The sequence below is a fragment of the Vombatus ursinus genome, unplaced genomic scaffold, assembly GCF_900497805.2.
Source record: "Vombatus ursinus unplaced genomic scaffold, bare-nosed wombat genome assembly UNPS02014825.1, whole genome shotgun sequence".
In the NCBI taxonomy this organism is placed as follows: Eukaryota; Metazoa; Chordata; class Mammalia; order Diprotodontia; family Vombatidae; genus Vombatus; species Vombatus ursinus.
The window spans coordinates 6,235,020-6,378,747 of NW_020954603.1; the positions used below are offsets into that span (position 1 = coordinate 6,235,020).

At 44.9% G+C, this 143,728-nt stretch overlaps 3 protein-coding genes across 5 annotated transcripts in view; 2 read left to right on the forward strand and 1 right to left on the reverse strand.

The window, feature by feature from the left end:
* LOC114024853 (cytochrome c oxidase assembly factor 7) overlaps positions 1 to 1,703 on the reverse strand; it is an 8,582-nt gene extending 6,879 nt beyond the window's left edge. For all 3 annotated transcript variants that reach the window (XR_003566958.1, XM_027838060.1, XM_027838061.1), the window contains exon 1: positions 1,573 to 1,703. Coding sequence is in view for 2 of the 3 variants with exons in the window: in XM_027838060.1 (XP_027693861.1) it covers positions 1,573 to 1,678 (106 nt within the window). In the remaining variant the exon portion in view is untranslated. The remainder of the gene's footprint in view (positions 1 to 1,572) is intronic.
* A 43,456-nt stretch (positions 1,704 to 45,159) lies between these two features.
* ZYG11B (zyg-11 family member B, cell cycle regulator) lies at positions 45,160 to 105,637 on the forward strand. Its single transcript, XM_027837953.1, has 14 exons — positions 45,160 to 45,237; positions 64,071 to 64,236; positions 68,628 to 69,382; positions 80,725 to 80,865; positions 81,313 to 81,489; positions 84,828 to 84,892; positions 86,589 to 86,688; positions 86,932 to 86,982; positions 88,712 to 88,873; positions 88,964 to 89,011; positions 94,572 to 94,769; positions 94,909 to 94,961; positions 98,831 to 98,928; positions 100,616 to 105,637. The coding sequence occupies exons 1-14, from the start codon at positions 45,235 to 45,237 to the stop codon at positions 100,804 to 100,806; spliced, it is 2,208 nt and encodes a 735-aa protein (XP_027693754.1). The 5' UTR covers positions 45,160 to 45,234; the 3' UTR covers positions 100,807 to 105,637.
* A 17,554-nt stretch (positions 105,638 to 123,191) lies between these two features.
* LOC114024841 (protein zyg-11 homolog A-like) overlaps positions 123,192 to 143,728 on the forward strand; it is a 30,734-nt gene continuing 10,197 nt past the window's right edge. Inside the window, exons 1-6 of the mRNA XM_027838033.1 lie at positions 123,192 to 123,310; positions 126,193 to 126,358; positions 133,006 to 133,760; positions 135,391 to 135,531; positions 141,993 to 142,169; positions 143,418 to 143,482. Of these exons, the coding sequence (XP_027693834.1) occupies positions 123,221 to 123,310; positions 126,193 to 126,358; positions 133,006 to 133,760; positions 135,391 to 135,531; positions 141,993 to 142,169; positions 143,418 to 143,482 (1,394 nt within the window). The 5' untranslated portion in view covers positions 123,192 to 123,220. The remainder of the gene's footprint in view (positions 123,311 to 126,192; positions 126,359 to 133,005; positions 133,761 to 135,390; positions 135,532 to 141,992; positions 142,170 to 143,417; positions 143,483 to 143,728) is intronic.

The window sequence follows — 143,728 nt, forward strand, 5'->3', positions numbered from 1 at the left end:
TCAGTATCTTCTTCATTTATTCAACAAGTACTTTTAAAGTGTCTACTACATATTCAGTACTAGGGATACAAAGACAAAATCACAAACTGAGTCCTAAAGAGCATACATTTGGGGAGGGAAGGGGGGAGAGTATACAAAGATGCAAATTCAAAACATAAACAAGGGAGAGGCAGCTCAGCTTGGGATAGTGGATAAGGAGCTGTCCTAGAGTCAGGGAAACCTGGGTTCAGTTCCATGTCTGACATATACTGGCTGTGATCTTATTAAAGTGCATGTCAGCCCATACCATTCTCCTATTCAACAAATTCCAGTGGCTCCTTATCACCTCCAAGATCAAATATAAAACCCTCTATCATTCAAAGTCTTTCACAATCTGCCACACACACACACCCCTCCTCCACCTTTACAGTCTTCTTATATCCTGCTCCTCTCCACCAACTCTATGATTCAGTGACACCACCCTCCTTGCTGCCCTTCTGACAAGGTTCTCCATCTCCAGACTCTGGACGTTTTCTCTGGCTGTGCCCCCTGCCTGGAAAGCCCTCCCTCCTCATCTCTGCTTCCTGGTTTCTCTCAAGTCCCAGCTAAAGCCCTACCTTCTAAGGGAAGTCTTCACCGTAGGGCTTTCCCCTCTCTTAATTATTTCCTAATTATCCCGTACAGGGGTGGGGAACTCGGGGCCTCAAGGCCACAGGTGACCTTCTAGGTCCTCAAGGAATCCAAACTTCACAGAACAAATCCCCTTAATTAAAGGATTTGTTCTGTAAAACTTGGACTCAGTCTATGGCCCCAGGTTCCCCACCCCAGATCCCGGACACAGCTCGACGATACAAGGTTATTCAAACGTCGTCTCCGCTAGATTGTGAGCTCCCTGAGGGCAACCACCCTCTTTCGATTCGTAGCCCCAGTGTCTGGCACATAAGCAGGTGCTTAATAAACGCACCGACTACGAGTGACCCTAAAGCACTGTGCAAATGCTAACTGCTGTTACGATTAATATTTAATCCTGGAGACAACAAGCAGCCACTGGAATGACAGACTGAGCAGGGAGGTGACAGGACTGGGCCTGCGCTTTAGGTCAGTTTGACAGCTGAGGGGGGAAGGGGCTGGAGCGAGAAGAGACCCAGGACCACCCGCCAAGGGGTGGTGGTCCCCCACGATCCAGGTGGGGAGCTGAGGAAGGCCGGGAGGGGGCGGTGATGGAGGGTGCAGACAGGGAGGGGCGGGGGAGGGGGGTGGGAGAAAGGACTGGGGCTGATGGAGGAGGGGCGGGGGAAGGGGCCAGAGGAAGGAGGGGGGCGGGGAGGAGGAGGCTGGGGGAGGGGACCGGAGGAGGAGGCTAAGGCTGACGGAGGGAGGCAGGAGGAGGGCGCTGAGGCTGACGAAGGGAGGCAGGAAGAGGGCGCTGAGGCTGACCGAGGGGGCCGGGGCAAGGGGCCCGAGGAAGGCGGGAGGAGGAGGAGGAGGCTGGGGGAAGAAGTCGCCTCGGGCCTGGCCTCTCCTCCCGCTCCACAGCCCCCCGCTGAGGTCCCTGGGCCGAGCCCCGTCCCGCCTTCCCCGCGCCCGACTCACCGTCCGGGTCCTTCTCCTTGTAGCACTGGTAGTGACACTCCACCTTCATGTTCTCAAGAAAAGAGGCCACCTGCTCCTCATCCTCAAAATCCACCAGACCCGCCATGACCACCACCGCCGCTTCAACGCGCATGCGCCGCCCCGCTAGCCAATCAGAGCGCGCGCCGCTGAGGCCACATGACCCGGACTGAGGACGTGCACCTACTGAGGCTGCGCGCGCGGAGAGGTGGGGCGGGGGGAGGAAGAGAGGGGAAGGGGAGAAGAGGGAGGGGACGGAAAAGGAGGGGTGGGGAAAGGGAGGAAGGGAGGGGAGGAGAAAGGAGACATTGAGCATTACTGAGCACCTGCTTGGCCCCATATCAGTGCTGAGCGAATTTGCTCGGGGCCTCTGCGGCTCGAAGTAACCAACCTTTATATCGCTCTCAGAGCGCTTTACTTGTAGGTTTCCTCACACGAACACCAAGGAAACTGAGGCACAGACAGGTTAAGTGACTTGCCAGGGTCCTGTCTTCCCGACTCCAGGTCCAGCCGCTCTGCCCACTACTATTTAAAAGTAGGAGGGGCAGCGCGTGTGGACCAGTTCAACTTCTTTTGTGGTGTAGGAAACTTGGCTCAGAATGGGGGAAAGGACTTGGCCAAGGTAAATAGGTAATTGAGCTGGGATCTAAACCCAGATACTGTGACTGGAGATCTAATGGCCCGAAGGTTTTTTTTTGTTGTTTTTTGTTTTGGGGGGGGGGTTTGAGAGTAGGGGAGACATGGGCATTGTTGTAGACAATGGAGATCTAATGAGGTGAAGGGAGGGAAGAGGGAAGGAAGAAGAGAGGAAGAACTTGGATCTAGAGCTGGAAGGAAGCTCACGGATGTCCCAAACATTAATCAGTAAAGGCCTACTATATACTAGGCACTGTACTAAGCCCTGGGGATACAACGAAAAGCAGAAACATGGTCCTGCTATCAAGGAGCTCACAGTCTAATGGGGGAGACTGTGCATGCACGTGAAGGGTACACAGTATTAATTGGGGATAATCAGTAGAGAGAAGACTAGCGATAAGGGGGATCAGGAAAGGCTTAGCTGGGACATGAAGGAAGCCAGGAGGCTGCTGCCATAGTCCAGTTGATGAGGCTCCAGCCTAGAGTGGGAACAGGGCCAGAGAAGAGGAGGAGCATACATAGACAAGAGGTGTTACCAAGGTAAAATTGGCCGAGCTTGGCAACAAATTGGATATGGGGGTGAGAGAGTCAGGAGTCAAGGATGACACCTAGTTTGCCAGCCTGGGTGACTGGAAGGATGGTAATGGGAAAGTTTGGAAGGGGGGAGGATTTGTTTTTTGTTGTGTTTTTTTTTAATTTTTTTTTTTTGGTGGGGGGAGATAATGAGTTCCATTTTGGACAAGATATGTATAAGATGTCTATGGAACATCCAGTTGGAATTGTCAGTCTAGAAGTTAAGAGTGTCAGGACCCCCATGCCAAGACCACTCCTCTCTTTTTACTCCTCTCTTTTCTTACTATTAGGAGACACCTTGTCTCCCAGAGCTAAAGCCTAGCAAGAAAGGTGTGCCCTGAGCTTGGCATAAGAAGTCCTTTGTCTAAATCATAGAATTGGCTCAAACCAGCCCCAGGAGATCCCTGAGCTAGAACAAGTACCTACAGGAACCACATTCTGGTTATGAAACCCTACTGTGAATAGACTTTTTGTCTCTAGGCAAATTTGTTTTGTTGCTGTTATATCTCACTGGTTGGTTCTTTGTCTAGCCACAACTGTACGAATCAAGGCTTAGCCTTGAAGCCAGGAGTCTCCTTGGCCCTACAGGAGACCCTGGCACATGTTTCTAGTTTCCCTTCTCCAACGAAATAAAGGCTTTTTGCCTATAACCTCTGTGGCTGTTTGATCAGGGCTCACAGTTGGTGTATAACCTCTGTGAGCTCTTTGGTATTTTCAGGATTAACAGGGAAATTTAGGGCTGGATGAGTAGATCCAAGAATCTTCAGCATGGCACTGATAATTGAAACCATGGAAGCTAATGAGATCATGAGTGAAATAGTATAAACAGAAAAGAGGGCCCAGGACAAAGCCTTAACGGATACTCACTGTTAGCAGGGATGACTAGATCCTGATAAGGAGCATCAGATAGGTAGGAGGAGAAGCAGGATAGGGTAGGGACCCAGAAACTTAGAAATAAGAGAGTGATCAACAAAATCAAAAGCTTCAGAAAAGTGCAGAAGGATGAAGATTGGGTAAAGGACATTAGATAAGGCATTTAAGAGATTACTGGCAATTTGGAAAGAGTAGTTGAGGTTGAATGATGAGATCAGAAGCCAGACTGCAGAGAGGTGAGGGGAGAGAGAGAAAGAGAGGAAGAAGAAGAAGAAGAAGGAGGAGGAGGAGGAGGAGGAAGCTATTATAGACAGCTTTCTCAAGAAGCTTAGGGAAAAGTGATACAGGATAATGATGTAGAGGGATGGATGGATTAAGTGGGGTTTTTTTTTTTGAGGGTGGGGAGACATGGATGTTTTTGTAGGCAATAGAGAAGCAACCCAAAGACAAAGAGAGGTTGAAGGTAAACAAGGAAGTGGCATCTGAGTCACTCTTTCCACCAAGCTACCCTTTGGGGCCTGGGAAGGGAAGGGAAGGTGGACAGGTCATCCCTGTGATATATTTTGCCCTACTTGTATACGTACATGTCTCCCACAATAGGCTATGAATTCCTCGAGGGCTGGAGCTGTCTCATTTTTGTCTGTGTCCTCAGTGTATGTTTAGACTATTAGTTGTTGTTAAATTGTTTTTCAGTCATGGCTGAAAACCCCGCTTGGGGTTTTCTTGGCAAAGACACTGGAGTGGTTTGCCGTTTCCTTCTCCAACTCATTTGGCAGATGAGGAAACTGGGGCAAACAGGTTAAGGTGAATTGCCCAGGGTCACATAGCTAGTGAGTATCTGAGGCTGGATTTGAATTCTGGAAGATGAATCTTCCTGACTCCAGGCCTGGCACTCTATCCACTGTGCCACCTAGCTGCCCCAGCTAAGCTATAATATGTCTTTAATAAACAAGTTATCCACAACACCGTTTAGACCTCCTGAGGAGGTGGTGAGCTCCCGCTAGAGATGTTCAAGCAGAAGCCGTATGACCACTTGTCTGGAATGTCATAGGGGAAGATGCCTCTGGGGTATGAGTTTGACTAGATAGATGCTTGCTGAAGTCCTTCCAACTGTCAAACTGGGATTCTGGGATTCGTCACATGTTGCACAAACTTCCCTATTCTGCCGTTTTCCCATCTGCCTCCTCGGTGTCATTTCTGATAAAGCTCCTGCCTTTGAAGGTCCTTGAAGGCCATTCTCATAGCATCTGTGTGGTGTGGTGGAAGGGGCACCAGCCTGAGTCTTCAGGAAACCTGGGGTTGGATCTTGGCTCCATCCCGTACTCAGCTTGTGGCTGTGGGTAAGTCACCTGTCTTCTTTAGCCTGTATTTCTCTGTATAATATGGAAAGAGCATTGGATTTGGAGTGAGAGGATCTGGGTTCAAATTCCCACTTGACCACTTACTTCCTGTGTGATACTGGTCAAGTCACTTAACCTCTGGGGTGGAGTTTGGACAGGATGACTGCTAAAGTTCTTCTGTGTTTAAATCTCTGATCCCCCTAATCCAGGGTTGTTATGAGGAAAGTACTTTGTAAACTGCAGAGTGGGCATTGTTTCCATTTTTGTTTAATCCCCTCTCCCGATAACACCTAGTAAAGCTGTCTTGCATGTAGTGGACGGTCAATAAATGCTGAGCACAGGGCTTGAGTTAGCTGCTGTAGAGCTATCAGTGATCTCTCTCTTACCCGTTAGATCCAATGGCCTCATTCTTCATCCTCATTATCATCCAGTCACATCCAGCTCTCCGTGACTCTGGGATTTTCTTAGCAAAGATACCGGAGTAGTTTGTCATTTCCTTCTCCGACTCATCTTACAGATGAGGAAACTGAGACAAACAGGATTAAGTGACTTGCCCAGGGTCACACAGCCAGTCTGAGGCTGGATTTGAACTCAGGAAGATGAGTCTTCCTAACTCCAGGCCAGTTGTCCCTCATCTTCATTACCTTCTGACAATGTGAATAATCCCCTTCTAGTAATTTGTCTCTGGGCTTTTGTACGCTGCTCTGCCTGCTTTTCCTCCTTCTCAGTCTCCATTTCTGATTCATCATCTGCCTCCTTTCCTTAAGGCTCTGACTTGAGTTCCTCTGTCTCTCATTTCTGTCTACATTCACCTTGGAAATCTCATCAGCTTCTCTAGCTTAACTAGTAGACAACTCCCAAATCTCAGGCTTTGAGAAACTGGGGAGCACCCAGAGCAGGGCAGCCAGAATCAGGGGCCTCAGACCTGTGCCCTGTGAGGATAGGTTGAAGGAACTAGAGATGATGAGCCTGGAGAGGAGATGAATTGTGGGAATAAGATAGCCACGTTCAAGTGTCTGCTGGCCTGGAAGAGGGATCAGCCCTCATCTGCTTAGCTCCAGAGGGCAGAGCCAGGAGCAGGGCAGGAAGACCAGAAAGAAATTGATTTAGACTCAGTGTCCAGAAGTCCTTCCTCACAATGAGAGCCATCCCAAAGTGGAATGGGCGGCCTTAGAAGGTGGGGGGCTACCCCTCCTTTGGAGTGTCCAGAGACTGGACAGCTACATGTCAACTATGTCATCGGGGGATCCCTTTGGTTAGTGGCCTGAGCTGAGGCCCCGTGCGGCTCAGAGACTCTGGGATTCTGAGTTTTCCTCCTGGCTTCACCACGACTTCCATCTCTGGCTGTTTCTTCACCTCTCAGACTGAGGCAATAATTCCTGCCACAGGATCATCGAGAGGACCGAGACCCGAGTGGCCTCTCAGCTTGGTGCTATCAGAGTGACGGTGACTGGGTTTTGATAGAGTTCTCAGAAATCATTTGAACAAACCAATGAGCTACAGGCTAATCAATCGATGCATTAATCACCATGAGTCCATGAGGCAGCTCTGGTGCCAAGCTCTAGGAATGAAAACCAAGAAAAGGCCAAACGCGGGAGCTTACATTTGACTGGAAGAAACACCATGCCCATAACTAGGTACGTACGAGATACCTACAGAGTAAATAGAAGGTTACCTCCGAGGGGACCACTTCCTGAAGAAGGTGGCTTTTGGTCGAATCTCAAAGGAAGCCAGAAATTCTAAGTGGCAGAGAGGAAGAGAAAGAGCATTCTGGGCACTGGGGACAGCCAATGCAAAGGCACACAGGCAGGAGATGAAGTACCATGTGGAGGCCAGTATGGCTAGACAGTAGAGTCTATGGAAGGCCAGAAGACTGGAAAGATGGGAAGGGCTTTAAAAGCTAAACAGAAGAGTTTATATGATAGAGGAAGACCCTAAAGTTTATCGTGTAGAGTGTTCTTATTGTCTCCTTTACAGGAGAGGAAACTGAGGCTTAGAAAAATTAAGTGACTTGTCTAGTCACTGTGTCTGAGGAGGGATTCAAACCCAGGCTCTGGTAACTGCAAGGCCAGCGCTCTGGCCACTGAATGTGATTGATGAGAAGTCTACTGGATTAGGAGACAAACAGGTCTTGGTTACTCTCCTAGTTTTGCCACTAACAAGCTGTATGACTCTGGGCAAATCACTCGACTTCTGTCGGCTTCTATTTCCTCACCTACAAAATTCCAGGTTTGGACTAGTCCAATGGTTCTCAAACTTTTCCACAGTGGTGGAAGTCTTCACTTTCAACAAAACTCTGGCAGAACCCTGATAGGAAAATGCCCTAAAAATATTTCAAGTGCCTATTGACTAACAATATAATGTTCATTTAAAATAAACACACACACACACACACACACACACACACACACACACACACACACGACTTAGGGGGTTCCTGACGGCACAATTTGAGAATACGGGCCTAGACCATGGGTCGTTGCAGCTTTAGCAATGAAGTGGATCCTGTGCATGAGAGAGGTAGTATGAACACAAGATGGCGACAGGGAGTTAGGAAAGCGATGTTCCCAAGGGAGGCTTGTCTTTTCTTGTAGCACTGAACATTTTTTTGAAATAATTTTAAGATCATAAAGTCTTTATCAGAAACAATAAAATCAAGGTGAAAGAATCAGAAATACTTAACCTGAAAAAAAGAGAAAAATAAAAGTTTCTTAAATTGCATAAATCAAATTAAATTGACATAAAAATGAAGGGGGCATGACCCCAGCTCTGGCAATTCACTTACCTTCTCTGGGCCTCAGTTTCCTCTATTGTAAAATAAGGAAGTTGGATTAGATGCCCTCTGAGGTCCTTTCTAGCTCTGAATCTATGATGCTATTGTGGATGTCTTCAAATACTCAAAGGCCTGTCGTAAAGAGGCCTATCATCTTCTGCTTGGCCCCAGAGGACAAACTAGGAACAATTTGTGAATGTCATGGGAAGACAGATTTTAGCTCAATACCACAAAGCTGTGCCACAAGGGAGAGGTTTCCTTTGGGAGGGAGTGAGCTCCCTGACATTAGAAGTATTCAAACAGAACCTACATTAAACTCAGACAAGTGCAGCATAGAAGGGATTTCTGCACCAGCTGAGAGATTGAACCAAATGCCTTCTGAGGTCCTTTCCTCTCTTCTTCCTCTCTCAGCTATGCTCCTGCCTCTGCAGAGTTTGCTGCCACAACTGGGCTATTTCTCATTCAGGAATTTCTCTCAGTGCCCAGAGCCTTCTCACCCCAGAACAACATCTCTCCACCATGCTCGCTCCCTTCTCCCATTGCTGAGTTCCTCGAGAAGGGAAGGAGGAGGAGTCCGTTTTGTGGGTGGGCCTAGGCCCCTCCCAGCTGTACTTCTGACTCTCCTCCCCTTCACCCCCAAGTAGGACCTTCTCGCCCTTCCCCTTTTCAACTCCATTTTACATATTGTCTGCACTCTATAGACTCTATGATCTAGTCATACTGACCTTCTTGTTCCTGACACGTGATTCTCCCTCTCCTGTTTCCGTATCTTTGCATTATCTGTTACTCATGCCTGGGATACTCTCCCTCCTCCACCGGCATCTCAATTTCCTTGGCTTTCTTCTAACCTTAGCTCAAACACAACCTTCAGAAGCAAGTGGTGTTTCCTGGTCCGTGCCATCAGGCTGCTAGTGCCTTCCCCTCAATGATTATCTTATATCTACTATTTCGTGATATCATTCAGTTGTTTTTCAGTTGTGTCCAACTTTTCATGACCCCATTTAGGGTTTTCTTGGCAAAGATACTGGAGTGATTTGCCCTTTCCATCTCCATTTTACGGATGAGGAAACCGAGGTAAAAAGGGTCAAGTGACTTGTTCAGGGTCACACAGCTAGTAAGTGTCAAAAGCCATATTTGAACTCAGGTCCTCCTGACTCCAGGGCAGGCACTCCATCCACTCAACCATCTAGCTGCTATTTATGTGTATGTTATCTCCCATTTTAGAATATGGGCTGTTGAAAGGCAGAAATTGTATTTTTTTTCTTTATATAGTAGCCCCTCTGGACTCATTCTCCTAACCCAGAGGGCAATGGGCTACTTCTTCCTTCGGATTTCTAGGGACACCCCTGAGGATTTGGAGTAGTTTGCTAGAACTATTGATCTTCAGCTCACATGTGGTCTGTTCTCCACTTCCATCGATTATCAGATAGTCAGCTGGAGTTAATTCGTTTAGAAATGGGTATTTACTGAAGTGGTGCAGTAAAAAGAGTTGGTTAAAAAAAAATCTGGGCCATCCTATCTCACCAGTATAGACAGAGGCTAGGGAGAAGTGGGCTGACTCAACTGAGGTGTCTGGGGGCGTTCACACCTAGTCTGCACCTCTGGTGCTTCTGCCTCTCCACCAGAGAGTGTTCACACACGAAGGTATCAGCTTGGAGCATCCTGTTTTATTCACTGAAGCTGAGGACTCTGGGATGCCACTCCTTCGTTTGTGTCCCCAAGCTTAGCACATTGCCTAGTACATAAAAAGGGCTTGTGGATGACTCCAAATCCTACATTCTTCCCAGGACCGCAAACCACTGCTTTTGCCTCTGCCTCATCTTCGAGGCAGGAAAAGGGAAAGATGGCATAGGGTTAAGGTTCAGGGGAGGTAAGACAGAGGTCCTGACCTATGTGCAAGAAGGGAAGCCAAGGAGCCTTGACCAGCCCGGCTTCTGCCCAGGGCCAAAGGGCCACATCCTTGCTGGGAAGAGAGCCAGTATAAACTGCAAAGCCAGGCTGGGTTTGCACTAGGGTATCACAAATCAAAGGGTTGACAATGCCAAGGAAAACCAGTCCTGGCACATGTTTGGGACAGAGGGTCAGTGCTAAATCAGGAGAGCAGAGGGCAATGCCAAGGAACTGACAGTTGGTCTGGCCCAACCTGTCTCTTCTCTGGCTTCTTATGGCAGCTTCTGGTATTTACTGCCACCTCCCCCCACCCCAGCTCCTTTGGTACCGATGAGCTGGTGCAAGTAGCCCTGTCGTGCCCTTGATTTCTGGAAAAAGACTTGGACCAGAGGAAAGGACCTGGCTGGAGGTGGAGGCAGACCAGGGCTGGGATCCAGAGGACTTCTGAGTCCCATTCCCCCAAAAGATGAAGTTTCCTTCCTCCTCCTCAGGCTTCCCAGGGGATGCCCCCACCCCAGAGAGAGAACATTCAAGGTTTCTTTTTCTTGTTCAGACCATGCCACCTCCACCCTGCCTTCAGTCCCACTGGAAGCTTGGAATGTACCCTTGGAATCACCTTGGGTTCTGATAAGTGGGCTTTCTCCTTATCTCAACTCCCTAGTTGCTATCAGCCAACTAGAGGTATAACTGACAGGCCTCTTATTGGCCCCTGACTCAGTGGATCCTTAAAAAGGGGGTGACTCCATCCCTGGATCTCTCTCCTCTTCTCTTTCTGGCTGCAGATCATTTCAGGACTGTTTCCAGCTACTTCCTGTGAGAGGTGGAAGAGGAGAGCTCCCCTTGTCCCCCATCCCAGCCAACACGTGACTAGAGGCAGGCGCACACACACACATACATATGTGTGTGTGTGTATTTATTGATTTTATATTTACCATTCAATTGTTTTAAATTTTCAGTTGCAGATTCTCTCTCTACCCCCAGCCATTGAGAAGGCAAGAAATACAAAACCCATTACAAATATGTACAGGCAATTCTTTTTACATAAATTCCCATTGCAAATTCAACTTTAAGTAAAGAATTCTGAAAGAAATCTACGTTTCCCGAAAACACCTATGTTAACTTTACTATACAGTGCTATGTTCTCTTTCTTCTGGTCCCTCAATTTAGCCCTGGGGCCTTCCATCCCCCCACAAAAAAACCCCATAAAAAACCCCTCCAAGTGAAGCAGAAAAACAGATGCTAGGAGAGACCCTGGAGAGAGGAGACCCTTGTCTGGTCTGCCCACCCACCCACATGTCTGGCCCTGCCTATCTGTCTTCTCTCTGTCCCTGCTCAGCTCCCTTGTGTCTGTCCCTGGCCCTTTGTGTCATCCATCCTCTCCTGTCTGTGTCCAGTCTGACCCAACTTGTCTACCCAGGTATGCCCACCCCCTCCCTCTGCTGGCATGTAGCCCCCTTCCTGCCTGCCTCCCTCCCTCCCCCACCTTAGTGGGCAAATTTGCATTATGGAAAAAAAACCCATTGTAGACAGAGGTCTGCAGGATAATCCATTTACATAAAGTGGGAATTGTCTGTATAGTCATGCAAAATAAATTTCCTAATCGGTTATGTTCTGAAGAGGAGAAAAAAAGAAAAGAAAAAAAAGATATGCACTCTGAGCTCTTTATCTGGAGGTGTTTCATCATGAGTTCTTTGGAACTGTGGTGGGTCATGTTGATCAGAGATACTAAGTCATTCACAGTATCATTTTACAATATTACTGTTACTATGTAAATTGTCCTGGTTCTGCTCACTTCGCTCTGCATCAGTTCATACAAGTCTTCCCAAGTTTTTCTGAAACCATCCCCTTCATCATTTCTTACAGCACAATAGTATCCATCACATGGGAGCCAACTCCAGTCGTCCTGATCTATATCTAGGCGCTGGACCCAGATGACTCTGGAGAAGAAAGTGAGGCTGGTGACTGCACAGCCCTGCCTCAGTTAAATCCGATTCGCTTGCTTGTCGTGGCATCATCTTCCCAATGTCATACTCCTCTTTGAGAACAAAGAATAACAACATTCCATCACATGCGTATACCTTAACTTGTTCAGCCATTTCCTAATGGAAATCTCTTCAGTGTCCAGTTCTTTGTGACCACAGAAAGAGCTACTATAAATTTTTGCACGTATTCTTTTGATCTCTTTGGGATATAGACCCAGGAGCAGTATTGCTGGGTCAAAGAACATGCACAGTTTAATAGCTCTTTGGGCATAGTTCCAAACTGCTCTCCAGAATGGCTGGACCAGTTCACAGCTCCACCAATAGTACAATTTGCTGCTTTTGTTTTTTAGTCATTTTCTTCAGTCTTGTCCAATGCTTTATGACCTCTTTGTGGGATTTTCTTAGCAAAGATACTGGAATGATTTGTCATTTCCTTCTCCAGCTCATTTTACAGATGAAAAAACTAAGGCAGACAGAGTTGTGACTTGCCCAAGGTCACACAACTAGTAAGTGTCTGAGGCCAGATTTGAACTCAGGTCTTCCAGACTCCAGGCCGGGTGCCCTATTCACTGCACCATCTAGCTGCCCCATAAAGATATAACTTGTGTGTTGTTCAGTCATTTCAGTCATGTCCAACACTTCATGACCCCATTTACTTATCTAAGGAGCATGGGTCAGAGGCCCTATTTAAATCAAAGTCATAGGGTCATAGATTGAGAGCTGGAAGAATCCCCAGAGGTCATCTAGTACAACCTTATCATTTTACAAGAGAGGAAACTGAGGCCCACAGAGGTTAAGTGACTGAGCCAACATCATGCAGGTAGGATGCAGGTTGTTTTTCTTGTTGTTATTGTTGTTTGCCCTTAGTTTTCGAAGAGGACCAATGACATCATGGGGTGAGGCAGTTTCACAAAGTCATCAGCCTTCCCCTCTCTCCCAGAGCCTTCCAAGTCCAGTGGCAGGACAAAAGTCAAGACAACTGGCAATGGCCCGGGATGCTGTGGATGGCCTTGTCTGACTAAGCTCTGAGTGCTCCCCAGCACCTGCTTCGGCCACCTTCAAGGCCTTTGGAACTTATCTGTCCATTCTGCCAGAAGAAGTCTTCACATGCTTGGGGTAGACACCCCGCTAACTCACCAACATCTTTGAGACTTGTCAGTTACGCTCAACCTGGTTTGGCCCGTCTGCTGAGCTTTCCCAGGGTGCTGCCATTGCTCATGCTGCAGCTTCTTGGAGCCACAGGTGAGACTTGAGTAGATCAGGTGGACACCAGAGATGGATAAGCAGCCCTCACACCAGAGGTGCTCGTCCTCCCTGAGCACCCCGTATACCCCAGGATGCATCTACTTACCTAGTGGAGCCTGGATTCAAACCCAGGTGCTCTGGTACAACTATTTCCCCCATTTTACAGATGAGGAAACTGTGGTTGATAAAGATTAAGTGACTTGCTCAGGTTCAGTCAGTCACCCTGACCGAAAGCAGAGTCACATAGCTAGTATGTCAGGCAGTATCTGAGGTCAGGTTTTCCTCTCCCCAAGTCCAGGGCTTTATCCACTATGCCACCAGGCCTGTGAGTCAGCAAGGTTTAGTTTCAAAGCCTGCCTCTGCCACCTTACTGGCCCTGTGACCATGGACAATCCACTTAACTTCTCTGGTCCTTGATTTACTCATCTGTAAAACGGAGGAGCCCTATTCCACTCTCTAAGACTCATCTGCTTAGTCATCAATAGGATAAAATCAGTCTAGCTTGACATCACAGATGTTTGACGTATTGACTCCCTTCCCAGTCAGTAAAAGGAATGCAGGGAACCATTTTGGTTTCTTCTGTGGACAGTTTGGAGGCAGGAGATGAATTAGTGCTGCAAACTGCCCATAAGAGATTTGCCTTGTATAGAAACAGTAACAGTAGCAGCAGCAGCAGGAATAGCTGAGGGCTGACCAGAGCAATCCAAGATGACAGCACCTGAAATGATTGCCGTGGATGATTCACAGAAGTTCAGAGGTAGAAAGATCCTTGAGAGTCACCTGGTCCAGCCCACACCTGCATCCCTGACAGATGCTCCTCCAGGCTCTGATTAAAGCCCGTCAGGGAGGGAGAAGCTACAGCTACTGAAGACAGCCCATTCCAAGGCTCTCCCTTGGCAGAAGGCATAGGGAGTTCCCTCCCCCAGGCTGTCTGCTGTCAGTTTTCAGTGGAACTAGTAAAAGCAAGCCTGCTCATACCACCTAAGCAAGAAAACCCCCATTAATTTAGACTATAAATGGCAGGTTAGAGTTGGAATGGCTCTTAGAACAGGGAATATCAGGACTGGTAAGGGCCTTAGAATAGGGGATGTCAGGGCTGAGAGGGGCCTTAGAACAGAGAATATCAGGACTGGGAGGGGCCTTAGAACAGGGAATGTCAGGGCTGAGAGGGGCCTTAGAACAGGGAATATCAGGACTGGGAGGGGCCTTAGAACAGGGAATATCAGGACTGGGAGGGGCCTTAGAACAGGGGATGTCAGGGCTGGGAGGGGCCTGAGAACAGAGAATGTCAGGACTAGGAGAGGCCTTAGAATAGGGGATGTCAGGGCTGAGAGGAGCCTGAGAACAGGGAATATCAGGACTAGGAGGGGCCTGAGAACAGGGGATGTCAGGGCTGGGAGGGGCCTTAGAACAGAGAATATCAGGACTGGGAGGGACATGAGAACAGGGGATGTCAGGGCTGGGAGGGGCCTGAGAACAGAGAATATCAGGACTGGGAGGGGCCTTAGAACAGGGAATATCAGGACTGGGAGGGGCATGAGAACAGGGGATGTCAGGGCTGGGAGGGGCCTGAGAAGCCATCCAACACCTTCATCTCGCAGAGGACGACCTGCAGAAGTGAACAAACGTTTTGCATGAGAACCTCACAAGCAAATATTGAGGCCGTCAGAGGAGCTCAGGCCCTGCCCAGATCACTCCAGCGTTACCAGCAGGGATTCCAGACTCACATAGCTGCTGTGGCACCTGCTGACTGGGCCTTTGTGCCAGAGGAATGTGATGAGGTTGGAAGAGCTCTGCACTAGGCATCAGGAGATCTGGGTTTGAGTTCTGACTCTGACAGCAACATGCTGTGTGACCTTGTTGCAATACTTCACTTCTCTGGTCTTATTTTCCCCTTATGAAAAATGAGGGGGTTCAACTTGATGATATCTAAGGCCCTTCTAGCTCTAACATTCTGCCATTCTAGAGGCAGCTAGGTGGTACAGTAAATAGAGCTCTGGGCCTGGAATCAGGAAGGCTTGAGTTCAAATCCAGCCTCAGATACTTACTAGCTGTCTGACCCTGGGAAAGTCACTTTACCTCTGACTCAGTTTCCTCAGCTGTAAAGTGAGAATAATAATAGCACCTATCTCTCAGGGTTGTTGTGAGAATCAAATGAGGTGATATGTGTAAAGTGCTTCGCCAGCTTTAAAGCACCCCCACTGCTGCCTGTTGGCTAGCCTGTTTAGAACGTATAGGCTCCCTAAAGTCAGAAGCTAGGCCTTTATCTTTTTTATGGCCTTCTTCCCGCCCTTCCCTGAGGATCCTTCATATTCTGCAGACGTGAGGCCCTGGATCAGGGTATTGTGACATCTTTGTGGAGAAGTGAAAACATCCACTCCATCATCCCCATTCACCCTGACCAGGGGTCATCTCAGCACAAACAGGGAAGCCCCAGGACCCAACCAAGCTCCAAGGTCAAGGACAGACACAGGGCTCATGTTTCTTGCTAAGTGGTCTCGGGTCTGAGCAAAGACTTTGTGGCGGCTGAAGCAGCTAATGGGATCTGAGGCAGCATCCAGTGTGGAGAGCAAAGGAGGGGCCAATCCTGCTGCCCGCCCCCTGGTCAGCCTCAAGGTTCAGTTCTGGGCACTACGGTTGAGCATAAGGAGGCTCAAAGAAGGGCTTTGCTGACTGGCAATGCCTGAAAAGGGCAGGAATGTGTTTGGGGGGTGGGGAGGGGTGCAGGTGGGGCAGGAAGATACACCATTGACTCTGCTCCCTGACTTAGCTTTATCTCTATAGCCTACTTAGCCCATCTCACTTCATCTACATGGGAAAGCAAAAGGGGTTTGGAATTGAGAAACTGGGGGTCCCTAGAACCCAGGAGTTCTGGCACTTTGTTGGTATATTGGGAATACAGCCTCTGGCATAAAGGCTTTGTCAAATTCAAATAGAAACAGGGCCACGAAACTTCCCTAAGGATACCCACAAGCCTCATAGTGACTTAGAAAATTACACATTAACATTATCTATGTTTTATTATATTTTTATTTATTTTGTTAACTATTTCCCAACTTTTTATTTTATGTTTTAAGTACTTTATATTTAATAATATTATTATTTTATATTTTAATCTGATTCGGCTGCAGTTGGAAATGTTGTGAGCTGCATGCTACCCTGCTGCTGTGTTTTTGAAACCTCTGGTCTAAGGGAATGCCTACCCTAAGCTAGAGAGAAGTACTTATTCAAAGAGACTTGATCATTGGTGACCAGGAAATGGAGTTCAAAGAGAGACTTAAGCCCAAAAGCACTAACTGGGGTTACTATTTAGCTTAACGCTTGCTTCTACAGTGAAAAGAACCAAGTGGTTGGGTTTTTTCCCTAGATATGTAGTGGGTCACGTGGTAACGTGTTAAGGGCTGTTGCTCTGGAATAAACATGGAAAGCCTCTAGACTTTAAAAGAGCATGACAGAGCCTACTCTTCCCCCGAGGAACAGCTAGTACTCCAGTTAAAAGCTCTAGCTAAAGCCAGAAGCTGCAAATAGAAAGACTCCACAACCACATGTCCGTTGGAACAGTACCTGCCAGTGGTTGGCAGATGTAATACACTCAGTGGAATCATGTCTGGCAGAAACCAAGCACTCAGTGGGACCACGTCCAACAGAAACTACACATTCAGTGAAATGCCAGTACAGACAATATTAACTGCACTAAAAGAAACAATGAAAATGACTAGATCAGAGAATCATGAGACAACTTACATGAACTGATGCAGAATGAAGGAGGCAGAACCAAGAAAACAATATAAGCATGGTAGAGGCTGCATTGGAAGTCTTATACCAGGGATTGTGGGCTAGAGCTCCCTTGGAAACTTCCAGGGCCTCCAGGGACATGTGTGACTCAGCAATGAAGGGCTTGAACTTTGAGATAAAAAAAAAAAAGAAAGCAACCTTCTTTTTATCCACTGAGCCAGAAGAGCTAATTCTGTGTATCTTTAGTAGGAAGTGACTTGTCTCAGCTGTCCTCTTCTCTTCCAGTTTTGGATCATATCAAGGTTCTCTCTCCTCTCCAGTCATGGGGAAGGGGTGGAGGGAAGGACAGCACAGCAGACGCTGGCCATGGGGCAGCCGGGGCTCAGCAGGGTGAGTTTGAGCCTGGGCCTCTGGCTGCTTCTCCTTTGTATTTCTTTGCCTGATCCTATATCAGTCAGTCGGTCAACAAAAATTCAGGACATAATAACAATCTTGAGATGGACTTGGAAGCAATTATTTGTGAGTCTGAGAGGTGCCGAGGTTCTGGGTCCTCAGTCAATAAAGGCTTCAATTTAGAAGGAATCTCCAAGAACATTCTAGTGGAGGAAGTGACTCAGCATTGAGGGGCTCATGTTTGGTTGTTGTTTGTCCTTTATTTTCAAAGATAACCCAGGACGTCACCAATGTCTTGACTTGCAAGTGAATTGAATTTTATCAGGGCAGAGCTGCACAAAGTCATCAGCCTCACTCTCTCTTCCGGAGTCACCAAAGTCCAGTGGCAAAACACGAACCAAACCAATTGGCCCAGGACGCACTGGATGACCTTGGTGTCTTCAACGTCTGACCGAGCTCTAAGTGCTCCAGAGCACCTGCTTCAGCCACCTTCACGGCCATTGGAACAAATTGGTCAAATAATTCTCATTCGCCCATCCCACCAGGGGAAGTCTTCACGTGCTTAGGGTAGACATCCCCCTAACTCACATTGGCACGTCGGTCTGACCTCAGGAGTCACAAGCTGGAAGCCTCATAGAGGCACTTTGTTGGTATATTGGGAATACAGCCTCTGGCATAAAGGCTTTGTCAAATTCAAATAGAAACAGGGCCACGAAAGTATACCTAAGGATACCCACCAGCCTCATAGTGACTTCGAAAATTACATATTAACGTTATCTATGTTTTATTATATTTTTATTTATTTTGTTAACTATTTCCCAACTTTTTATTTTATGTTTTAAGTATTTTATATTTAATAATATTATTATTTTCTATTTTAATCTGATGTGGCTGCACTTGGAAATGTTGTGAGCTGCATGCTACCCTGCTGCTGTGTTTTTGAAACCTCTGGTCTAAGGGAATGCCTCCCCTCAGCTAGAGAGAAGTACTTATTCAAACAATTGTTACTCCTAAAGAGCTTACATTCTAGTGGGAGAGAGAAGGACCTATACAAATATATGCAGCATAAACATCAAGTGAATAAATACCAATAAATACAAAGTGGTTAATCCAAGGGACTTCATGGTGCTAGTAGCAGATGCAGAGATCAGGAATGGCTTCATGCAGACGTCGTGCTGAAGCTGTTATCTTATCAGAAGACAGGGACTCTGAGGCCTGACTACCCTCAACCCGATTTAGCCGAGACAGTTTTACCGAGGTGTGTTCACTGCACTTGCTATACTCCAGTATCATGCTTCATGATGGTGATATCACCCCCTGAATGGCCACTGAGCAAGAAGAGACGGTAAGTCTTTAAAGGGAAATTGCTTCCCCATGTCAAAGCACCTACCCTTCATTGTCCCTGGAGGTCCCTGGGCATTCCTAGGGGAGAGCTGGTGCACGCTCCATGGGGCAAGCTCCAATTCAATCCCTGCTAAAAACACAGTGCTTACAATAATGTGCATAGAAAGACCAGACATAACACAAATGAAACTGAATGCTGTGTAATTAATAATAGTCACAGTTTACATTCTGTTTCTTGTTGTTCAGTTGTTTCAGACTCCTCATGACCCCATTTGGGGTTTTCTTGGCAAAGATACTACAGCGGTTTGCCATTTCCTTCTCTGTCACATTACACAGCACCCACTAAATGTCAGGCACTGTATTAATTGCTTTAATTTTATCCCATTTGATCCTTACAACAGCTGGGAGGTAGATACTGTTATTATTCCCATTTTATAGTTGGGAAACTGAGGCAGGCAGAGGTCAAGTGATCTACCTAGGGTCACGAGCTAGTAAATGTCTGAGGCTGGATGAACTCGGTCTTCTTGACACCAGGACCAGCATGCCATACTCTGTGCCACCTAGCTGCTTGGCTCTCAGACACGAAATGAGACAATGTGCCTCCTTTCCTCTTTGAGGGGGGCTATAGGTGTTAAAAATTGTCTGTGCTCTCAGATTAGATTCATGTAGTGATTAATTTTACTGAACTGCATTTTTTTCTTTTTCCTTTCTATTCTTTTTTACAAAGGATGGGTAGGGAAAGGAGGAAGTAAATACTTCTATGTGTGTGTATCTGTATACACACACATATATTCAGAATTGAAGGGGGTTTAAAACAGAAAGATAGCAATACATTTTTAAAAGACCACAGTTTCATAAACGATGCTCCTTCATTCTTTGTATATTAAAATGCTTGCTTTTGTTGATGATTATTAAGTTTATCATTTTAAAAGTATTAAAAACGCAGGGTTGGGAGGGAAAGAGGGAGACAATTCAGAAATCAAAATGTAACAAAAATAAAGATTTTTTAAAAAAGTAATAAAAAATGAAAGCACATACCTCATTCAAAGTGACAGTGTGAATCAAGGGAGGAGGCAACATCACCATATACAGGGTGTCCCCAAAATCTTAGTGCATGCCCACCCCCACCCACCGCCTATCCTTCCAGGCTCCTTGGACGTTACTCCATCTCCAGCGCCTGTGATCCAGTCCAGCTGACCTTCGTTCTGTTTCTTACACACAGTCCATCTCCTCTCTATATGCCTTTGCACTAACTGTGCCCTCCTCCCATCTGCCTCCCCGAGCCCCCCTTTTTCTTCCTGAGCACGTTGGTCTGACCTCGGGAATCACAAGCTGGAAGCCTCGTAGCGTCCCTGTCTTCCGGTAAGATACAGCTTCAGCACGACGTCTGCATGAAGCCATTCCTGATCTCTAACCTACTACTAGCACCATTAATTCCCTTGGATTAACCACTTTGTATTTATTGGTATTTATTCACTTGATGTTTATGCTGCATATATCTGTATAGGTCCTTCTCTCTCCCACTAGAATGTAAGCTCTTTAAGAGTAACAATTGTTTCATTTACTCTTTGTACTTGTATCCCAAACACATTGTAAATGTGCTGGGCCTGGAGTCAAAAAGACTTGAGTTACAACCCAGCCTCAGACACTTATGAACTGTCATAAGCTGGGCAAGTCACTTGATCTGTTTGCCTCAGTTTCCTCATTTGTAAAAGGGCAATAATAGCACCTTCCTCTTAGGGTTGTTGTGAGGATCAAATGAGATAATATTGACAAAGTACTTAGCACAGTACCTGGCACGTAGTAGGTGTTTAATAAATTTCTGTTTCCTCCCTTCACTAATATATCCCTGTTGATTGATTCATTAATTAATGCTCAGTTATTCTGCACCAACAGAAATCTAGATAAACAAAGTAGTGTTAGCAAAAACATTTAACCGAAACTGAATAGCAGATGAAAAGGCAAACATTAGAAACATTCTCAAGCAGTGCCTCCCTAAATCATGACACTTCTCTCTCCTCTTCTCCAGAAGTTAATCTTGACCTTCGGTCTCTATCCCCTACTATTCTCTATCTCCTACGAACTTGTCTGGGACCCAGTGTCCTCCCCAGACTCTTTCTTCTCCCTTTGTCTTCTCATAGTGACGAAATCCCCTCGTGGGGGGCCCAGGATCAGGAGGGAGCTGCCATCAGGCCCACCTTGTGTAGGTCAAACGGGGCAGGTACGTGTTGGTTCAATTGCACATTGAGAAGGGAAGTCTTTTCCCATAGACCCAGCAGCAGCACTCGCGGTAGCAAAGAACAGGTAATCAAGTAAATGGCATCGATTGGGGGAATGGCTGGACAAATTGAGATCCATGAGTGGAATGCAATATGGTTAAGACATAACAAATGTGACGAATGCAGAGAAACACGCAAAGAGCTACATGAACTAACAAAAGGAATCCAACAGAGCCAAGAAAACAAGATATGCAATGAGCACAACAATGAAAATGGAAAAAGCAATCACCAGAACACCCCTGAATATTGCGGCATTACAGAGAACAAGTATGACTCCCCAAAAGAGACAGGAAAAGACGGCCCACCTCCCCCAGGAGCAGAGGCAGGAGGACCACACGTGTGAGAGATGCGTGCATTTTCAGACTTTTTACACATATTAATCAGTCTTGTGGATTTTCTTCTCTTCTTTTCCTTTCTTTTCTTTCTTTTTTTTTTTGTTATTTGTCATATGGGATGACTGTCTGAGGTGGGAAGGGGAGGGATACTGGGGGATATTTAGTGATAAAACAAACAATGTTGACAAAGACATTTTTAAAAGAGTGAATAGTGCAGCATTACAAAGAACAAACATGGCCCCAAAGAAGAAGTACAAGGAGGTATATTCCTCCATTCCTTTGAAGAGGTGAGGGATGAGAGTCCACGAGTATGGAACATTGTATACGGTTTTTTCATACTTTTTCCATGTATTGATCAGTTTTGCTGATTTTTTTCCTCTTTCTCTTTTTCTTTCTTTCTTTTTTTTCTTAATGTTCTTTGCTATATAGGATGGCTCTCTGGAGAAGAAGCAGGGGGAAAGATACTGGGAGAAATTTAGATAAAAAAACAAAAAATATCAATAAATTGCTTTTTAATTTTCTTTAGAAAGAAGTACATTTTTTTAGACCCTAATATGCTTATGTCAAGCCTAAATTTGCCTCTTTGCATCTTTCTCCTATTCATTGTTCTGCACTCTGCCACATGACAATCTTTTTTTGGAACATTTTATTTTTTTCCCAATTATATGTAAAAACAATTTTTGATATTTGTTTTTTAAAATTTTGAGTTCTAAATTCTTTCTCTCCCTTCCCTCCTCCCTTCCCGAAACAGTAAGCAATTTGATATAGGTTATATATGTGCAATCCCCATGACAGTCTTCAAGCAGCAGTAGTGATGATGATGATGAGGAGGAGGATAATGATAATTATATTTCTATAGCATTTAGAGCAAAGCACTTTACAAATATTTCATTTGATCACAACAGGGAGGTAGGCGCTATAATTTCCCCATTTTTTTTTTTAACAGTTGAAAACAACTGAGGCAGGCAGCGGTGGTGATTTGCCCAGGGTCACACAGCAAGTAAGTGTCTGAGGCTGGATTTGAACTCAGGTCTTGGTGACTCTAGGTCGGAGTACTCTATCCACTACTGTCCAGTTATCTCAGGTTCTAGAGGGCAGCTCTCCTGTGATCCCCAAGTCTCATAGTCTCTTCTACAGGCAAAATATACCCAGTTCCATCTTGAGATCCTTTCTTATGGTAGCCATCCCTCTCTGGGCATGCCCCAACTTACCAATACCCTAAGGGGTGACGCCCAGAACTGAACACAGGACTCCTGACCAGGACAGAGGATGGCAGAACTAATCCTATACTTTCTTTCTTTGTTTGTAAATAGTATTTTATTTTTTTTCCAATTACATGTAAAAATAGTTTTCAACATTAATTTTTTATAAGATTTTGAGTTCCAAATTTTTCTCCTTCCCCTCAGCCTTCTCCAAGACAACAAGCAATCTGATATAGTTTATACCTGTGCAATCATGTAAACATATTTCCACATTAGTCATGTTGTGAAAGAAGAAACAGAACAAAAGGGGAAAACCACAAAAAACAAAAACAAAGTGAAAATAGTCTGCTTCGATCTGCATTCAGACTCCATAGCTCTTTCTCTGGAGGTGGATAGCATTTTCCATTCTGAGTCTTTTGGAATTGTCTTGGATCCCTGTATTGCTGAGAAGAGCTAAGTCTATCAAAGTTGATTATCAAACAATGTTGCTGTTACTATGTACAATGTTCTCTTGGTTCTGCTCACTTCACTCCGCCTCAGTTCATCTAAGTCTTTCCAGGTTTTTCTGAAGTCTGCCTGCTCATTTCTTTTTTTTTTCCCCATCATTTCTTATAGCACAATAATACTCCATTACATTCATATACCACAACTTGATGAGCCATTCCCCAATTGATGGGCATCCCTTCAATTTCCAATTCTTTGCCACTAGAAAAGAGCTGCTATAAATATTTTTGTACAAGTGGGTCCTTTTCCCATTTTTATAATGTCTTTGGGATATAGCCTTAGGAGTGGTATTGCTGGGCCACTAATCCTATACTTTCAAGATAGGCTCCATCATCCTCCTTTTGCTCTCGTTGTGGGGACTTCTATAAATATGCTAAACATCCCTTGCATCAACAGCCTCCCTAGTAACCCACACCCTGAGATCTCTGGTCCAGTAAAGCAGACTCTCCTCTATCCAGGGAGCAGCCAGCTGTTCTTTGGGCTCACTCAGCAAATTGCTTTTCCTTATTAAATTGTTAAAGAGGAGGAAGAGGTAGAATTTCTTTTTTAAGGAAGTTATGTTCATTAACTCATACAGTTAATAATAGACAGCCTAACTTCCCTCCCCACATTTCCCCAGAACCGAATAATAATCTTTTAAAAGATGCAAGAGCCCTTTTTGTGGAAAACATTATCCAAGACTTCTGCTGAAATACCCAGCTCTGCTCTCCCTTTACTACTCCCTTCCCCACCCCCTTCTCCTTTCTGCCTTATAGAAATAGACTTTCTGAATGCCAGAGACCCTAGAGCAGTGGTGTCAAATTCTGATAGACACTAGAGATCTTGCAGCAGCATATTGACCTAGAAAACCACATATTAATATTATCCAGGTTATGTTGTGGTTTTTGGAGGGCAGCTAATGGCACAGTAGATAGAGAGCCAGGCCTGGAGTCTATAGGACCTGAGTTCAAATCCAGCCTTAGACATTTACTAGCTATATGACCCTGGGCAACTCATTTAACCCTTTTGCCTCACTTTCCTCATCTGTAAAATAAGCTGGAAAAGGAAATGGCAAACCACTCTAGTATGTTTGCCAAGAAAACCCCAAATGGCATCATAAAGAGTCAGACGTGACTGAACAACAAAAATTGTGTTTTTATTTATTTTATTAAGTATTTCTGAATTATATTTTAATCTGGGAGTTTTATGGGCCACTTATTTGACCCCTCTGCTCTAGAGGTCCTCTCTGCCAGGGGGTCATGAAGCCTCTTCCTAAATTTCTCCCCTGACAGAGAACCCCCAAACCTCTCAGATCATACTCTCCATTGTCAGCTCCCGTTGTTAAGAAGTTTCTTTTTCAGTGCCCTGCACATAGTAGGTACTTAATAGATGCTTGTTGAATGATTGATTGATCAATTGACTGAGCATATAGCTATATATGATTTTGATTTGCATTTTGATGAGCATATTGTACATGTTGTCTCCTCCAATAAAATGGAAGCTCCTGGTTGGCAGATTGTCTCACATTTGCCTTTGTATCCCCAGTAGCAGCAGCAGCAGCACAGTGCCTGGCACATAGTAGGTGCTTAATAAATAAACGCTTGTTGATTGATTGCCTGATAGTGAGCTGAAATCTGCTCCTCATTAGCCCTTTTTCTGACCTCTGGCGCCAAACAGGACAGGTCTGATCCCTCTTATACATGTGCAGCTTTCAGACATTCAAAGACAATTATCCTATATCCCCTGACTCTTTTTTTTTTTTTTAGGTAATTGGGGTTAAGTGACTTGCCCAGGGTCACACAGCTAGTAAGTGTCAAATGTTTGGTCTGAGGCTGGATTTGAACTCAGGTCCTCCTGACTTAAAGGCCAGTGCTCTATCCACTGTGCCACTCCTGACTCTTCTTGACAGTTATCTATCCTTGATCGTCCCAGACAACTGAGCCTTCCCCTCCCAAGTGATCTTTCTTCTACTGATGTGTGTATTGTATAGACCTTAGTGCTTCATCTTTCACAAGACCTTATTGGGTGAGCAGCAGCAGGACCCAATTAGCTTTTAGAAAACAGTGTTTTCTAAGGTGGTAATCCCCTAGCACATACAGGATCCCTTGAGAAGAGTTGAGGGCTCGTTAGGGTGACTCAGACCCTTCTGGTTATTCACCTTCATGGAGTCCTCATGAAGCTACACCCCCAAGGAGTAGCTTTCTGCTGGGCTCTGAGTGCCGGGGCTTTTGCAGTCCTGAAGCTGCCTTCTTTCAGCCTGTATAGCTGTGGTGAGACCCACAGTTGCAACTGAGGATTCCCCATCGACGACACAGATTGTTTCGGTTGTTCCCGATTTTGTCTGCATTCTCAGTGCCTGACACAGTCTCCGGCACACAGTGGGGACTTAATAAATGCTTAACTGCCCTCTCTGGCTATCCGAGCCTCCCATCTCAGGCCCTGGTGAGAGCTCCCCACTTCTGGCTGGCCCCAGCCATGCCAACCACATCATCTTTCAGCTCTGCCACCTAGTTCCAATCCTACCTACCTTTTCCACCTCTTGCTTTGGGAAAAGTAATCAAATCAGCCCTACTACAACAACAAACATTTATTAAGTGCCAGGCACTGCTCCAAGAGCTAGGGATACAAAGAAAGGCAAAAATAGTGAGGCAATTGATTGCTCTATGACTCCACTTCCTGGGACTTTCCGCTTCCCTGGTCACTACTCCCCATAGGTTTGTCTTTCCTTAGTAGAACTTAGGTCCCCTGAGGACAGGGCCTGGCTTGCTTTTGCATTTATATATAGCACAGTGACTGGTACAAGGAAGGATTTAATAAGTGGGGTTTTATTCATTCATGTATCGATGTTCTATTACATTTATACTTTCTTATTCATGCTGCTGCTGCTGCTGATGGTGTTGAGGTCTGATGCGAGAGCTCAGGGTCAGTCCCAGTGAGGCTTCTCCTGTTGGTACTCATACCAGCCCTGAGGACTTCCTGCATCCATTCAGCATTTGAGTCTTTACCCTTCTAATGCTGGAGATTCAAGACCCCAGAAGACTCATTCATTCATCCAGTGACAAAAGCCACAGCCAGCCGGGACATCAAGATACAGGACTTTTCATGGCTAGCTATGGAAAATCCTATCCCCCTACCCCTGTCCACCTGGATTGGGAGAAGCTCCAGTCTAGCCCCCTAGCTGGGCCCTTGCAGCCCATTATCTCAGAGCTGTGGAGCAGTAAGAAAATCAGCTTCATTACAGCTTAGAATTCAAGTCAGGAAAAGGCTTCATTCTGTACATTGACAAGTCAGAGAAAAGCGTCAGCTGCAGCTTAGGGGAATGTGGCTCTCCAGGGCAAGCAGACTTCTGCGAGCCATTTCCCATTGGTATTTATAGAATATGGAAAACACATAGTCATGTTGGGTTGACAACTGGTCAGCTGCCGGCCTTGGGGCAGTTTGTTGCGTTCCACGGGAGGGAAAAGAGACTGCTCGTCTGTTGTTGGCCTCAGAGGTCCAAGACAGGTGAACTCCGTTTGTCTTTGGATTGTCCTCACCCAAGAACTGGGGTAAGAGAAGGCAAAAACATAACCATTAGACGTGACTGACTGCACACAAAATAAAGGATTATTCTAAAATGGCATTCCTCATGTCAAGAGAGGAGAAACCTAATTCTACCCAGTCTTCCACCACAGTTGGGAAGAGGATTGTGGGAGGAGGCAGCTAAAGGCAAGGGTTCCATTTGCTTTGTCTCACGTGTCATTTGTTGATTAATCCTTTTTTTTTTTTTGGCAAGGCAACTGGGGTTAAGTGACTTGCCCAGGGTCACACAGCTAGTAACTGTCTGAGGCCAGATTTGAACTCAGGTCCTCTTGACTCCAGGGTGACTGTTCTAACTACTGCTCCAACTAGCTGCCATGATTAATGCTTTCTTGTCAGCCCCATGCTAAGTAAACCATTAGCAAATCATAAAGTAAGTCATTCTTAGTCTCACTTCAATATAAGGTCACATGTTAGATTCTGACTGATCCAAAGAGGAGATTTAGTGAGTGGGGGCTCAGAGCAACCTCAAACCAGGGAATTTCCCAGGGGAGCAGTCAGGAGACCTCTTATATCCATTTTACAGAGGAGGAAAATAAATTTTGAAAAGGTTGAGTGACTTCTTCAGAGTCACCCAGTAAACAAGCATAAAAGTCCAGATTCAAGCTCAGGTTGTCCAGCGCCCTTTTTGACTCCGCCATGCTGACCCTCATGTGACAGGGCTGCTGGTTCCTGCCTCTTCTCCGCTGGCTGTACCCCAGTTTGTGCTCAGGAACATGTGGCTTCCAGGACTGAACTCAATGGTCCGGACGGAGTCCCACCTCAGCAGAGGGGGGTGGGACTATCAGTTACCTCACTAAGGACCTGAGATTTGTGCTCATGGAGTCTGAGATCCCATTAGGTGCTTCAGCAGTCACAAAGTCTTTGCCCAGAACTGAGATCATTTAGCAAGAAACCTGAGCCCTGTGTCTGTCCCTGACCTTGGAGCTTGGCTGGCTCCTCCAGCTTCTTTTTTTGTGCTGAGATGACCCCTGGTCAGGGCATATGGAGATGATGATAATGGACAGAATGCAGTCAGTTCAGGACCTCCTGTGTGCAGCTAGCCATAACGAGGCACTCTAGGGGATAGGGGAATAGGCAAAGGCCACCGTTCTTACCCTTGGGGAGGTTTCAGAATAGTTGGAGAATTTACTATAAAGACATGCAATAATAACATGAGAATAATTGCAAAGGGATGCGCTTCTTTCCGTGTTGGATTTTCAAAATCTTACCTGTCCTTCCAGGTCCTTACTCCTCCAGGCAGCCTCCCTGATCACCTTGGGCCTGGAGCTACTTGCCCCTTCATATGTACCCCTCACAGAGCACTTGATTTGGCCCTCTCCAATAGACATATTATATAATACTGTGTACTATAATTATCTGTGTTTGTGTCTCATCCTCCTCTTAAAATGGGAGCTCCATGAGGGGGAGGGAGTGGATAATATCTCAACTTTGAGTAAGGGTATGCCCCTTTCAGACTCCAGAAAATTTGCAGAATATAAAGGGGAAATAAAAAAGAGGAGATATATAAGGGTTAGTCCCTTTTCAGATGTGAATGGATCATTCTACTAGCCATTTTGTATTTGTACTTAGGTGGTACAGTAGACAGACTCATCTTCCTGAGTTCAAATCTGGCCTCAGACACTTACTAGCTGTATGATCACTTCACCCTGTTTGCCTCAGTTTCCTCATCTGTAAAATGAGCTGGAGAAGAAAATGGCAAACCACTCCAGTATCTCTGCCAAGAAAACCCCAAATAGGGTCACGAAGAGTCAGACACGACTAAAATAGCTGAACAGCAACTGGGTTGAGGCCATCTCGGGTATGGATAGGAGTGGTATTGGTGAATGTGTAGCAACTAGCTCTCCAAGGAAAAAAATACATGTGACACTTTTAGATTTAATCTGTGCTATTAACATTTTCTCTCCTTATTTCTAGACAATCAGCGAAACGACACGCCATGCCCAGATTTGTAGCATTTGCTGTTTTCCCAAGGTATAAATGCTCATAATGAAAATTTAACAACCTGTTTTCTGAGTCTGAATTCACTCTAGCGTACTCCTGGGTGTGATTTAATCATTCCGCCCCCAGTAAAGCATTAGAGGCTTTCAGTAATTCTGTGGTGGGTGAAAGATGAAATAACTGAGGAAATAAACGCTCAAGCTTGCAAGCATATGGATTTATTAAGCAATGCATGCCAATTGCCTAAAAATCAGGACCAGGCCTGCTCAACTTGGCACCGGACCCTGAATATAGGAAGAGACAGATTTTCATGCTTTAAAAACAATTAAATAAATCCAATTAATTAAAAGGAAACAATTGATCAGGATACAAAATTAGGTGATCTGATTTCTAATTGGAGGAAAGATTAGGGACTTTCCAAGATGGGAGGGGGAGAGTGAACAGTTGCAGTTTCCTGAAATCAGAAAAAGAGGTATCCTCTCCGCCCCCCCCCCCAAAGTGTCTATACAATCAGAGGAATGTGGAAATAACTAAATGATCAGCATGGGGCCAGTTTTCAGGTAAGACTTATGTGTTACTTGAGATGGATAAGTGTGAGAAAACTCCTTGCATCAATCTTCGGATCTGACCTGGTTTCTATTCAGCCTAACCAAGGTCCTTAGTTTAAGGATCTCTAAGCAGCAGGTAGAGGTGATCCAGCTTCGCAGACACACAGGGATAGGTTCAAACAAGGCAATCAAGTTTTCTTGAAATTCTCATAACTGAATAAAGTTTTCTCCCAATGCAGAAATTGAATAGATCCCTTACTGAAAAGGAGACTGAACTAGCTCCAGGGTCGAGTCACAAGGTGGAGTCAGTGTGGTTCACTCAATTCCCATAATTAACCACTTGCTGGCCTAATTTCCTCAGTTTATTTGCATACACAAAGATCACGTGAGACAATGAACTTGACCCTGGGACACAGATTGTCTCACCACCTTTTTGCAGCCGTTTATCTGCATGGACCAAAAGGAAAAACTCAGAGATAAAAAACAAAAACAAAAACAAAAACAAAAACAAAAAACTGGTAAACCTTGAACCCCAGAGATTTTTGATGATTAATGGGCAAATGGCCATGGCCTGGGTATGCCTTAACCTGCAGAAAAGATGATTTAGGATTTTGTACCAAATGGTCATGACAAGTTAGGGTTACGTCTCTCACCAAAGGGACTCAGCCAGGTAGATAATTGGTTGATGAAATGGATGAAGTGCTAGAACCACAGTCAAGAAGGCCTGAGTTCAAATCTAGCCTCAGTCCTCGGGCAGCTAGGTGGTGCAGAAGATAGAATGCCAGGTCTGAGGTCAGAAAAACTCATCTTCCTGAGTTCAAATCCAGCCTCAGACACTTACTAGCTGTGTGACCCTGGGCAAGTCATTTAACCCTGTTTACCTCAATTTCCTCATTGGCAAAACAAGTTGGAGAAGGAAATGGCAAACCACTCCAATCTCTTTGCCAAGAAAACTCCAAATGGGGTTTTATGTCCCAAAGAATGGGACATAACTGAAAAATGACTGAACACAACAACTCAGATCTTGACTAGCTATGTGACCCTGGGCAAGTCACTCAACTTCTGTCTGACTCAATTTCCTTATCTGTAAAATGGGGATAATAATAGTACCTACTTCCCAGAGTTGTTGTGAGGATCAAATGAAATAATGTTTGGCAAAGCTTTTTGTAAACCTTAACATGTTAAATAAATGCTGGTTATTATTGTTGTTATATAGCCCTTGAATCAATCAGGAAGGGCTATTAAAAGGGAAGCCTTCTTCTTCTCCCTCCTGACTAGAAGGTAAAAAAATCTCAAAGTTGAGGCAAGCTTTCTACCAATTCTAGAAGGAGTCCATTCTCCTTCTGAAAGAGCATGGCCGTAACCCAGGTGAGGATTGCAGCTGTTCCTGAAGTGGAAGGTGGAGGTAGTGGTGATGATTGCAATGCCTTGGAATCTATGGGGGGGATTCTCAGAAGGTAGAAAGGACTCTGAGGTCGTGCAGTACCCAGAGGTGGGAGTACTTATTGAAAATGTGCATCATTACCATTGTGGCTTTCATTTGTACTCTCCCCATGGACGTGAAGTGGATTTATGGGAGAGTGCACCCCAGATTAGGGGTGGGATGTTTTTATAAACATTGTTCCTGCTATGCCATTGGAGTAAATACCTTTACTAAGAGCTAATTAGCAGAAATCAAGGGGGTTCCCATCAATCGGGCAATTCCTGAACACGTGGTAGATAATTGTGATGGAATACTGTTGTGTTACCAGAAATGCTGAGTGGGATGGTTTCAGAATAACTTGGAGAGACACAAAATGATACAAAGTAAAATGAGCAGAATCAGGAGAACATTGTCCACAGTAACAGCAATATCGTACAAGGATCAGCTATGAACGACTTAGTTATTCTCAGCAATACTGATCCAAGTCAATTCCAAAGGACTCAGATGAAAAATGCTGTCCACCTCCAGAGAAAGAAGTAATGGCGTCTGAATGCAGATTGAAGCAGACTCTTTTTCACTTTCTTTCTTTTTTTGTGGGTTTTTCCTTGGCCTGTGTCTTCTTTCACTTCATGACTAATACGGAACTATGTTTTGCATCATTGCACATGTATAACCTATATATATATCAAACTGCCTACTGTCTCAGAGAGGGGGAAGTGGAGGGAGGGAAAGAATTCGGAACTCAACATTTTTAAAAATGAATGTAATTGGGGAAAAATGAAAATTTTTTAAAAGAGCTAATTAGGGCTACTCATAAATAAACATTTATTTGTCATTGTTGTTGTTTAGTCCCGTCTGACTCTCTGTTACCCATTTGGGATTTTCATGGCAAAGATATGGAGTGGTTTGCCATTTCCTTCTCCAGCTCATTTTACAGATGAGGAAAATGAGGCGAATGGGGTTAAGTGACTTGCCCAGGGTCAAACAACTAGTAAGTGTCTGAGGTCAAATTTGAATTCAGGAAAATGAATCTTCCTTACCCCAGGCCTGCCACACTGTCCACTGTACCACCTAGCTGCCCTAAATATTTATTAAGTACCTACTACTTTCCAGGCTCTGTGCTAAGCACTGAGAATACAAATGGGAAAAACACAGTACTTTCCTTCAAGAAGCTTTGCAATCTGACAGACAAAAAGAAGCTGGAAAGCTTTCCTAGTTTTCCTCCTTATCTGACTTCTCCTCGGGCTCCTTTGCTGTTTGCTTTTCCAGATCACACCCTCCAACCACAGCTGTTCCATAGGGTTCTGTCCTGGGCCCTCTTCTCTTCTCCTTCTATACTCCTTCACTTGGTGATCTCAGCAGCTCCCAGGTATTTCACTATCATCTCTACACTGATGATTCTCACATTGACCCCTCCTGCCCCAGTCTCTCTTGCTGACTTCAAATCTCCAACCTCCAACTACCTTCCAGATATCTCTAGATATACCAGATGTCCAGTAGAAATCTTAAACTCAGTATATTCAAAGCAGAACTCATTATGTTTCTCCCTAAACCATGACCCACTCCTACCTTCCTTGGTCCTTTTTTTTTTTTTTTTTTTTGCAATTGGGGTTAAGTGACTTACCCAGACAGCTAGTGTCAAGTGTTTGGTCTGAGGTCACATTTGAACTCAGGTCCTCCTGACTTCAGTGCTCTATCCACTGCACCACCTAGCTGCCCCCTTCCTTTTTCCTATAGAGGCAACACCATCCTCCCGATCCCTAAGGCTCACAACCTAAGAGTCATCCTGGACTCCTTCCTCACTCTCACTCCCACATTCAAGCTGTTGCCAAGGCCTGTCTATTTCAGTTTTGAAACATGTCCAGGATACACCCCTTCTCTCCTCTAATAGTATCACCCATCTAGTGTGGGTCCTCATCACCTCTCAGCTAGGCCGTCGCAAGAGTCTGCTGGTGGGTATGCCTGCCTCAAGTCTTTCCTTGCCCCAGCACATCCTCAACTTAGGCATCAATCATTTCCCCAAAGCTCAGTTCTGACCATGTCACCTCTCTCTATCCAATAAACTTCAGTGGCTCCTTTTGCCTCCAGGAATAAATATAAAATACTTTGTTTGGCATTGAAAGCCCTTCATATCCTAGCCCTCTTCTGCCTTTACAACCTTCTTACATCTTACCCTTCAAAATGTTCTCTTCATTCCAGTGACAGCCACCTGGCTGTTCCACAAATAAGATACTCCTTCTCTCTGCTCTGGGCATTTTCTCTGGGTCCCCAATTCATGGAATGTTCTCTTCCCTCTAACTAAGGACTTCCCTGGCTTCATCTTCTTCAAGAAGCCTTCCCTCTTAATTCCAGTGCCTTCTCTGTATTAATTATTTACTATTTATCCTGTATATAGCTTTGCTTTGTACATATTTATTTGCGTATCATCTCCTCCATTAGATTGTAAGCTCCTTGAGGGTAGGAACTATCCATTGCCCCTTTTTGTATCCCTAGCACTTAGTACAGTACCTGGCACGTAGTAGGTACTTAATAAACGTTGATTGATTGAATAATGAGAGTGAAGAGTTGGCGATGACTCCCAAATCGAAAACCTGGTTGACTGGAAGAATGGCGGAATACCTTTGGCAAAAATGGGGAAGTTAGGTTTTGGAGGAAAAGGTATTGGTTTTAGAACCTGAGAATCATCTGCATAGAGAGGATAATTGAACTCTTGGGAAATAATGAGATCCTCAAGAGAAACAGCATGAAACAGAAGCGGAATCATGGCATGCAGCCACACACGGGGAATGGGAAGTGGTTGGTGAGATGGGCTGAGGAGGAGCAGCCGGGTGGAAGAAGCCAGGACCAGCTCGGTCACCAAATCCAAGTGGACCCAGAAGGAGGGAATATCCTGCCTTTCTGTGTCCACACAACATATTTCCTCCTCTCCTCATCATGGTCAATCTATAAACTTCTCAAGGACAAAGATTGTCTCACTTAATTTAACTCTGCATTTATTAAGTGCCAACTGCGGTCCACGCACTGTGCTCAGTGATGGGGAGAGGACAAACAAAGCATTCCCTTCTCCCCAGAAGCTTACATTCACCTGGGGGGGTGGGGTGGTGAATACAAGGTGGGATCAGATAGATAATGATGTGGAGAGGGGGCCCACTCCCTTCATCCCTAACAGCCGCCGCTGCCTAACTGCCAATGGGCTGTTGTTCTTCTTGTGATTCGTCCTTTGTTTTCAAAGAGGACCAATGACATTGTGTCTTGATTTGGTCATGAATTGGATTTAAGTGAGGTAGAGTTGCACAAAGTCATCAGCCTCACTCTCTCTTCCCCAGTCACTGAAGTTAAGATAAAAGTCAAGATGACTGGCAGTGGCCTGGGATGCAGTGGATGACCCTGGCATCTTTCATGTCTGACCAAGCTCGAAGCGCTCCACACCACCAGCTTCAGATGCCTTTATGGCCCACTGGAACAAATTGTTCTCATCTACCCATCCCACCAGGAGAAGTCTTCATATGCTTGGGTTAGACATCCCCCTAACTCACCAATAGGTTTGAGGTTGCCTTTAACCCATTTAACCCATCTGCCAAGATGGTTTTACTGGAGTGTTGCCGACGCACATGCTACAGCGTCTTGGAACCACAGCGTCTTGGGTGAATCAGGTGGACCCCAAAGGTGGAATGCAGCCCTAGAAAAGGGCTCAGCAAGCCCTCACAGCAGAGATGCTAGTTCTCCTTGGACACCCCATATACCTTCACCAACAGGCAGATAGGTACAGGGGCCCTGGGAGTGTGGCGCTCCCCAGACCACTGGTCCTGCTTTCAGTACAGCCATCATCCATGGAGGCTGCTTCTATAGAGAAGGAACCAGCCATCTCTACCAACTACCACACGTGGGGCTTACTTGAAGTAGCCCAGCACCCTGAAGGAGAGATAAGAGGCAGCACGTACAGGCAATTCAAACCACCCCTTGATCATGATCTCCCCCAAGATCCTGACAGAGAAGACCAAGGACTCTGAACCCAAGGGGCTTGGGAAGAGCACTGCTTCCCACCCAGTGCCCTCTGCCATCCTCCTGGGAAGGAGGGGCCGCTCCTGCAGGGGCTACAACCACAGCTACTATAGACCGGGGGAGGAGAGCTCTGGCCACCAAATCCTTGGCAAAGTCAATTGGTTCAACATCAGAAACCGCTATCATTTTATGGGTGGAAACGACATCCAAGAAGGAGCATTAACAACTAGGTGACCCTTTCCCCCTAGGGACCGGGGGACCTTCCCATCTGTCTTGCACCTGAAATCTTCTCTGTGTGTTGTCTCCCCCATCAGAATGTGAGCTCTTGGACACAGGGACTGTCTGACTTTTCTATTTGTCTCCCCAGCCCTTAGCCCAGTGCTCTGAACACAGTAAATGTTTAATAAATGTTTCATTCGTTCAAGTAAGTACCAAAGTCCAGCACAGTATCGAAGCTTAATAAATGTGAGCTGAATTTAGAGCCAGAGGCAGGCCCCAAGAGCACTGGGGAGGACCTCGAAGAAGGCTTTTCTGAGGGACAGACGTCAGCAAGAACTCCACAGGAGTCAGAGGGTGGGGGCGGGGGTGGGAGATCAATGGCTTTTAATACGTGAGCAGGCTTTTACCCTACCTGCATGACCTTGGGGAGAATGAAAAAGGGAGGAGCCAGGCTAAGGAGGTGCCATGATGGAGAATCCCACTTCCTGAAGTCCTTATACTGACAAGCTTCCAGATGGTGCTGGGTAGGAGTGACTAATGCTTTCCCTTTCCTTGGAGCGATGGGGGAGAGGGAGATTTATCTTGTCTCAGCTCCTGGCTGAACATCCACCACCACCCCTAGTGTGGGTTGGGTCACGGCCATCTTGCCTCTCTTGTTTCTCGGGTCCTGGTTACTAATTATAGAGTCACAGAATTCGTGCGTAGGGAGACTTCGGCATCTATTGAGTCTAACCTAGAAGTAGTAGATATAGTATAATGATCATAATAATATCGAGTGTGTGTATAGAGATGTATATGTTGTTTTTAGATTTGCAAAGTGCTTCACAAATGTGATTTCATCTGATCCTTCTCCCCTGACTGTCTTGGGGATCAATTCCCTCCTGATCATTCCTGTTCTGTCACCTCCAGGATAAAGATCCTTCTTCCTTACAGAGAAACAAACAATCAGCGGCTCTCCCCTCTCTCTCTCTATTCTGTTATTATTTCCCAAGGACAAGGACCCCATCCCTTCTTTGACCCTCTTTTTGTTCCACAATAATACACACACACACACACACACACACTCGCATACATATACACACTCACACTCACACTCACACACACACTCATTTTTATTGTTCTTAGCTTCCTTGCCAGCCTCAGCTCAAACTGAACTTTGGATTCTCTCTTGCCATTTTTACAGGACTGGACCGCACTCTTCCACTCCTCTCCTACTGGGCCTTGCTCCCAGTTCTGCACATTTCCTTTTCAAGTTCAAGTTGCTTGGGCATTACTCCTTTCTTTCTATCTCTGCTTTGGGCTGCCTGAGATGGAGAGAAGGGGGATGGGCCTCCCTTGCCTTCTGGCACCTGATATCTGTCCATATAAGGAGTGGATTTGTATACACACAAATCAATCCAGCAATTCTCCCTCCACTCCCTTGGCCACTCCCACTCATTAAATCCCTGGATCCCAGCTTCATTGATTTATGTCTGCCCAGGTAATTAATATATAAAGATCTTAATCAGATTAAAGATAATAAAAGTGGAAACAGTACATGTAATATAGATCTAGGCTGTAGGTTCAGTGCACATCTGGGCCCAACCCCTCCCAAAGGCGAGATCTCTTCCTGGAGCTGAGCAAAGACACATCTCAGGTGTCTGCCATAGCGAAGAAAGAGAAAGTATTCTCACTCACACAAAGCACTGATTGGATGTTAGACCTCTTGGTCGTCTCTCTAAGGACAACAGAGACCTCAGTTCTGCCTTCCAGGCTTCTCAGTGGCTTTTCCCCCACCCCCTTTCACTCTTGTTCTTGTAGAACTATGCCCCAATCCCCAACAGTGCCTGGAACAAAGTAGGGCTTAATAAGTGTATCTGACCTATCATCACTAGATCCTGGACCCACCAGAACTGAAATAGGGTACTGATCAATATCCCCTATACTACAACTCTCCACACAAAATTTGATTGTCATAAATTTAACCCCGGTAGTCAGTCAACAAGCATTGATTAAGCACTTATGGTATACCAGGCATTGTGTTATGTGCTGGGAAGACCAAGAAAGGCACAAACATAGTGCCTTACCCTCACAGGGTGGGTTGGCACCATTCTCTTCCCTTCCTAAATTTATCGTCACCACAATCCACAACCTCTGGGCAAATGCACCCTGTGCATGCCTGTCATATTTGTGGTGATGATGAGTTTAGAAAGGGGAGAGAGGAGATATATATCTACATATCTATCTACATATATGTCTCCTCTCTTCCCTTTCTAAACTATCTATATCTAATCTACAGAGAGAGAGAGTGTGAGAGAGGTGATTGTACTAGTGAAAGGAGGGCCAGCTTTGATGGACTCATCAAAGTCTAACTGCCTGTTATCTTTGTCCTTCTGGAAGGCCCCTGTGAGCCAAGATTTATTGCTGATTCACCTTTGCAGGGGTGTGCTGGTAAACCAACAACCAGCTCTGGGGTGGAGGGACATCATACATAACACAATTTTAAGTTTAATTAATTGGTATTATTAACATTTTCTCTATCACTTTTTAAAATCTAGACTCTAGGCAATCAACAAAATGATAAATCAAGCCCTGATTTGTACCATTTGCCAGTTTCTGAGTTAGGTAGCTCAGTGGCTAAAGCCCTGGGCCCGGAGTCAGGAAGACCTGGGTTCAAATTTGGCGTCAGATACGTACTAGCTGTGTGACCCTGGGCAAGTCACTTAACCTCTGTTTGCCTTGATCCACTGGAGAAGGAAATGGCAAACCACTCCAGTATCTTTGCCATGAAAACCTCACGGACAACATTGCTGTGCGATGGCACACAGGGTCATGTAGAGTTGAACACAACTAACCAACAACAAGAGATGTAAATGCCCACTCTGAAAATTTAGCAATCATCCATGCTTGTGTTCCCAGCAGCCCCTGGCACAGGACTTTCCACATAGTCTCCCAACAGCTAAGTTTCATCGACTTTTTCTTGGTTCTCAGGTCCTCACCCTGCTTGGACTTGGGCAGCTTTTGGACCTTCTCCCCAGCTCCCACCAGCTTTAAGAGTCTCCTCCCTTTGGCCCTTAGGGATTGCTATCCTGATTTTCCTGCATACCTTTTCAGGTTCTTTTCCTAGATCTAATAATAATAATAATAATAATAGTGATCATTATTGCATTTATGTAGCTTTTAATATTTGTAAAACACTTTACCTATGTTTTCTCATTTGAGGTAGGTGCTGTTATCACCCCCATTTTCCAGATGAGGAAACTGAGGCTGAAGAAGGTTATGTGCTTTGCCCAAGGTCAAACAACTAGTGAGTATCTGAGGCAGGATTTGAAGTCAGGCCTTCCTGACTCCAAGTCCAGTCTTCTACCCACTGTACCCTTGCACCTCTGTCTTGAGTATTCCTCCCTTGCATCCCTTTCTGGACTGTCTTCCTTGTCTATCTCATTGCTCTGAAGGGTTCAAGGAGCATCTTTATACAAACGACTCCCAAATTTACAAATCCAACTCAAATCTCTCTTCTGAATTCGAATCGCTTCTCTGCGCGTTTCCATCTGGACGTACCATGAGCAGCTCAAACTCAATGTATCCGAATCGAAACTTATAATTTCTCCTCTAAAACCATCACTCTTCCCACTTCCTCTTTTTTTTCTGTCAAGGGAGCCGCCACCCAAATTTATTACCCAACCCCGAGGTTATTCCTGATTCTTTCTCTCCCTTACTGCCACATCCATTCAATTGCCAAGGATTGGTGGTTCTACTTCCATGACGCTCCTCCTATCTGCTCCCTTTACTCCCGTTCTAATCCGCGCACTCTTCTCCTGTTGTCTGGACCATTTCCATAAATTCCTAATTGGTCTTCCTGCTTCCAATTTCTCTCCTCTCCAACTGATCTTCCACATGGCTGCCAAAATCATTTTCCTAAGGCACAGGTCTAGCCATGTCACTCCTCTGCTCAAAAGCTTTGGTGATTCTCAATTACCTCCAGGTTCAAATACAAATTCATTAGCCTAGCATTCATGGCCCTCCACAATCTGACTCCTGCCTGCATCCTCATCTTATTTTATATTCTTCTTCTTCATGCCAAACTAGACTATTTGTCATTCCTTGGACTCAAAATGCCATCTCCTGCCTTCATACATTTATTGTTGTTGGTTTTTTGGCTAGGCAATGGGGTTGAGTGATTTGCCCAGGGTCACATAGCTAGTAAGTGGCAGGTATCTGAGGTCAGATTTGAACTCAGGTCCTCCTGACTCTAGGGCCGGTGCTCTAACCACTGCACCACCTAACTACCCCTCCTCCATACATTTGTATGAGCTATCTTCCATGTCTGGAATACATTCTCTCCTCATCTCCACCTTTCAGAATCTTTATCTTCTTTTGAGGCTCAGCTCCTCTCTGATCTTTTCCCAGATGCTCCAAATTGTTAGTGCTCTTTCTCCCTCCTCAAATTACCTTGTTTTATTCATGTTTTATGCCCCCACCCATTCATTTACTCATTCATTCAACAAGCTTTTATTAAACTCTGACTTTTTGACAGGCACTGGTCAAAGCATTGGGGGATATAAAGACAAACCTGAAATAATCTTTGCTTTCAAGGAAGTTACACTCTATTAAGGGAGAAAAATGGATATAATTACATACAAAATGTAGATAAAATAAATCAATACTCTGTAACTTTTACCTTTTATTCTAGTTCTGAGAAAAACCAACTTTTTGCCCCAAACAGAACAAATTTTATTTCATCCACCAAAAGTCCTTTCAAAGATTTCAACAGTGTAATCAGGTCTTCCCAAAGTCCCATCTTTTCCGGGGAAAACAAAATGGGAGTATAGTGGCCCTCCTGTTTATTCAGGTGATCCTCATATGTGTTACGGCACCTGAAAGAAAAACTCAGAAATGGTTGCTAGTCAACAGATTTTTTTTTTTTACATGAAATGTAAAGGAGATGGAGAGACAGAGAGATAGATAGATAGATAGATAGAGAGAGAGAGAGAGAGAGAGAGAGAGAGAGAGAGAGATCTAGGTACAAACTCAGATTTTACTATTGTTATTTACTCACTTCAGTCACGTCCAATTCTTTGTGACCCTATTTGGGGTTTTCTTGGCAAAGACACTGGAGTGGTTTGCCGTTTCCTTCTCCAGCTCATTTTACAAATGAGGAAACTGAAACAAACAGCATAAAGTAACTTGCCCAGGGTCACACAGCTAGTAAGCGTCTGAGGCTGAATTTGAACTCAGGTCTTCCTGACTCCAGGCTCAGCACTCTATCAGCTGTGCAACTTTGCTGTCTATAAGGGTCCTTTTATGCAGAAAAACAACAAAATCAAAGGAAATGCTTTTTATATGCTAACTAGCTACATTCACAAGGTATAAGAATTCATGGCAGTGTAGAAAAGCAAACCCACAATTAATAAGCATCTGCTTTGACAAGGTATAGGTGATATATGGTACAGGCAGTTAACTATAGAAAGAAACATTTGTTCCAACAGGATACAGGACCTAAAGAGCTTTTCACAGATGTTAGGGTTGGAGGCAGCTAGGTGGTGAAGAGAATAGAGCAGAAGGTTTGGAATCAGGAAGTCCTGAGTACAAATCCAGCCTCAGAAACTTCCTAGCTGTGTGATCTTTTTTTTTTTTTAATTAATTTATTTTTAGTTTTTAACATTCACTTCCATACACTTTTGAGTTTTATTTTTCTCCCCCTCTTTCCCCAATATGGCTTGCAATCTGATAGAGGCTCTACATATACATTCCTATTAAATATATTTTCACATTAGTCATACTGTAAGGAAGAATTAGAACCAATAGGAAGAACCACAAGAAAGAGGAAACAAAACAAAACAGAAGGAAAAAAAAGAGCAAATAGTATGCTTTGATCTGCATTCAAACTCCATAGTTCTTTCTCTGGATGTGGATAGCATTTTCCATCATGAGACTTTTGGAGATGTCTTAGATCCTTGCATTGCTGAGAAGGACTAAGTCTATCAAAGTTATTCATCACACAACGTGACTGTTACTGTGTACAACGTTCTCCTGGTTCTGCTCACTTCACTCAGCATCAGTCCATACAAGTCTTTTCAGGTTTTTCTGAAGTCTGCCTGCTCATCATTTCTTATAGCACAATAGTATTCCATTAAATTAATATGCCACAATTTGTTCAGCCATTCCCCAATGGATGGGCATCCCCTCAATTTCCAATTCTTTGCCACCATGGAAAGAGCTGCTATAAATATTTTTGTACATGTGGGTCCTTTTCCTATTTGTATGATCTCTTTGGGATACAGCCCTAGAAGTGCTATTCCTGGGTCAAAGGGTATGCACATTTTTATAGCCCTTTGGGCATAGTTCCAAATTGCTCTCCATAATGGTTGGATCATTTCACAATTCCACCAACAATGCATTAGTGTTCCAATTTTCCCACATCTTCTCCAACATTTATCATTTACCTGTTTTGTCACGTTGGCCGTTCTGATAGGCGTGGTACCTCAGAGTTGTTTTGATTTGCATTTCTCTAATCGATAGTGATTTAGAGCATTTTTTCTTATGACTATAGATGGCTTTAATTTCTTCATCTGAAAACTGCCTGTTCATATCCTTTGACCACTTATCAATTGGGGAATGACTTGTATTCTTATAAATTTGACTTAGTTCTCTATATATTTTAGAAATGAGGCCCTCTCTAGCTGTGTGATCTCGGGCAAGTCACTTAACCTCCATTTGCCACTGGAGAAGGGAATGGCAAACCACTCCAGTATTTTTGCCAAGAAAACCCCATGCACAGAGGTCCACGAGGTCACGGAGAGTCTGACAAGACTGAGCAACAACATGAACGTGTTAGGGTTTGTTAATTTGTTTTTCTTTTCCAGCCCACTTCAGCAGTCCTGTAATTGCTTAAAACCAAGATGGGAGTTACTGAGGTTCAGTTCAATCTCCATCAGTTAAATCCGTTAAACTCCATTTCATATGAAACCTTTCAGAGTCCCTCTCCATCTTCTTCTAGGTGTGCTCCAATTTTGTTAATAGTTTCCCCAGAATTGATTATCCAGAACTGAACACGATGTCCCAGCTGAGGTCTAACCAGGGTAGGGTACAGCAGGCCTCCCTAGAATCTCCTTCTTTACCTCCTAACTTCTCATAATTAGGCCTGAGATCATATATGATTTTTTTTTGCCTGCCACATCACACTGCTTAATCAAATGGAACTTGAGGCCCACTCACCAATGCTGGGCCGCCTCCAGTTGTCCTGATCCATTTCTGGCCGCTGGACCCAGATGGCTCCGGAGGAGAGAGGGAGGCTGGTGACTGAAACCCTCCCTCCCTCCCTTGAATCCAACTCACTTTCATGTCGTGGCATCACCTCCCTGTTGTCATTGTCCTCTTTGAGAACGAAGGATAAAACAGCAACGGCAAAGACTTCCAAAGTGTGTGCCTGGGGAGAGCCCACCATCTCTGGAGGTAGCACAGGCCATTCTGGGACAGTTCTAACCGTTAGGAAGTTTCTTCTGACACTAAGTCTCAAATTGGCCTCTTTCTAGCTTCCCGCTATCATGCCTGGTTCTGTTCTCTGGGGCTGAGCAGAACTGAGGTGAATCCTTCTTTCCTAGTCCTCAGACACTTAAAAACAGCTAGCATGTCCCCGAGTCTTTTCCAGGCTAAACTCCTGGTTCCTTCACCCAGTTCTTATATGAGAATAACCGTCCCAGCTACCCTCTTCTGGACTCCCTCCAACTTATAGTAACAGCTAACATTCAGATAGCAATTTAAGTATTGCAAAGTACTTTTAATTCTATTATCTCTTTTGATCCTCACAACAACTCTGGGAGGTAAGTGCTATTATCATCCCCATTTTACAGATGAGGAAATTGGGGCAGACAGAGGTTAAGTGACCCGCCCAGGGCCACACAGCTTAGTAAATGTCTGAGGTAGGATTTGAACTCAGGGGTTCCTGACTACAAGGCCATTACTCTAGATACCAAACCACCTAGCTGTCCCTAAGCTGTCAGTGTTCTTCCCAAAATGTAGCAAAGCAGAGACAGCCAGGTGGTGAAGTGCATAGAGCACCAGCCCTGAAATCAGGAGGATCTGAGTTCAAATTCGGTCTCAGACCAAACACTTGACACTTACTAGTTACGTGACCCTGGGCAAGTCACTTAACCCCAATTGCCTAAAAAAATTTTTTAAAAAAATGTAGCAAAGCTGAGCATAATGTTCTAGGTGCAACCTAACAAGGGCAGGCCTGGTACCACAGAACTATCCCTGCTTTGGTTCTGGGTACTCTGTGTCCATGCTCAAATGAGATAATGTTTGTAAAATGCTTAGCACAGTACTTGGCACATACCAGGTAAATGCCTGTTCCCTTCCTCCACCCTCCCTTTCCCTACGATTGAGTTGGCTCACTTGGTTGCCAGAACCTAATGTTGATTTATGTCAAGCTCAAAGTCCACTCATACCCTCAGCTCTATTTCTGACAAACAGCTGTCCAACAGAAGGGAGCAAGCTTTCATTTCTTTCTTTAAAAGAAATCACTTTTCAATTCAAGGATAAAATACACACTCCTCTGTGGCATTTATATCCCTTCCCTTTCTGGATCCAGTCTTCTTTTCCAGGCTTGTTTCAAATTACAGTACTGCCCTCCGTGCATTTTATATTCCAGTGAGACTGACCTACCCCTTGATTTTTCTCCCTCTGTGACTTTGTAAAGGCAGTCCCCCATGCCTGCAACGTCCCCTCTCCTCATCTCTATCTCTTAGAATCCTTAGCTTTTTTCAAAGGTCACCTCAGGTACCACTTTCTACTATGAGTCTTTTCAGCTTTGTCCCAGAGGGCCAGGAGCTCTGGATGGAAGCTGCAAAAAAGGTCAAATTTAGGGTTGAGGTTGGGGAAAAAATTCCTAACAATTAGAATTGTCCCAAAGTAGAACAGGCTCTGCCTCGACAGGTGGTAGGTTCCTGCTTCCTAGAGATCTTCAAACAGGGACTGGGGTGATGTTCCACAGTGGATAGAGTACTAGATCTGGAGTCAGGAAGACCTGAGTTCAAATTCAGCTTCAGATACTCACTCAGCTGTGTGACTTTGGGCAAATCACTTAACCTCTGTTTGCCTCAGTTTTCTCATCTGTAAAATGGGGATTTTTGGAGAATCAAATGAGATAGTAATTGAAAAGTACTTAGCACAGCAGTAGCACATAGGACACAGTAGGTGCTATATCGATGTCAGCTGCTATTATTGTTGTTGTTCTCATCATCTGCTGGGTGTGTTCTCGTGAAAATTCCCGTGGACTAGGTAGTCAGCGGGGACTAGATAGTCCCTTTTCAAATCTAAAATTCTGTTCTTCTGGCTTTCTGGTTCAGTGGCATGGACTTGGAGAAGTGTAATACAGGCGTTTCCCGTGTCCTTAATTAGGCTAAAGGTTACATTAAAGAGCAAATTGGGAAGGCTGATATTTTCCATTTGGGGGCCACCCAATGTTATGAGACAAGAAGGGAATTGAGCGTAAAGAGAAGGAATAGGAGCCTGGCTGAAGCTCTCCCTTTCCTTCTAGTGAATGGAATCCCAGAATTGAACGTAATATTCCAGAATTGGTATAACCAGGGCAGAGTATCAGGGAACTACGCCCATCTTACTTCTGGGTATCATGGGGCCACCATGGGCGTTCCCCACTGAAGGTCTTCAAGACGGAGATCAATGACCACTTATCAATTTTGTCGTGCTAAGGTCAGAAAGCATGTGTTAAGTGCTTATTATGTGGGATTTCTTTTGAGCTTCAGTTCAACAGAGCTGGAAAGTTCTGAGCCTTCTTCCCCCTAGCTGCAAGTGTTTTGTCCCTCCTGTGGGTAGATGGTGTAATGGTTAGAGTCAAAGGCTGGAATGTAGCTAGGCAAGGGGAAGAACTTGGCCTCTGGGCCTCTTAGCTTTTGGCTCGCTCGGATTTATTTGCATGACAGACCCAAAGCATTTTGGAGGCTCTTAAGGGAAAAAAGCCCCACAAACAAACAACTTGGTGAGATTTCTTTGGCCAATCTTCTCTGAAATAGGTTTTGGGACCCAGGATCCCCTTAAAGAAACCAAGCAGGGAATGACAAGGAATCTCTAACTCTAAGTCAGAAAGAGGTTTCTGACTGACTCAGCCCTTCCTGAACAGGAAGTCAAGGCACACATTTATAAATGGGCATGACATTATAGGGCAAAACTGTAGGCCATTGCAGATATGAGGCGGAAAAGCAGGGTGAGGAGGTCAGATTGGTTAGAGAGATAGGAACAGTGGGAGATCCGCTAAGGGCAAAACAGCAGGTCTTGACGGTTAAACAGCTGGAATTTAGGCTGGATGTGGACAGATTTGGGGTTCCTGCAGGCTTGGGGGTCCTGGCACCAGAATGGTAGTGGGGGGTTGTGGTTGACGGGACTAGGAGGACTTTGTGAATGCTCTGGATGGGGGGGTGGGGGATCCTCGAGGGTATGCAGCAGGCGCAGACCCCGGCAGATTGTAAGCGCCTAGAAGGTTGTTGTTCCTTTCTAGTCTGACTTCCCGCGGGCCTGTGACCCGGGCAGTGAGTGCAGACCCCAGCCCAGGGCGGCCGGCTGATTGACAGCTCGGGCTGGGGGCGCGGCTCCTTTAAGGGCGGTACTGGGGGCGGGGCGTCCTGCCGGAGTCTGCGCAGTGGCGGCGGCGGCGGCGGCGGCGGCGGCGGCGGGTTCACTTCCAGGTTCCGCCGAGGCTGAAGAAGCTGAGGGGGCTGAGGAGGCCGGGCCGGGGCCGGGGTCGCCTCCCCGCGGAGCCGCCGCCGCCCGGAGCCTCCCGCGGGACCGCGACCAGCGTGGGCCCTGAGGGCGAGGACGTGGACGAGGCGAACGAGGCGAGGCCGGCGCAGCCATGGTGAGGAGCCCGGCCGAGGCGGGGGGCGGCGGGGGCGGAGCGGCGGGGACTCGGCGGGCGGGCCGGCCCGACCTAGCCCAAGGCCCCCGCGGGGCCGACCGTGACCCCTGCCCCCCCATCGCCCTTTCTGCCCCCTCCCCCTTAGATGTCCCTCCTCCAGCCCCCTCTCTTTGCTTTGCCCCTCTCTTCTCCATGCTCCCTCCGTCTCCCTCCCTCCTGCTGCCTCCTCCCCCCTCGGTGCTCCCCTCCCCCCTCGGTGCTCCCCTCCCCCCGTGGCGCCCCTCCCTCCAGACTGTCCAGCATTTCTGGAGCATCTTCTAGGGGACGGGCAGGAGCTGGACACCCGGGGGGGGGGTGGCAGGTGTATGGGGGAGACCCGGGCGGAGGCAGGAAAGGGGGCTGCCTCTGGAGCGGGAGGACCTGGGTTCCAGTCCCGACTCTGGCCCTTCCAGCACTCCTCGGTGACCTTGGGCTCTTAAGAGCAGGCGCCCGCCTGGGCCTCAGTTCCCTCGTCTGTAAGATGCAGGGGCTGCGATCTGTAAGTGTGTGCCGAAGGCATGGCAGTTTTGGTGGAGGGGAAGACACGACGTAATCCTGGGGACAATCCGGAAGAGGGGGGATCCTAAGAAGTGAAGGTGAGGAGGGGCTGCCGACAGAAGGCCACTCGAACGCCCCCTCCCCCACTTCTCCGTTTCCTTCTTTTCTTCTGGGCTCTACCCTAACCCCCTCCTCCACCTCAATTTCCCTGGATCTCAGAGGCCATCTTAGACCAAACTCCCTGGTCCCGCTTTATAAACAAGGAAACTAAGAGGGGTCACAGAGATAGTGGTCACCCAGGTAATAAGGGACATAGCTTTACACTGGCGGGAGTTGTCTGAGGTAGACCCACCAAGGGGGGCTCCAAGCTTTAGAGTAGTTGCAATCTTGGCAGTAGAAAATACCTTTCCTTTTGACATGATGGAATGCCCAGGGGCAGAGGGCAGCCTTTGCCTGTATCATTGCAAGGAATGGTATAGCCCGTGAGGGAGACTGCACTGAGCATGGAGCTGGACTTGAGCCAGAAAGACCTGGGTTCATGTCCCACCGTTTAAGCCCTGTTCACATAAATTTATCTTGGCTGCCCTCAGTCACCTTCAAGAAGCTGTTCTCAAGACAAGAAAATGGTTTCCTTGGAAGCATTGTTTGGTGTGGAGATGGTCCACTTTGGAACCTTAAAAAGTCTGTTTACAGGAGGAGGTCAATTTCAACTTTATCTTTATTCCATTAGAACCAACTGTTTGCTTTTAGGGCATAGTTTTTGCTTGTTTAGTTCAGGAATCACTTGGGCATCTCTAGTGTCCAGAGCATTGGGCTGGACAACTTGGAACTGTGTGGGAGCTCTGGGGAGGGCGAAGGCAGCACAAAAATTGGAAAGATCTGGTCTGGAAGTCTAGATTTGGAGTGTGGGAGGCAGTGGGGGGAACAAGTCCACTGGTGACTCTTGTTCAAAATAATACTGGTCAAGTTCATTAAGAGAGAACAAAGATGGTTAGACTAGAGTCCAGACTGGGAATCTTGAGGAAATTTGGGAGGAAAGAATCTGTTTCTCTTGCAGGTCTATTTGTGAAGTTCTCCAAAACCTGCTTATCCTAGAAACCTGTTCATAGGTTAATTATTTTACTTATTCAGTTTAGCTTAAGTTAGAGGTTACTTGACATTTGGATTGTGCCCAGTCCTGTTTCAGAATGCATTGACACTTTAGCTTGGGAATAGCCCTAAATGGTTCTTTGCATAGTTGGACTATCACCCATAGGCTCTTTGAAACCCCTAAATCATAGTCTAGAGTGGGCCAAAATCCCTACGCCATTTGGACAGAAAAATCTTAAGCTAAACTGACTTGTTAATCATGTTCTCCTGGGAGGTTCATCTTGAATTCCAGTCTGGTCCCCAGTCTGATGGTGTAGAAAGAGCAAGATGGCTCTGAGCTTACCACTAACTTAACTGTGTGACTGAGGTTGGGCTCCTTCAATGTAAGAGGGAGTGGAAAGGTTGGACTTGAGGCTCCCTAAGGCCCCTTCCCTCTCAGTGCTCCGACTTGGGGGGGGTCATAGTTAACAGCTGTTTTTGGATTTATGTGATTTATGGAATCTTTCCTTTATAAGCCCTTAAGTTGAAAGGCCTTTGTAATCAATCAGTTGATCAGCAAGTATTTATTAAGTACCTACTATGTGCTAAGCCTATGAAGAGGAAAAATGGACCATACCCAGCTCTCAAGGAGTTGGCATTTCTGTAAAAAGTCTTCATATGTGAGGCAGGTATAAAATGTGTACATTAGAGAAGTTTCTTAATACGTCCTTAAATAGAATGGAAATTGGAGATGATGGCACGTCAGCTTCTTGTCAAAGAAATAACGAACCGTTTTAAGAGAATTACATTGTTAAGTGTTTGCTGAATTTTTTACTAAAGACATTCTTTGATGCTTCTATTGTATCCCTTGAAATAGAATAAAGCACCAGTGCTTAGTGTTTATGTTAACAGAAACAGAAGGTATGAAATATTCAAAAGAAGTGAACAGAGGCAGGTTTTTCTGAGTCTTGGATCTTGCCTAACACCTTGGAGGTGCTTAGTGAGCAACCGCTGACCTAGGTGAGATAGCACCTCCCCATAGAGGCATCGAAGTCTAGTGGAAGGAACATGGAATCTTGCATTCAGGAGACAGAACTGCTCCTGGCTCAGGCCTTGCCTGTATGTGTGGCCCTGGTCAAGTCACCTAATTTCTGTGGACTGCCCCCAGCTGTAAAAATGAGGGCATGTCACATGACTTAAGTTCTCTTCCACCCTAAAGAGCCGATATTCTTATGGTTAGCTTCCCACTGGCCCCATTCATTACCTTAAAATGGATTATTTGGGTCCATGAAACCTACCTTTTTATTAGCTATTTTACTTCAGGCCAGAATTGGCAGGTTGTAGGATTGCCAAATAGCAGATTCATGACCCGGAGATAGCAGAGCTGTCACTGCCAGGCCCAGCAGGAGCAGCTTTTGATTAATTGCTACCTAATTTGTGAGAGAGCCTCTGACAATCTCACCCAAATTCTAACCTATTTGCTTCTTAACTTTTAAAATCTAGTCTTCAGGGAATTGAAGTCGTGTAATTGAAAAGAACCCCACTTTCATCTTTTCAGCTCCATAGCTGATTTTGTTGTTGTTGTTCAGTTGTTTCAGCCTTGTCTGACTCTTTGTAACTCCATTTGGGGTTTTCTTGGCAAAGATGTTGGAGTGATTTGCCATTTCCTTCTCCAGCCCATTTTACAGATGAGGAAACTGAGGCAAACAGTGTTAAATGCCTTGCCCCGGGTGACCCAGCTAGTAAGTGTCTGAGGCCAAATTTAAACTTGGCGTCTCCCTGACGCCAGACCCAGCTCTGTAGCCACTGTACCACCTAGCTGCCCTCCGTAGCTGATAGACTGCTGTCAGTGGTGGTGGAGGGCTGTATTCTGAGAAGTCTTATGAAGGTCTTACAGCAGAGCTGCTACTTTAAAGCCCATTGCAAATCATTCAGTGCTGACCCGGAGATATAGCAGACATTATCAGTTTCTGATCTTTCAGGGGACTGATTGTGGTGTCTAGATTGTGGAAAAGCCAGGACTAAAAGCCGCTCCTTCTGTGTTTGGCCATTGAGCTGCTATTTAGTGTGGAGTGGGCAGGGAAGATGAAATGCAATTGATTTATTGATTGGGTTTTTCTTAAAATTGAATAATAATGTTGTATTTTACTTTGTAAACCTTAAAGTGCTATCTAGAAATGTCAGCTATTATTAATTTCCTTTTGAAGATTCAACATTTAGCTTGATGGAGCAGATTTCATGTTGGACTTAAGCCAGAAAGACCCAGATCCAAGTCCCATTTGTGATGTTTGGATCTTTGAACCTCGGGTAATGTGCTCTCTAAGCCTTAGTGTTAAAGATGGGTTGCACTCAAACTGCAGTGAAGGAAGGAGCTTCCACACAGACAGAATACTAGGTCCTTCATCTGTTGATTTAGTTAAGGTCCAGTCAGGGACAAAGTTGAAGCTATTAGCTTGAAATGAATAGTTTTATTACTTTATTTGTAGATTTTACATCTCATATTATCTCAGAACCTCATACATAGAAGGTACTTGAAAGCACTGGACAGAGAGCCAGAAGGCCTGAGAGTGAATCTTTGCCACCGATCAGCCGTTTGTCCTTGGCCAGGTCACTTTGCCCCCGGGGGCCTCAGTTTTCTCATCACTAAAATAAGTTTAGATGAGATAAGCACCAAGGTCCCTTCCTGCTCTAAAATCTTGGAGTCTATCTATTGCCCAGGATTCCTGTAGGGCTCAAGGAGAGAATGCATGTGAAAGAGCTTTAGAACTGGGTGCCACCAAAATGTCAGGTAGTATTAACATTCCTTCTATGTGCTTATGGAATTAATAAATAATTTATTGTCCTTTAACATTTGGCAGCACTTTTCAAAACTGTCATTTATTGTGTTAGCTCATGGATTACTGAAATTTGGCAGTAGCAAGACACCACCTTTATCCCAATGCCTTAGCTTCTGTGGCAGGGCCCAGAGTTTCTCAATAAATGGTTGTTGTTGCTGAAACAAGAGACTCCAAAGTCTAGACCAGTTCAACTCTTAGCCTCACAAAAAATCCCAGCTAATTGTGCTTCTTTCCACCAAGTGATGATGACAGCTTGATTTTTGTGCCCTCCCCCCCAGCAGACAGACATTTGTGTGGCCACCATTCCTTCTCAGGTCTTTGAAGTGTGAGTGACATTTACCAGTTCAGTTGATCAATTGATTGTATCACTCGAATAACTTGGATTTGATCTGACCTGACACTTATAAGTAACTATATCCTTCATTGATATGTTTATGTTTAAATAGCAAAATCTCCCATCCCCATCTCCCTCATGGGGACCAACTTGTCTTGATTTTCTAATAATTCAACAGCACGTTTAAAAATTATTTGTTAATGGTTTGCTTGGGGTAGGTACTTATGCTAGTTAGTTACTGTGACCTGCCCTCAAAAAGTCTTACAATCTGCTAAGATCCATACCCAGATGCTAGACATAATGAAATATGACCAGTTGTAGAATCGTAGGCTTTTTTAGAGCAGGAAGAGACTTTGGAGATCATCTAATTGAACCCTTTGGGATCTGGGAGAGGTGCAGTGACTTGAAGCTGAAGGAAGCTGAGCTTGGGTGAAGATGGTTTAGGGCAAATATTTGTCCCTTTTGAAAAGGCTTCGTACTCTAGAGTTAACTTCGGCTGCTGAGTGGAAGTTGAGTAATAATATCAATTTACATTTCACTAGTGTTTTACATAATCTCATTTGGCCCTCTGGCATCACTTTAAGGTGGGGAGGACAGGTAGTCCCTCCTTTTTATAAATGATGCAGTTGACCTACCCGGGGAGGTGGAGGTGATGTGGCTGGCCCTTTGTTGCAGAATCTAGTTAGCTTCCAAGCAAAGACTTGGTTGGACCCAAGAGCTGTGAGCTCTAAATCTGATCTCTTCCTCCTCCTCTTTCCCACTCCTCCCCCAAGCTGATTTGTGGATGGTGCTTTGGCCATTTGAACAAGAAAAGCACACTAAGCAAAAGCCAAGGGCTGAAAGTGGAAACATTCTGTGTGAGGCTCCGTTGTTTCCTCCAGATGGGTCTGGGAACACTCTGCCCAGATTGCCCCGTCCTGCTTCTTGTTTAGCCTTTCAGTGTTAGATTGGGGCTTGCTGCTCAGCATTTTGTGTGCTAGTCACTCCGGGGAGCATGCACAACCCGCAAACTTTATCGGTCACAGTGGGGGAGGTGGCAGTCTTTTAGAAACAAACAGCAAAACGCCCATGCGTTATCTGTGTCCCTGACCTAGTATATTTAAATTCCCAATAAAGGCATCAGCAAAATTAGAAGTGCTCATTTCTTCCATCTCTAATGTGAATGTTAGTTTGACCAGCAATCAAAAGATGCTTTATCATTACTTCTGACTTGACTGCATTTAAAACAAAACAAAACAAAACAAAAAAACACCTTGACTAATTGGCATAATCTTAAAATGTCCTAATGACTCTGAAAGCTGGGATCACCTCCAGGAGAGACCTGGAAGCAAGTTTTAATATGCAGTAAAGTATCTCAAGTATTTTAACTAATTTTGTTATATATCAGATATGTGCTCGTGACAGATGTGTCTAGTTAAAAGCATAAATTGAAAAAGCATAGATTGTCCATGTGACACACTAATTGTGTGACCTCAGGTAAATCAGTTTCCCTCCCTGGACTTAAGTGTTTTCACCTGTAAAGGGGTCAGTAACAAAAAAGGCCTCAATGATTTCTAAGGTCTTTTTAGGCCTAACATTCTGTTATTCTGCAGCCTCAATACTGTAATTCCTGTTCTGGGGTTGGCTTCTCTCTGGGGTCACTAAGTCATGATCCCTTTAAAAGCTAGTGGGGCATAAGCTGGGTGATCTCAAAGATCCAGCACCCCTGGCCAGGGTCCCTTTGACAGGGAGATTCAAGCCGCCCATTGCTAGCTAGATTACTGAACTCTAGTCACCAATAATTTTTGGTAGCTACCTGTAAAGCAGGAGTTCTTAACTGGGACCATGAACTTGTTTTTAAAAATTCTTTGATAACTATCTTTCAGTATTACTGGTTTTCTTAGTAATTTTATTTTATGCATTTAAAAACGGGATTCTGAGAAGTGATTCCCCCTGGACTTCATCAGGGTGTCCGTGACACAGAACAGGTTTTAAGAACTCTTGGTATAGAGACTTTTTAACTGTAGCGAGTCAGATGTCTAACAAAGATCCCACTCGTTGGAATTGATAAAAGACATTCACCAATTGCTTAATACCTAGTTACACTATTGGTTGATTGATAGGGAGAGGTAGCCAGGTAGCTTAGGGGATAGGGAGCTGGACCTGGAATCAGAAAGAACAGAGTTCAAATTCTGCCTCCGACATTTGCTCTGAGACCCTGGGCAAGTCACTTAACTCCGTCAGCCACAGTTTCCTGTCTGTGAACTGGCTATAGTAATACCTCCAACAAGGAGTTGTTGTCAGGGTCCGAAGAAATAATGAAAAGTGCTTTTACAAACCTTAAGTGGCTAAATAAATGCTAGCAGTTATTTCAGTTGATCCAATTTGAGGAGTTTAGGTCTTCTGTGATTAATTGGGGTTTGGATAGGACCCACCCTTACATCTTTAAAGAAATATTTATCCCTATTGGAGATCCAGGAAGATTTCTCAACCAAGGAACTTAAAAACTGATCTCTTGCCCTTATTCTTGTTTGCAGATGTGACTTATTTGAGCCAGTGAACTTTTTCAGTACATACATGGATTTCCAGAAAGGAGAGCAGAGGTTCTTGGGGCTCTTCTGAGTCACCGAGTTTGGCCAGTGTTCCTGCCAGTGCTCTTTGTAATGCTGGTAATAGATGAGACTGGCCGATCCCGGAGGGCTTCTCCTGAGGGCACTACTAGAGGCCCTCATTTTTCAGAGGGGGGAACCAGAGCTCTGAGAGTGACTTGCTCGAGGTCACTCAGTAAGGGAGGAGAAGGTAACACCCAGTCCTTCTTTTCACTCCACCAAACTGCCTCACAATGGTCAGATTAAGAGAGAAGGTGGCTTTTTCCTACTTGACCTTTGAAATATTAAATGAAGAGTTCAAAGGTCTAGGCTTCAGAGCTTGTAAATAGAGCAAGCACTTGACAAACATTAAGCTACCTTCTCCCTTTGTAGGGAGAGAGAAATTAGGGCAGCAGAAGAGGTGAACTCGGTTAATCTTTGGGCCTGATGTGTCAGAATATTGTTCATAAGCACCTTATTTTTTATAGATAATAAAAATATTGGCTTATTCACAAACCAGCTTTTTTCTGATTAATTAATTAAAACAAGTAGCCCAGATTTTCTGACCCTGGTAGATTCCAGCATCTGAGAGCCTACTTGTCTTTGAGAGTTCAGGCACTATAAATATACAAAGGTCAGAAAGCAGCTTCCAGAGAGAGAATAAACTTGCTCTTTGGCAGGTTTTAAAAGGTATAATGTCCATTAGGATCTATGGCTTTAGAACTGCGGGGTCAATGTCTTAGAACTCTTCACAGTGCTCTTACTTTCTACCAGGGGAAACCAAAGCCCTTTTTTCATGTGTATGGAAGCTCCTTGTCCCTAAGAAAGCTTTTTTTCCTAGCTGAAGTGTCACTTTCCCCAGTGGCATCTCCTTGAACACTGTCAGCCTCTATCTCAATTACTCATGGTGAAATTGGGGATTGTTATCCCATCTGGCCCAGTCTTAAAAAAAAACAAACCATATCTGTGCTTCTGTTGGGGTGGGGAGCTCTGGAGGAGAAAACCCTTCCATCAAATCATAGTAAAACACCATTTGGGCAACTTCAGAAAGTTACCTGGGTCACCAAGGGGTTAAAAGATTTACCCAAAATCACATGGCCAAAATGTGTCAGGTGAGACTTGAATCCCAAGTATTCCTGACTCCAAGCTGCCTGTCTTAATACCGTAGTGGTCTGGTGTTAGCTTTCTGTTCAGTAGCATCTGAAGGTTTCCAGATCATTTTCTTCACAACAACCCTGTGAGTTAGTGTGACTCATTGTCCATATTTTGCAGATGAAGATTCCGAGGCCCTGAGACATACAGCTGTGAAGTATCCTAGCAAGGATGGGCATGGAGATTCCTCACTCCAGCACTCATGTGCTCCCCCACACAGGGCAGGTCACCTTCCCCTCAGATGTGGGGGCACATCTGCCTTCTGGAGCTTTTCACAGGGAGACTTCCTGCAGCATAGTTTGAGAGTTCAGGTGTCAGAGTTGTCTCTGAGCTGCCCCTGGAAACGGCCTTTTCCCCTGGATCGTGCTGGAGACAAGAGGGCACCTGGATATTGGCAGTGATCTGGCTTGTACTGTACAGAAAACTGGAATCACATAGTGTCCCCAGTGCTCTGTGGCAAGGTGTCTTCCCCTCAGAGCCAGAAATAGCAATATTTTTGGCGTGAAGCATTGAAATGACCTCTGAGGCTTGGTGCTCATATGAAAAAAGTAATTGTCAACAAGCATTTTTTTAAAGTGCCTACTATGTGCCAGACACTGGGGAATCAAAGAAAGATAAAAGACAGCTCCTGCTTTCAAGGAGCTCCCAGTCTAATGGGTCTAAACATACATTGGTGTGCACGTAGCAGTTGCTTACCTAAGATACACTCTAACATCTTATGAGTCATGGTAGGGGAGAGAGGTGCAATAGTTCAAGTGAAGCTGTGTAACATTGTTCAAGTCTATTCTCCTCAGTTCTCTCATCTGTAAAATGAAGGGGCTGAACTTGATGAACTCTTAAGTAAGTGACTGCTGCTGCACCTCTCCCCCCAACTTTCTGTGAACCCCTGTCTTCTCTAGGTCTCAGTTTCCTTATAAAATATGAGAAGTTTGAAATAGTTAATCACTCCCAGTGAAAACTGTTAAGTAGACTTTTAGTAGGGAAAGGTCATCATGACTCAGAAACATCTCCAGTTGGCATCTTCATCTCCCAGGTTCCCTTTTGCAATAATAGCTCGCATATAGTAATCCTTAACATTTTACAAAATGCTTATGTAATTAAGCTCATTTGGTCCATCCCTTACCTGAAGTGTAAATTGCCTCTGCCACATCCCTGTCAGGTTCTGTGCCCAGCCTGTTTCCCTGGAGAGGTGACCCAGACTCAGGACAGTGAGTCAGCCCTTAAGAGACAGTTAAAGAGAGAGGAAGAAAACCTAGGGGAGGGCCAGAAGTAAATAACAGAAAATTAAACACAAGTTGGTTCAGGGGAGAGAGTTTAAGATTGATTCTGGAAGAAAGGAAAAGCCATTGGAAGAACCCCAGGTGGCCTGAAAGATTCCCCTCTGTGGCCTTTGTCTTTAATTCAGAGGGACACCCAACATCACTTAGACATCTTTGGAATACCTCCCCTATAAAAGGACCTGTGCTGGGCAAAGATGAGTGACATGATGGCAGCCACTTTCAAGGTGCACTTAGAAATACTTTCTGTCCCTTGCCCCTTTTTATGGGACCCTTTAAAGGGCAAGATTTACAGATTGTCAGAGCCAGAAGACCCCTTAGAGACAGAGAACTCTACTGAGGCCCCTCAGGAGGTCTCAGGTTGTGCCCAACTGGGCAGGCAGGCAGGCTGTGAGTGCTGCTGGGGCCTAGGGGCTCCTCACTGCTAGGCCAGGGCTCTAACCACTCTCCTACAGCTTACTCTTCTCCACTTTCCTTTCCTTTCCTTTTTTTAAATGATAGACTGATTAATTGAAAGGATTATGTTCTACTTCAGAAAGAAACTTGGTGGTCAAAAAAGTCAGCTAACCATAAGATGGTGTTTATTTAAAGCAGGGATTATTTGTAGAAATTACCCAGGAGTCTGTCTGCCACGTGGTATCTTTTGTGATAGTGGTGACTTGAATTGTTCTTTCTACTGACTGGATAGATGATCCTATGTATTCATTTTTCCATATCCTTTATTAGTCTCTAGTTGATTCCCCTTCTTTCTCCTTGAGTGTTGTTTCAAAGCTTCTCATCTCCAGGCTCAGGACTTACCCTCTGGGTCTCTGTCAGCAGTTGATATCACCTCCCACTTTACTCTGCTGTTTGATCTTCTTCCTCAAACCCTTTTCCATCCTTTCTTTTCTTTTCTTTTCTTTTTTTTTTGTTTGTTTTTTTTTGTGAGGCAATTGGGGTTAAGTGACTTGCCCAAGGTCACACAGCTAGTAATGTCAAGTGTTTGGTCTGAGGCCGGATTTGAACTCAGGTCCTCCTGACTTCAGGGCCACTGCACTACCTAGCTGCCCCTTTAATTTGAGACAAGATTTATTTTTTTTGACTTGGGTGATTGGGGTTAAGTGACTTGCCTAAGGTCACACAGCTTGTATGTGTTAAGTGTCTGAGGCTGGATTTGAACTCAGGTCCTCCTGACTCCAGGGCCAGTGCTCTATCCACTTCACCACCTAGCTGCCCCATCCTTTCTTTTCTATCTCAAAGGATTACTGTGAGGGTCAAATGCTAGCACATGTGGAACATCCTTTGTAAACCTGTCTTTTACCTTGCTTCAGTGCTTAGCACGTAGTAGATATTGACTGTATCAGTTCTGCCTGTGGTGATGATGGTGATGATGGATGGTGATAGTGATGCAGTCTCAGAAGATAAAGGAGTGTGGGGGAAAGGGTTGTCCTCTTCCTTGCCAAGACTAGATTATCTACTTCTGACATTCCCATAGGCCTTTCCTATTCCTTTGAAAGTTTGTTCCATCAGTATTCTTTCCCCACCCTCTCTTCAGTTTTTCGGGTTTTTTTTACTATGTATTGTCTCTTTCTCCTCTGTCTATAAATATGCTTAGGTTCCTCCATCCTGTTCTTATCACTATCCTTCTTCCACCTTCTTAATAATTGTTTCACCATTCTGCCAAGCTGTTGACCTATATCTCTCCTTATTCAGGTGAAATTAGAAAAGAAGGGAGAGCACACTCATTCAGTATTTTACACGTTCTCTCATTCTATCCTCACGTCCTCCCTGAGAGGTAGGTGTTGCCATTCTACCTATTTTGTATCAATAGGAATTTGGGGCTCCTAGAGTTTAAGGGACTTGCCCCAGGGTCCCAAAGCTAGCTTATGTTTTTGGCCAGGTTGTTACCCAGCTCTCTCCATGTCAGATTCTATCCATTAAGGCACATAGCCTCTCAAAAATTAGTCTACACTGTCTGCCATTCATTTTATTCCTTTACTTTCAGCTCACTTTACTGAGACCAACTAAAGTTGTTTCTAGTGTCGTTAAGAGCATCGTGATTTTTATACAGTGAGATCTTTTTTTTTTTCCCTTTCGGTAACACCCTTATATTAGGATCACTAGGTCAAAGGATATGAGCAACTTTATAATTCAGTGTATATCAAATGAAATAATATTTGTAAATTGCTTAACACAGCGTCTGGCACAGAGTAGGTGCTATGTAAATGCTTATTTCCTTCCTCTTATATTGCCATATTAGTCTTCAAAAAGTTTACACCAATTCATAGCATCACCAGTAGTGTGCCTGTTTCTCCACAACCTTTCGAACATTCAATTTTATTTTTTAAACTTTATTTTTATTCCTTTCACTTTTGGGATGCCAATTTCTCTAGTTTTCCTCCTGTTTGGTTCTTTGTTTCTTCATTTAATCATTAGGGGCAAGATAGCCCCTGCTACTAGGGAGATGCAGCTTGTTAATATAATGGATATGAGGTGGTATCTGCCACTTTAATTTGCATTTCTTTGTTAGAGAATTTGAACAGTTCCCAGGTGGTTTTTAATAATTTATATAATTCAGTTTCAAAAAGTCACCAATGACATCTTAACTGCCGAATCCAGTGGCTTTTTTTCAGGCCTCAAACTATGCCAGGCCCCAGAGCTACAGAGACAAATAGGAAAGAGTCCTTGAGGGCAGTGAACTTAACATTTTGTCCTCAGTTGGAAAATGAAAGAGTTGGGCCAGAGACCCCTTCTGGTTCTGATTCTTTAATCTTATGATCCTATGTACATACATAAGTATATACACAGTAAGTTCACCTGAGAGAAGGCACTACAGGTAGGGAGTTCAGTAAGGACCTTATATAGGAGATGTATGAGCTGAGCTTTGAAGGAAGCTGGAGAGTATGAGAGAAGAAAATAAAGAGAGAGGAGTACTTGGCCATGATTATTCTTGAGCATTGGTAGTTCTCACGTGAGTAGAGAAAGGGATGGCTTTGGGATGGCTTTGAGATGGCTATGAGAAAATTTGTAGAGACAGACTTGATGATTTGGCAACTGGTCACAGACTTGGGTTGCAAATAAGGAAGATCACAGGAGGAAGATGGATTTGAGGGGCAGAAGAATGAGTTTGAGTTTGAAATGCCTCCAGAACATCTTTGTCCAATAGGCAGTTTGTGATTGAGGCTGAAGCTCATGGCAGAGGCTAAGGCTGGATGGACACATGCATGTGTGTTTTATGCGTGTGTGGTCATCACCTGCATAGAGATAGTATTTGAACATACTCTCGTAAAGAGAAGAGGGCTTGGAGTAAAGCCTTGTGGGATGGATTTCTGCCATTAATGGGAATGACAGGGTGGAAGATCTAGCAAAGACAGCTGAGGAAGAGCTGTCAGGTACAGGACTGCCTGTGAAAGGACGGTGGCTTGAAGGTACAGGTAGAGTGAGGAGAGTTAGAGCCTTCCAGACATGGTGTGAAAGAAAGCCTGTGCAAAAGCTCAGATGTACGAAGTAGAAGGTTTATGTAGAACAGTAAATAGGCGAGTTTGGACTAAAAATACAAGAAGGAAAGGGTGTAGAGGAAATAGCATTTATATAGCACCTACTAGGTACTAGGCATTGTACTAAGTGCTTTACAAATAATTATCACATTTGATTCTCACAACCCTGGAGGTGTTCTATTGTTATGCCCATTTTACAGTTGAAGAAACTGAGGCAAATATTGTTACATGATCTGCCCATGGTCACACAGCTAGTAAATGTCTGAGGTCAGATTTGAAGTCAAGTCTTCCTGATTCTAGGATCCATCTGAACTCAGTCTGCAGAGGTAGGCTGGAGCCTGATTGAGAAGTTAGATGCCAAATATAGAGTTGCTATTTTACCCTAAGGGCCATGGGGAGCCACTGAAGCTTCTTAACTAAGGGAGTGATATTATCAGACCTACAGGAAAGGAAAATAATTTTGTTCATTTTCATTTTCTTTTCTTTTTTTTTTTTTTAAATTTTTGCTAGGCAGTGGGGTTAAGTGACTTGCCCAGGGTCACACAGCTAGTAAGTGTCAAATGTCTGAAGCCGGATTTGAACTCAGGGCCAGTGCTGTATCCACTGCACCACCTAGTAGCCCCCGAAAGAAAAATAATTTTGACATCAGTGTAGAAGATGCACTGGATTGAGAGGAGATTTGAGGCAAAGACACCCATTAGGAGGTTCTTGGAATAGTCTGGAAAGAGGTGATGAGGGCCTTCACTAGGGTGTTTGTGGAGAGCTGGGATTGACAAATCTTGGCGGCTGGCTGGTTGTGGGCTCTTCTCTGCTGGTTCTCATCATTTTGTTCTTTTCTGCTGAGCTTTGGTTCCCCAAGGCTCTGTTCTTGGCCCTTTCTCTGGTTGTTTTATGTGTTTCCATGGGGTCAGTGATTATCTCTATGCTTCTGACTCCCAGATCTATGTCTAGCCTCCAGCTCCCCCAGAGCCTCAGTCCTACATCTTAACCATCTGCTGAACGTCTCCTTAGCGTCCCCCTAATCCCTCTAACTCAGTATGTCCAAAATGGAATTTGACCTGCTAGTCTCAACTTCCCCCTTCCCCCAGCTTCCTTATTCCTGTTGATGGTGCTAGCATTCTCCCAGTTAGGCAGGATTCAGGTCTCAGAGTCACCGTGGATTGGTCCTACTTTCTCACTCGTAGTCCCTCTCTCCGTTTCAGGCAGTTGCCAGGTCTTGTTGATTGACCCACCCCAGTTCTTGCCACTTGCACAACTACTTTTCTATTTTAGGTGCTGGCCAGTTGTGCTCATCTGCTGGTTTTACAGGATCTCTGACTGGAAGTTTCAAATCGTAAGATCATCTAGTCTATTCCACTCTCCCTGAGATCTCAAGAGGCTTAGGGACTTATTCCCATGGGTAGTGAGTGGCAGGGATTCTGACTTCATGTCCAGTGGTCTGAGGTGGCTCTAACTGGTCTCCCTGCTTCTGTGTAGTCTATCTTCTGCTGCAGAAATAATCTTCCTAATGTACATGTTACTCCCCTGTTCAGAAAACTACAGAGTTCTTTATTTCTTATACTAAAACACTGTTAGGGGGTCACTGGACTTGTCATTATGATTTCTGGTTAACAGCACAAACACCTTCGCCTGACATTCACGGCCATCTGTAATTGGATTCCAGCCTCTCTTTCCTTCTTTATCTCCCATTTCTCACCTTCTCTCACTCCTAACTAAGGTTAGCCAAATTGAACTGTTACTTCTCCTTGAAGCCTTCCTTGATTTTCTTTTCCTCCTTGTGCTAGCATTCCAAGGATACTGTTTACATCCCTTCTTTGTCTACCTGTTCTATTGTTTCTTTCTCTCTACCCCCTCCCCCTTAGAATTGTAGCCCATAAAGACAGACCTTCATTTTTGTCTTGGCACACATCTTGCCTTGAGCAAAAAAGTAGGCACTCATACTATAATACATGTTTATGGAATTGAATCTTATCCTGCTGTCTTCTGCCTTGGCTGTTGGTGTAGGCCATCCACCTGTGAAGATGGTCAGTGATGAAAAAGAAAGCCCCATAAATGGCAAAAGATTCATAGCAACCTTTTTTTGTAGTCACCTGGAACTGAAAACAGTGTAGATGCCCATCCATTGGGAAATGTCTAAACAAGTATAGTATGTGAATGGAATGGTAAGATGGTACCACAAAGAAATAATGAATGTAAACAATTCAGGGGAGCATAGCAAGACTTCTATGAACTCACAGAAAAGGAAGGTACCTTTTTATAGTAAATATTTTTGAAACATGGTACTTGGGTATAATGACTTTCTAGTGTATGTGTAGATAAATTAATGGTCATGATGGGACAGCAGTGTAAGTTGGGAATAGCCTCTGTTCAGGCCTCTTCCATATTCATGGTCAGTTTCCAGCAATCCTGAGTTAATGTGTAAAACAAATGGCATTTCAAGAAGCAGCCCTCCAGAAAAAGGTATTTAATGACTTTCAGTCTGAGAGAAAAAAATCACATCCACATTTTAGGCTGGTTGAAGTGTAGTAATTAAAGAAAACTCTTCCCTGTTTGCTTATCCTAGAAGTGGTTTAGCCTTTGAACTTTGTAGTAATCCTACAGTGAAAGGACAAGACAAGAGAAGCCTTCTCAGTTTTATTCTTGAATAAGTGCTTTGTTTTTGTCTGGCAATAAGCATTCAATTCACAATGAGTAGCGCTATACAAATTTTAAATCTTCCCCTCTGCCTTTCTTTATAAATATATTAAGGTACCCTTTCAGGGAGATCCTTAGCCAGGGGAGATATTTCCTATGAATGTGACCCTCTTCCTGGGATACCCTCAGCAAGTATTTGTTGAATGAAATGAGGGAAGAAACAAAGAACTAGGGAGTGTACAAAGTACAAGGATAGAGAACAGCCAGGTCCAAAGCAGGGTGTAATGTAATCAAAAATAATTGAAATATGGGAGTGAAGAAAATATATCATCCAGCCTTTGTTTGAAGAAGGGACATGCGCACACACACGCACACACGCACACACATACACACTTACTCACTCACTCACTCTCTCTCTCTCTTTTGGACAGTTTTGAATGTTAGGAACCAGCCCTTCTCCCACCCACATTGCTCCTTGTTCTGTCCTGGGGCCAAACAGAACCATTTGAATACCTCTCCTTGGAGGTCAGATCTTATACCCTAAACAGAAAAGGCCAGATTCTGTTCTATAGGGGCTTCTTTATTTATTGAAGGCTCTTGAAAACATGAGGGACAATATGACTTATTTAGCTTTTAAAAGTTTTATTGATACAGGGTTGTTGTTTTTTTTTTAACACCAAAGTCATTTCCCCATATACCAGCCCTTCCCCCGCCAGAACTGTCATTTGTGAGAAAGGAAAACGATTCCGCAGAACCCAAACATCTTTTGGCAGTGTGTAAGGCATTCTGTACCCAGAATCCTCCATCTCTTTACCCAGATGAACAAGTGTGTTTTGGCATCTGGCTTCTAGGACCAAGACTGGCCAGGCAATGCCAGGTAGGGAAAATTCAGTTCCACAAACATTTATTAAGTGCTAACTGTGTGCCAGGGGCTGGAAATAAAAAGACAGAGCCTTCTCTTCTCTCAGAGATTTGTTGTTCTACTTGGGGAATACACCATGGATGAACACAGAGAAATAAATGCAAAGTGTGTGCAGAGTTCCACAATGTGATTTTAAGAGGGAAAAGCCCTGACTGGGAATCAGATAATCTGCATTTTAGGAGATTTTTGAAGTTTTAAAGTCAAATATAATCAATACTTATTGAATGCCTACACCTGCAAGGTGCTATTTTAGACACTGTGGGAGAATACAAAGACAGTTGCAAGCCTAAAGTTTATATTTATAAATATAAAACCTGGACTTACTGCCTAGTTAGGGAGAAAGAAAAGAGACAACTAATAAATGTCTGCCCACTAATCAGGTGGGTGGGAGGCAATGCATGGCTTAGGAAGGTATTTGTTATAATAGGCCGTGTTTATTGAATGCTTTTAAGTTTTCAGAGCATTTCTCTGTGCATTTTATTAGGAGCTGGACATGGACATGGGTAAGTCTATAAATGATCATTTGAGGAGGGAGAAAGAGCAGTGACAATTGTTTGAAGCTTGTCAGGGAATGAGATCTCCTGGGTTCAAAGTCCTGGGGAGAATTCTGTTTTCATATGTAGGATCATTTAAATCAGAGTCAGCAGCTAATGAATGATACCAAGGTTGGCAGTATGCTAGTTATTTTCCATGATTTTAGTATGTGCCCCTAGCCCCTAGGCTTACCATCTGACAAGCGCATGTCCTTGTGATCTAGCAGAAAGAACATTGGATTGGGGGGTCAGGAGTCCTGGTTTCCAGTTCCAAATCTGCCACTTCCTTGATGTCACTTCCTTTTCCTGAGTCTCAGTTTCCTCAGCAAAAGAATATTTTGCTTTCCAGTACCTCAAGGGTCAGTGACTTCAGATTGCTACTGTGCTATACCTTAACAGATAGCCTTCTGGAGTTGAGGTGGCTGAGAAATTCCCTTGCATTCTATGGCTCACTTGGTGAGGAGTGTTGGCAGCTCAGTCCTTGGGGACCCCAGGTTGAAGCATCCCATTACTAAGCCTTTCCTGCTTGAGTGGGAACGGCCAGAGCTGGTGTGCTTCTGGCTTGGCCTAGAAGAGTCCAGGGTCCCTTCCATTCCAGGAAGAGGCATCATAGCATGTCTCTAATGACCTTTCCTTCACTACAGAAAGCGAGTAACAATGCTGGCACTACCTCTCTTCACAGGAAAACATTCTGTGTAGCCTGAAGGTGCTATGGCAATGGAAGCCATTAGCATCTCAAGTGAAACTGAACTGTGGGGCAAGGAGTCAGAAGGCAGTGCATGCCTGAAGTTGGGTCAGCAGCCATTGATGACAGCTGGGATAGATACCATTGGAAGAGCAGAAGACCAAGATGCTCCTCCTAGCCCTGCCCTGATGGGCTCTTTGGCCGTAGGCAGAGGGTTGGACCTCCCAGTGTAGTCCTCGGGGACTAAGGGGGGCTTGGACTAGCCCACCATCCTTTAGTTGAATTTGGATGTGAAACATTTAGGGCTGGAACCCATAAAACTTGGTGCAGAAGGTTGGGAAGCATAGAATACCCACCAAACATAAGATGGGTCAGGGAAATTGTAGGGCAGGAGAGAAAAAATGTAAACCTATTTTCCTATCAAGGAATGTTTGATATTACCATCATTTCATGCTGAATATTTTCGGAGGAAAATTTTGCTGTCAGTGAGCATCAGGGTTTGCTGAAAACAGTTTTTGATCAGAGGCTAGGTCATCTACAAGGTTCCTTCTCACTTTGCATTCTAGCTGTGATTTGTAAGGCACCCTTCCAACTCTTCTGAGTTAAGATTCTCTTGAACTAAAATTTCAAACTACTCCCTCTTGTGTTATGAATGGGCTACTGTCAGTTGGTGTTCAGTCTTGATTATTTTACTTGGATTCCTTTATCCTTTAGCTGCCCAGTATGTGTGTAGGTGGGGATGTACATGCATGCAGACACTGATTTGTGGGATTTTGTTTGTATTCTTTTTTGTTTCCCATGGAATATACAGGAGGAAGCATCCCCCTTTTCCTTATTGGATATTTGCTTGAATTTCCTGACCACTCACCTGGAGAAATTCTGTTCAGAAAGACAAGATGGAACTCTGTGCCTGCAGGAACCAGGCATGTTCCCCCAGGAAGTGGCCGATAGGCTCCTCCAGACGATGGCCTTTCACGGTAAGACCAAACAGTGAAATGCACCTAGTTACTTTCTAGTTAGTGTTGCTACACATGCAGCTCCTTGGTTTAGCATCAGTGGAAGCTAATGTGGTGGGTTTCATTGAAATAGCAAACATGATGCGGTAGAAGGAGCTCAAGATTTTGGGTCAGGAGACTCCACTTGACTCCTTTTTCTGACCATTACTAACTGTGGCTCTGGGCAAGACAGCCTTGGTAAATCTGGTTGGACCAGATGATTTCTGAGGTCCCTTCTATCTTTAAACCTGTGATCCTGTGATTCCAGAGGGAAAAAAGGATTCACCAGCTTCTAGCCTGTTCTGGCCCTTTCTGGGTAGTTTGAGATGTTATCTGGCCTCAGCTGGGCCTGCATGACCCGTAATACTGTGTTCAGTTCAGCTGTCGGAAGGGTGCTGACAGATTGGAGCATGCATTGGGGAAGGAGAGAAGGCTGGTTGGAGGCATGGAGATGTTCAGTCTAGGGGAGAGAAAACAGGGTGGACGTGTGATCTGAAGGGCTGGCTCATGGAGGAAGGATTTGACTTAGTCTTTATGACTTTAGCGGCGAGAATTGGGATTAATTAGCAAGCCAATTTCTGCTTGATGTCTGAGGAAAAACTTGTTTACAATGAGAGCTGCCACCAAGTGGAATGGGCTGCCTTAGAGGTGATAGGCATCTTTTTTAGAGGTCTTCAAGAGGGAGTCTGAGTGCTCACTTATCAGAAATGTTCTAGAAGAATTCCTATTCAGGTCTGAGATGTACTAGATAACCTTTAAGGACCCAAGTCCCCTTTCCAGCTCAGATTTGGTGATTTGAGGGCCTCATAAATTGGCCAGGGCTCTTGGCTATTTTAGTTTGAGTTACCCACCTCTTGACAAGAATAACTTCCCTTCATTGCACGTGGTTTGAAATATACATTTAGAAGTCTGGTGCAAAATACCATGTTTTCAGTGGAGAGGAGGAAGAGAATGAACCCTATTCTGAGAAGACAGCTGCTTTTGATCTTTAAAACTATGAAGGCAAATCTTTTAAATTTATTCCCCCAAATCACTTCTAAGTGGGAAGGGGAAATCCTAAATGCTCAGTCTAGGGAGATAGAAACAAACCCCTGGGAGTCAGTAGACCCAGCTATGATACCAGCTGTGACTCCATTGTACAGTGTGTCCATATGCAGGCCACTTCTCTCTGACCTTCATTTCCTCTTCTCTAAACTGAGAGGGTTACAGTAGATGGTGTCTGAGGTCCTTTCCAGTTTTTGCAAGAAAACGATTCTGTGATTCAGTGGATTTGTCCTAGTGTATATGTTGACTCTGCTGGCTCATGGTATTTCATGAACTTTGAATGCTCTTTGTGCCAGGAGTGAGAGAACAGAAATGGTCATCGGGGAATAGCAATACTCCAGGGTAAGTGAGGGTAGTAATCTGGTGTCTAACTGCTCCCAGTGAGCTGGTCCCCAGGCTGAGACACCACATGTGCTGACAGTTTGAAAGAACTGGTGGGTGGCATTGCTGAGCCGCAGTCAGCGATCTTGGAGAAATTTTGGCAACTGGGAGTGTAGTTGCTGCCCCAGCAAAAGCCAAATGCTCTGATTTGCAATGAAAGGGAAAGGAAAAATCTTCAACTCCAGACCAGAGAGAGCCTGGATTGGTGAGCCCAGTGATGGGGAGGGCCTCAGCTGGGCCTCCTGGCCTTGGGCAGCTCTTGGCCTTTTGTTCTCCTGTAACTCCCGTTCCAGGTATCTTCCCTGTAGACTGAGACCTTCCTCTGGGCACTCAAAGCTTCATAAGCCTGATGGATCCTGCCGGAGGCGACACTTTGCTGGACCTGCCCTTGACATTCCATTCCACAGTTACCTCCACACCAGACTTGAGGCACTAAGGAGAGTTTGTGCAGATGGGTAAAATTCCCGAATGCAGTATTAAAGGGATTGTTTGTGAGCCCTAAGACAAGGCTGCAGTGATTAGTAAAGGCCATTATGGCTTCATCAAGAATGGGTCATGTCGGGGCAGCTAGGTGGTGCAGTGGATAGCGCACAGTTCAAATCCGGCCTCAGACCAAACACTTGACACATACTAGCTGTGTGACCTTGGGCAAGTCTCTTAACCCCGATTGCCTCACTAAAAAAAAAAAAAAAAAGAATGGGTCGTGTCGGACAAATCTCATTCCTTCTTTGGACAGTGTAACTAGATTGGTAGATCATGGAAACGTAGTAGACGTTATCTTAGATTTTAGCCAAGTGTCTGACAAAGTCTTCTGGCAAAGTTAGAAGAATGAGAAGTGAATTCAGAGCTCATTGAATGATTGTACCCTTAGAGTAATTATTCATGGATTGATGTCATCTTGGAAGGGGGATCTTTATTTAAATACTGTAAGCCTCATTGAGCCTCAATCTTCTGTTCAATATTGTTAAGGTAGTGGTAGTGTGATTTTGGTTTCTATTGATGACATAAAGCTAGGAGGGACAGCGAACATGTTAAACAAGATTCAGAAATTTCATTCGGCAATCTCTTATTGAGCATTTGGCATCTACTATGAGCACAGGGCTGTCTTGGGGAAGGAAAGACAAACACAAAAAACAGGCCCTTCTTTCGAGGAGCTTACATTCTGTTGGAGATAAGAAAGGACAAGCTAATTTGAGAGGGAGGGAGAAAGGAAAGGAAGGCAGCTTTGGCCTCAAAGAAGTCGAGGGGGGAGGAGGAGGAGGTGGAAGTGGTAGTGGTGGTGGTGTATGCCAGGTGTGTGGGCCAGGTTGCGGAAGGTGAACCGACATGCTGCAGCAGTGGGCTCCATGGAGGGTCAACTTCAGTGTGTGACTGCAGAAGGATCCTGGCCTTATACAGGGCATGTTCTCACTGTAAAGAGAGTGACTAGAGTCAGGAAAACTTGGGTTCAGATCCTGGTTCAGCTCCCAACTAAGCATCTGACCACGGACAGGTGAAATGACCAAGGAACTTGCACTCGGTGACCTCCGAGAGAGCCCTTCCAGCTCTAAACAGAGTATCCTGTGACCTTGACAAGCAGTCATCCTTGTTGGGGCACCAGGAGCCTCCATGTGTGCCAACTTGGTTTTCTAAGGTGCATAAATCTCTTTTTGTTGAATATACCCATGAATGTGGGTTGTTTCCATGTCTGACACAGAGGGCTTACGTGAGCTCAGAGCATTAACTAATAGCTTTAGAGTCTCCATGTATGAATATGTATGTGTACAATATATACACACATATGCAGGCTTAAGGAAGCTAGGTGGAGCTACAGGGAATAGAGCGCTGGGCCTGGAATCAAAAGACCTGAGTTCAGATGTGGCCTCAGATACTTACTAGTTGTGTGAACCTGCACAAGTCACTTAACTGCTCAGTTATAAATTGGGGATGATGATAATAACGCCTACCTCTTAGAGTTGTTGTAAGCATAAAAATAAGATAATGTTTTTAAAGAGCTTAGCACAGTGCCTGGCGCATAGTAGGTGCTATATAAATGTTAGCTTTTACTATTATTTATATGTGCTATGGTAGGTCACATTTTTATGGTGCATTACAGTTTGCAAGGGGCAGCTAGTTGGCACAGTGGATAGAGTGCCAGACCTGGAGTCAAGAAGACTCATCTTCCTGAGTTCAAATCTGGCCTCAGATATTTACTAGCTATGTGACTTTGGGCAAGTCACTTCATCCTGTTTGCCTCAGTTTTCTCATCTGTAAAATGAGTTGGAGAAGGAAATGGCAAACCACTCCAGTATCTCTGCCAAGAAAACCCCAAATGGGGTCACAAAGAGTCAGACATGACTGAAAAATGACTGAACAACAACAGAAATCGTTTACAAAGCATTGAACTTGCAGTAACCCAGTGAGATAGGTAATGCAAATATTATTGTGCCCATTTTATAGATGAGGAAATTGAGTTTCAGCAAGAGAAACTTATTGCCCAAGGTCATGCTGCTAATAAATGAAAGAAGTGGAATTCAAGCTTCTTTGAGCTGGGCCTTGAAGCATAAGTACAATTTCAACAGGTGAAGTTTGGAAGGCAAGAGAGGGAATAGTGGATATTTACATGGAATACCCTTGGTGTCTCCTAGTACTAATAATGTCTGATGATTTTCCCTTTTCCTGGTATTTCCTCTTATACATAAATATATCAGATTGTTGTACATTTGGCCTCATACAATTTAATTCTGAAAATATTAATCTGTCAGTTTCTAAGCAACTTCAAGAGTAATCTTTTGCGTGATTCCTGAGTAATTTCCATCTCTACACATCTGCCTCCCTGTCCCTATGTTTAACCTGTGGTTCATTTAAACGTGTTATTAGTTCTTCTGGTCAGTGACTTAATAATGTACCAGGAGGGTTTTCCTCCTAAGGTAGGAAAAAATGTTCTGAATGCTGTTCTTTTCTCCTAGGCCTACTAAATGACGGAACTGTGGGAATTTTCCGAGGCAACCAAATGCGCTTGAAGCGAGCTTGTATCCGCAAAGCAAAGATCTCTGCTGTAGCTTTTCGGAAAGCCTTTTGCCATCATAAGCTGGTAGAACTTGATGCCACCGGTGTGAATGCCGACATTACCATCACGGACATCATCAGTGGGCTTGGCAGTAACAAATGGATTCAGCAGAATTTGCAGTGCCTGGTGTTGAACTCGCTCACCCTTTCCCTGGAAGATCCTTACGAAAGGTGCTTCAGCCAGCTGTCTGGTCTGCGGGCTTTGAGCATTACCAACGTCCTCTTCTACAATGAGGATTTGGCTGATGTGGCCTCGCTGCCCAGGCTGGAGAGCCTGGACGTCTCCAACACGTCAGTGACAGACATCACGGCACTGCTCGCCTGTAAAGACCGGCTCAAGTCCCTGACCATGCACCACCTGAAGTGCTTGAAGATGACTACCACCCAGATCTTGGACGTGATCAGAGAGCTCAAGCACCTGAACCACCTGGACATCTCTGATGATAAGCAGTTCACCTCCGACATAGCTCTTCGCCTCCTGGAGCAGAAGGATATTCTGCCCAATCTTGTGTCTCTGGACATTTCCGGGAGGAAGCACGTGACTGACAAAGCTGTGGAAGCCTTTATCCAGCAGAGGCCTACCATGCAGTTTGTAGGCTTGTTGGCCACTGATGCTGGCTACTCAGAATTCCTCACTGGCGAAGGCCATTTGAAGGTCAGCACATTTTACAAAACGATTTCAACTTGGGGGCACCGATACAGTAGTAGTAGACGTGCTGGCTCGGAGAAGAGGAGTTAGCCTTGGGAGTAACAGTCAGGGTCATATGTTATTATCATTTTTAGTCTATTTTCTTTTAAACCCTATGAGGAAGATGTTACAGAAATTATTGTCTCCGTTTGGAAACTGAGGCTCTGAGGAACACCTGCTGTGTGTCAGGTCCTCTGCTAAGTGCTGGGGATACCAACACAAAAGGAGAAGTGATTCATGGTTTTCCAGCTATACCTGTTTGCCGCTGATGTATAGCAGAGCCTCCCCATGCCCGCAGAGAGAGGCTTAGGAGTTCCCTTTGGTCAGAATATTTCCTCTCATTCCATGTGATAGGGGACGTAAGCTTCCTGATGTAGCAGAAAGAGCTCTAGATTCTGGGAGGAGACCCTGTGTTGAGTGCCTGGCTGCTCCTCCTGACTTCTGACCTCAGGAGCTGCTTTAGCACTTTGAATTTCACTTTCTGGGGGTTGGCCTACCTGGTCTGTAAAGCCCTTCTGGGTCTGACTGCTGTGATCCTGGTAAGCGACAGAGCCGGCCTTGCGCGGCTTTTACGACTTTGAATCCAGTGTTCCTTTGACTCTGTCCCACAAGACTTGGCAGCCTCTCTGCCACAAACCATTTATAAATCCCATTTTTCCTGACGGAGCCAGGAAAATGTGTTTTCATTTATTGACCACCTGTGAGGATACAAGAGAAGTAAAATAGTATTTGGCTTTTATATAGAGTTTTAAAGTTTGTAAAGCACTTCTTAGATTCTCATTTGATCTTCACAACAACTCACTGATATAAGTAATATAGGCAGCATACCCATTTTTTAGACAAAGTGAGGTATGTGTAGAGGGATCAAATAAGTTGCTTATAGAGACAGCTAGGTGGCGCAGTGGATAAAGCTCTGGCCTTGGAGTCAGGAGGACCCGAGTTCAAATGTGGCCTTAGACACTTGACACTTACTAGCAGTGTGACCCTGGGCAAGTCACATAACCCCAATTGCCTCACCAAAAAACCCCAAAAACAAACAAACAAACAACAAAAAAAGTTGCTTATGATCACAGACCTGGTAAGCATTGGAGGCCAGATTCGAATCCAGTTCCCTCCTGGCTCCAAGTTCAGAGCTCTTTGTAATTATTTTGGGATACTTCCCTGTGAGATTAAGTTCATGCCTCCAAAGAGCTGATGATTTTATGATGATCATAAATAAGATATTACTCCCTGGTGCTTAGCATACTGCCTTATGTAATCTAGTAAATATTGAAAAATGAATGGTACACATCAGTACACATCAGTGCTAAATAAATTCAATAGAACCAGGGCTCTAGGCATGTTGATGATGAGCAGTCAGTTTGGCTACTTGTGGTGATGTCGGCAAATCACGTCATCGATCTGGACCTCACCTATAGAATGAGGATGTTGGACATACCTCTCACATCCTTTCTAGTTTTAGGTATTGTGGAGCCTATTCGATTTAGAGGGTGGTCCTGGCTGCTGTGGTTGGAGGGGGTCAGGGAGGAAGTGGGACTTGAGTTGGTTTAGAGAGGGTGAAAGACGTTGAAGGAGGGAATTTAGAGAGGAGAGGGTGGAGGGCTATCACACCAGGGGCCTTTCCAAGATTATAACAAAAACCATTTATTAAATTTGTACAAAAGAAAGGCAAAAACATAGTCTCTACTCTTCAAGGAGTTGATATTCTTAAGGGGGAAACAAACATTAAAATAACTGGGTACATTCAAGATGTAATATACAGAATAGATAGAAAGTGATTTCAGAGGGAAGGCCCTATCAGCATGGGCACCAGGAAAAGCTTCCTGCAGAAAGAAGGTAGAATTTAATGCCATCCTAAAGGAGGCTGGGGAAGTCAGGAGACAGAGGTGAAAAAGGAGAGCATTCCTGGCCTGAGGGACAAGCCAAGGTGGAGGTGGGAGGGGAGGGACATGGATCCTTCCATGGAGGAAGAACGGTAAGTAATCCCATAAAGTAGAGAAGATGGAGAGTACGTGGAGGGGAGGAAAGCCCAAGAAGACTGGACAGGTATGAAGGAACCAGACGATAGAGGGCTTTAAATGCCAAACAGAAGAGTTTATAGTCGGTCCTGGAGGTAAATTTGGGAAGGGGGGGCTGACATGATATGGGGAGACCTGCAATTTAGGAAGACCCAGTTTGATAACTGAGTGGAGGATGGATTGAAGTGAAGTGAGAGGTGAGTCAGTGATTCGTCAAATAAAATTGCAAGTCTTGGAGGACCTGAGCTAGGTGGTTGTGAGTGCATGGAGGGAAGAGGGCGTATACGCGGTGTTGTTTGGGAAGGTGGACATGACAAGATTTGGTACCGAATTGGAAATATGGGATGTATACGAATGAGGAGTCAGGGATGACACGGAGATTGTGAGCTTGAGTGACTAGGAAAGCTGGTGATGCCCTCAAAGTTAATGAGAAGCTGAAGAGGGCAGAGGGATTGGAGGGAAATGAGTTCTGTTTTAGACATATGTTTGAGGTGCTTACTGGACATCCATTGGGATTCGGTACTGTAGCTCAGGAGACACTCCAGAGTTTGTTGTAGATATATGGAAATCATCGGCATAGAGATGAAAATTGATTACCAAGTGAGGTAATGTAGAGGGAGAATAGACAGACTCGTGGGAGACACCCACGGTCAAAAGGTGTGACCTAGCTGAAGATTCAGCAGAAGCTACTAAGAAAGAGTGGTCATATAGCTAAGAGGGGCACCAAGGGAGCTGGGTCACGATGCCAGAAGAAGAAAGATTATTTGGGAGGAGGTGATCAACTGTGTCAGATGTAGGTAATGGAAATGGGATAACAGAAGGAACTAGGGATTTAGGATAGTTGAGGAGTATCACTGCAGAAGGTCATGAAGAAAGAGTGTGAGCCAGGCACTGATTCTGTAATTGCCTAAGTGGGTGGATCACCAGGCCATGTGATACCTTCTCAGGGCAAAGATTCCATGAAGTATTGGATTCCTGATATTAGGTCTTGATTGATTCCTGTTTCAACCCACAAAACTCAGAAGGATTTAAAAGTGACCTCGTAAAGGGTTTTAAGCACATTTTCTATCATTCCTTTGTGAAAGGCATTGCTTTTAAAACTGTTTCTATTTGAAAATCTTGATCCCATATCAAGAAAGGTGCAATGTCTAATATTAACAGACATTTCATGCCTCTGAAAAAAAGTGATTTTTAGTGCATCCCATCTATACCTATAGTGCCTCACTTTTGCAAAAAAAGAGAGGAAGGGGTGGTCTCATAGCTCCATTTTTGGCCCAAGCTGGGTCATTGTAATTTTACAACATTCCACCTCATTTTTTTCATCAGACATTAAGTAAGCATCTGCTCTATATAATATGTAGTGAAGCTGGTATAGAAGTAAACAAGACAAGATCTTTGACTTCAAGGAGAAAGTAATCTATGTCCTATGCTTTGAATTCTTGTGGATTTAAGGGTGTTATTAGTTCAAATCTCTTTTTCTGACTGTCCATTTCTTGGGGCATACAAAAAACTATTTGAACAATTTTAACACAGAAAAAGAGGTAGTTTAAAATGTTTTTACTTCTTGGTTTTTGTTACATTTTGGTTTATAGAGTACTTTGTGCTAGAATTGGTGCTTTTACATTCCCCATTTCTCTCACTAGTTTCTTTTCCTAACACGACTGGGGAACTCCATGGAATCCCTACTCATGTCACCGCAGGCTTCACCCATCCCAGGTTTCCGTCTTGTCAAGCCCAACTCCCCAGTGTTCACCTGATCCAGTTTCCACCACTTTCTCAGTCCTCACTGATTCCCTACGCTAGCAACCAAGATAGTGGTGAAGTGATTTAAAACCAAGGCATATGAGACTTGATTGAACGAACTTGGAATGTTGAACCTGCCAAAGAGTTAGGTCATGCAAGTTCTCTTCAGATAGCTAAAGAGTCTCCATGTTAAGCAGCTAGGTGGCATTATAGTGCACAGAGCACTGGGCCTAGAGTCAGGAAGACCTGAGTTCAAATGTAGCCTTAGACGCTTACTAGCTGTGTGACCTTGGGTGAGTCACTTCGCCCTCTTTGCCTCAGTTTCCTCATCTATAAAATGAGTGGGAGAAGGAAATGGCAAACCAGTCCAGTATCTTTGCCAAGAAAACTCCAAATGGGGTCCCAGAATCTGAAACACCTGAACAACAACGAACTTCAAGTTAAGGAGAGATCAGAGGTATTCCGTTTGACCCTGGATTGGATTCGAGGGAGTAGAAACAGAGTGGAGAGTTACAGAGAGGCAGATCTCATCTGAGGATAAGGAGTTATTTCCTCATAATAAACCTTCCCCAAAATAAAATGGGCTACCTCGGGGAAGTGGGGAAGGAGTGGGAGGCTTCCCATCCCGGCGTTCTTGTGGTCTTCAGGCCAGAGGCTGCATGACTCCTCGGGGAGTTCATAGAGGGGGTTCAGACTCCAGACAGAAGTTGAACCTGGATGATATCAAAGGTCCTTTCCCACTCTTAGTGTTTCTGATGCTTCTGGAACGGGCTTTCCCTACCCAAACTCTCTGTTTAGTAACCATTCCAATAACCAGTGGTCCTGTGAGCCAGACAAAAGAAGGATCTCAGTGATTTTGCCACTGAAAAAGAGATCAAGGAAAGAAACAATATTTATGTACAAAATGTTTTTCTTAGATTATAAACTCCCTGGATACACAGACAACATGTCTCTTAAATTATCTGCAAAATTAAATGCATTCAAACTTGTAATTTAGCATGGTAATGATTAAAACTGATAATCGATTGGATTTTGTTATATATAGTTCAAAGACCTCCCCTTAAGTTCAGTTCTGATGTCTCCCTGATTTGGTGTAGAGGTGACGCCAAGATCCATAAGGTTGTGCCTTCAGAGCCCTACCAAGCAGAAACAGGTGTTGGCTAGTCTGGGGTGGTGGGTATAAGGAGGCCAGCAAGGGATTGTCATCCAGAGGCCATTTTAGTTAATTGTCAGGGTCTTCATTACCAGAAGATTGGCCGTGGGATCAGGAAAAGAGATGCAGTAACTTATGACAGCCCACCATAGGGGAAAAGGGACTGTGATCTGTGTCGGTGGAAGGGAATTACTAAGGAAATCATGGAACCTTGGGGCAGTTTGAGGTACCAGATTGATGAATCACCAGAAAAGCATTTTTTCAGTCTGTAAAACACGTAGGCAATTTAATTGGCTATGAATATTTGACGTGGCAATAATGGAGAGTTCCTTCATTTTTGCATATGAGGGTAGTTTGAGCCTGTATTTTGTAGAGGAAATTCATAAACCTTCCAGAATCAACAGAATATAGACAATGTCTTGCCTTGCTCTTTGTGCTCTGTGTTTTCCTACACATAGGCTTTATGTGTTTATACCTCTGACTTAAGGCCTTTGACTTCTTGGTATGATGGAGGAGAGACTGCCTGTCACAGATGAATAGGAAGTGGAACCCTGGGTCTTCAGATAGAGTAATTGGAGACTTTGGAATGATGAACTGCTTCTGTTTCTTATTTGGGGAGCAAAGCGAAAGGGAGCAGTTGAGAACTAAAAGCATAGCAAAATTAACGTTTAGAGACCAGCTGGGAGAGATGACAGGATGGAACCCTGAACCAAGCCTGCTCACCTGCCTTCCCCACCCGGACCTGAGACCTAGACTTCCACACTGGGGTTTTCAGAATCCAGGCCCCAGACCCTGGGGAAAATTTCCCCTCATTTTGAGCTCCTTCTGTAGGGCCAAACCCACGTAAGTGGCGACTGAGTATACATAGAGCAGCCCACTTATCCCACTATCTGCTGGCTGGCCGAGACCTCAGACTGCCTTCCTGTCTGCCTCCTACGTAGGCAGGCCTGTCTTCTTTACCTCCCCAGAACAAACTCCCCTCCCTGGTTACCACTCGCCTGTATGTGTTGAGCTCTTTGGAGGTAAGACCTGTTACTTTTTAAAATCCGGGGTACACGGTGCCAGCTCTGATACGTGTTTACTGATAGCAGTCACCCAATAATGAATGCTTTTTCATTCATTCACTGTTTCAGACAAAGACGCTCAGGGTCAAGCAGATCTAGTGACTTCCCGTGGCCACACCCAGGAGGGGCAGCCAGAGTCAGCACTGGGCACCCAAATCCAAGCCCAGCGTTCTTCCCGCTGCCTCTGCTTGTCGAACAAAACAAGGAAAGGGGAGTTCTTTCTGGAGTCTTTGAAAGGAACAGGGATTTCCTCAGTATGGGTTTTCCTTCTGCCAGAATAGATCACAGCCTCCCCACCCCTTAGGAGATAATTTTATGAGTTGTCCTGGCCAAAAAAGTTCCTTCTCTGCTGGTGCTCAGTCTCTCCAAACTTTGTGAACCCTGGAACAGTCACCAGTCACTGGTCCTGTGCTTGGAACCTTGCCACCCTGGCAGAGATGAGCAGGGATCTCCTCCGTGGGCGCAGCCTGCCAAACCTCGGCTCCCTTCTATGCCATGGGGAGGCATGGGGGGAGGGGGCACGTTGGATGGAGTGGACAGCTTTCTTCAATCTGTCAAAGGAGGGGGACTGAAGAAAACAGCCTTTTTAAAAGGAAAGCTATCACATCATCATGTTCCCCAGCTAACAGAATACTGCAAGAGTGTCAGTGGTACATTTTAAGCCCTCCCACCTCCCCCGGCATAACTTATCATCCGAGCTGTCCCTTCACTGGAGTCAGTGACTTGCCCGGGTTGTTGTTGTGTGGTTGGCTTTTCAGGTTTAGGTTGGACTAGGTGCTGCTGGAATCCCTTTGAGGTCTGAGATCTTGTGGTTCTTTTAGAACTCGCTGTCAGCATCACTTTCCTGTATGACTATCACACTGCGAGCATTATCAGAACTCATATTGCCAATACTGATAACAAGAGTAACACAAACCTAACTTTCTATTACACTTAGAAGTTTACAAAGCCTTAATGAAACTTCCTCTTCTGTAACAAGAGAGTTAATTAGATAATCTTTCATGTCCCTTGGTGCTCTGAATCTATGACCTTAACAAAGCATTTTCCTGTCATGTAGCTAGTCCAGACACCCATTTTACAGAGAGAAAACTGAGACCCAGAGAAGTGAAGTGACATGTCTAAGGTCATACAATTAGTAAGTATCAGAGCCAGGATTTGAGCACATCTCTACTGACTTCAGAGTGCTTTTGCCATGTGGTGCCACACATTAAAAGGATGGAGGCGATGTGAGGAAAGAGCGACAGATCTTTCACGTTTTTTCACCTTTCCTCCTCTTGTCTGGCTGTGGGTTGTGTCACCCCCTCCTGTGCATCAGACACGTCAGTACTGGACTCACACACCTGCCGCTCGCCCTTGAACTTGTCCCCAGGATGGCGTGGTGTTCCCATCTTGCACTGTGCCTACAAGGCCCCCTCTGATGGTGGACCATCACCATACCCTTCTCGTGGGCATTGTTGACTCCTTGTTGCCTCGGCTGCTGATGCCCTGGCTGACGTCAGAGGAGCTTACTGTTGTCATGGCATTTTCTCTTGGTTCATCTCTTCGCCTCACATTCTGCAGTTATTACCCAAATCCAGGCCTCCTTCACCAGGGTAGCATCTATTCTTACTACTCAACTGTAGAGTAATCTGTCTACCCCCAAGTAAATTCTCTCTGGTGCCCCCTCAGTCGGCAGCTTCATCATTTCACCATGATCCTCCCCTCCACAGGACTGTGACTTGTCTTCCAAACGTTGAGGTTCACACAGGTTCCCCCTCTAACCCCCTCACTTCCCATTTGGTCAGCCTCCATTGGTCCCTTCACTCTGCCTCAGCCACACAAGGGGTGGCACAAGAGTTCTTCCTTCATTGGCACCTCTGATGTTCCCCCGTCAGACCGTGACTTCCTCTCATCCCTCTCCCTGTGCTTCACCCCTCCTGCACCTCTTCTTTGCCCTCATCCAGACCCATCTCTTTCCTCCACCCTTCAGCACTTTCTTGACCCTTACCCCTGCTCTGACCTCACATTTCCTCCCTCCCCAACCTCAACCGCAAGTAATTGGCGATTTCAGCTCTGCACTCCCTCCTCTGCTTTTCAATCCTGTACCCCCTCTGAGCGGGTACATTGCCAGTTTGTGTTACCCCCCCGCAACTGAGCTCTCCCACAGCCAGGCCATTCTTTTATTCTCCCTGATGGACTCCCTTTCTCCCTTTCCACAGATGCTTTCCCCAACCTCTTCTCCCCCAAAGTTCCCCACACCCCTCCTCTCTCAGCTGTGGACCTGGCCTTTGACTTCACTCAGAAAACTGGGCTTTCTCTTCATCCCAAAGCCCTGTGACTTCATGTCCCAGTGTCTGACCGGAGTGGCCATTCCCTACATGTGCCCTCTCATCTTCCCCAGATCAGGTGCTTTCTCAATTGTCCCTTGTGCCTGGAATGCACTTCCTCCTTACCTCTGCCTTTAAGATGAAACTCATTCTTAGCATGTGTGCATGCATGCGTGCTCACGCTCACACACACACACACACACAACAGACAAGACCAAAAGCCATCCTGCAATAACAGGTAAGTGGTCAAAAGATAGGAATGAATGGTTCTCAAAAGAATTGTAAACTACTAACGAGTATATATGAAAGAGTGTTCCAAATCACTGATAATAACAGAAATGCAAGGTCAAAACAGTTTTGAAACAACAGATGTTCTACCCAGCACACTAGCAGATTGGCAATGTTGACAAAAGATGCAAATAGTAAGCGTTGGAGTAGTTGTGGGAAGATCGGTCTCCTAGCTCCTTGGTGGTGGAGCTGTGTATTAGTATGACCATTTTGGGAAATAATATGGAACTATGTAAATAAAGGGATTAAGATGTCTATAGCCTTTCATCCAGAGATCCCCCTGCTAGGCAGTATGCCCCAAGGAGGTCTGATAAGGTCAGTTAAGCAGAAAGGCACCATATACACCAACTATTTATGGCAGCATTTTGGTGGTGGTAAAGAACTAGGAACGAAAGTGGATGGCCATCAGTTGAGGAATGGATGAACAGGGTATGTTGACTGAGTATAATGGAGAGTCACTTAGCTGCAGGAATCAAGGAATGTAAGTGCAAAGAATCATGGAAAGGCTTATATGGACTGGTACAATGTGAAGTCAGCCGACCCAAGAAATTAGCAGGAACAGTGAGGAGAACACAGAGGGAAGGGAAAACGAAACAGGCACAGAACAAGGTCGGTGAACGTTGCAAGTCAACAAAGAACAAGCTGGTCCCCAAAGAAGAGACGTGAGGAGGCCTGGTCCCCCTCCCCCTGACATACACCCCCCCACACACATACATGTCTCTTTGGAGTGGGAGTCCCCCAGTGGCACAGCTATGGGACAGGGCATAGATTTTCAGACTTTTTCAGAGTATTTAACAGTTTTGCTTATTGTTTTTCTATTCCTCTTTTTCTTAAAAAAATATTCCTTATAACATGGGATGACTCTCTGGGGCAGGAGAAGAGGAAGGATACAGGGGGAAATGTAGGTGATGTGAAAATGAAAGATCTGGCATCATCTTCTACATGAAGCCTTTCCTTATCCTCCCAGATTCTATCTCCCTCCCTCCCAAACTAACCTCTCTTTAACTGCTTTGCATATGATCACTCTTTGTAGTTGGATCTCTAGTGCCTGGCACACAGTTGGAAGATTCCATGGCACAATGTACAGGGACTCATTTCTGCTGCTTCTTATCTTTCATCTGCCTCTTCAGCTTTTCCGTGTATTCTTTTTCTACTCCCTCGTCCTTCCGGATGAGTTGACTCAGTCCCTGTTTTTCATGTATTGGTTTGTTTGTTACATTTGGAGCTCCGAGTTGTCTCCCTCGCTCCCTCCCAAATCTGCGTTACAGGAGGCCAGCATTTGGTATGAATATATGTGTGGAACCAAATCCCGCCTCTTCCATAGGTCGGTTTTTCCTCTGAAGGTGGATAGCGTCTTCCTTCACAGATCCTTTGTAGTTGATTTGAATGATCACATTGCTCAGAATAGCTTGGGCACTCACAGTTACTCTTCAGACAATATTGCTGTTACTGTCCAATGTTCTCTTGGCTCCCCTTGTTTCACTCTGCATTATTTCATACAAGTTCCCATTTTTCAGGAGGCATGATGCCTTTCCTTGCTTCATCTGGCCCAGTTCGCTTCCTTCTGGCTTTTGAGCAGCTGTGAGGATCCCAGCTCCTCCAGGAGGTCATACCTAGGACTGCAGAGGTCACCTTTTCTCACCCTTTCTTCTTACAGATGAGCAAGTGCAGTGAGCCGAGCCCAGACTTCCATGACTAGTCTCCCCACAGAGTTGAAAATTCAAACCCTCAGGGGCAGCTAGGTGACGCAGTGGATAGAGCACCGGCCCTGAAGTGAGGAGTATCTGAGTTCAAAACCGGCCACAGACCAAACACTTGACACTTACTAGCTGTGTGACCCTGGGCAAGTCACTTAACCCCAACTGCCTTAAAAAAAAAAAAAAATTCAAACCCTCATTGTCTGAGTCTTAAGTCCAGGACTCTTTCTACCACAATATGCTTTCTCCTGAAATATCTAATGACCTGTACCACCCCCACACACATACACATACATATATATGGGGGGGAGGGCTCCATAATATCTAACTCCTACAATTTGCTACATTCACCACCCCACTAAACACCCCCTTGCTTACACCATCTAATTATCTGATAACATAATCTGATTAAGATCTTTTATCTTTATGTCCCTAGACAAATTATAACATTTTATTGTTGCTCTTTTTAACAGTGTTAACACTTCTCATAATGCTCCATTTCTTCCCTTATAAGAAAAATATAAGTAATCAAAAAAACCATGTTAGCGTCTGACAACGTGTACTTCATTTTATGTCAGTAGTCTGCCCTCTCCCTTCCAAGAGAATGGACGTGGGCTTTAACACTGGCCTTCTGAAGTCACCATGGCACACTGCCTTCCCTACAGTTCTGAAGTCTTACAGGATTGTTTTCCTTTCCATCGTAATGGTCGTTGTGTAAACCGTTCTTCTGTTTCTGCTTACTTTGCTCTGTTTCGGTTCATTCATGTTCTTTGATGTGCCTAACCGGGCAGTTGTTATGAAAATTAGAAAACCTCGTGGTCTTGGAGATTGTGGAGCAGCTGCCAGACACAGAGGGTCACACGCCTGATGGGAGACCGGGTGTCAAATGAGTTTGGGTTGGGGAGTACCTATAATGGGGTTGGTCAGATGTGGAAATAGCACATTTGAAAGTTTGGAAGACCAGTTCTGGAGCTGAGAGAACATGCTGTTCTAACCTGGTGTGTGTTTGGTTTTTAAACAAAAATGATCTTGTTTTAAAGGTATCTGGGGAAGCTAATGAGACTCAGATTTCGGAAGCTTTGAAGCGATACAGCGAGAGGGCCTTCTTTGTCCGGGAAGCCCTCTTTCACCTCTTCAGCCTGACCCATGTCATGGAAAAAACAAAGCCTGAGATACTGAAGGTAAGGTTGGAGGGCTGAGGGGGAATGGCTTCCTCTCATGACCATTTTACAGATGAGAAAGCCAAGGCCAGGACTTAACCTTGGCTTTCTGCTTCCAGCTCCAGTTCTTCCGCTCTACTGTATTGCTTGAGACAGATTCTGGAAACCAGTGGGAGAATGATCTCAAGGAATGTTCTTGCCTAATGATGATGGGAAAGGGATCCAACTGGAATGAGCTGCTGGATTAAAACCCCTTAACCTTACACCTTAAGACTCTGACCTTTTTAGCAGCAGCAGCATCAGTGGAAGTGTTGAAAGGGCCTCTGGGGTCAGACTCATAGCCCATTCAGCACCAATGTCAGCCCCAGTGGGATGGGTCGAGGTGGTCACAGCTGGTGCCTTCCCTGATGTTCTGGGGCCGCTGCTCCCAACTTGCCTGAATTCCAGGGTGGGCTTCTTTCATTTCAGCTGGTGGTCATTGGAATGAGGAACCACCCCATGAACTTGCCGGTCCAGCTGGCAGCGAGTGCGTGTGTGTTTAACTTGACCAAGCAGGACTTAGCTGTGGGAATGCCTGTGCGGCTCCTGGCTGACGTGACCCACCTGCTGCTCAAAGCCATGGAACACTTTCCTAATCACCAGCAGGTAACTGGCATCAGCCTCACACACAGACTGGCCTTTGGGGTGGGCAGCTGATGGCAGTTGTAGATGCCTGGAGCCCAAATGACCTAGAGCAGTCATGTGATATAATGGCTGGAGAGCCAGAGAGATGAGGATTTGAGGCCTTCCTCTGGTAGCCATTGGCTGTGTGACTCTGGGCGAGTCACTTAGCCTCCCAGTGCCCTTGACAGCTCTCCAAGATGAAAAGTGGCAGGGATGGTGCCAGCCTGCATTGAGAGGAGAACATTCACCAGGGAGTTTTCTGGGCCGGTGAAGCCACAAGTCTGACATGTAATGGGCATTGAATCCTTGTCAAATTCAAGTGGGTTGTTTGAGGCCAAGTGCAGGACTTTGCTCTTCTCTCTGTTCCATTTTCTTATACTTTTTATCTCTCTGTATCTCTTCTGAATGAGTCATACCCTCTGGAGACAAATGCCAGCCAACGGTCCCATCCTTCCATTAGGATCTCCAGTGTTTGTCCCCTTCCCACCCTTTGGGCTTTTGTGTAGAGGTGTGGGCATGGATTGTGTTGTATCTTGTGAGTCACTGGGCCTCTCCTCTTCTTCCTCTTCTGTCGTACTTGCTACTCTGTGCATCAGTGCTGACACGTGGATATCATTTGAGGTGCCTACATTATTTTGAAGTACCCACATTGAGGTATCTACATTATCAGATAGTATCAGTTATTTTTTAAATGAGGAGATGAGGGGGCAGCTAGGTGGCGCAGTGGATAGAGCACCGGCCCTGGGGTCAGGAGGACCTGAGTTCAAATCCAGCCTCAGACCAAACACTTGATACTAGCTGTGTGACCCCATTACCTCACCAAAAAAAATAAATAAATAAATGAGGAAATGGGTTCAGAAAGGTTAATTTCCCTGCCTTTGATCACACAGCTCAGAAATATCAGAGATGAGATTGGACCCTAGATTTCTCCTGAATTCAAGTCCAGGGTTTTCTCATTATACTATGTGGCCTTCCTCTTCCAGCAGCTTTCCCCTCTCCCTGTAATTTCTGTTGAAAGTGTTCTGAATTAGGTTTGCAGGATTCAAAGCCAGTATGTTTTCACTAGCTTTTGTTAGGTGATATTAGTTCCCCCTTATGAAGACCCTGTCTGCCATTCCTGTATCTTAGCTAGGGTGTACACAGTCAGCTCAGGCACAGTCCTCTCAGCTGGCCCTTCATTTCCCCAGACCTGCCTTTCTCCTCCAGCTCCCCGTCACCTTCACTCAGCGTAGGGAGTCAGATGTCACTGTGGCTGCATGGCTTTCCAGACCTTGGTCTTCAGCCTCCTCCCAGGACTTCAAGGTTGCTTTCTGCTGTTAACAGCCATCTCTTCATGCATCACCAGAGTGAGTGACCTGACAGTCTATATGCCCCAACTTCCTGATTTGGCCACTCCTAACTTAATACAAATGTAGGAACTTCAAGGAATTGTGTTCCCCAGAGGAGGAGGTATTCTGTAGAGGATTGCTTCCTCCTGAGGGTCCTAGGATCACAGATAGGGCATTTTGGGTCATCTCTTCAAGCCACCCCCCCCATTCCCAGCGAAGAAAACTGAGGCCCAAGCAGGATAAGTGACTTCTCCAACCTTAGTCAGCCGACTAGCATTGATTAAGTACCTGCTGGGCTCCAGGCATTTGCCAAGCAAAGCCATTCAGATCAAGAGTAGCAGAGCTGGGGCTCCAACACGTCCTCGTGATTTTTCTGACAGGACCTTGGCTTTCTTAGCTGCTCCTTACCTGGTATCCACGCTCCCTTTCTTGTGGATGTTCCTGGGGACTAGGTGGCCCGTTTTCTGGCTTGTTTCTTTTTTATCTCTCTTCCCTCCAGGAAATTGCTGAAACCACTAACAGCCTTTTCATCTTGCTGAGCATTGTTGTCCTTGAAGATGACATTTTGCAGCCCGCCCACTCTATACATGGCCATGTTTGGGTCACAGAGGCACAGCAGAGTCATTCACTGCTCTGTTGTAAGGGGGCCTCTTGCTTTGTCCAGGCATTATTCACCTTCCCTTCCTTCTGCTAACCCTCCCTGTATGAACTCTCAGGTGAAGCAGGGTGGGAGTTTGAAGGTGATGCCCAGAACTGCTCTGGGGGCCACGTCATTCGGGGGCTGTCTCTGAGAGTACTCTCTCAGGCACCCTTGGTTGGGGTTAGATTGCCTTCCAGAAGCAGGTAGAATGACATGGCTGTGGGGCCAGCTATGGTGCTTCATTGGTGCCTTGCCACGGTTGCCGTGACCCGCAAGCTCCCTTACCCCAGGGGGCAGGCACGTTCTGTATCCCCAGAGTCTTTTCAACTTGCTCTCTTTCCCCAAGCAGACATGATCGGTGCCATGGCCTTTGTGCCCTGAGCCTTTTTCTTTTCTCCCTCTGTACCACTTGGTGACCTCATCAGCTCCCAAGAATTTAATTGCCATATCTCTGCTAAGCCTCTCAAATCTACCGGTCCAGCAAGGAAAAATCTAAAACTTGGCAGATCCCAAACTGAACTCATCTTTCCCCCTAAAACCTTCCAGACCTCCTTATTACTGCTGAGGGCACTGCCATCCTCCCAGTCCTCTAGGCTTGCAACCTTGGGTCCCCCTTAACTCCTCACTATCAATATCCGGGTTTCTTGCACCAGGGGAGCAGTCAATGCCTGGCATGTGGCAGGAGCGTAGCAGGTACTGAGCCAGTTTGTGGCAAAGAGTACCCGGGGACAATACGAGACAAGGCTGGAAAGAAAGGGCAGGGCCTTGAATGCCAGGGCATGGACTTTGGAAGAACAAACACAGCTCTGATCTATTCCTGGAATTCATTTCCTCCTTCCCTCTTCCTCTAAAAATGCTTGATTTTTTTCAAGACTCAGCCCTCCTCCAGGAAGCCTTCCCAGATTTGTGCCTCCTGCATCAAACTGCCCTTCATTTATTTTGTCTATATTCCGTCTATACTCACGTATGTTGTGTATCGTTTCTCCAGATGGACTGTAAGTTCCTTGAGGCCAAGGACTGTGTGCCTTTTGTCTTTGTATCCTCAGCACCTAGCACTGGGTTTGTCACCTAGTGTGAACTTAATTAATGCTGGTTGTTGGATGTACATTAATTAGCTTCTCTGTGAGATCAGTAATCAGGGTGTTGATTCCTTAGGTCAGACTCCACAGGGCAGGGCTAGGGCTGTTATACTAAACAGGTGGGAAGAAAGAAGGTTTGGGGAGTGGTATGAAAATGTGTTGGAAAGACTTGGCCTCTTCCTGAAGAGAGGGGACCTGTCTGGGATTTGTTTGTTCTAAGTCATTTTTAAAGGTTATTTTATCCAGGTTTTTTTTTCCCCTTTGGCTTGACAGCTACAGAAAAATTGCCTTCTTTCACTGTGCAGTGACCGGATCCTTCAGGATGTTCCATTTAACAGGCAAGTGAGGTCCTAGCAGTTAGTCCCTGGGCCCCGGGGCGTCACCTGATTGTCCTCTCTGTCGGATCAGCCTCATTTTGAGACTGTTGTGCTCAAACTCATTCATTGGTTCAGCCTTTACTTGGCTCCTCTTGTGTAGAATGAATGCACCACACTGTGAGCTCCGTGGGGAGATAGGGAGGTAGAGAGCATCCTCGATTGATACTGACTCATCGTGCCTCCTCATCTTAGAGATACAGACACCCTTTGGGGCCATTCTTACCCCAGAGCCATAGCTCTGCCCTCAGGTATGTCATAGGTCAGATGTCACAGGCTATTAGAAAGTGTGAGCATAAATGGCTACAGATCAGAGCAAATTCAATGTTTAATAGGAGTAGAAAGTACTAGATATTTAGCTCTGATTCTTTTTTAAAGCAGTTTAAGGTCTACAACAATCCTGTCAGGCACGTGGCACAGGGAATATCCTCGTTTTATAGAGGAGTAAACTGAGACTCAGAGCAATGGGTCCAGAGTCACCCAGAGAATCAGTGTATCAACCAGAGCTCTTTCCTCAGCATTCTGTACTACCTTCCCTCCTGTGCTATGGATGGTGCATAAATTCCCTTTTCTCACCTGTCCCTAAGTTACTCCTTCGGTTTTCATAACCAGAGTTGACATAATAATTCCATGTGCTGGTATCACCTGTCACAGCTTTCCAAGGACTCTCCTATCCGTGATCTCATTAGAGCCAGTGTGGAAAGGCAGGCAGGGCTGGTATACTAGCCCCATTTTGCAGATAAGAAAATTGAGGCCCTGGGAAGTGAAATGACTTACCCACAATCCCATATATACTAGGTGGTAGAGGCAAGACTTGAATCCAGGCTCTCTGATTCCCAGGAAATAACCTGGAGCTATTTCTTTTTTTGTTTTTTGTTTTCTGTTTTTGTTTTTATTATTTTATTTTTTCCCATTTAATAGTATTATAAAGATAGTTTTCAACATTCATTTTTATAAGATTTTGAGTTTCAAATTTCCCTCCCCTCCCCCTCTCTAAGACAGCAAGCAATCTGATATAGGTTATACACGTACAATCATATTAATCATATTTCCACATTAGTTGTGTTGTGAAAGAAGAATCAGAACAAAAAGGGAAAAACCACAAAAAAGAAAAAAAAACAAAAAAAGTGATAATAGTATGCTTTGATCTGCATTAAAAATCCAGGGTTCTTTCTTTGGATATGGATAGCATTTTCCATCATGAGACCTTTGGAGATGTCTTAGATCCTCGCATTGCTGAGAAGGACTAAGTCTATCAATATTAGTCATCGCACAACGTGGCTGTTACTGTGTACAGTGTTCTCCTGGTTCTGCTCACTTCACTCAGCATCAGACCGTACAAGTCTTTCCAGGTTTTCCTGAAGTCTGCCTGCTCATCATTTCTTATAACAATAGTATTCCATTACATTCATATACCGCAACTTGTTCAGCCATTCCTCCATTGATGGGCATCTCCTCAACTTCCAATTCTTTGCCACCACAGAAAGAGCTGCTATGAATATGTGGGTCCTTTTCCCTTTTTTATAATCTCTTTGGAATACAGCCCTAGTACTGGTATTGCTGGATTGGTCATAGTGCCTGGAGCTATTTCTACCCATCTTGCTAGCTGCAGATTTCATGCCTTCAGGAGTCATCTGTGGAAACCCCTGTCTCCTTGCAGGTTTGAAGCTGCCAAGCTCGTCATGCAGTGGCTCTGTAACCACGAAGACCAGAACATGCAGAGGATGGCTGTGGCAATCATCTCCATCCTCGCTGCAAAGGTGCCTCCCAAGCTGGCTGTCCTCTGCCAGCTGGGCTCAAGCTCTCCACCCAGAGTGTGATCCCAACAAACCAGACGGGTGGGATGGCCTCCTAGTTGGAGCAGTTCTCAGAATGACGCATGTCATTCGACTACAGCAACATTTCGTTACAGTCAGGGAATTTGGATGGTGGCTCAGTGGGCTTACGGTATTTGACTCCCGATGGGAATTTCTTGAAATTTACCTGGGATTGTTTATTTGCAGCTTTCTACAGAACAGACTGCCCAGCTGGGAGCTGAGCTCTTCATCGTCAGGGTAAGTGAGTGGTTTCTCCGTGGCATCAGAGGGTTCCCTTTTCCAGACATTTTTCAGACAGTGATGTATTCACTTTTGCTCAGCCCTTAGGACCCTCTCCCTTAGACTACCGGAGTGTCCTCCCTACTGTGTTCCCCTCTGGTGTGTCCTTCACACCGTTGCTAGAAGACTAGCCCATACCCCATGCAGGTCTGACCAGGTCTGTCTCAGAAGCCATGGAAGGCCAACTGGCTATAGTAGGGCTGCCCTCCATCTTTGCATCTCAGTTCACTCCACTGCCCCTTTTCACTCCTTGCCCGTGATCTCCCCTCAGTTTTTCCTGGCACATCATCTCTTGATCTCTCCTTTCCCATATCACTGTCTGCATCCTGGAACACTAATTTCTGTTCACATCTGATTTCCCTGGTATTGTTTTATAATCTCCTTGAGGTTAGGGACCACCATGTTTCATCTTCATATCCCCTCTGCCCCTTACACATGATAAGTCCTCCCCAGATCAGTGTTGGTTGAATTGCAGCAAATCCATTGAAGGATGTTCCTTGTGGATACTAGGAGAGAAGCTTCTTCATTCTTTCATAGAGAAGTAGGGTGGTCCAAGGAAGGGTTACTACTGCTCCCTAGGTGCTGGAGCTGAACCTGCCACTGAGTGACCTTAGACACGTCCCTTTCTCTCTGTGCCGCAGGATCCCCATTTGTGAAATGAGGAGTTTGGCCTAGTGATCTTTAAGGGACCTTCTGGCTTTAAAATCCTCTGAATCTATGGATCTGGGCCACCTAGTACAATTCCTCTGTGCTTCGGCGGTCCCCTGTATGAGAGGGGCTGGAAATTCCACCCCTGTCAGAATTAATTCAGTTGAATAGCTTTAGGGAAAGGATTCTCCAGGTAAGTTGCTGTTGTTCTGGATGATGTATCAATAACTGTTACACAGACTTTAATTTTGACTGTGGAATTTTGTCTTGGTTCTTGAACTCTCTAAATTTTTAAGTAGAAAATGACCTGAATCAGAAAGATTTTCAAAAGCAGTCAGTTGCTGTCCCTTTGGATTTCTCTCTGTAAGCAGAAGTGCCTAGAATTTAATTAGTCGTTTTATTTCTGACGGGCTTCTGCTTCTGCCAGAAGTGCAGGGTATTAAGGTTTTCTTCCAGTCTGCCAAGGCCACTGCCTGTTTCACTTGGGTAGCTCTAGATTAGGGAGTTTTTCTCTACCAGCCCTAAATCTGCCATCCTGCACGTTAACCCGTTGTTGCGCATTCTGCCTTCTGAGGCCAAGCGTCACAAGTCTCATCTGCCACGTGACGGCCCTTCAGAATCATCAGGAAAGTCAGCATGTCCCCCCAAGTCTTCTTTTTGCAGGCTAGCCCCTCAGAGAGCACAATCTAGGGGCCTTTGCTATCCTGGACACTTGCTACCTGCTTCTTGATGCTTTCAGGCTTCTTAGTGTCCTTCCTAAAGTGGAGAGGTGAGCACAGATAGCTGGGAAATAAACTTGAAGCCCTCTCCCTAGAGGAAACTAAACGTTGGAGCCATGAGCTCTTGAGCCATGAGGTGTAGAAACACAGGGCCTGGCTGATGACTGAGGTTCAAGTCTTCCTGGCTCTAAACGTAAGGCACTCTTTACCAGGCTGACTGGCTGCTGGGGAAGTACTTGGTAGCTACTGCTTTAAGTTTGGGAGGGCTTGTGGATTTCCACGTGTCATTGAGTTTAAATCCCCCCTTTCTTTCCTTCCAGCAACTTCTCCAGATAGTGAAGCAGAAAACCAGCCAGAACTCCGTGGACACGACCCTCAAGTTCACCCTGAGTGCCCTTTGGAACCTCACGGACGAGTCCCCGACGACCTGTAAGCACTTCATAGAGAACCAAGGTCTCGAGCTCTTCATGAGGGTGCTGGAGGTGAGGACAGCTGGGCAGTTGAGGCTCTGTCCTATCCTGCTGGCAGAGAAGTAGTGACTGAGCCTGCTCTCTCTCTTTCTCTCTCAACAGTCCTTCCCAACAGAGTCCTCCATTCAGCAGAAAGTCCTTGGCCTTTTGGTAAGGTGTGATGCATGTTCCTCTCCCCCTTTGTGTCACCTAGTACACTCAAAGCAATGTCCCCAATTATCCACCTCATTGTTTTTTTAAATGGCATTTTACTGATCCTTTGTCTTTTTAGCACCTACATTTCCCAATAGGATCATCTCCTTCCCCCTCTCAGAGAGCCATCCCTCTTAAAATTCTAACCCTGAGTCGAAAACACTACCTGTAATCCCCCACCTCTACGAAGGAGTAGGGAAAAGCCTTCTTATATTCTTCTTTGAGGCAACCTTGATCATTTCATCCTGCAGCTTTGGGTTTGCATGGGGGGAGGGAGGGACCCTTTCCATTTGTAGTAAGTGGAGGGCAGTCACTGTTGCCCAGGCATGCAGGTTGCCCACAAGCCTGAATATGGATTAGTGATGTAAGGAGAGCCAACCAAGTTAAATGTAATCCTTTAACGTGTGAGGAAAGGTGCAATTGGAGCATTGTGGGTGACCCCAGAACTTCTCTCCAGTAAGTGTTGTATGTGCCCCATTGATTCAGTGCTGACCAGATAGGAAGGCCATTGAGGATGGGACTTGGTCCTTTTTTTCTTTTTTTTCTTTTGGTTACAGACTTGACAGACATCAAGAAAGAGAAATGTTTCTGTGTGAAAAGAAAATTTTTTTTTATATTTTTTAAAGATTCATTAATTTATTTATTTTTAGTTTTCAACATTCACTTCCACAAGATTTTGAGTTCCAGATTTTCTCCCCGTCTTGTCCCTTCCCCAACCCCAAGACAGCATGCATTCTGAATACCCTTTCCCCTAATCTGCCCTCCCTTTTGTCTCCCCCCACTTCTCTTAGTCCCTTCCTTTTCTGTTTTCTTGTAGGGCGTGATAGATTTCTATACCCCATTGCCTGTATAGAAAAGAATATTATTTAAAAATATCTCTCCAGGCTCCAGGTTTGTTTGCTACTCATCATGATTATTCTGTGCTTGCTCAGGCTCCCACATTTGAAACCTTGGTGATATCTCTGATCCTTCCTTTTCTTTCCCTCTCCTGCTTCACTCAGTGTTAGACCCTTTGCACTATCCCCTCACAGTCTTCCTTCTGGATCCTTCTTGGTGCCCACATCCAGCTTCAGGCCTCGCTCAACTGGCCTTAGAGACATGCAGCAGCTTCCTGAGCTGTTCATGATCTGCTTGGTGGGCCATCACCCCCACTCTTCACCCCCAGTTCTTTTCTCCACCTTCCTTGTGTCAGATCTAGTCAGAGATCTCCGCCTACCCCAAAATTAGAGGTAGCTTCCTTGTCACCAAGCAGAGTTTGCACCCTTTCATTGGCATTTAGGGCCCTCCATTTTGGACCCTTTCTCTCCTCCACAGACTCAGGGCTTAAATCACAATGAACTTTACATATCACTCTGTTCCCTTCTAATCTGCTTATGTCCTGGTGTGTGTTTTGGTTGCCGTTGTTGGTGCCTGATATCCTTGCTAGACTATGAGCTCCCTGAAGTTAAGGACTTCTTAGATCTAAGACATTTATGTCTTAAATGAGCCTCACACCCTCCCCAATGCCAGCCATGTAGATAGTGGGCACTTAATGATCATGCAGTTAAACTTCAAGTTGTCAGAAGGTCCAAGTCAAGTGGGAGTGCACAGAGGGTACGGGCTGACTCCTCCTGCATGGGGAGGGAATAAAAATCTCACAGAATAGGGAAGTGTGGATGGGTGGGTGGACAGGTGGACCCGGGGATGGAGGAGTATGATCTGAACCAGTAAAGAGAAGGTACCGACGCTAATGCATGATGCAGGTGGGGATGAGGATGAGTATAGTGACAGTGACTAGGAGGCCTTAACCTTTTACATCTTCATTAAAATTTAACTATGTCCTTTGGGTGCAGTCAGTCATTTGTTTTAGCATTGAATTTGTAAGAACTTGACACATATTCTTTAATTTTCTTCATAAAACCACATTTTATCACATTGAATATTTTTTTCCACATCTAACCTTGGTTATAACCCATATATTTTTAATGGAGTTTAAATTAGGTGTGTTCCTAGGCCATTGAAGCCTGTTTTCCTCCATCTCTTGGATAAAGTTCTTAATCTTTTGTGATGTGAGACTTGGTTACAAGATCATTTCACAGTATTCTCTCTCCATTTGGTAATATTTGTAGTTCTAGTACCAGTCTTTTTCTCAGTGTAGCAGTATATTTTTCCATCAATGAGGGTAGTAGTACTTCTGTGACCTTTGGGAGAAAAAATTCTCCAAACTACTTTGAGGCTGGGTGGTTGACACTTGTTTGGCAGTGCTTTGGGTATAGTAGAGCCTTGAAACGGAAAAGCGAGTTTCCTCAGTAAAAACATCTTTGCAGGCTTCAGTGCCATCTTGTCTCGCTCATGACAAGAGGGTTTTTCCTCCTAGCAGTGGTTAGCAGCTGCCTGGATACTGGGCTTCTCATTGCTCTTCCAACTTCAAGGAGTCAGTGGCACATTGTAGAGGGGTCAGTAACTATCCCCTCCAGCTTCCAAGGCCCTCTGAGGAGCTTTGCTTGTTTTCCAAAAATTAATTAAGTTCTTTTACAGCAATAGTTTGTCAGTGTGGGGCATTCTAGTTTTGACTTCCCTTTGAGCTTTCACACAACTTTTTGCCTTACTGCCTTACTATCTCTAACAATCAGGGAGACCAGCCCAATATGGTGTATCTGGTCAAGGCCAGATACTGAGCTGTAAAATGATCCTAATAATAATGGACTAACTGCCTCCATCACAGGAGCGCCCCTGAATGATTTTGCTTTACAAACATAAGCTACTTCCATTATTTAAGCATCTAAGAAGATGGAGGCATTTGGGCAGTAAGGTGAACGTTTGGAAGGACTGTTTTGGCTAGAAACAGGGAACAAGGCTCATTGACCCTGGACGAGGAAATGATCCTTTTCTTCCTTCAAGGCTGTGTTCAGGTGCTGCCTCCTAAGGAAGCCTTTCCTCATTACTTAAGCTCAATATGATCTCTCCATCAATCAGTCAGTCAACAAACATTTCTTCATTGTCTGCTCTGTGCAAGGTACTAGCAAACAAAGACAAAAATGTCAGCCTCTGCTCTTATTTATCAGGGAAACCATGTCCATATATGTAAGTATATGCAGAATAAACACAAGAGAGTTAATAGAAGGTAGTTAGTGATAGAAGGCACTGATGTCCTTCAATCTGTCTGAGAGCGCCTCATTTGAATCTCTCCTTTACTTTATTCTCCTCTTATTTTTCTCACCTCTGTACGTGTCACCTCATTTGCCCCACTATATGAAAAAGTGCTCCTGTATCACTACTAATTAGAGAAATGTAAATTAAGGCCGCTCTGAGATAACTACCTTACACCCATCAGCTTGGCAAAATTGACAAAAAAAGATGACATGCAGGAGGGGCTGTGGGAAAACGGGCACATTGATACCCTGTCAGTAGAGCTGGGAACCGGTCCAGCCATTTGGTACCGTGTCCAAAAAGTTACCTGTGCACACCTTCTGACCCAGTAGTACATTTACCCCAAAAAGATCAAAGAATAAAAGTACTCATTTGAACAGAAAAAATTTATAGCAGCTCTTTGTCATGGCATAGAACTGTGAACTTAGGGGGAGCCCATCAGTTGGATAATGGCTGCACAGATTATGGCATATGAATGTAGTGGAATGCTATTGGGCCATATGAAACAGTGAAGGGGACTGTTTCAGAGAAACCTGAAAAGACAATGTTATAAAGACAAATGCACTTCAGAGAACCCATGATGAAAATGCTTCCATGTGATTCACCTTCTGACTGAGAGGTGATAAACTCTGTACAGACAGGACTAAGATGTTTTGAACATTGCTAGTGTGGAAATCTGTTTTAGTTGACTGTACAGACTTTTACTTGGGTGTTACTTTGTTCTCTAATGGGGGGAGGGGAAAACAGAGAGAAAATAGATTTTTGTTCATTGAAAAAAATTAAACTTTAAAAAAACTGTCATTTGCCTCTTCCCCCACCACCACCGCCATACTGTCAGTTCTTTGAGGCCATGTATTATCTTTTTCAGCCTCACATCCTCAGCCAAACAGATTGCCTACCACATAATCAACAAGCGTTTACTATGTGCCGCGCCTTGTACTAAGCCTGGAGATACAAAGACAAAGCAAACACAGCCCCTGCACTTTAGGAGCTTATATTCCACTGAGGGAGACAGCCTGCATATGAGTGGGTGCATAGAAGGTACCTCTAGAATGAGAGGAAGATAACTTTGGAGAGGGTACACCTGGGGCGGGGGTGACTTCCTGCACAAGATGATGCTTAACCTGAGTCTCAAACTAGGGAGTCTTAAGAGGCAGAGGTGAGCAGGAAGGGCATTCTGGGTGAGGAGGCAGCTCGTGAAGGAGTAGAGGTGGAGCCTTGTGTGTGAAGATAGGCAGGTGGAGTAATGAATGTCCAGTGGGGCTGGAAAGGAAGGTCAGGGTCAGATTGGGAAGAGCAACAGGAGTTTTATCTGGTCCCAGAGAGAATGGGGAGCCTCTGGAGGTTTTTTAGGAGGCGAGAGGCAGAGATTGAGTTAAGTTGATATAGTCAAACTAGTGCCTTAGGAAATTCGGCATCGTTACGGAGAATGGATTGTAGAGGAGAGAGACTAGGAGGTTGACTCTTTGCAGTAATACAGCTGAGAGGTGATGGGCTTTGAATTAGTGTGGTAGCTGTGTGCAGAGAGAGATGTCTGCTCGGATGTGTAGAGTGAGGTATTGAGAAAAATACTGAGGTTATAAAACCTGAGAGCCCAGAAGGATAGTGACAAAGAGGGAAGTTTGGAACAGGGCTTAGTTTGTGGTGGAAGATAATGCGTTTTGTTTTGGATGTGCTGAATTTGAGACCCCAAGGGGACATCCAGTTTGAAATGGACAGTTTGTGCCCTGAGACAACAGCTTAGGAGACTAGGGCTGGATCCGTAGCTGTGGGAACTGTGTGCATGACCTTGAACCCATGGGAGCTAGTAAGATCACCAGGTGAGAAGAACGGAGAGCTCAGGAAAGAGCCTAGCGGGCATGACTTGGTTCAGAATCCAGTAAAGGAGACTGAGGAAGTCGTGATCAGAGAAGCAGGAGGCCTGCAAAGAGCAGTGTCCCAAACCAGAGCTCCCCTGCGAGGCAGCTCAGTGGTTCAGTGGTTAGTGTACTGGGCCTGGAATCAGGAAGACCTGAGTTCAGATCCAGCCTCAGACACACTTACTAGATGGGTGATTCTGGGCAAGTCACTTGACCTCTATTTGCCTTATCCACTGGAGGAGGAAAAGGCAAACTACTCCGGTGTCTTTGCCGAGAAAACCTCATGGACAGCTTTCACGTCCATGTGGTCGTGAAGAGTCGGACAGGACTGAACAACAACAGAGATCCCCTAAGGAGAAGAGGCGTGCCGCTGATGTTTCAAAGGTTGAAGAGGGGTCAAGAATAGCAGATGCTTAATGTTTGAATTGAATTAGTCCCAGGTATAAAGTCCTCTAAGTACATAATTAAAACAGTATATCATTAAGAGATTGCCCTAATTGGAAGTTTTAATGTGCTTTGCTTCTTTTCAGAACAATATTGCTGAAGTCAAAGAATTACATTCTGAGCTGATGTGGAAGGACTTTATCGACCATATCAGTAAACTCCTGCACAGTGTTGAGGTTGAAGTCAGCTACTTTGCAGCTGGAATTATTGCCCATTTGATATCCAGAGGTGAACAGGCCTGGACGTTGAGCCGCACCCAAAGAAACGCCCTCCTTGATGATCTGGTACGGTCCTAGCCCAGCCTGTGTGTTCTCTTGTGGATTGATGCCATGTTGGTCTGTGGTCACAACGTCAGAGATTGGAGTCTGTGCACCATGGCAGTCACCGTGATGCTCAGTTGTGTTGTGTCTTTGTGTCTTACAGCATTCAGCCATTTTGAAATGGCCAACACCGGACTGTGAGATGGTGGCATACAGGTAATTACCATATCCATTTGTTCCTTCAACAAATGCCTGTTAAGTGTTGAGTGCAGGGTAAGCCCCAGAGGACTTAGGAGATTTATGTAAGGCATAGATCTGCAGTTGGGAATCTCACTATCTCCTATTGGAATGAGACAGTGGCACAGAAAACGGAAACTCGAGGTGACATAAGTGCCCCAGGAGGGCTGATCAAAGGACCATGTAAAGTCTGAAGGGAAAAGGGGTCAAGGAAGTTTTCCAGAAGGGAGAAGGGAGACATTTCTGATACAGAGAATGTTGTAAACAAAGACAAAGAAGGGAAAGGGTTGAGGCAGTGGGAGCTGGCATTTCTGTCCTTCACTTAGATTGTGGCCTTTGACCTTCACAACCCCTGGGTGGGTAGGCATTGCTGCAGATGGTGGTAACCCCATTTTACAGGTGGGGAAACTAAGGCTCAGAGAGGTGAATTAATGCCCACGATCAAATAGAGTATTTATTAAGGACCTACTTTTTGTCAAGCACTGTGCTAAGTGGGTTTCAGGGTCAGAAATCACACCCAGGTCTCCCTGAGTTCACTTCCAGGACTGTTCAAGGGAACAGAGACTTTTCCAGTCTAGCTAGAGTGTAGAGTCCTTGGAGGAAAGTAATAATAGGATAGCTGGAGAGGCCAGATTCTGGAGGAGCTTGAAGAGATGAGTATTAACAATAGCAGGGTATCAAAGCCATCAGTCATGCAAAAATGCTCTTAATCACTAATTAATAGAGAAATGCAAATTAAAACAATTCTGAGGTACCACCTCTCACCTATCAGATTGGCTAAAATGAGAGAAAAGAAAAATGACAAATGCTAGAGGGGATGTGGAAAAATAGAGACACTAAGTACTGTTGGTGGAGTTGTGAACTTGTTGTTTGTCCTTCATTTTCGAAGAGGACCGTGACATCAGAGAGGTGATGCCATGGCATATGAGTGAATTGGAGTTAAGTGAGGGAGGGCTGTGCAAGGTCACGAGCCTCATTTTCTCCTCTGGTGCTATCTGGGTCCAGGGGCAGATATAGATCAGGACAACTGGAGATGGCCTCCTGTGAACTGGTCCAACTACTCTGGAGAACAGTTTGGAGCTGTGCCCAAAAGTCTATAAAATTGCGCATACCCTTTGACTCAACAATGCCACTGCTAGGTCTGTATGCCAGGGAAATCAAAAGAAAAGGACCCATATGTACAAAAATATTTATAGGAACTTTTTTGTGATGGCAATGAGTTGGAAACTGAGGGGATTCCCATCAATTGGGGAATGGCTGAACTAGTTATGAATGTGATGGATACTATTGTGCTGTAAGAAATGACGAAGGGGACAGTTTCAGAAAAACCTGGGAAGACTTGTATGAACTAACGTAAAGTGAAGTGAGCAGAACCAGGAGAACAATAGAGTAACAGGGATGTTGAAAAGAAAATCAACAGTGAAAGGCTTAGTAATTCTTATCCACCACAGTTCCAAAGGACTCATGATGTAAAATGGCATCCACCTGCGGATAGAGAACCAATTGTCTCAGAATGCAGATTGAAGCATATTTCTTCTTCTTTCTTTATTTTCCTTTTGTTTTTTTCCTGGAACATAGCTAATGGGAAAATATGTTTTGTATGACTTCATATGTATAATGGGTATTGTATCTCTTGCCTTTTCATTGGGGGGGGAGGAGTGGAAGGAGGGAGAAAACTTGTATCTGAAAATAAAAATGAAATAATTTTTAATTAAATCTGTAAATTTAATTAAGCAGCCTCATGGAGCAGAAGGCTGTTGCTTACCTAGATGGGGCATGGATGTTTTTACCAAAAGCGGGTGATTTTTCACCACCTGGACCGTGTTCCTACTTTGAAATAATAATAACCCAGTCTAAATGTGTTCTGCTCTCTGCCTTCCCATCACCATCCCTTCAGCTAGAGGAGTCGGGAGCATAGGGGAAGGCACCACTTTGAATATAGGATGATGCATAATTAGCTGGATAATGAGGTAGTCATAGTTATTCAAGTTGTAGTTCATTTTTGTGATTGTCTTCATAAGCACTAAGTCATTTACCTCTTTGGCTCTCACATTCTGGTTTCACCTGCCCTTAAGCCATGGCCCCATGAGCCACACTTGGAGGCTTCCAAACCCTGTCAGTGCTGTTTTGCAAGGTGACAGCCACCTGGCCTGGTTCTCTTAAGTTGTATCCAAAGTTACTCAAATTGCAAAACATCTTACGCTGGCATTTGCTGTCCCTTGAAGTCCTGCCCCCAGATCCCGAAGGTGCTTCCTAGAGGAGAACAATGGCATGAGAGTGTTCCCTAGGAGTCCATTGTTGGTCTACCCACCCCACCCTCTTAGTTTCCAGTCCAGACTGGACTCTGGGAAATGGAAGAAGCAAACCAGATAGCTGGGGGTGGCCTGCCCAAGGAGGAAGGTGGGGTCAGAGGCAGGGCACCTTCTAGGAGCCTTAGTTTTCTAATCTGTAAAGTGGGGTTAACAGTACTAGTTACTTCACAGAATTGTGGCAAATAAAAGTATTTTATAGACCCTTTGTGGGTATAAAAAAAGCCTAAGAACTTGGAGACATCCCACGGAAATTCTCCAGTTGCTTAAGAGGGTAACCTAGCCAGGGTCTTAGTGTAGCTGTCTCTGTCCCCATCTGCCCTGGTCCTCTGGCTTTAACTGACCAACTTTATCGGGCATAAGAAAGGCTAGCTTGTTGGGGGTTTTTAGAATAAATTTTTATTGATATCTTTTGTTTTAATGTCACCTAAATTTCCCCCTTTGTCTTCTCTATGACAAAGACTTTTAAAAAAGAGCGAGGAAGGAAAGATCTTAAAAATCAGTAGAAACCAGTCTGACAGTGTATGCAGTGTTCCCCCCCCCACCCACACACACATCTATGCAAAGGAATGGGAGGAAATATTCTCATTTCTTCTTCTATTGTAATTTTTTTTTTCGTTTCTTCTTTAGAGTCAAGCATTCTGTGTCATTTTGCAGCATACATTTTGTGGTTGCTGTTCTTTGCATTTCCATTCTTGTATTCATTATTTACATTTTTTTTTATTCTACTTCCTTCTCTATTCTTATACTACTGTTTATTTAGCCATTTCCCACTCAATGGACATCTCCTTTGGTTCCACATAATGTAGAAATGGTTTTTTTCCTACGACAAAACAGTGCTGCTATAAATATTGTAGTATGTATAAGGACTTTGTTTTTGGGATCACTGGGTCAAAGGTTTTGGACATTTCAAAGGGGATAGCTTGCTGACGTGTTACTCCACGCTAGCCTGTTAGCATCAATAGATGTCAGTGGGACACAGCCTCTGCCATGCTTTTTTTCTGAAGAAATAATGCTCTTTTGGGGTCATAGCCCTTGAAAGGACAAGCTTACCCAGTGAGGTCCCAGGTGACTTGGAATCCAAGGCTGGGAGTGGTTCTCAGAGGAGTCTGAGTTGCAAAAGTATCTAAATAAGGATAAAGACAACCAAAAACAAGTCAGAACTCAAAGGAAGAAATTATTTTTGTTTGAGGATTAAAAAATTATAATTATCATCCTTGTCCATAATGGGTGTTCATTATTTCACATTTTTGGTGCACTTGGTGATCTTTATCTCAGAAGCCAGGTGTATCGAAAAGAAAGCCTTTTGTAAACCTTGAAGTGCTCTAAAAGTGTGAAACTTATGCCTTCTCTTCCTCTCACTTGAGCATGACTTCCCCTTCACTTACATTGGTCTTTTCCCTTGGTTTTATCCTTTTTTTCCCCTGTTGTTCTGTTTCTGACCTCTCCCTCTGATCTCCCCCCCAGTTTAAAATAGGATGACAACATTTAGAAGGCCCGTTCTAGAAAATGGTGACCTCTCTTCTCGTTAACTTTCAGGTCTTTCAATCCATTTTTCCCATTGCTCGGCTGTTTTGCGACCCCTGGTGTGCAGCTGTGGGCGGTGTGGGCCATGCAGCACGTCTGCAGCAAGAACCGTATGTACTGGGGAGGAGGAGATGGGGGGGGCATGGCAGAGTCCGTCTCTGTTTGCTAACTTATGCCTGAAAAAGACCAACCAGTTCTTACTCGATGTGTGATTGCCTTGCTGAATGCGTTTGAGGTGCCCTAAGGAATCTCGTATGTGGACCTGTAAGCTTCTCCCTCTTTTGTGGCTACCTGGCTTATTGGGAAGGGTTAAAGGAGAACGCTGGCACAAGGCTGCTTTCGCTTTACAGTGTAACCATGGTTTTGTTGCTCTCAACTGGGTCATTTCTAGAGGAGGAACCCTGGATGCATTTTACATCATAGACTTGCAGAATGAGAAGCGTCCTCAATAACCATCTAGTCCGACTCTTACCTGCAAATTAATGTTCTCCACTTCATTACCAACCAAAGAATGATCCATCCAGCCTTTGTTGACAGACCTCCAGAGAGGCTGACCCTGCCTCCTCCAGAGGCAGCCCATCCCACAGTGCAAGAGCTGTCATGGTCAAGAAGCTTTTCCTTCCTTTGGGCCATTCTGCTCCTTTGGACCTCTCCCTCAGCACTCCTGCTGCTCACCTTTTGACCCCTCTTCTGTATTACAGCCCTTCACATGCATACATCGTGATAGTTGTCTCGTCCATCTGAAATTCCCTCTTTTCTCAGCCAATTCCTACACTTCCTTTTGTTGGTCCTCGTGGTACAGCTTATGAAGTCTCATTCATGGTGTAGTGAACAAAACTATCTCCTGAGACAATCCAGCCCTTCTTGGCAAGCTCTCAATTATTGGGAAGTGTTTTTTAAAAATTATAATTAGTCAATATGCCGACTTGCAGTCGATATCTCTCTTGTTCCTGGTTGTGCCTTTGGGTGTGAAGCAGAACCCCTCTGGACATCTGTTTTCCGCCTTTGTTGGACAGACTTTAGTACGAGCCCACCGTGTGCATGACAGCCGTGCTAAATACTGCAAGGGGTTTGAAGATAAACAATTCCGTCTCCAGCCTTTTGGTGTCCTGCTGGCACACTAAAATCTTTTCTCTTGTTTTTTACTCATACACATGCTGGGTCTTCTGAGGAGAGAGCAAGGACTTTTCTGTCTTGTTTTTCTAACGCAGCCCCTGGCACTCAGCTGGCGCAGATAGGTGCTTGATAAATGCCTGTTGAATTGAGTTAAATTGGAAAAGGGCAGGATCCTTTCTGGCTACAAGTTGTTCAGGGAAAGGTCTCACGGGGGAAGGTGGTGTATGAGCTCTTCCTGGAAGGGAGTGTACGATGTCTTGAGGCAGAGATAACAGGATGTAGCTTGTATGTACCTAGTTAGGTACACATTTTCTCCCCCAGCCAAGGGGGCTGTCCTTGCCTGGCTGCCCGCCCCCTTCTGCTAAGGAGCCTCCCTCCCAGGTCTATACAGTCCGCGATCCGACGTCTGAGGGGGCCTGGAGCAGAGGATGTCCGAACGCTAGCGAGCCACTTCATCTTGCTAAGCCTGTAAAATGGAGATAAGAATAGCAGCACGCCCACAAGGTTGCTGGGGGAACCTCGTGAGTTGTCACTGGCACGTTGAGGTGATGTGGGGTCCGTTGGTGAGGCCAGTGCCCAGAGCCCCCTCGATGGGCACTGGAGGGCTATTGTGTGGGGCTTGGCAGCAGCTCTGCTATGGGAGACAGTCGGGCTAAGGCATGTCTTTTTGCTTTCTTGCAGCGGCCCGGTACTGCAGCATGCTCATCGAGGAAGGTGGGCTGCAGCATCTGTACAACATCAAGGAGCAGGACCAGACAGACCCCCACGTCCAGCAGATCGCCATTGCCATCCTGGATAGCTTAGAAAAACACATTGTCCGTCACGGGCGGCCACCCCCCGGGAAGAAGCAATCGCAGGCCAAGCTCCACTGAGAACCATGTGTTACAGGGCCACAGAAGGCCGGCACTGTGGTTGTGCTCCCTCCTCTATGCTTTGGTCAGGAGGCCTGCTGCAGTGAGGAGCCTTGGTACCTTACCACTGTAGGGTTATTTATTAGTGGACGTGGACAGTGATGCCCATTCAAGCGAGTCTCTAATTCCTGTTGTGATTTTTTAAAAATTTAAGGCAAGAGGAGAAGGGCCTCATCCAGCCTTCTCTGACCATTTAGAGACCTTTCCACATAATTCCTTTGGTGTGTGAGTATACCTGTGCTTGTGAGATTGTGCATCATTATGATAAACTTCAGTGCCCGAGCCCACTGCAGAGTGGTCCACATTCAGGAGATCTGCAGGCCCCTCCCGAGCCAGGGGCCCTTGGTGTGGTACGTGCTCTGCTTTGTCTGCTGGGCACGGCCTTCGCCGGCCATCCCCGGCCATCCCCTGCAATGGGGCGAGTGGCAGCGCAGCCGCTGGACTCTGGGTCCTTGCCTGGTGGAGGCCGCTTGCCAGGCTGTTGCTGGTGGGGAATGGATGGAAGAAAATGTGCCCGGCAAGGAGAAGGCCACCGGGCTGTTGAGGGAGAACAGAGAAGAGGAATCGGGCACGGGGCCGCTTTCCTCTGACGCCTTCGCTCACGCGGCCTCTCTTTCTGAGACGCCTCTCTCCTGGTGCAGCAGCCAAGCACGCGTTCTCTCTGTTTATCCTGAGAAGGCTGCTCGGCTCTTTTCTTGTGAAGTTTCTTGGTACCTGATTCCCTTCCCTCCTAAAAAATATTTCTGCCTTGTTTCTTTGTGAAATGTCCCAATATCCCCTTCGTTTGTAAGTCAGGTGGTAGAGGTGTGAATCTGTATGCAGGCTCCTGTGGATCACCTAGTCGTTTCTCCTCTATTCCATGTCTGTCTCTGAACAGGGAGCCCATGGTTGCACCACATGCCCATGCCCTGTTGGGAGAAATGCTGGCAGTGACAGGGACTGGGGTCTTGAAGTACAAAGCCCTTGGTTGTCCCTGTTCTTATTCTGACGTCTTGTTCCTGTCTCACTGCCAACGAAGGAAAAGACAGCCAGGGAGAGAATTTGGCAGCTGCTGGATATCTCTTGACCCTCATCCATGTCTTCAGGAGAACCTCTCTCGACTGACCACCCACCACCCAAAAAGTCGAGTGCTGTTCTAGGACTCTGCCCAATGGGGAAGAGCCGTTGGTGTTTCCAGCCAGGCGTTCTGGGAGCACGGAGGAACTGCACCAGCTTGTTACTGATCCTGGTCTGGGGAAAAGACAGAGTCCAGCTTTGCTTTACAGCACAACTGTCATTTTCCTGGGACAGCCTGTGTTTTACACAGAGGTTTGAATTGATGTGTTAAAGTTAGGGAGGGGGGCATTTGTAAGACTGCTCATTTCCTAAAGAAAGTTCTCCTTTTTAATGTGATTATCTTACTAGCATGCAGTTAACATCTTTGTTTGGTCTCATTTCATGTGACTATGAGAATAATTCAACTTTAATTTTGGTCAGAATGAAAATGGGATTCGGCTAAAGGAAGAAAACGAGTAAATTCATGGTGATAGGATTTCTTCCAGTCCTGTAGGGTAAGGAAGTCTTGTAGACTTGGCCTATTGTCACAGGTGAAATCTACTTCAGGGGGACATAGCAGATTTTTTTTTTTTTTAGGAGGGAGAAAACCTGTTGTCACATTCATATAAAATTGAGTTTAATTTCACTTTTTCTTTCTAGGTGTGGTTCTTTTAGCTTGTTTTTAAAATATCACTAACTGTGACACATTGGCAGGATAGAGCATATACTTGGTTGGTCAGAGCTGAGGACCAGGGACAGTTGTTTGCAGCCTTGAACCTGCCATCTGTCTATCTGCTGCCTCCAGCCTGAGCGCCACGGGGGTAGGCAAAGATCTGTGAGGACTTGGCTTCCCCCCTCTGTCCTGCCCCATACAGGATGAAAAAGTGTGTGCTGCTCAGGTGGAAAGGTCAGGTTGGGGGTAAGGAGCTGCTTTACGAAATCACTAAAAGTGTCTGGAAGATGGAAAGGTGTTTTTTTCATCTGTATTATGGTACGGGCAGGTGAGCCCTCTAGTGGAAACCAGGCAGCTGTTCCCTTAGCTTGAATATTTAGAGTTTAATTTAACCTTGACCCTGCCCTGTCACCCCCATCAGCAGTGGGCAGAACCTTTGGAGGAGGAGCTCCCTGGCCAGCGAGTAGCACTTGCCCCAATTATGTTTAAAAATGCTCGTGCCTTTCTTTCCAGGATGGTTCTTAGCAAGGTGCGATAGCACATGGAGACACCAGACTGTTTGGGTTAGACCCTAGATCCAGCTGTGCTGTGATGTCTGTTAACAGTGACTGTCCAGCCCCAGTCACAAGTGGAATGCTGTGGCCCTCCCTGTTGCCAAGCATTGTACCTTTGAGTGATAGAGCACCAGAATGTGACAGCATTTGGTGCTGTCCACAGTTCCCTCTCCTATGGCCAGGGGTACTTCATCAAGCACAAAGTGGATAAGTGTGGAACCACTCACCAGCATCTGTGTACTCCATGCGAAGGGAAAGGAATGAAGTGCATTCTGGACCTCAGAACATCTTCAGAGAGAGCTCACCGTGCACCAGGATGGATATAAATTAGAACTGTATGTGGTTAGACCTGAAGGTTGGCCAGGATCATTAGTGATCTTTGCCCAAGTATGTTTGGTTGTAACTTTGACACTACATGAAAGCACCCTTGGTTTGTGCAATGAGCAAGAATTAAGAAGTATTGGAGAGGCTTCTTTTGCTTCTCCAGCCAAGAAGTCAGTGCTTCCTACCTGTGGGAGTTGAAGGCTTATTCGTTTCTTGGTGTTTTGTTTGTTTTCATTTAAGAATGTAGGATCCATCTCTCTAAGGCTGCACTCTAGGAAATAGACTATTGTGATTAAGAATGACCCTATAGTGTCGATTAGCAGCTCACCTGTCTTCAATGTGGGGGTGTGGATGCCCATAGAGTGGTGGGCCACGATCATATGAGGAGATGGTTTGCAAGGATCCCTTTATTGGCAGAAATTTGTACTTGGAAGCCCCAGTTCCATAGAGTGGACTTCAGAGAAATTGCTGCTGTTAATGGAAGGCCTGGGGTCATAGGTGTTTTGGCATAAGCTAACACATATCCATTGGAAGATGTTTTTTAGCCCATCCTGGTTTTTCCCTTATGGTGTTTCAGGATTCCATTAGGAGCTGCCCCTTCTAATGAAACCCTGCAGGTCCTGTGCTGAGAGAAGAGGGACAAGAAGAAGGCATCGTGGTCCCAGCATTGGTCTAGCGTCTGGAAGAGGGGCTCACTTGCCGTGAATGTGGAATTGCTGTCTGACTTCTCCCCTTCCTGCTGCTGTCTGTCACCCCCTCAGACAAGGACAAGTGCAGGCATATGGTTGGGCTTCAGATGGTCCCATTTTCCATAAGTGCGTGAAGTCCTGGTAGGAACTGCAGGAAAAGCCTACCTCCATGCTTCTTGCCTCTTTGCTGTGATTCCTTGCTTCTCTGCCCCTGCCCAATTTGAACATAACCCAACAGGAAAACTTGAGAGCATCTGCATCTGGTATTCAGGTTCTCTTGCCACATTTGATTGGATGTCCTGCAGCTTTTGGCCTGAGGCTAACAGTACTGGTCAAGCCTCGGCTAAATAAAGGTCTTCAATCCTAGAATGGCTCAGACTGGAGCCTGCTCGCCATCTGTTAGCTGCTGGTGAGGTGGGCTTCGCTCTGGGGCTGTGCCTCCCACCTGCCTCCTACTCAGGCTTGCGGATGTTTGTGTCCCCTGCATCCAGTCTCACTCAGATGTTTCAGACTGGTGTTGGGGAATAGATAGAGTGTATGTACTGAACGTTTGAATTTCTGGGTGACAAACCTTGGCTTATCTCTTTGGGGAATAGAGTAGGCCCTGTCTTCAAAGTATGATGTGTATGGTGTATGATGAAACCACTAGGAAAAGAGTTCATTGAGTGGCCTTTAAATTAATCAGTGTATCTTTTTTTTTTTTAATTAGTATAGCACAGGTGCTACTGTTTTGGGTGTGTTTGTGGGAAGATGCTTCAGGTGGTTAGAGTTCTAAATGGGCCGCTTGTGCCCTCACCACCCCCACCCTAAGCCTGCTGGAAAAGAGCTGAGGGGCAGGTAGGCCCTCTCTCCTTGTTGGGTTGTTTGTTTGGAGCAGGCATGGTGAGGGCCCCGCCTGATGGGGGGGTGCCAAGGTCTCACAGCACCCCAACCAGAGGTGTTAGTCACTTGGTGGGAAATCCTGGGGATCTTGAGGTTTGATCAGGTAGTTACGAGTGTTCTATTTTAGATTCGTTTTTGCAGAATTCTGCTTCAGTTCCTTTGGGGTGCATTCAAATTAGCCAAGAAGTCACTAAAATGTGGGCTTTTTCAAGATTAAGAATTCAGGAGCATAAAGAGGGAGATGAGCCCAGGTCATCAAATTGGCCCGGATAAATAAAGACAGCTGTCTCTTTCTGACGTTTTCAAGAGTACCAGGAGCCTTGGGCTCGTGGATTTTTTTCATCTGTTTTTCTTTAGCTTTGGTTTTCAGCTCTGCTCAGCTCCTTGCATAGCTTATTAGAAATCTATCAGAAAGCATAATGTCAGTACCTTTTTTCCCCCAAAGGTTCTCTGTTATCTGGCCCCAATGCACCGTTACCACTGTGGCCAGATAAACAGGATTAGACCGTATCTGTGGATGGTACTTCATTTCCAATGAGTCTGTTACTTGTGTAAGCAGTTGGGGGACAAGGGGGGTGCAGAGAAAAAAGGAGTGTTTGGGTTTTGGCCTAAATAAATGTTACACATTTTGTGTATAAGGTGTCTGTTGTCTTTGATGATTGAAATTTACTTTGAAACCTGGTTAAACGCTGGTCATGGGAATATAGATTTCAAGCAGGAAACTTCTTAGAAACCATCAGTCATCTTCCTTGTTTTGCAGTGGAGGAGACTGAGGTCCAGAGTGGGGAAAGGACTTGCCCAGGATCACACAGATAGCTCGATGCCGGACTGAGAGTTAAGCTGGGTTCATAGATTTCGTATTTGGGGCTTTTTCTACTCTACTACACCATCCTGCTTGTTTATAGCAAACTCACTTGTGATCTGGGACAAATCACTTCCCTCCTCTGAGCCTATCCTTACAGGGCTATCCCTTGCCTCTTAGAGGACCAAGGAGGACCACGAAGGCAGTGACTAAGCCTTATCTAAACTGGCTTCCCCAGTAGTGTTTTGTACACCAGGGTGCTTAATAAATGACTATCACATTGACCCCTTGTCACCCTCTCCAGGGCTGGCACACTCCACCAAGCACCCCAATACTCTGGGCCCTCCTCGCTCTTCTCTTCCATCACCAGACCTTACCCTGCTCCCATGCCTCAGGAGCTGTGGGGTTTACTCCCTCCAACCCGGACTGTCCTCTGCAGATCCTTGTTGTCACCTGCCGGCACCAGCCACATTCAGCACCTGGGGTGATCACAGTCTTCTCTGCTCCTGCATTCATCCTTGGTGACATTATTTTATTTTTTTTTTCAAAAGCTTTACTGATGCACAAGATTTTCTTACCTTTACCTTCCTCGTCACCAATAGAAACTTTACTTTAACAAAGAAATCTGTAAGATTAAGCCAAAACCATCTGGCGCCTTGTTGATGGTCTGACATGTGCCTCCTTCTGTACCTGCATGTGACCACACTGCACCCCTAGAAAATGATGGGGAGAGAGGTTCCCTCACCTCGTCAAGAGTTCTGTCCTTTACGGTCCTGTGGCTGTGGATGGTCTGTATGCTGGCTTCAATTTCCTCATCTCCCATGTACCTCAGTCCACAAAGGGGTGGTCAGACCCCGATTTCATCCTCCCTTATTCAAAACCGCCCTTCTATTATCTCAAATGCTCAGTCAGTCTCCCTGCCAATCTCAGGATTAGGGTTGGGGACACTCCATTTTCTGTCCTCCATTTCCTCATCCCTGCCTGCTGGCTTTCCTGCCTTCATTCAAGTTCCAGCTGAAGCCCTCCTTTCTAAAGAAAGCTTTTCCCAGTCCCTCTTAATGCTAGTGCCTTCCCTGAGACTCCCCCCCAAAATTTTTCCTATCTTTTTCTTATTTGTACACAGTTGGTCTGTCATCTCCCCCAGAGACAGTTGGTGGCACAGTGGATAGAGCACTGAGCCTAGAGTCAGGAAGACCTGAGGTCAAATTCAGCCTTGGACACTAGCTTTGTGACCCTGGGCAAGTCACAACTTCTGTTTGCCTCAGTTTCCTCAACTATAAAATGGGGATAATAATAGTACCTACCTCCCAGGATTGTGCGGGTCAAACAAGATATTTGTCAAGCGATTAGCATGACGCCTGGCACATAGTAGGCCTTAATGAATATTTATTGACTGACAATCATTTTTTTCTAAATGCCTGTTTCTCCCCACCATCCCAGGAAGTGGATCACCCCTGTTCTGGCTTTTTTTCCTCCTGTACTGCCTTCATTCCAGGCTTTCACACCTGTCTTTTGCTCTGCTTTCTTCAGCAGCTTAGGCTGTGGAGTCAACTACAGAAACATACCCTCATCTCCATTGAGTCCTCTCTGCTGTATGGGAATCCCATTCTTCTTTCCTCCTTCCTATCCCAGCCCCCTCCCAGCTGTTCAGATGCTCCTCTCAGTCATTAGGCCACAACAGGATCCTCTCAGTCATCTCTCAGCAAATGACCCCACTGAGAAAAGTAGGGATGCTTGTCTCTTGTCCCCTCCTAGTCCATGCCACAACCTTTTTCTGTCACCCATCTTTTGTTCCACTTGGGAATGAAGTAGACCATGTCCTTGTTAAGAGGAGACCCTCTCCTTGTGCCCTTGGCCTCAGAGACAGAATCTTGGAGTTGGAAGGGACCTCAGAGACAATTTAGTCCCCTTTGGACCTAAACGAGAGCCCCTCTACAACTTGTCCAAGGAGTGTGCTCTTTAGTGAAGGACACACTGGACACTTTTCTTGGGTCACTTCTGGACAACTTTGCTTAGAAAGTTTTCCCTACATCGAGATGAAACTTACCTCTCCTGGTTATTCCTGATTCTTCCCTCTGGGGTCAAGGTGGACAAGTTGAGGTGACAGCCCTTCAGATTCTAGAACATAGCTCTCATCTTCCTCCTATGTGTTTCCGGGGTCAACATCCCTAGGTCTTTCCATTGATCCATTTCTGACATGAATTCATGCTCTGAGCCCTCCTCTGGACTCTGTCCAGCAGTGTGTGTGTGTGTCTGTGTGTGACTGTGTGTCTGTGTGTGTCTGTTTGTCCTCACCACTGAACTACTCTGTTTAAGTGGTCTGGCCATGTCTGCCCTAAGAAAATATAAGTTCCATGAAGGCAGGAACTGTTTCCTTTTGTCTTCTTATCCCCAGTGCCCAGCACACAGCACCTGACACATAGATGCCCAGTCACATGCTTGTTGGTTGACAGTGGCACAATCACCTTGTAGTCTTGAGACCTCAACAATTATTAAATGATTGCTCAATGATGCCTAAAATGGAATGAGCTTTTTTCGGCTGCCCACATCATAGTTTTGATTCATTTTGAGTTTGCTATTCACTAACCGCCTCTTCCCCTGATGCCCAGATCTTTCTTAGATAGTTAACTGTGCCTTTCCCATCTCATATTTAGGAAATTAATTTTGGAAGCCACATAAAACTTTTTACTTTCAACCCAATTTAATTTTATCTTACTAGATTTGGCCCTAAGTTTTAGCCTAAGAATTTGGGGGGGGAGTCTGGATTCTACCATTCAGTGTGTTAGCTATCCCCATTAGCTTTGTGTCATCCAAAAATTTAATGAGCTTCCTTGATGCCTAGGACCCTGCACCCAAGAGCCCTGGGACTAACAGTGCCCCCAGACCAGTGGCTCTGCTTCCAGCCATCATCCAGGGAAGCAACCCCAGGGTAGATGCCACAGCCCCCATCCTATATCCTCAGAAGCCCCATCTACTTAAGACTTGGAGGAAAAAAAGTTCTCCCTACCAAAGTCCTTGGCATTGTCCAATGGCATAACCTCAGGTTTTATCAGTGGAAATACCATCTGCTTTACCACTGTCCTTTTAAAGACCATGGGACCTTTCCATCTGACTCACAACCAAAACCTACCAATGTGTTGTCTTCCCACATTAGAATGTGAGCTTCTTGAGAGCAGGAACTATCTTATTGTTCTATTTGTATCCCCAGTGCCTAGCACACTGCTTTGTATATAGCAAGCACTTAATAAATGCTTTTTCCTTCATTTAGATGCTTTCATCTATGTCTGTAAACTTGGGTCCTGACACCACACCACCTTGGGTAAGACACTTCCCTTATCTGGGCCTCTGTCAAAAGAGGGGGTTGGACTGCAGGATCTATTCTAAGACTGCTCTTAAGAAGAACATATATAACATTTGTGTCAGGGGTCCTCTCCTGACCTGAAGGGCCCAGGTATGCTTTGGGGAATTCTCTGGCTCAATGGTCCTACCCCGATAACCTGGGAACATCAGTATCTGAAGTCCTCCCCAATTTAGGGCATAGTCACCCACTCCCCTTAAAAGCACACAGGTTCCCAAAGCTCAAACCAAGTTTTATTTGAAATTAAGAGAAATCAGGGCAGCTAGGTGGTGCAGTGGATAGAGCTCTGGCCTTGGAGTCAGGAGGACCCGAGTTCAAATCCGGCCTCAGACCAAACACTTGACACTTACCAGCTGTGTGACCCTAGGCAAGTCACTTAACCCCAATTGCCTAAAAAAGAAAGAAAGAAATTAAGAGAAATGAATGGAATTCCTGTCAGAACCCATCAGAAATAATATATTTATACCGATGAACAAATCTCCCTGTGTAGCCTGGGCACACACAGTTGTGAACAAGGTCCTTAAGGGTTGATTCTCCATCCTGAGAATCTCTAGGGTTTCTCTAATTCCCTGAACTAAGTTGCTTCCATAGCTCTCTGCTGGGATGGCACCTTGCCTCTGCTCTGCCCTCGAGTCTTTCACCATGCTGCCTCCAGCCTAAGGTGCCTGCATTTCTCCAAAAATGTCAGCAGATGGTGGTAGTTGCTTAACTTGGGTCAGTCATTTAACAATCATTGATTCAACAAGCAAGCTCCCTGCAGAATGGCACTAGAGTGGGTAGGGGGAAGTAGCTGGAAACAAAGCTCAGATTGGTCACCTTGCTAGGACTATTGTAGGAAGGAGTCCGATTTTAAAAACAAGAGGATTTCATATTTGATCCTGGAGATAATAGGCGACACTGGAGTTTATTGAGTGGGAGGGGGTAGTGACATAGACCCTCATGTTAACAGCTGAGTGGAAGATGGACCTGAGGAGGGAAGATACTTGGGGCAAAACACCCTGCAGCTTGGTGCAGCAGTAATCCAGGGAGAGGGGAAGAGAACGTTCATTAAGAATGATGTCTGTGGTGGGGGAGAGGAGAAAAACTAAAGGTGTGAAGGGGAAAATGAGAAAACAGCAATGCATTGCATGACAGAGGTTTAGAATCTTGGTTATCTACTAGTAATGTAGTCAACATAACATAGTCAAAGGAGAGTTCAGAGGAGGGGAGGGTTTGGAAGGAACATAAGTTCTGTTTTGGACTTGCTGAGTTATAGGTGCCTATGAGACGTCCAGTTTGAGAGGTCCCAAAGGCAATACTGGAGATCAGGAGAGAGGTCAGGACTCAATACATAGATATGGGAATCATCTGAATAGAGATCATAATTGAACCCATAGGAATTGATAAGATCACCAAGGGAGTTGAGGGTTCAGGACAGAGCCTTGGAGGACAGCCACAGCAGATGTGAAGTAGATTAAGATCCAGCTAAAGAGTTTGACAGGTATCAGTCAGATAAGGTGAGAGGAGTCCCACGTAAACACATTTTATTAAGCACCCACTATGTGCCTGGCACTTTGCAAATCTTGATCCTCAATAACCCTGGGAGATAGGTGCTATTATCGTTTCCATTTTATAATTGAGGAAACTGAGGCAGGCATGGTTAAGTGACTTGCCCAGGATCACATAGTTAGGAAGTGTCTGAGATAGAATTTGTACTTGGGTATTCTCGACTCCAGGCGCAGCACTGTCCATTATGCCACCAGCTGCCTCTTTGGGAATACAAAGAAAAGCAAAAAACACCACTACCAGAAAATTAGTCCCTGCTGTCATGGAGCTCTAATAGGGGGAACAACATACCAACATCTTTGTCTAAACAAGATAGAAGCAGGACAAACTGGAGATAATTAATGGAAGGTGGGCACCGGTATTAAGTGGGATTAGGAAAGGCTTCCTGCAGAGGAGGACTTTCAGCCGGGTCTTCAAGTAAGCCAGAGATGAGTGAGAATATTCCATGCATAGAGGACAGCCAGCAAAAATGCTAAATGGTTAATGACAGGAGGTTGGGGTTCAGTATGGGCCAGGAACTCTTGTGGGAAGGAGATGGCAAGATCAAAGGGTGTATACCCTGTGTAGACTTGAGGTGGGGCAGAAGAGCAGGTTCTGAGAACTGAGTAAGTCAAGGACCTGGGAAGTTAAGGTATTTGAGGGAGTGCCCTTCTGCATGTTGAAGGTCCCCAGGACGAGGGCAGGAGTTCAGGTGAAATAAGCTCCTGGAAGATTGAAGGAGAATGTCTTGGGGCAGGTGGGCTTGATAGATAGAGACGACAGGATATGGATTGAGTGATAAATGTGAGTAGCATGAACTAAAGAGAAGGAAAGGATGCAGAGTGATGGCTACAGGTGTTCTGACTTCCCCATCACATCTGTGTTAGGCTTAGGTCAGAAGGTATGGGTTAGGGTTAGGGAGGTATAGGACAGGAACGCTAAGCCATAACAGCGTTGCTGGAATAGTTCCCTAGAGCAGCCCACCTTCAGAATTCCAGCTAGCCACATCACTGCTTCAAGGAAAGCTGCTCTTTACTTTTTTAAGTCCCAGAAAAGAACCGGAAACAACCTAAGATGCCCACTGATAGTGGAAAGGCCTTGCTAGGTAAATGTAATGGATTCTCACTGCACTGTAAGAAAAAACAAATCAAACAAATACCAGAAAGTATCGACAGACATGAATTGTTGTAAAGGAAGGAAGTGGTACCCATAAAACAAGACATGTGACCTGGTAAATTCGGGTTATTCCGATGACCAAGCTATGTAACACCTTAAAATGGGGTGCTACAGTGAAGGGTCTAGGCACAAAGAGGGACATAAACACCCCTGCCCCTCTCTGGGTTCGGCTGGCTCCTCCAAACTTCAGTTCTAAGTTCCCAGAAACGTGCCTCCATAAAGGATTTATTTCAAACTCAGAGTCCTAAGGTTGGTTCTGCTTCCCCTACTCACCACTCTAGCTCAAGCTGCCACCCAACATGGTTTCTATCTACACAATGAGTCACTTACAATAATGACAACTTTAGATCTTAAATATAACCATTTACTTAATGAGGCAAAAGAAAAATTACAGATACTAAAATATTAAAGAAAGTGCATAAATAGTAAAATATATCATAATAACCATCTAAACCTGGATCACATACTCCAAACAATACATTCAATAAAATAATACACTCTTATGAGAACCTGGCCTGACAACACGTGGAGAAGGAAAACTCATGCTTGGGATAAGTTACAACTCTGGACTTCAGGCTACAATTTATATTTAGACCCGGTGAACCACTTCTCTGCTCTGCCACTCCTCCCCTGGGGAAATCCTCTTCTCTCAAACAGCATTTACAAGTTCCTTCAACTTACCAACACTCTTAAAAGGGCTATTAAAAAGTATTGTCCCTTAATGTGAATAACAGTTCTCTAAGTCAGAAAACTGCCGAGCTCAACAAACTGACAGTCACTAAGCCATAAGGACCAGGCTGGTTCATAATTTATGCCCCTGACCAGGATACCTACCCCAACAAATTACAAACTTTCTTTCTCAAACCAGAGGTGCCAGCAGAAGAGAACAAATCCTCATGAAAAATTGTACCTTTCTCCAACTCTAGGTGATGCTAAAGAGCTCCAGTGACATCTATTGCCCAGTCCTCACCATTATCATCACCACCACCGCCAGCATTATCAATCTTCTGTTGCTTTCTCTTGCCTTGTCCTGCCCCTTTCTGTCTCCTTAGCAGCTGTTGTGAAATGAAAGCCTTTCTGACTCTTAGTAACTCACCTTTTACTTTAAAAAAATCAATGTTCCTCAAATTTCTCTTAGCTACCCAGTCTCTTTGATGAAAGTATGTTTCTTCTCACTTAACATTTCTCTAGTTTTTAATATGCAAAATATCTTTCTTTTTCTCTTAAAACATTAACCTGTTTCCACATAAGCACAAGACCTCACTCCACATTGTTGACAATGAGTTCAGAATTTTCAAACCCACGCTGCAGATCATTTTCTCTCCAAAAATATCCAAATCCCATCTTCATACACATATTTTAGCAGTTTATATTAAAACAGAGTTCTTTTCCCACTCTTTTAGGTATCAAAATGTTCATCCACAATATGCAGCAACATCTTACATTATTCTTTTTTCCCTTTAAATTAGAGATGACTGGGAGGGGGGAGGAGGTACACAGGAGGAAATTTAAATGATACAAAAACAAAATAAATTTTTAAAAAAGATAAGCCGTTCTATTTTTGAAGTTTTCTCTTGTATATACTAGTTTCCTCTAGCCTTGACCTCTCAGACAAAGTCAACCTCCCCTTGTAGCTTATAAGCAGGTCTCCCCAATTCCATATTAGCATAGGGTGACTTCTTATGCGATGATACCATCTTTTCCCATCACCTGATGGCTAGTGTTTACATGCCGATTTAAGATTTGCAAAACACCTTATAAATATCATAATTTTATCTTCACCACAACTTTCCACTTGTATCTAATGGATCAAGAGACTATGCCTGGCCCTCCTCAATTCTCAGTCTCTTCCAGTTGCTCCTGAGGAGTCTGGTTAGGAATATTCAAGTTACCTGGGGCTACTTTAAGAGCCATCTAGGGGAAAGTGCAAATCCAGGTACTGCCCCTGGCAAGGAGAGAGAGTTCAGTACCCGTTAGAATGAATGTAGGTATTTCAATTCTGTTAAGGTAGAGTTGAGAGGTCAAAGTTGAGAGATCTCATCTGAGTGATGAGAGGCAGTGGAGAAGAGTAGAAAGCCCAGTATTTGGAGTCAGTTAAGGCCTTTGGACTGCAATCCCAGCTTAGCCCCCTGCCCAAAGCAGGTCCCATCATCTCTGAGCCTCAGGTCTTTTCTACAAAAGGAAGGGATTGGGCTTGGTGATTTCTTAGGTCCCTTCTAGTTCTAAAACCGAATGATGAGGCTAAGGCTCCAATTAAACAAGACCCAGATCCCTGGTCAAACAAAATGTGAGTTCGTGCATTAAGGGACACTGGTCTTGGCCTGAGTTCAACTCTTTGAAATAGGGACTCTGACCCCTGCCTAAAACCAGTTACATGAGGCCCAAATGAAATCCTGGATGTGAAAGGCTCCCCAACTCAAACTGGATTTGTTATCGTGACCAGACATTTCAAGCCTTCCAAAAATGGGACAGTCCTTGCTTACTGCAGGTATTGGATTGCAAACCCAAGAGGACAAGAACTGTGCTCTATGAGCATATTTTCTGTCTTTCTGAACTTGGTATTTCCCCCAAGCCAGGAACACAGCTACCACTACCCCTGCCTGCCATGTTAGTCTGACTCCAGGTCACACTTTCCCTCCAAATCCAGCGTGTGTTCTGAGGTCTTCGTGTAACCCATGACTCGTGTTATTTTTTCAGTAGGAACCCACTAAATTTTTTACTATCAAAGTGATCTTGCCTTGGAGCAGCAACCTACATTGGAACCAAGAAGAATCATAAGATTTTAAGCTGGAAGGGACCTCAGAGACCATCTAGCCAACTCCTATGGGGAAAAGTATTCCCTCTACTACAAATCTGACAAGTAGTTATTCAGCCTTGGTTTGAGACCTCCAGAGGGGGGGAACCTCCCAAGTCCCTGGGTTCCACTTTTGGACGGCTCTCACTGTTAGGAAGAATTTCCCAATATCAAGCCTCATCTTGCCTCTTTGTAAATTCCACCCATTACTCTGAGTTCTCAAGCCAGAGTAAGTCCAGTCTCTCTGCCAGGTGAAAGCTCTTCAAATACTTAGACGCAGCTATAATGTTCCAGCTTTCTCCTTCACCTTTATTACATAACCAGTAGCTAGTTCATTAGAGGGGCTTTGTGGTGCTCCCACTGATAGTAGGAATATGTTTTTATTAACCAAATCAATAGATTTGTTCACAATTGACTAGATTGAAAAAGAGTAGTTAATTCCAAGAAGGCATCTTCTCCAGGGGTGTGTACTGTACCATTATTAACATTTGCTTCTTTGTTTAGTATTTACTTAAAAAAAGAAAAAGACAATATGTATTTAGGTCTTCTCCAAGTTAACAGGAGAAACTCTGAGAGTTACAACTTCTCTTCAAGGAGGATGTACCCTTCGGACTGAGCTGTCTTGACTGGTGAGTGTTTGGAAACTCAGCCAGCTCACAATGTGGCTTGTTAAAATTGTATCTTCTTCTGGTCATAGCAGGAACTGAGACAGCAAAGGGGAGCCTAGAAGTCAGAGACTGTCTCATAGATTAAGGGAACAAAACAGTTCTTTGCAGACTGTCTCATAAATTAACTAAACTCCACATCCTGAGACTACATGCTAACTCAACTCAAGGAAAGCCTGCTACACCTTACTATAAGAGCCCCTTGTCCCTTCTAACTGCCCTGGTCTGTAAGCCTCAGAAAAACACCAGATATCCACAGCAAGACCAGCAGAACACCACGTATTGCTGATAACTTTGAGATGATTTGGCTATGTTAATGAACTAATCCTAAGTCAGCACTTTTAATTTATTTATTTATTTTGTGAGGCAGTCAGGGTTAAGTGACTTGCCCAGGGTCACACAGCTAGGAAGTGTCAAGTGTCTGAGGCCAGATTTGAACTCAGGTCCTCCTGAATACAGGGCCGGTGCTCTATCCACTGTGCCACCTACCTGCCCCACTAGCAGCACTTTTAAGAGTTTCATTTTTTCCCTGCCAAAACCCTACAAAAATGAGTCCCCAAACTCTGCTCCCACCCCAGCACTCTTCCCTCTTCTACAGACCCAAGCTGAGTGCTCCCAACTCCGATCCACAGTTACATAAGTGACTCTCCCTCTCCCCATTTTCTTCCCCATGCTGCCTGCCTTCCTCCACCACCCCATTCCCTGTCCCCACAATGTCTGTCTCTGTGCCCTCCTCACTGTTTGCCTCTGTGCTCTCTGTGCTTTATTAAAGGATGATTGAAGCATTACTTCCCATTTGCTACCATTGTGGTCTTTCCTAGCGAATATCCAAAGACCTGGGCATACCTGACCCCCATTTGACCCAGAGGGACTGCCTCCTTGTGGTCCCATTCCCTTATCCCATAAATTAATTAGCAATTCAATGATGGTTTTGAGGAGAAAAGAGGGTTATCCTATGTTATATTTTATATCCCATCTAGTCATCTATCTTCCCATATGCCTAATACCATTCACACCCCTCCCTACTCCTACCCCCAAACCTACTTTTTATCAGCTTCTCTGGGCACAATAATCAAATCAATACCACAATATGTAAGGGCCATTCAGGTCTCAGACCCTAGATCATGCTTGGGTCTACCCTTCCTGGGTCATACAGAGCATATGCAAATATTCCCTACCCAGTTCCAATCTAACACATGGAACTTTGGGAAAGCAGGTTTCTGACCATGAGTAATGAGAGATTGGTACTGTGTGGTGATGAAAAGTCTTCTAATTTGTTAGGAGAACTGAAAGAACTGGTTCCTCAGGAGGCGCTGAGCCAGAAGTGAGTCTGAATATAAAATCTCTCATTCTCTTTTCCTTTCTAGCCGTGATCAAGGCAGCACTGCTATGAGCTTCTAAGTGGGGAAGCAGCAGCAAACTGCATTTTCCCATTGAGTTATTATATGTCCACAAGCACATGGTGAATAAATCTGGTTTGTTCTTGTCCTTCCTTGATCTTAGGCTACAAAATATTCAGACATGGAATCAGCCGGGTTATGACCTTGTGGACCTTCAAAGGTCAGAAGAGCCATCAAAGTTTCCACAAGCAACTGAAGTAAGTTGCAGAGTCCATTAGAGGTGCTAGCTGTGGCTGTTAAGAGAGAAAGTACCTGTGGGAAGTTGTGGAGAGATGTTGTTTCGTCCTTCATTTTCAAAGTGGACCAATGAGATCATGGGGTGATGTCTTGACTTGTGCACGAATTGGATTTTAAGTGCAGCAGAGTTACACAAAGTCACCAGCTTCATTCTCTCAAGTCCAATGGCAAGACAAAAGGCGATGGCCTGTGATGTAGTGGATGACCTTGGTGTCTTTGATGTCTGACCAAGCTCTAAGTGCTCCACAGCACCCACTTCAGCCTCCTTTATGGTCATTAGAATAAACTTTTCATCTGGCCCATTCTGCTTGGGGGCGGGGGGAGTCTTCACATGCTTGAGGTAGACATCTCCTTAACTGACCAATGTGTCTGAGGTCAGTTGATTACCCTTAGGCTGGTTTAGCCCACTTACTGAGATAGTTTAACCAGGGTGTGGCCACTGTACCAGCTATAGCTTCTTGGTGCCAGGGGTGACAGGTGGAAACCAAAAGTGGCCGAACAGCCCTGAAAAGGGCTTGACAAGCCCTCTCCCCAGAGGTGCTAGTCTTCCCTGACGTCTTCCCATTGAAGAAGGCAGTGTCTTCAGGAATCATGACCCCCTCTATGGATAAAAGGGCTGACTGGACTCTGGAAAAGTACTTCAATTTCAACAGAGAGCTCCATATAAGGGGAACCTCATCCTGACTTCATGGAAAGAGAAAATGACTTCCAGCACCAGGATCTGGGAGGTACCTCTATACCTGTGCTTTACTGTCTTTGTATTTTAGATTTGAGCCCACTCTACTTAGGGACCTTCTAAGTGCAAGAGGAGAGTACACCCCTAGTTGGAGGAGATTGTTTTGTGTTTACTATTCTTGCTATACCATCTCAGTAAATCCTGTTTCTAAAAGTGAATACAGACAGTTCTCACTTTACTTCTGCAGACTTCTCTCTATAGTGATTTTTTACAAAATACGAATTTGCCCATGGATGTGGGGAAAGGAGGGAGGGGTCACAAGCCCAGATGTAGGGGGCTGGCACATGGTTCAAGGACATGTGGAGGTTGGAGATGGACAAACAAAAGCAGAAGGAGGAGCCTGTGGGGGCCAGGGCTAGCTACACAGGAGCCTTGTTGGAACCAAGAGGAAGAACACAGGACAGGCAGGGCAGACATGTAGGGGCTGGACATAGAAACCGACAGGAGAAGATGGATGACACAGGGGGAGGGTGCCAAGGGACAGACGTGGTATTCGAGTGTAGACAGGTAGAAGACAGACATGAAGAGGCTGGACCTACGAGTGGGGGTGGGTGGAGCAGAGCAAAGGTCCCCTCTCCTGGTGCTGGAAATCTCAAGTCAAGTCCCTAATCTATTGGTACCAGGGTGGTGGAAGTCTCCCCACATATATATTCTTCTGTTTTCACTTGGAGGTTTTTTTGGCAGAGGAATGAAAGACCATGGAGTGCTGAGCTGGGGGCAGGAGTGGAGAGAGAGAGCACAGCACTGTACAGTAAAGTTAACATAGGTGTTTTTCTAGAATGTGGATTTCTTTCAGCATTCTTTATATAAAGTTGAATTTGGGTGATGCAAATTTACATAAAGTAAGAATTGACTGTAGATGTCTACTGGTCTATTGATAATGGGGATCACACTGGACGGGGGCTCATGAGCAGCAATGTTGAAACTCCAGTCCCTCAGGTTTATCCCTAGAACCCTGTGAAGAGTAATAGTCAGCTACCCTATAAGGGAGTAGAAGTTGGGGAAGTGACCCCAGGGGGATTTTGGGGTGGTGGTGGTACTATACTAACATTGCTTCTGAAAAGATCATGTCATTACTCTCTGGACACTGTGTACCCTCTCAGTGCCGCCTTTGTATGAATTTCCAAGCTACATGTGAACCATTTCATGCATGTTCCCCAGACATACACGTTCCCTATGAATGCCTTTCCCTCTGTGTTCTTAAATCATGCATAACTCCAGGATCTGCTCTCTCCCACTGGTGGTATAGTATATAACTCCCTTTTGCTTTGAACTAAAGTACCCCCTGTTTGGCCCAGAAAACATATCCATCAGTGGGTGATGCATTTTGGTTATTTATTTATTTATTTATTTGTGAGGCAATCGGGGTTAAGTGACTTGCCCAAGGTCACACAGCTAGTACATGTCAAGTGTTTGGTCTGAAGGCGGATTTGAACTCAGGTCCTCCTGACTTCAGGGCCAGTGTTCTATGCACTGCACCACCTAGCTGCCCCTAGGGTGATGCATCTTGGCAGCTGCGGGGAAGATATACATACATAGGCAGTGGTGACTCAGAAGGGTGTTTTGGCCTGGGAAGTCACAGAGATGGCCAGTGGAGTCTTAGAATAGTAACAGTTAACATTTATATAGCACTTATTATGTGCCAAGCACTTTACAATTATCTCATTTGATCATCATAACCACCTTGGGAGGTAGGTGCTATTTGCCTTAGGAAACTAAGGCAAACAGAAGTTAAGTGACTTGCCCAGGGTCACACAGCTAATAAGTGTCCAAGACTGGATTTGGACTCAGGTCTTCCTGATTCCAGGCCCAGTGCTCTATCCACTGAGCCACTTAGCTACCTTAGATAGTTGATAAACACTCCTACAAGCAATAGCAGTGTTGATTTGATTACAATGAAGATAAATGGTATTATGCACTCATTTGGTATCCTTTTCAAAAAGAGAAATAAGGTTTATTTGGTATGACTTGTCCTTAGCCACATCATTGCTTCCTTGTGAGGGCTGTTTGCTTCTTTTTGTAGATTTTTGCTAACTAGCTCTTATTAATAATATATTCTAAATTTTTGTTAGCAATTGAGGTCAAGGTCACTGGCCTACAATTTTCAAAGTCCATTCTTTTCCTCCCGCCCCCCCCCCATTCGGATATATCTCCTTTGCCATTCCTGTAACACCATTCTAGTTTTCTGTAATTTTTTAGAGATTGCTTGCAGAGATCAGTAACCCCATCCATCCACCCATTCTCTCAGTGTCCAAGGATATGGTGAATTTCAGTCAGGTGCCTTGAACTCAGGGGAATAACTGTTCTTTCTTATTAGGATCATGATTTAGAGCTGAAAAGGACCTTCAAAGTCATCTAAACTAGAGATTTTAGAAATGGAGGACTTGAGCAGCAGAGAGGCTAATGGGCTGCCCTTTCTATCTGTATCTCCAGCCCTCAGCCCAGTGCTTGGCACATGGTGAGTGTTTAATAAATGCGTTTCATTCATGTGTAACCACTCTGTAACTCTGTTTGGCCAGGCTGGCTATGCAGGTGAGGGAGGAGCCCTCACCTTTGTTTTCAAAGGCCTAAGGGACTGTCATGTAGAAGATGGACAATTCCTCTAGAAATATTTATACACGTACCTGCCTGTCTCCCCTGTTGCAATGCCAGCTCTTTGGGAGCAGGGATTGTTTGTTTCATTCTTTGTACTTGTAACTGTAGTGTTTAGCATAGGCCGGGGCACATGGCAGATGCTGAATACTGACTACACGGTTGGGCAGAACCAAGAGCAGTAGGGGAATGTTACTGTTTTAGGGTACAGAGGTAGGATTTTGAATCAGGCAACAAGCATTTATTAAGCACCTACTATATGCCAGGTACTGTGCATACAAATACAAGTTGAAGGACAGCCCTTACTTTCAAGAAGGCTCCAATCTAATGGGGGAAAGCAGAGTCCAGAGTGCACCATGGAAAAGGATGAAGAAGACAAGGCTGGCCTCTTTATTTTATTTATTTATTTTGGCTAGGCAATGGGGTTAAGTGACTTGCTCAGAGTCATACAGCTAGTAAATGTTATATGCCTGAGGTCAGATTTGAACTCAGGTTCTCCTGACTCCAGGGCTGATGCTGTATCCACTGTACCACCTAGCTGGCCCCAGGCTGGCTTCTTTAAATGGAGGTGCTGAGGGGAGCCCTCCAATCAGAGGTAGAGGCCACAGGGATAGCAGGGTACTTCCAGTGTATGAATTTCAGGGCTGGAGCAAGCTTTCAGGCGAGTGTTGGAAAAAGCCCAGTACATACCCTGGAGAGGTTTTGAGCTCAGCCCTTCAAATCTCTGAGCATTTATTAAGCCCCTACTATATGCCAAGCACTATTTGCTGTCTGGAGTAAAAAGCAGTCCCTGCAGTCTAATTTGGGAGACATGTAAACAACTATATACAAACAAGATAACAGACAAGAATAAATTGGAGAGAATCAACAGCATTGAGGGGGATGGGGAAAGGCTCCTTGTGGAAGGTATCACTTGAAGGAAGCCAGGGAAGCCAAGAAGGGAAGATGAAGGCAGAGAACTCTTGGGACATGGTGGATAGCCTGTGAAAATATACATTTAGGAGATAGAGGGTCATTTTCGAGGCCAGTGTCACTGGATTGAAGAGAATGAGGAAGGGAATGAGGTGTGTGTGTGTGTGTGTGTGTGTGTGTGTGTGTGTGTGTTGTCCTGGAGCTCCAAGGAGCCACTGGAGTTTTGAATAGCTCAGATCCAGTCAACTTTGCACTGAACCATGCAATCCAAAGACTGTTCTCTTTGGAACAGAAATCAGAGGAAAATAAAGATAAACTTTCTCTTTCTGGACAGTTGTCAACTCCCTATCTATCCTCAGCAGTGGGCCACGCTCTTCTTTGACCTCTTTTCCTCTATAACTGGGGGGAAACCAATCCCAAAATCTTTTGTTCTCTAGCCTGCCAAGGAGGGCGGGTACAGACCAGCAGGACACTGAATCTTAAGGGTAAAACTTGGAGATCTCAATGAGAGGTGGAACTGGGGACTCCGTAAGAGTCATGACTGGCGGCTCTTTATGGTGGTACAGTGGGTTAGAGCCCTGGAATTGGAGTCAGAGTCAGGAAGAGTTCAAATCCCACTTCAATCAATCAACAAGCATTGACTAAGCTCCTACTATGTGCCAGGCACTGTGCCAAGACAGTTTCTTACCCCTAAGGAGTTCACAGGCCAATGGGGAAGAAGAACAACATGCAAGATTTAGACTGGACACATTGGAGCGGATTGGGAGAGGGAAGGGGCTAGAATGAAGAAAGAGGAGGGGAGTATTCTTGAGGAAAGCAGGATTTTAGCTGAGACTTGAAGAGAGGGAATCCCCGGCATGGGTGACAGCCAGAGAATGCCTGGAGTCCAGAGACTGAGTGTCTTGCGCAAGGAATAATCAGGAGGATTGTGGTGTCTCCGGATCGCAGGGCTTGTGGGGCTGAGCATGATGTGAGAAGGCTGGGAAGGCAGGATGGGGCAGGTGCTGAAGGGCTTTAAATGCTATAAGATTTCACAGCTGATTCTGCAGCTTAATAGGACCCTATTGAGTAAAGGAGGGAGATGGTCAGACCTGGGCGCTGGGAAGGGCATTTTGACACCTGGGGGAAGACAGACAGACAGGCGACGCCAATAGTCCAGGTGATGACAGCCCTGCCCCAGGGGCCGAGGAGAGGAGGGGGCTTGCAGGAGGAGTCTTTGTTAGCCTCCGCCACCTCCAGCTGGGTGGGCAGTCACTGGGGCAAGTCACTCAATTGCCCTCACCTGGGAATCACCTGGGAAAGTGCTGTTAAGTACAGCTGTTTAAGCTTCTCCGCCCCCTTAGAAAGGGAGCATGGACTGGGACGACTGTTTTTGCATTTACGTGTCTATCCTCAGGCTTAACTCTCGGCCTCCCCCTAGGGAAGTGCTGGTAAACTGACCGTTGTCTATGAGGGGCGGGGCTTCTTCGTGAGCTCGGTCCCAGAGAAGAGGGGTTGAATGGGCTTTATCTGGGAGGGGAGGGACCTCGCAGGCTCTGCCTCTGGAAGGAGAAGCTTCCCGGGCTCAGCCTATGAGAAATGGGCTTTAGCGGCAGCCCGGGAGGGGCGGGGCTTCGTGGGCTCTGCCTCTAGAAGGAGGAGCTTCGCGAGCTCCGCCGGCCCTGAGGGGCGGGACTTCGCGAGCTCTGCCTATGAGGGCAGGGGCGGGCCCCTGCTCAGTGGGCCGAGCTACCCCGTGCGGCGCAGGCCTCAGTCTCCGCGGGCGGCCGCCCGGTCTCCACCTTTCCGGGCTGCCTGAGGAGAAGCGGCCGCCCCGCCTCCGGCCCCGCCCTGCCCCGCCCCTCGCCCCGCCCCGCCGGATTTCCTGTTTCCCCCTCAGCGGCTGCATTGGCAGCGGCGGCTGCGGTGGTGGCGGCTGTAAGTCCTGGAGGGGCTGCCCCGGCCTAGCACGCGCCCCGGTGGCACCCGCCTCGTCCGGACCCCGGCTCCGGCGCCTCCGGGAGGCCTCCCTGGCCCGGCCCCATGGTGCACTTCTTGCACCCGGGGCTGCGGCCCCGTACCATCGTCACCCCGAACGCCCTGGAGGACCCTCCGGGCTGCTGCGTGGTCCAGGTGGGGGAGCGGCCGCGGCGCCCCGGGGGAAGGGGGGTTGGGAGGGGCACCTGGGGGGACCCTCAGCTGGACCGAGCGGGGCGGGGAGCACCAAGAGAGGTGACGTTTGTACCGCGTTTAGCGCAGTGCCCGGCACGGAAGAGGCCCCTAATTAATGCTAACTCTAATTATTCTTGGGGCAGGTGGGGGGAGGGTGAAGGTGCGGCAGGTGAAGATGAGGGGGAGGGAGAGGCTGTTTGGGGAAACCCTGGTCAAAGTCGTTAGTAAGCGCCTGCTGTGTGTCCAGCGCTGTGCAAAGCCCCGGCCTCCAGGAGCGCCCAGTCTAACCGGGAGACCACGTCTACAGGGCAGTCGTAGCGGGGGGAGAAGCTGGACAGATGGAGAGATTGGTTTGGGGAGGGGCCAGATGGAAGAGCCTGGGTTTGTTTGTTTATTTATTTGTTTATTTATGCTGTAGAGTGACCCACGGGCTTGAAAACCCACATTTCCTTCCAAGCCCAGCATCACTCCCTACTGTAAGTTTTCAGTCTTGTCATCAGGACCCTCCACGTAGTCCTCAAGTTGGGGAAAACAAACTAACCAACTTGATAAAGTGTGATGATTTTTAAACTTACTTTTAGCCTCGAAGGAAAAGTAAAATCTTTTCAAACTTTCCCTAAAGATCTAGTTAAAAACAAAAAGACCTCCTGGTGATCCTTTCTCTCTAGGGGCTGAAAAGTCTAGCTGGTAGGATAAATCATGACAATGAGTGGTTTGGATGCTTTGAATGGTTAAGTGGGGCCATGCTTATGCAGAAAGGATAGAAAAAGTTTTAGTTTGGGTGATTGGGAAAAACTGATTGGGGAAGACTTCAAAGATGGTTTTCCCAAACAGTTTCACTGAAACTTGAATTTCTTTTCTCTGTGTTTTGTGCCACCTGATGGTGCCCCTGACAGTCATTCATTTTTGAGAGGAGCTGAGGGAGAAAGCTACATTAGAATTAGTTAGGAGCTCAGAAAGAAACTGTTCTTTGCCACCTTAGTGATGCAACACACTTCTGGTTCATAAAATGAAAGCCAAGACTTAAAAAACCCAGCCATTCTCAACATCAGGACAAATAGAACACAAATCTGCCTGCATCATTCATTAGGCCTGAAATTAGACAGGTGATCCTGTATGAATAGGTGTGGAAATGTCTTTCTAGGCTGAAGTGCTTCTTCCTCTTGCTCTTGGGGCAAAGGAGGTTAAAAAATAATTTTGCCTCCCTGACCCAAGTGAAGAATGCTGTAGCACCCTGCCCAGGAAGTCATTTGAATTGGAGCCTTTTTCTTGCAAAAATCTTAGCTGAGGCTTTATATCTTTGAGCTCCTGTATACATTTTAATACACTTGAGCAAACTTTAGGCATAGATTACTGTACACTGTGCTAGGAGATACAAAATTGAGATAAGCGTCTTAAGGTGTTGCTTACCTAGTGGAGTAATGAGACCTGCAGAAATAAATATAAATAAATAGAAATAGATATGAGTATAAGTGCCAGCAATGTATTGTGTGAAGCCTGAGGGTGTGGGAAGAGCCCTTTTTCCCTTTGGGCAAGATCTGAGAAGCTTTCTTTTCAGTGGCTTTGGGCAGCTGGGATGGCTGAGATATTAAAAAGCCAAGGTAGTTGATCCACCTTAGAAGAATAAGGGGACATTGTGTACCCCCATGAGGTGCCACTCTCCTTAAACAGGTGGGTGAAGAGGAGAGACTGGAGAAGACAAGAACTAGGATAGATGGAGAACCAGGAATGTGGTGTGTCTGAAACCACAAGATTAAATGATCCAGTGGGAAGGGAGGGTCAAATAGTGTTGAATTCTTCAGAGGTCAGGGTAATGGGGAAAAAAAAGTCATTGAATTTGATTATTTCTAATCACCAATTTGAGAGTAGCTTTTGTTTGTATCATTGCTTGGGTGTGTATATGTATGGGTGTGTGTGTACACTCCACTCCTCTGTTTACATGTTGTATCTCTAGTAGAATGGAAGCTCTTTTGAGGGCAGGACTGATTTTTGGCAGCAAGCCAGGTTTCTGTGGGTGTGGGGGAAATGGAGACATTGAGCAGTAAGTTTTTTTCAAGAAAGTTGTTTTATGAAGGAGAGAAAAAAGATGGAATGATGATAACTGGCCTAAAGATCAAAGGAAGTATTTATTTGTAGAATTATGGAGGTCTGAGCATTCTTGTAGATTGGAAGGAGCCATTGAGGAGAGGGAGGGCTAGCTTGAGCACACAGGATAGAATGTGGAAGTGGTCGTAATCATGGTGTTGGGGGTCATCTCTGATGAGCAAGCAAGAAGGAAGGGGCAAACAGAAGGGACTTTAGGTCATCTGCCATCGGACTATGGGGGGTTGAGAAAGAGAAGGAAAGGTTGAGTGCGGTTGATGGGAAATGACATAAAGAATCTAAGTTTAGACTAGAAGCAGAAATTTATAGATGAAATTGGCTAGCCATAATCTGGAGAATATCATATCTACCTGCATTACATTGATACTGACCTAGATTGTGTTGTAAGAAGAGGTAAATAAGAGATTCATTTCAGTTGTCATCATGTATGAAATTGCACGTGGTGTGTATGACCCACTTTTTGATTATGAAGTATTAGGTAAGTATGGATTGAATTCTTCTTTGCCCCATTACATTTAACTTGTATTATATTTATTTATATACATGCCATATCTTTAAGAATAAGCACAGTAGCCTGCACTTAGTAGGTACTTAATAAATGTTTAAGTTTGAATGTATTGAATTTCATTATCACAAATGTCAAAAATCATTTGTTTTAACTGACTGTGTTAATTTAATATTCAATAATTTTAGGTTTCTTTGTTTTAATAAAGTGTATTTGCTTGGGGTTTATTTGGTAGGAGGAAGCATCTCCCTACTCCTTGGTTGACATCTGCCTGATTGTCCTGGCTACTGACCTGGACAGGTTCTGTTCAGAAAGACCTGATGGAACCCTGCGCCTGCACGAGCTGGGAAGTTTCCCTCAGGAAGTAGCTGATCGACTGCTGCATATGATGACAATTCATGGTAATGCAGTTTATCTGGTATCTATCGGCAGTCGAAATGTTCCTGGTAAAGGTTTAGGATCCATAGCTTTGTTGCAAAAAATAATGACAAATTGGACATATCTTTGAAATATGCTTTGTGATGGCCCATGGAGAAATGAACTAGAAACTGAACAGAATCATAGAAATCCAAAACTGGGAGGGAACTTTAAAGGTCTTGTAGTACATAGTACCCTCTTAGTTTTCAGACCAGGAACTTGAGGTCCAGAAAGGGGAAGTAGTTTGTCCAGGGTTTGTCATGCAGATCTTTTGGGGCAGGGCAAGTCTCCTCTGTTTCTGAGCTTCAGTTTCCTCGTGTAAAATGAGGATAGAAATCTCTGCACAGCTGATCTCCCAGACCATCGTGAAAGTGAATTGGACAGCTCAATGTAAATTTGTGTAAACCTGAGGGGTAATAATTATTCTTCCTAGGCTCTCGAGTGTTTTCATTTCTGAGGCTGAGAAAACTTAAAGGTTTTTGCTTCTTTTGAAAAGCTTCTGAATTGCATTGGGGCAGTGGGGAGTCTGTCCAGTAAGCTCATAGACAAACATGATCATAGCTTTAGAGCTGGAAGAGATCTTGGTAGATGCCTTCTAGTCCCCTCCCCTACCCTCTTTTTTATAGATAAGGAAACCAAGTTCCAGGTCACTGCCGGCACTTCCCAAGGAGCTGGCAGAACTGCCCTTTGGCATTAGAATTTTAGAATTGACCCTTTATCACAAAACCTTGCAGCCACTGTCCATCAAGTGTTTAGTCTGAATTCTCCCCCCTTCCTTTTTATGCATTGTTTTTTTTTTTTTTCGGCTAGGCAATGGGGTTAAGTGACTTGCCCAGGGTCACATAGCTAGTAAGTGTTACGTGTCTGCAGCCACATCTGAACTCAGGTCCTCCTGACTTCAGGGCTGGTGCTCTATCCACTGTGCCACCTCGCTGCCCCAAGTTAATGTCCTTTTGAGGAGGCAGTCATTTTTCATTTTTGTCTTGGTATCCCCAGCACCTAGGTTAGTGCCTTGCGAATATTAATTGCTTAATTAATGTTGAATTAAATTGGGTTCAAGCTGAGAAGGGAAAGGCATAATTGAGGCATTTAGAGCTGGGAGGGACCTTAGAAAAAGGAGACAAAATTATTTATATCCTTGACCCCACAATCCCATTAGTGGGTTTCTAGTCCCAAGAAAAACCTATTTATGAAAAGTTTAGTGGAAGCACTTTGTCATAGCAAAAATTGCAGTTAAACTGTGCCCAGTGACTGGAAATTACAAATTCTGGTTTTATGAATATAGTGAAATATCACTGCACTGTTACAAAGTAGGTAGTTGATAGAGGACTGTGGCCATTGATCAGAAAGATTAGTGTACAAGTCCTGTCTCTAACCCATATTGTATAACTAGGGGTGCTCCTGGGCAACTTTCTGGGACCTAAATCAGTGGAGAGGGGTCTCCACACCAATGAAGCACAGGTCTGGACCCCAAAAGTACCCAATATATGGAATTTTGTTGCTGTTGAGACATAGAGTTCTCAACACTGATAAAATGCCAGTCTGAACCAAGGACAGATCTGGTATATCTAATATGTGCAAAGTACTGTGCTGGGTGTTTCTGGTTTTGGGGGGTTTTGTTTTGTTTTGTTTTGTTTTTACATTTCAGTCACTTTAGGCTATTGGGGGCTGGGGACAGCAATTCCACTTCACAAGTTTTTTATAGTGCTAAGCCTAACATTCACACAATATACACAAGTGAACAAACATGATTTTGTTTTAATTTTTCTTCAAAAGTTCAGTATTATAAAATAAATTTTTTGAAATACAAATATGGGACCTGGAAAAAATTGTAGATTCCAGAAATTTTTTCTGAATTGCTCATATCATTATGATTCCAGATCATCATGATAATAGCTGACATTTTTATGTCATTGAAGTTTGCAAAGCACTTTTTACTTGGCTATCTCATTGGATCCCCACAAGCTACTCTGGGAGATGGGGTTATTTTGCACCCACTGAGAGGCTAAGGGACTTGACCTTGGAGTCAGGATTCCAACTAGGGTCTTCCTGACTCCAACACTCTCCTCAGCAGCACCTGCACCAGTTTCACTTCAGGCAAATCAAAGTAGACAACACGTTAACAGCAAGAACTTGAAACTTTCATGCAAGAAGTATTTCTACTGCGTCTTTCCCCGTTACCTCACCCTTGTTCCTCATTAAACAAAAAACTTAAATCGTTAATTGCTGACTTATTAGATAATACATTTCATTTTAGAAGATAGATATTTTTGTCTAGCAGAAGAAACCAGAAATGACTTAAATACTTAAAAAACTGAGACATTTTTTCTGTTGTAGTACATGTTTCTTAAATAGTTATTGGCGGTCATCATTTACTTTAACAATTAAATAGAACTGAAGACCCATATTTTAGAATCAATAAGCATTAAGTGTGTACTGTGTGCCAGGCACTGTACTTGGAATATGAATACAAGCAGAAAGATAATCTCTGCCTTCAAGGAGCTTATACTCTAACACAGGAAGACAACATGTAAGAACAAGCTGTGAAAGGGAGAAGGGAGGAAGAGGAAAATATTAGAGAAAGTCCAGAGAGTTTAGAGTGGAGCATGAAGAGGACTAAGGACCTGGCTGGCTGGGGCAGTTTCCTTAAAATGGTGGATCTCAGAAACCTCCAGCGGGAGGAAGGGGCTGAAGGGGTGGCTTGTGAGAAGGCTTCTTCGGCCAGAGGCAAGAGTGGAGCCTTGAGAGAATATAAATAATGAGAAGGGGAAATCGGTTACAGCACAGGAACAAACCTAGGGCATCGTGAACTGCCACAAGTTTTTCTAGTGTTGTACATTAACATAGTTTGCTAAGCCGCTTTATCTAAAACAAAAACTAAGTCTACATGGCAGTGAAAAGCTGGTATGCTGAACCGTTTGTCACCTCCGGCGGCTTTGGCAAACACAGTCTTCCTCCAAAGCTCACTACATCATTTTGGAGGTAAAATTTCCATTTGTTTTTGCCTCAATGCATCTTGTCATGTTGACAGACTGTTACATTATCTTTGTCAAACATATCTGGATGCATCTTGCTTACCAACGTCACCCTCAGAATTGAAAGGGTTCTGTCTCCTGGCTGTTTGGGGTGCTCTGCATTATTACCGCTACTGGCAAATGAATTGTCACTTGACATGCAACTGTTGCCTGTCTTTTCAAGCACTTTCAGTTCTTCAGTATCAATAATATTGAGAAATTCTCATCCACATCTTTTATATTTCCTATTTCCTCATTTGCATCTTTTTGGATAATTTTCTTTAATGTCATTAATTGTTTGGGGGCTTGGATCCATTTGTGCATAGGTTGGGAGAGCCAATGTCCATGAGCCTCTGGGCCCTGCCCCAGCACTGGGGTTTCAAAAACAAAAAAAAACAAGAAAATCCCTTCTGTTCTGAGAGCTTATATTCTACTGGGAACATACAGCATACGCACAAATAAATTACTCAGTTCACCAAACATTTATTAATAGGCTTCTCTTCCCCAGACACGTGTATACAGTATTGTTGTTAGTCATTTTGCAGTTGGGTCTGATTCCGTGACCCCATTTAGGGTTTTGTTGGCAAAGATATTGGAGTGGTTTACCATTTCCTTCTCCAGCTCATTTTGCAGATGAGGAAACCGAGGCAAACAATGAAGTGACTTGCTCAGGGTCACACAGCTGGTAAGTGTCTGAGGCCCGAAGGAAGATGAATCTTCCCAACTATGAGCCCAGCTCTCTATCCACTGCCCTGCCTAGCTGCCCCATATACAAAGCATTTGTAACATAATTTCGAGAGGGAGGAAGATTAATAATTAACAGCAGAGATGAGAGGAAATCAGTGAGGGTCTCTAGTGGGAAGTGGTATCTGAGATTTGTTTTCTAGTAAGTGGAGGTGAGAGAGGGAGTGCAGCCCAGCCATGGCTGCCCACCTAGACTTTTCTCTTCTGAGTTGTAGCCTCGGGGAGGTGCCTAAGCGTGGTGGTTGTAGCTCCTTGTGGTAATGGCCTAGTAAAGAAATAGGGAACGTTGGGTATGAAATGATACATAATGGTCAAAGAACCACCAAAAGAATAGTGTAGATAATTACTGCAACTCTGTACAATTTTAAGTGGCAAAAGGACTTGGATTAGAAACATTGGATGCTCTTCCCCCTACCCTGCCCACATATTTCCTTTCTTCTAACAAACAGAAAACCCTGAAAATGTTAAGTTGCATGTAATAGAAGTCAGTTCTGTTTTGCTTGACCTTTTTCAGGGTTGGTCGGGGGGAAGGGGTCGATTGGCAGTGTGCTAGGGGTTCATATGTCAAAGCAACTTTTATTTTAAAAAATACATACAGTGAGTTCCCTGTGAGTTACAGGTGCCACACCAAAGGCTAGGTGACAGTTTGTCAGAGAATCCCATAAAAGAATTCCTGCTTTTATGTGAAATCTGGGCCAGAAAATGTACATTAAAATGCTAACATTTTATGCTTTTCTTTCTAAAATACCTATGAGGTCAATACCGATACTGGGTACGAATCCTGTACCTACATTAGCTTCATTTGCCACCCAGAAATAAATACTTAGAACTAAGATCAACACCAGCATTTTATGGTTTTCTTTTTTCTCCTCCTGCACTCCCTTCTCCAGTGTTATCGTTTGTGTTTGTGATTTCCCTCTCCTAAAAGTGGTAGATAGAGCATAATTGTTTTTATTATGAACTAGGAAAATCATCAAACAAGTATTACATATCTGAAGAAGTCCAGAAAAAAGAGTGTATATGAAACTGCTGTTTTATTACATTAGCTTGTTGTTGTTTTAATTTATGTTAAATTTAATCTGATACCAACATTGACCTGCTTATCACTTCCCTTCTGAACTTTCTCCTGTTCTCTTTTAAGACTTTTTTTGGGGGTAGAGGGGCAGTCGGGATTAGATGGCTTGCCCTGGGTCGCAGGGCAATGTGGCCGCATTTGCATTTGAACTGAGGTCCTCCTGACTCCAGGGCCAGTGCTCTCTGTCCTGGGCCACCTAGCTGCCCCTCTTTTGTGTGTTTTTAAAATGTTTCATTGCATTCTTTTTGCAGCACTTACTACTTCTCCCTCCACCTGCCCATAAAATCCCTTCCTTGTAACAAATACATATTATGAATCACAGCAGATTTGTATTGTATAGGTTCTGTCTGGAAATTTGTCTTCAACTTTCCCCAAGGAGGTAGAAAAGCTTCTTTAATGGCACTGTCCTTGCTTGTTACATTGTGTGTAGTTCATCACACAGGGAGTTTCATAGTTCTGCTCACTTTACTCAGCATCAATCCATTACAAGTCTTGGTAGGGTTCTCTGAATCTGTCCTTTCTATCTTTCTGGTAATATTCTGTTACAGTCACATACTGTTAACTAGTTCAGCCTTTCTCCAGTAGATGGGTACCCACTTTGTATCCAGTTCTCTGCTACAATGTGGGTCCTTCCCCTCTGTCTTTGATCTCTTTGGGATATAGATCTAGTAGCGGTCTTGCTTTTGCGTGTTCCAAATTGCTTTTCTGAGTTGTTGGACTAGTTCATCACTCCATCATGTTATCATGTATGTTAGCATGCCTGTCATCTAGCATAATTGTTATTAATGTTAAAGTTAAAATAATTCAAATTAATTTTACTGAGTGGGGTTTTGGGGTAGTTTTAAAAGACATTTGTGATACCTAGTGATTAGTTGGGAGGCACCCTTAGGTTTCATGAAACTAGAGCCTCCATATGGACACATGTATGTGTGTATGTACATATGTATGAGTGTGTAATAGCTATCTTAGCCTCATGCCATATTCCTAAATAATTTTCTCTACTAAAAGTGCCAAAGGCATTGTATAGAAATGGGAAGAATAGTGAAGAGAAATTGGAGCCCCAAATCCTGGGTTAGAATCCTAGTTCTGACACTTAGTCACTGTCATGTGACCATGAGCAAATCACTTTTCCTTTCTGGGCTGGACCTTTCTTTCCTCCTCAGAGAAATGTGGAGAATCTGGGCTCTGAGGCTTAAAAGGACTCTAACCAGGAGCACGCACACTGATTACGGAGTTACAATGTTTTGTTTCCCAGAAACCTGTAGTGGGTCATGTGCTTTATAATTGTCATCTGATTTGAACCCAGGTATTCTGACTCTCAATCCAGTGTTCCTTCCATTAGACTGACCATGTTGCTTCCCCTAAAAGAACTTTAGTATATGATTGACCTTTATATTCATTTTAAAAAAATCATTTTATCTTATTTTTATTGGATGAAAGAAATAAAAAACAAAGTACTTGTTATATGCAAAGCCCTTTGGTAAGTGCTGGGAGGACAGGTACAAAGGGGCCCCATAGGGCCTTCTTATGAAGTGCACAACGCATCCAGGGGAGATGGAGGGTTGGTCTGAGCAGGGCCGTGGCCTTGGCAAGAGTATAAAAGAGGGAGAAACCCAGTTTATCAGTTTAACACATCTGATGTATCTGATCAGATGGGCTTTATCTCCTACTTCAATGAAAGGGAGGGGGCCTTTCAGTGACATAAAGTACTTTAGTCATTATTACTGATAAATGATTAATCTGGCCTAGAAGTAGTTGCTATTTAATGTAACCAGCTTGGATTATGATTCCTTTGCAGGCAAGCTGAATGATCGAACTGTGGGCATTTTTCAAGGCAACCAAATGCAGCTGAAGCAAGTGTATATCCGGAAAGCCGAGATTTCTGCTGCTGCTTTCCACAAAGCCTTCTGCCATCACAGAATTATTGAACTGGATGCTGCTGGTGTGGGTGCAGACCTCTCCATCCCAGATATCCTGAATGGCCTTGGCAGCAGTTCATGGGCCCGGCAACACCTTCAGTGCCTCGTGTTGAACTCGGGAACTCTGCCCACTGTGGAGGCCACAGTGCCACGCTTTAGCCAGCTGGCCGGGCTTCGGGTTTTAAGTGTTTCCAACATCCCTTTTCAGAACAGGCACCTGGCAGATGTCGCTTTGCTGCCCAGATTAGAGAGTCTGGACATTTCTAACACCTCAGTCTCTGACCTCTCTGGACTCCTTGCCTGTAAAAATCGGCTCAAATCACTCACCATGCACTATCTGAAGTGCCTGACGATGACCACGCCCCAGATCCTGGACGTCATCAGAGAACTGCGGGGCCTGGTTCACCTTGATATTTCCGACGATCAGCAGTTCACCTCAGACCTGGCCTTTCATTTGCTGCAGCAGAAAGACATACTGCCGAACATCTTGTCGCTAGATATCTCTGGGGGTAAACACATCACCGATGAAGCTGTCGAAACTTTCGTCCGGCAGCGGCCAGCAATGCAGTTTGTGGGACTGTTGGCTACAGACGCTGGCTACTCCGACTTCTTTACCTCAGACCCCGGTTTCATGGTGTGTTCTAGTCTGACATGCATAGGTGACTAGGGAAGGTAGAAATGCAGACTTAATACCCTTTGTCAGCGCCAGACCTGGCCACCCTGCCCTTGCTGAGGAAGGCCAAGAGTGATTAGATGTGGAAGTTGGATCCCGCTTGGTACCGTGGTACAGTGGAAAGAGCTGGGTTCAAATCCTGCCTCTGTCGTTTACTGCCTTTCTGGGACTCAGTGTATTCATCTGTAAAATGGGGGGATTGAATCAGCTGGCCTCCTAGAGCTAGGATCCCATGAAGTAATCTCTGCCTTCAAAGAGCTTCCCTTTGGAAGTCCAGTGTGAGGACATGCTTTTCTGAGGCCTGTGAAGGTGGACGGCTCTGTAGGCTGTTCAGAAAAAGGAGCACCGAGACTGCTAGGTGCCATTGTTAGGAAAGAAGGGAGTGTGGGTTAATCAGCTGCTTTGTGGCCACACATTTCCTGTTGTTTACTCTCCCTCCCAATCCAGTCAGTCAGCAAGCCTTTATGGAGTACCCCCTGTGTGCCAGGCCCTGTGCTCAGTTCTAGAGATACAAAGAAAGGCAAAAACCCATCCTTGCTCTGGGAGCTCACAGTCTTGTGATAGTAATTGCCGGAATTTACCTAATGCTTTAAGGTTTGCAAAGCACTTACTAAATCAAATATTATCTCATTTGGTCCTCCCAACTACCCTGAGAAAAGGTAGATTGCTATTATCCCCAATTTATGGATGAGGATACTGAGGCAGACTGGGAAGTGACTTGCTCAAGGTCACACAGCAAATAATTATCTGAGATTGGATTTGAATTCAGTTCTTCCTGGCTCTAGGTCCAGCACTCGATCCACTGTGCCACCTCATTGCCAATTAAGTTTATGGACTACCTATTGAATGACATTTTCACCATTTTATGAGTTACTTTCCATTAAACATCCTTGGATGATTCATTGTAGCTTGGAGGTGATTGGGTTCTTCACAGTTATGTCTGCTGAGCCGAAGGCCTACCAAGCCATGGGCTGTGCATCTGTTTTACCAGAACCAGCCTTTATGACTCATGTCCTCATGTGATAAATTATCTTGGCCCTGACAACTAGTGAAGAAACTATGAATCTTTACTGGTGGAGAAAATACCAACACTGATGAAATCACAGAGCTTTTCAAAATTATCCATTGGAATAGATTGTTCCTATTGTGGACTGGAGGGATATCCAATGAGAGAGCAAAAAGTTAATGTCTTGTTTTTTGTTTTTGTTTTTTTTAGCCTTGTCTATTCTATAATGCCCTTTTGGTAGCAGATTTCTTTTCTTTCTCCCTTATCTGTCCTTGTATCATTCTTTCATATTTGCCGTTTTTTAAAAACTTACAATTATAGCTATTGAATAGCATTCAGTTGAAATGTTTTCTAAAGTTTTTGTTTTCCTTACCTTTAAAATAAGAAGGTTGAATGAAAATGTTAATGTATCACTACCTCTAAGTAGTTTTATTCTCATATTTTTAGGTACTCTTTGATTACTTTCTGTGAGTCCAGGAGTCATCTCTAAAGTAACTTCATAGTTAAATTTGAAATTTTTAAAGTCTGCTTTGGAAAGCTGAGAGAGAAGAAAAACTCACGTCTTCTGGCCCTTTTGTTTTTAAGGTTGCAGGAGGGGCAAATGTCAGTCAGATTTCCGAAGCTCTGAGGAGATACAGTGAGAGAGTGTGCTTTATGAAGGAAGCCCTCATTCGCCTCTTCACCCAGACATTTTATATGCAAATAACCAAGCCAGCTGTTTTAAAGGTAACGCTGCACCTGATCTGAAAAGAGTAATTCTTAGACTTAACTGACGTCTGACATGGATTAGAAACCAGGAATCAGTGGGGGTTTGGTTCACTGGGGGCACTTAAATACTCCTTAGATGGAGAAAAACAGCCTGCTTCTATCCAGGCTTCATTTTCCTAGTGATCATCATCATAGGACACACCCATTATGTGTGTATGGTGTAGGGGGGGTAAAATGGTAAAGCCTGATAACAAGATGCCTTTGGGGTTTTAAGGAGCTGTCACTCCCTGGTGCATAGCATCAGCCTGCAGAGAAGGGGAGGTGAGAGACATAGGAAGGGAGGAAGAGCAGGCGGGCCATTGTGGCTGCTGACCGTGGCTCATTGGTCTCAAATAGCTTATACTCTTGAGGCATCTGGGGTCTAGGGAGGACTGCCCTGTGTGGGCCTTCAGAAACCCTGGGCTCAGTAGGACTTTGCCTAAGTTACTTCATTTCCCCAGCTCTCAGTTTCTGTAAAACGTGGAGATCTGTGAAGGGCAATTGCACAACCTGCTTGATGTTGTTTCTGGGACAGTCCTGGGAGACAGAGCACTTTGTTAACTGGAAAACACTCTCTGAATGGGAGCTGGTGGTTCTGAACTTTTGGCCTCAGACGTTTGGGTAACCTTGGTGCACAAGCAGTTCTTCAGTCAAGCAGGATATGGTTCTTAACTTATATCCAATTTTCCATCAGCAGTCTTTGTGTATGTTGTTAAGAGAAAATCTCTGCTTAGTTGGTAAAGAATTATAGTATGTTTGAGACCAGAATGGAGGAACACAAGCTTAGCAGTAGGGAAAAGTGAAAGGGAAGAAGAATGGGTATGTGGTCCTGTAAATGGTTATGTTGGATGATGTGGGAGATAAAATGAAAATATTTAATATGAAAATATAAAAACTAAGCTGGGTTTGACTGTTACCTGAGGTCCTTCTTCAGGCCGAGGAGTGTCCTAAACCACTTTGCGTTCTCATTGCCTTAGTACTGTAGGGGCTCCCTAAATTGTTGGCAATGATGACGTCAGGATGGTTGATATATTTTCCATAAATCATGTCCTTCATTTTTATTCAAATACTTCATTTCATTGGGGATTCATTATGTAAGACCCTATAGTAGGGTTTTCCAGGCTACAGAGGTGAGTAAGGCATGATTCTTGACTTCAAGGAGCTACAACCTAGTTACTTTTAAATTGAACAATAAAATATTGAAAGCGAGGAGGGGTGTAACTCTTGGCCATAATATCCTCTTTGTTAAAAAGAGAAAGTGGGATTGGATGAAATCGGTGACCTATCCCTCTCACCTCGTCTCAGTTCAGCTGGTAGTGAGAGCCTACTCTGATGCATTCCCTGATGGCATGGAGGTGAAAGTGAAAGCTAACAGCTTTATTATGGATCTCTAAAACTCCAGAATGCAAATTAGGTACCTAAGCTTCATATATAATGTGAAAAGTTGAAGCAACCTTTCTAGATATTGTTATCACCAAAGAAGTTTGTAAAAACAAAAACAAAAAAAGTTTGTCTTATTCTGAATTTAACACCAAATAAAATGAGCATTTCCATATATAAAATATAATAGCAAAAGAGGACTGTGCATAGAACTGTGAATCTCTCAGGACTCTGATATCCAGGCTCCATAGCACACATAAACGATTTTTCTCAAGGATCCCTGGTTATTTATATGGAAAGATCATGAAAAATGCCTATATTAATAGGAGAGAAAGGGAGAAAAGAAATGAATTGAGATCACAACCCAAATAAGGCATTAGAATAAGAAAAAAGGAAGAAATTCTTAAAAAGATAATAAAGTTGAAAAGTAGAAAATAAAAGAATAATTGAATTGATAAAACTAGTTTGTTTTCTTTTTTAAAAAAAGTTAACCTCTTAGCAAAAAAAAAAAAAAAAGGTCACTTGACCTGGACTATCTAAAGAGCTACATTTGGTCAAGCCTCCCAAAAATGAAGAATCAATTTATCAAGACTATTTACAGATAGAAGAGTAGATCCCAACCCATTGTCTTGGAGGTGGCCCAGTGGAGAGAGCCTGGGTCATGGGCTGGCTCAGTCACAATTCTGGCCAGAAGTGCTATAGGAAATCTCTTAATCTCTTGGTCTCACAGGGTTTGTAAATTGTCAGTGAGTTTACAGCAGGTGTGGAAAGCTGCTTCAGTATAAGAAACTCTTTATGAGTATATGACCATATTAATGTGAGTCCTCCCCCAAATGATGTAGATTTCAGTCCGTTTGTGTCCTTCCATAAATGATCCCTAATGGGTCTACCTTCCACCCAAAGTGCTGGAGGCCTTCCCCTAGCTCTGGTTGTTGCATAGATGGCCCTCCTCTCCATCACTGGTTCTGTGGGACTGCTCACTCATCTTTCTGATGATATCCTCTTTCCACTTCTGGACTGTCCCCGCTGTGCTCCTCATTGTTGTCTTTGGAGTAATTCTTAACTTTAATTCTTCAGATGATGCCAGGTGTGTGTGGACCCTGCCTGTGGTCCCTGCAACCAGGGAGGGTGAGGCTGATGCATCTCATGAGACCCAGCAGTGTGCTAAGCTGATTGAGTGTCTACTCTGTCTGGCACTGATAGGGTGAGCCCCTAGGAACAGGGGGCCACCAGGCCTCCTAAAGGAGGGGCAGATGGGCCCAAGGGCAGAAGAAAGAGCAGGCCAGAACTCTCATGATGCTCAGCAGGGACATCAGACCTCTTAGCAGCTACTGCACGTCCAGAAAGAAAAAGAAAATTCTTAAGAGATTGAGGTGTTTCTGTGGATTTGCTGCAACTATACTGGACCACAGGAAGAACCTTGTTAAATAAATGGGTCTTTATTTCCATTTTAACGTCGTTAAGATCGTAATGAGATATGTAAGCCAGAAATTCTGCATCATTATATAAATACTAGCGAAGAAAACTCTTTAATAAAATATTTATTAGGAAAACAAAAAAAAGTAAAAAGACAAAGATTCCCTCACAATAAAAAATAACCAGCTTATGCCAAGAACCAACATAATATGCAAGGGAGAAACATTAGAAATTTTAAAAATTAAATCTGGGCAGTCTTTTTTCCTTGTAAGGAGCTTCCTTTGAGCAGATCCCTCCACCAGTGCAGCCCAGTATCACGGTGGGTCACATGACCTGTGCCCAGGGTTTCACAGCTGCTGACGTGTACCAGGGGCAAGACTTGAAGCCAATGCCTTTGAGGCCACCCTCTGTCCACTACATCTTGTTGTCACTCTTTACATCCAAAACATTCCACTAAAAGTAGGTTTGAAACGAGGGTGCCCACTTTCCCAACTTATATTTGACATTATATTTGAAATTCTTTCCGTGGAAATAAGGTGTTTGAGGAATTAGCTTTAGAAATGGAGAGGTCAAAACATTCAGATAACAGGATATAACAAAACCCAACTCCTTCAGCCCTCAAGGAAGAATAGAGACAGTGAGTTCAGTCCAATCAAAGATGCAAGCTTAACCCAGCAAGTCGTTTTACATTTTATCCTAGCAATAAAGAAAACAAACAAACAAACGAAAAAACCGCTTCATTTAAAATAATGATCAACTGTTTGAGACTTAACACATACTCAAGACCAGCATAAAAGACAGTTATCAAACTGCCAGGACTGAAGGAAATAATCCTAATTGCCTCCGTTTATTATAGCGTTTTAAGCTTTACAAACAATTTTGTCTACATTCTCACTTGATCCCCTAAGCCAGAGGTGTCAGACACTGCCCACAGTGCTTTAAAATTTAATTGGGGGTGGGGGGACAGTTACATGGCACAGTAGACAGAGCACCAGCCCTAGAGTCAGGAGGACCTGAGTTCAAATCCGGCCTCAGACGCTTACTAGCTGTGTGACCCTGGACAGATCACTTAACCCCTTTTGTTTTCCCCTCAAAAATACATGGTTTTCTGAATCAATATACAACCACATGTATTGTTCAGTGGTTTAGTGGCCCTGTTTCTATTTTGAATTTGACACCACTGCCCTAAATAATCCTATGCAGTACGTGTATTCTCCCTTGTTTGTTCAGATGAGGAGGTTGTGATGTATCCAAAGTTATACAGCTAGTTAGTGGATGTTGGGGGCAGGGATGAGGACAGGGGTGAGACTTATCTGAAATAGAGGAGTAACTAGCAAGTGGCAGGAATATCCACTGTTCAGAGATAGAACCATGGAAATAATAATGAAATTTTTTTTTTAAATGAGCAAGAATAACAAGAGGTATGGGGGGGAGAGGTGCGTGCAGAAACGTGGTCTTGCAGTCCCAGGCTTTAAATCATTACCAGGTGGTTACCATTAATGTTAGCTGGTGCCAGGGAAAAAACAGAAACAGATCCATGCAATTGAGGAGAGACTTAACTCTAAAAAAGTATGCTTGTTAAGCTGATAGGAAACAGAAATTGGGGAAAGGATTCATTGCATTAAAAATGTGTCTAGGAAAATGGGTCAGCAGTTTAGGCCCATATCTTATGCCAGATACCTCAGTGAATTGCAGTGGGATGGTAGCATTAGACATTTTTTTAAAAAAAATTTATGTTAGGGGCAGCTAGGTGGTGCAGTGGATAGAGCACTGGCCCTGGATTCAGGAGGATCTGAGTTCAAATCTGGCCTCAAACACCTAACACTTACTAACTGTGTGACCCTGGGCAAGTCACTTAACCCTATTGCCTAGCCAAAAGAAAAAAAATCTATTTTAAAAATATGGAAGAAAATGTGATAATATATGAAGGTAACAGGACTTTTTCCTCTTAAATAGAAAAGGGGTATGAATAGATGTGATTGATTTCATTAATGTACAGTAAAAATAATGAAAAGATAAATAATAGATTGGGAAAAGTAAGAAAGATCAAAGCATCCATGAAGAAGTGTTAGACATTTATAAAGGTAACTGCCACTTCACATGAATGGTCAAAGGCTGTGACTAGATCATTTTCAAGAGAGACACCCATTTGATAATCACTTGAAAACATTTTATTCACCTAATAATTAACAGAATGAAAATGAAAATAACCCTGAGGTACTAGCTCAAACTGGCAAAAATAATTAAGGAAACTCAATTCTTCAAGAGTTGTGAAGAAACAGGTACATTCATTGATTGACGGTAGAGTTGTAGACTAGTAGAGTCCTTTTGGATCAGAGCCAGAACAGCGGATCTAGACTTTGGCCATGTGGCAGTGACTCATATGTGCACAGGCCTTTAGAATTGGCACAGCTCCTTCAAATTCATGTCTCATTTGATCCTTACAGAAACCTTACAAGGTCAATATTATGGTTGATAGTCCTCCCTTTTTACAGATAAGGGAACCGAAGCTCAGTGATTAAGTGACTTGCTCGTGGTCACACAGCTGGACATGACAGAGGCAGCATTTGGTCTTCAGTGAGTCTGCCTCCCAAGAGAATGGAAAGAACGGGTGGAGACGTGGAATAACTGGCCAGGGCTGCTCTTCTATGTCTCGAAGGCCATTTGTGCAAGGGCTGATAGCTATGAAATGACTGGGAGGTGATATTGATGATGTTTTTTCTTGTGTTTATGATAATTTTTCAAATATAGATGAGAAACAGCGTAAGTGAGCTGGGTCATGGTCTCTACACACACCTGAAGATCACATGATCAGCTTTAAGCCACCTGGGATCTAGACAGTTGTCACTTTCTACCATATTTGAATCAGAGAAGCATAAAAGATGAGCACTAGAGGGGAGGGACCTTAGAATTCACCGGTCGGAGCCCCCTCATTTTACAGAGGAAGGAACTAGGGCTTAGAAACGTCCTGACTCTGAGTGCTGAGTTCTTCCTATTACCCACCCTGGTTCTCCTGATGTAGAACATTGGCACTGGAAGAGACCTTCAAACACAGAATGTCAGAGCCAGGAAGCACCTTCACGATCATCGCAGGCAACCATTTACCTGCCAGAGAGGAAACTGAAGACCAGAGAAGGGGGTGGCTTGCCTGCCAGTCCCACTAACTTAGCAGTGGAGCCAGGATACAAAGCCAGGTTTTCATATTCCTGGTCCAGGGTACTTTTCTGGCATACTATACAATCTCTTTAAAGTGCTTTCACAAAACAAGAAAACTCCTAAATAGTGTTCAGTTGTTTTTCAGTTGTGTCTGACTCTTTGTGACCCTATTTGGGGTTTTCTTGTCAGATACTGGAGTGGTTTGCCATTTCCTTCTTCAGCTCATTATACAGATGAGGAAACTGAGGCAAACAGGGTGAAGTGACTTACCCAGGGTCACCCAGCTAGGAAGTGTCTGAGGCCAGATTTGAACTCAGGAAGATGAGACTGACTCTAAGCCCTGCATTCTATCCACTGCAGCAGGCACCTTGCTGCCCGAAATACTTTGTATTTAAATAGCCTTTCTGTTTGACATCAGGGTAGAAAAAGGGAACGTTGGTTTTAACAATCATCTTGTACTAACTTTTCTTTTTTTCCTTCTTCTTTAGCTTGTGGCTGTAGGAATGAGGAATCACCCCCTGGACTTGCCTGTACAGTTCACAGCCAGCGCATGCACCCTCAATTTAACCCGGCAGGGTCTGGCCATGGGTATGCCTGTTCGCTTGTTGTCAGAGGTCATCCATTTACTTCTCAAGGCCCTGAAAAACTTCCCTAATAACCAGCAGGTAATTTAAACGATAAATATTTGGGCATATGTGGAACCTTCCTTTATGTCACTGACCTCCCACAGGGTAGATGCCTGGCCTTGGCGTGAGCGCTGTTGTTACTCGTTTGCATAATTCATGGATTTCCAGGATGGCAGAACCAGCTCTGTTCCAGTGTCCAGCAGGTGGATTGAATTGAATGTTTGACCTTACTCTAGAAGGAACAGTGGCAGGAACCGTTAACTTCTCTGGCAAGTTCCATGTTCTGCTTTGTTGATTGACCGAGGGAAACCTTGTTGTCAATTAACAAAGAACATCTGTTGGAGTGGTGCCTGATGTTCTTCCCAGACCTTGGTGACAAAACAGACTCCACTGAGGTGCAGAAAGACAGACTGGTTCATGGGTATTTGCGCCCTGCACGTTCAGATGCCTCTTCCTTCTGTTGCCCTTCTCGCCCTCTGAGGCCAGTCAGCTTTCCCTCTACCTGTCTGAATACTTCCCAGACCTCGAGGCCCAGTTTACATTTCGTTCTGTTTGAAGCCTTCCCTGACCACCTCTCATCCTCCTCTGGTCTCTCATAGCACTTCCTTTGCCCTTTATTTCACACTTAGATGCATTCTTTATGTTAATGTTGATGCATATATGCCTCATCTCCCCAGTTACGTTCTGAGCTCCTTAAGGGCTGGGACCAGGCCTTCAGTTTTCTGTCCCATCACAGTGCTGGGTAGCTCAGTATCCTACAGAAAATAGGTTCTCAGTATGAAATGCATTGTTACTGGTACAGAGGAACAATACCCCGCCTTGCCAGGACCGGAGCATTCTTAATTCCTTAATTGGACTCAGTCATGTGCATAGCTTATTTCTGTTACATAGAAAGGTAGGTATATGAGAGGGAGAGAGAAGGGTGTAGCCATCAGTGGCAGCATTTTTATGTGTAAAACTGCCCTGGGTTAGTCCAGAGTCCAACCCTTTCGACTTCTTTGGTTATCAGCGTAACAATCTTGGGCAGTTGAATAAATCATCAGAACCGTGTGTAAGATAATGGTGAGAGTGGGGCCACTGGCTGCAGTGCCATCTCCAAAGACTGATTGGTCTGGGACCCCCACAGAGGGATTTAGTTACTGAAGTCCCCAGAGGCCTTGCCCATCATAGACCTCACGTGTCATGATGCTTATAGTTGAGGAACAGAACTGGAGTTGAATGATTAAAACTTTATATAATCTGAAATGACTTCTCTGTCTAAAGTTACTTTTCTTGATTCCTAAAAAGCTACAGAAGAATTGTCTTCTCTCCTTGACCAATGCCAGAATTCTTCAGGATGTCCCATTTAACAGGCAAGTGTCAAGTTCAGTAAGCCTGTTGGGGGTACTTGGCAATCTCACTGATTTCTGGGGGTTAAGTTGTTCATTTTCTTCTGAGGTGCGCATGCACACGTGCGCGTGTGTGTGAATTTTCTTTGTTCTCACTAGAAGTCTTCATTCCAGCCAGAAGGTGCTATCCCAATCCCATGGTTTGATGATTAGTCTAAAGGAAATTTTTTTTTTAAAGGCAATTGGGGTTAAGTGACTTGCCCAGGGTCA

Excerpts from the sequence above, each read along its gene's own strand:
- ZYG11B (XM_027837953.1), top strand. Across the intron at positions 81,490-84,827 it reads ACTTTCCTAATCACCAGCAG|CTACAGAAAAATTGCCTTCT; the intron begins GTAACTGGCATC and ends TTGGCTTGACAG. Across the intron at positions 86,983-88,711 it reads CTGAGCTCTTCATCGTCAGG|CAACTTCTCCAGATAGTGAA; the intron begins GTAAGTGAGTGG and ends CTTTCCTTCCAG.